Genomic DNA, 121,896 nt, shown 5'->3' with positions numbered 1-121,896 from the left:
GGCTTTCTGAGCCCTATTTTCCAATGCATTGATTCACTTCACCAAGTTTCAGTACAGTGAGGAGAACTGAGTTAGTATTAGTGTTGAGACTGAGAACCCCACCCCTGCTCTGATTCTGCACTGTAGGAGCTGGAATTCCTGGAGCACAGAGTCAGTCTTGGAGCCCTGGAGAAGCAGAAGAAAGTTAGATTATAAGCAGTTGCTCTGTGTGTGAGGGAGAGAAGGTTTTTAAATCACAATGTCAGGTGAGAGGGAGGGTCATGGGTAGCTGAGTGGGAGTAGGGGCTGACTGGAGGGTTAAACCTCTGGGGAGGTGCACTCCTCTGTTCCAGGAGGAATTTGATGTTAATCAGTGAAGCCTTAATGCATGGGTGAACCTAGGGCATTTTTTAGAGGAGAGAAGGAGAATTTTGAATCCAGCTCCAAAACTGAAGTTTGGTGCTAAACCCATACATGTCTCCCAGGATGGCCTGGGGCTGAAGGTGCTATTCTGACTGCATTTGAGACTGTCTTTCTTGGAGGTTACTGTCCCCACAGTAAATCTGCATGTCTCCTTGTCTCCTAACTTACTTCTGTCACCCTGATTAAAATCTATCTTGCTAAAAATATTTGAACAGGTTCTATAGACACACAAGCAAGTCAGGATAATTTTGACAGGTAAACATGCCTACATTAAAAAGTAGTGTGGTGAAATAAGAGCAGATATGGAAAACAAAGAGCTGGTGCTGACTATTTAACATGAACACTAAATGTGCTTCACAGTGGGATGATTTTGGAGTTGCTCTGTTCTGGCCCAATTAACTGAATGCTTGCCAACAGCTGGAGCATGATAGGTGCACTCCTGGAGCACATCCAAAAGGAATTCAGTTCACCAGGTATGAGACTGCACCGTGATGGGAAACAAAATGCACTGAATTAGGAAATTAACTTCAAAAACAAACTCCTGGTCTGAATTAAAAAGCTAATGTAAATGTGACTTTCTCATGCAGTTGGTGGCTGAGAAGCTGGTAATCTCCAGGAGACCCAGAAGATTGAGAAGATGGGGATGTGGAAAAACTTTTTAACAACTGTTTCTACATTGGTACCCGGTATATTTCTATGTGTGCAGAGTGAAAATGTCAAATACATGACCCTGACTTTCCAGCTGTTCTCGACACCTATGCAGCATGAGCATATGGACACTTTTCAAGTAGAGGGGCATATTTTACACTATTACTGTGCATTAAGACATTAAGATACTGTGCATTAAGCATTAAGATATGGAGAATGAGACTCCATATTAATCTGCATCTGTTCTACAACTTTGCAGTTGGTGGGATTTTAAATAAGACTGTTGTACAGTTTTTCCCTTTTTATGTAGTGTAGAGCCTGGACAAGAAAAACAGCTGTTATTCTTGTCCTGCTATCTGCCTCTCTGGCTCTTGGTACTAGCAGTACTCTGAAGTACTTCAACTGTAACACCACAAAAGGCTTGAAAAATAAACTCTTTGCATTGATAGCTCAAAAAAAAAATATCCAGGAAACTAATCTCTTAAATTAAGAATTGAGATTATATGTAGAAGTATTTCTTTGTAAACTATTAACATAACATACAGAATTTGTTGCCTGAAGTGTTAAGATGTCAACTTTGTCAGCCCCCTCTGAGATAGCAAATCTTATTATACTACTTTGATAGCTAGTCAAAAGAAATATAAAACCACCCAGTCACCCAATGACACGGCTTGTAGGACCAAGGAGAGCTATCTGCTAGTCTCTGTTTCTAATCTAGAGGACACTACTGCTTCCACTATGTGCTGTCATAACTGGATTTTGTTTGCAGCTGGAGGTTCCTGCTATTATAGCTCATTGCAAGTGTTGGTGACCCACATGCCTTTGGCAGAAGCTTAATTTTAAATAGTGAAGCTGCATGACCTGAAAAATCCCTCTCAGAAGTGGCTTCTCCCTGGTTCTTGCTCATTAACACTCGGTTTTATCCTTCTTTGGCCCTTTTCACCATCTAGGAATGATTCTATATACAGTTAGTCCTGATTATTAAATGTTGATACCTTTCAAAAAGCCCAGTGTGAATTGATGACTTCCATATAGATTCCTATGCAGTGGTCACCCGTATCAGAACCATCTGGAGCCTGGTTCTCAGCCCCTGAGGTTGGACTGGCCACTCCCATTCTCTGGAAGCCATGGAAGGAAGTGCCTGGTGGCCTTTGTTACAGCCTCCAAGTTCCCAACCTCTGAGTCAGAAAGGCAGTGGCCCTACATGGTCATCACACCAGTACCATCATCTTGGCTCCACACCAGCCATCTGAGGAGGCAGAGCAGGAGCGAGGGGGAAGAGAGGAGAAAACTCCCACAAAGCCTGTTTCTTTGGGGCACTGAAACTGTGAAGATCTTGGCTGAAGACTCCAAATCTCCTCCCTTTCTTCAGCAAAGCCTATTAGTAATGCGCGTAAACTATAGGCAGTCTGAGCCCTACTGAAAAAAAATTGCTAGATTTTATGTCTACAAACTTTGTATTGTCCTGTTAAGAAAGTAAGACGGATGAAGAGCAGAGCATGAGATTTTGTCAGATTTTGGAGATTTAGTGTTTTTTTTTTTTCATCATGGTTTGTTACAGTGAGGCTTTGCTGGTCAAGACAGGTCTGGTGGATGTCCCAGAGGTTTTGTGGGTACCTGTTGAGGAATACATTTAGTGCAGGTAGCTCAGTGTGCAGGCTCCAGTGCAGGCTGAGGATTGAGCTCAGGGTCAGGTGGTGCCAGCCAGGTGACCAGACAGAGCCACAGCAGGAGTCCATGACTCAGAGGATCCCAGGCTATGCCAGCACAGACTGTGAGGATGTAAAAGTGCAGGGAGTCCTTTGTTCACGGTCCCTCCCTGGAGGCACCAGGACAAACTGTGATTCTGTTGCTGTACCGTGATAAAATTACTTAAAACAACCAGAGGCTTGAGACTCTGCTGTGGGAACCCTGGGGTCAAGCTGGTAGGGAAAACTTGTCTGACTGTCTGAGAGTGGGGTGTGTAGGGAGTCAAGTGAGCTCCCTACCAGGTCATGGAGCTGCCTGTTGAGAAGGGGCTTTGGTCCCAGCATTCAAGTCTCTGGTGGTGGGAGTGTGACTGCCAGAGTGGCTGCTGAATGGTCAGATAAGGAAGTTTCCTTAACATGCCTCAAGGGGATAAAATGCAATGGCTAATGTAGGTGTTTTACATTTTGCTTCCAGTATGTTTTTAGCTGGCTGTGATTACTGTAAATGCTTAATGGCCTCTAAGAAATACATATGAGTAAGCATGTTTCCTTTTGGCTATACATCACACCCTCAAAACTATCAAAATAAATAGCAGTGGAGTTACCTTTTAGATTAGATATATTTCTCTAAAATTAAAAGCCCTACCTTGATTCTTCCCATCACCCACAGGAATAATTTTTCTTCACTGGTTTGAAGTGGAACAGAGCAATGGGATTTACTCCACCTCCTTGCTCTAAGGAGAAGGTGCCAGTATCAGTACCTTTCACACAAATTGTGTGACAAATTCCCATTATTTTTTTTTTGTGCTTCACGGTATCTATTATTTGGGTTGTAAGTATTTGGAGTAAAGTCCCAGAATATCCATTAGATTTTCCTTTGTTCCCTACTTTGCTGCAAGCAGTACAAGATGTAGAAAGCATGAACATTTGCTCCCATATGGTACAAACAAAGCAAAAATGAAGATGAGACAATTCTAGCAGATGGGTTGTTCTTACATTTTTTTTTCATATGATCATTGCATTCATTGCACACCTTTTGTCTGGTTTGAAACTCTCCCCTTTAGTCTCCCCCTGCACAAACAGCATATTCCCAGCACATCCCCAGATATACAGGAAGAGATGAGTGGTGTGGGCCATACAGTGAGTCATTGTTCCTAGTAAAGCCTTCTCCATGTCCCTTGCAGGGCTGTCACTTCCAGTGGGGGATTTATATGCTGGAGGGAATAAGGAACTAGGGCTTTACAAAGCATCTGGCAGACACAAATCTCTGGGATTTCCAGGCAGTTTCATCTATTTCTGCCCTGGTGAGTGGACAAGCCAGGAGCTGGGACCACATACTGCAATGAGTTCATTTTCTTGAGGTGGAAAAGGGATCAGATAAAAGCGTTCACCAATCCAGTGGCCCCATCAGCTTCTGCTCTGTCACTGCAGCTGCATGTGAATGGAATTATTTCCAGGTTTTTCAAATCCTGCCTTCCTGAATGTGGTGTGCTTTCCCTTTACCCCTCTCATCCTTCCAGCTTGAGAATCACTGCACAAGATTACTCCAATTCTCAAGATGCAAAGGTGTGAATGGAGTGATAGTACTTTTTTGGGAGGAAATATGCTTTTTACCACTAAATATAATTAAACACTGAAAAGATCCAATATCATCACCAACAGCAATTCATTGTGAACCTATCGGCATTAAAGTTGGAACAGGAGAAGGAAGTTTAGCTGCTATTCAAAGAAGACCTCAGAACCAGACTTGTTCATTTTAAATAGAGTCAATCCAGGACTACTGTGTGTTGAAGGTGCAGTTCTCATACTACAGTAACAATTTCATTTTTTGCTTTCCTTTACTTATGTGAATCAAACTATTTCAGCCCTCTGAAATACACCTCTAGTATGAAACACCTTTGGCTTCTATCTTCTGTCAAAGCCATGCAATGGGGAACTCAAGTTATTCCTCATTAGTCAGAAAACCCATATGCTGTTAAAACAGCCCCTTGTTTAGTGTTCATGCTAAATAATTCTGTATGTTAGAACAAATAATTTATGTGTTCTTTCTGCTTTAAAGAAGCTACTACAAAAGGCTTGATGAAAATAAAACCAAGACAATAAATCCCCAGTGAAATACCAGACCTCTTCCCAGGAGAATGCTTAATGTCATCCTGGTCTAATCTAATTCTGAAATACTTTAATATTATTTGCGAGCTGAGCAGTATGGGAGTAACAGCATTTTTGAGGCCCTGGGTAATGTTACTCATTTCTCCAGCCTTCTGCAAGGAGGACTTTTAATCAGCTGATGCTTTTCCCCCTTGGAATTTCACCCTGAAGTCAGAGGGAGATGTAACCCCTCTGCAGTTCTCAAGGAATCCACTGATATGGTTGTCTTCACACATGGCCAGGCAGGGAAAGCTCAGCAAAAGGCTGCTGGATGACACCATGGCTCCCCAGCAGCTGCTAAAGGAGAGGTCTGCAGGGAAGGTCAGGTCCTGGTGCAGCACCTCCAGGAATTTGCAGGAATTCATCATGGAACTGTGGCTGGAGTGCCATGAGGTTCAAATTTCAGATGTCTTGTTCTCTACCTCGGGAGTGAAGGGGAAGGGGGAAAGAAGAAGCTGGAGAGGAAGCGAGGTGTAGAGATTCACGTGCCTGTCACAGGATACTCTTGTCTTTCAAAGTGGCATGAATGGTATTTTGTTTTGGCTATCGATATGAATAATAGGGAAGAAAGGCAAGAGAAGTTTCTGGGGTCAGAAACAAGTGTAGGTTATGCTGAAGCTTTGTCTCAGCTCTTCAGACTCTTTGGGACTGTTTGACACGGGGTTTTATGACTTTCTGAGGACATGGCCAATGCCTGGCACAATGTAAGTGGGAATACAGCTGCTTTGGATCTGATTGTTTCACTGGCATGGGGATTCACTTGCCTCATTAGCCCTCCTGTCATTAGCACTATGAAGAAAAATTTTAGATCCCTGGATGTTAAATTATGGCCCTTTAAATTTGGCAGGGAAATATCTAGACTCCTGTCATCTAAAGTTTTATCACCTTTGCAAACAGATTGATGGAATTCTCCAGTTACCTAAGTCTTATGAAGGAATATTGGTATAGAAGTTACAATAGAAGCAGAATTGGCCTCTCCCCATCGTATATGTTGCTAGTATAAAAGAAATCTCCACAGAATCTCTTGAATTGAGGAAGAAAGCTCACACCTAATATTTCTGGATCCAAACCTGGCAAAAAATCATGAGCACATGACTATTGTTCTGTATGTCTTCTGTCAGTATCTATTTCTGTAGGAAATAAGTGTAACCAATCTTGTTTGCCCTTGTCTAAGAAAGTCTCAATGTAAAAGGAGACAGAAAAGGAAGAAAACTTTGTAAAATAGCCTCTTAGACACCCTGTGAATTCCTGTGCAGAAAAGTTGCACCAGTTTACATCAATCCAATTATACTCATGTTTTTTCCTATGTAGGCACAGCATAGAGATTCTAGTTTAAGTGAAACCTGCATATTCAGCTGAAGCAAATGAAATGCCTGGACCCTGTTTCCATCTCCTGCCAGACAAAAATGTTTAACAGATTTGAAAATAAGACACAAAGTCAAGGGGAAAAAAAAATGATATATTCCTATTTTCTTTAAAAACAAGACTTTACATTTATTTAGTTTCCTTCTTCTGGACACTGTTAACTTTCAAAAGAATGACTTCTAATTTCCTGGGAGAAAATAGGACTTAGTTTCCTGTATGAAAGTTGTGTTCAATGTCCCAAATGAGATGAGACAGCTTCTTTAAATCCCCATGAAAATGGTGACCCTTGATTCCCTCCATCAGTGGTTGGAAAACAAAGATGGCAAGAGAAGCTTTGGTGGATGGCCTGCCAGTGGTCCTCTGCTATTTTCATCCTTGAATTTGGTTGCTTATTTATATTCTGTGATTGTGGGTGTGGCCTTAGAGAAGCCTTGAGGACCAGATGTGACTTGCCAAGCTTCAGGGAGCCACAATCCCTTGGGCTTTTGAAGCATCTGGAACTTGAGAGGGAAGATGTATGCTAATGTCTCTACAAACAATTCGATAGGTGAAGGTATGGATATTAAAGTCTTTGAAATGGGTCTTAATGTCTCTGCTAACTTTGAGCAGTAGGTTTGTTGCAGATCCCAGACAGTTTGGATCCTGAAACAGTCAAGTGGGTCTGCACAAGCTTGAGTTTCTGAACTTTGGGGTAAAATGACAGGTTCAAGGGGGGAATACGCGGTAGGCGGTTCGGGAAGTCTGTGCCTTCCTAATACCTCAGCCAATGGGGAAAGGAAGAGGGCAACGTGCGGCCGGGAGTTCAGGGTAAAGGGAGGCTGCGCCCTCTGAAACCTCGAGAGAAAAAACCCTGGGGATATGTGTGTGTACCAGTGGATTCTCTCCCTTGATTTCAATAAAGTTGCAGGACTCCTCTGACTCTTTTATAGAGACTGGCTTATCATAGCGTGATTTTCCGTACAAGCTGGAAGTGTACTTTTAAATCAAACAGGTGGCTGTGAAAATCTTGTACAGAACAGCGCACGGGGATGCTGGGCTGGCAGCGCGCTGAGCTGCACCTGTGTGCAAGCGGCTCTGGCTAACAAGGGACAGAAGCATTGCTCACAAGTCAGTGCTGCGGTCTTACTTTGAACAGTACAGTCGCCGACAAAATAGCGCTATTTTCTTAAATAATGCTTTTATCAAGAACCAGAAATCCCAATGACACCGATCCGCGCATAAACTTCTGCGACCGGGGCTGTGTAGGCACTACTTCATGGGCGCTGGAAGCCCTCGGCTCCTGCACCGACGGGAGCGCGCCGCAGCCCCCGCAGCCCCCGAGGCCGCGCCCCTCCCGGGCCGCTCCGCAGGGCCCGCCCGGCTCGGCCTTCCCAGGGCGGGGGCGCCGCCGCTCCAGCCCCGCACGGAGGCGGCCGGGCGGGGCCGGGCGGGGCCTGGCCGGGCGGAGAGGCGCGGCGCGGAGTCCCGTTAGAAGCAGCGCGGAGCCCGTGCGGATCCCCACCGGCGCAGGAGGAGCGACGGCCGTGCCCAGCCCGCCGGGAAGATGCCGAAAACGGTGCGTGCCGCCGGCGCGGGGCAGAGCGGAGGCTCCGCCGCGGGGTGCGGGCGGGTGCGCGGGGCCGGGCGGGCGCGGCCTGGGGGCTCCTCCCGCCCGCGCTCGGCTGCGCCCCGGCCGGCGGCGGCCGCCCCGGAGGGAGCGGCGAGGAGCACGGAGGGGTCCCGGGGAGCGGAGCTTCCCGCCCGCCCCTCCATCTTGTGCTGCCCCGGCCGAGGGGCCGCGCCCGCACCGCGGGGTCTCGGCGCGGCGGGGCCGCCTCTCCGCCCCAAAATGTCCGGCGGAGCGCGGCGGCGCCGCCCGCGTGTGCGGCCGCACCGGGGGGAGCGGGGCGAGCTCCGGGAGCCTGGTGGGAGCGGGCGCTGCCATGGCCGCCTCGTGCGCGCCCTGAGGAGGAGAAGTTGGGGTTTTCACAACTTGCAGTTAGTTAGTCAGTTCGGGTTGCCAGGGAACCTTGTCCCAGCTTGACTCGAGGTATTTCTTGGCTGGAGAGGTTTTGGTACTTTAGAAAAGTCTAGTCAAGTCTGTACTTGACTCGCCTCGCAGCAGGAGTTCGGTGACTAATGAGGAGCATGGGGTTTTTCCATTTAATTTCTCCTGGTTGGAGCGAAAGAATTAGTCCCAGCTCTTCATTGATAAAACAGGAAGGAGCAGGCTGGAAGTCTCTGGATGTTTCCGTACCGGAATTATCTGAAATGGCCTAAGAACATCTAATGTTTAAGCTAAGAGTCTGTGGTTTACATAAAGGAGAGGAAAAAGACAAATCCAAACAGAAACTTACCTCTGTGCAAATAGAAGTTGAAATGAAATTCACTGTGATTTTCTTTTCTTCTAATAGTTTACTTTTTTTACTTTAGATAGCGAATACCTATTTGATTGACAGCTAATTTTCCTGATGTTTTAAATGCCATCTCTGATAGCATGGATAGCTAGATGATGGTTATTATTATTTAAACATCAACGTCTTAAAGGATGTCGATTCTCAGCCTCTTCAAGGTTAAGACAGTATTTTCTTAGGCTTTAGAAGGGCCTTCTATCAAATACTAGTGATTAATGAAGATTTATTTACAAAAAAAGTTAACATACAGGTAATAAATTCAGTAAGATTAACAGAAATAACACAAGTTAGGGGACATCTCTGTAAAATGCAGTGGAGACCTTTTAGCCAGAGAGTTTACAGTTGTGATGAGTGACTTTTTTTAGCGTGGATCGGCCAAGAAATCCTGAACAAGAGAGGCTTGCGGGGCGGGGTTCCCAGCACCAGGCTGAATCTGAACGCTGGCTGCGAGGTGCTCATTGCAGCCTCCGCAGACACACCCTAGGCTGGATCCACCTTCTCAGTCTGCTGCTTTCTGGTTTTGACAGAGCAGTTCTGGTTTTGACAGAGCAGTTCTGCTTTTGGAGCTTTTAAAAGCTGGAGCAGATAGAGAAATGCAAGTGTTTTGGTGTAATGCTTTGTATTGCACACTGAAGGCTCTACAGAGAGTGGTTCCAGAGTCTGTGCCTGTTGCAGTACAGAGCTGCAGGCCTGCTGCTGTATCAGCCTTTGGTTTCCTGCCTCATCTGCTCTAGTTACAGACCCAACTGAAATAATATTTGAAACATTATTTCTTGATCTTTGTTTTGCAGGAGCAGGATATGCTGGCATAACTGTATAATCAGTTCTTCATGTGAAATAAACATGACTACTACTGTGCTAGCTTAAGATTTGTTAATAGCTGCTTAATTAACAAAACAGTAAAGCGCAAGAGGCTTTCCTAAGTCAAGGAAAAAAAAATCAAGGTCAAATGTGGGTGAAACCTGGGCAGTTAGATGTAGGTTTATGTGGGCTTCATCACAAAAATAAATCCATTGTGAAGAAGACAGATGGAGGAAATGTTCTAGGGAACAGTTCTGGCTGGGCAGGAAAAGCATTTGTGTCAAAACTACTTGGTTGGTAGCTCTTATCATTCATCTCACCAGGCTTACAGAAACATGCTGCTGCGTGGCTTAAGCAGCAAAACCTGTTGAGTTCTGAGTCTCTACACCTCCTCAAGCTAGGCTAAATGTTAGCACATGTAGCTGGAGATTTCCATTTTGTTATGGGAGATTTGCTATGAGTGACACTAGGCTGTGTAGCACTATTAATAAGAATCCAAGATTAACTCTGGTAACCTTTGAACTAGTGCACATGATTTGCTGTTGTGACATGTAATGGGGGGGTTTGGTTGCTGGAGGCTTTGTAGGCTGTGTAGAAAGTCCATCATGCATCAGCCTGCTGATCTTGCCATACTCTCTCAACAGGAAGCCTTCACGGTTTAATCTAGTGATACAACTCTGGTTTAAGCATTTTGTGTTCTGGAAAGTTTGTGAAGTGTGAACAGTTAAAGCAGACACCAGAAAGGGTATATAATTCCCCCCCCTACTTTGTACTGCAGAGGGTTGAAGTACTTGAGTGCTAAAACTGAGCTGTTGGCAAGCTCTGAGAAGTCTATCCTCCAGTTGTGTGCAGTTTGTTTATTTGCCACGAGTAGGCTCTGATTTCTCCGTGACTGGTGGATGCAAGGCTTCTATTCTGGGATTCATTGACTGTTTTGCCTATGTATGTGCTTACTCTGTGAATGGATGGGCCACTGAACGTGAAACAGGAGCATTCATCACATGTGAGGTGCACACTCAACAGTCCTGTCACCACGACTTGGGCAGTTCTGTTCTGGGTAACATTGTAGAGAAAGGGCTTTCATCAAACCTAGGCTTGTGAATACAGAAAGTTTTACAAGGTAATAAGGGAAAAGGTGCCAGTCCAGAGTTTATTATACCTTAGTTTGAAGCTGAGTATAGCAATAGTTATTAGGATCTTTATGAACCCTGTCTGTAGTTTGAATTGATGGTCCTAGTTCCCAGCAGGACTTGAAAGGTCCTAGAAGATTTTTTTCCCCCTGTTGTTCTTTGAACTTCAGGGTTCTGTTTAGAAGAAAAATAACTGAGAGATTGAGGTGTGTATCAGGAGAATCCTCTGGTTAATTAGTTTCTTGTGTCTGTGGCTACTTGCTACCAAATGTTGCAACAAGATGGCAACTATGAATAGAAGGCTACACTTTTTTGGATAATTTGTCTTCTTTATTTCTCCTCTTGCGGAATTTCGTTCATGTCTTGAAGGGGGAAAGGATAGTGATGAAAACTGTGACTTTAGTAGATGGGCACTTTTCTCCTGATCCCATTGTGCTATGAAGGAACTCTAGAAGCATTCTAGATGCCTTCTGTCTCATTTCATGACTGACACATTGGGGCTATCTCTTCCTTTCCTCACTCAGTACAACTTGGGAAGCTTGGTGACACTGATCCAAGTTTAACGTGTGTGCTTAACTTTTTAGGCAAACTCAATCCATTATGTTTCTTCTAATGCCATCAGATATATGATGTAAAGAGATGCATTTGAATGCTCCCAAAGACCTTGCTTTATACAGAATATCACTCCTGTTGGTGATTTTCAGATGACTTTGTAGTTCAGAAGCAGCAATACCTAAAACATGCTGAGTTTACAGTGGAACCAGGTAAACTACTGAAACTAGGAAGCAGTGAATTATCTGTAGCTTTATTCCTACCATGGGATTTTGCAAAACAGGAAAGGCCTTTGCACCCTAGCTTGTATAGTATTCAACAGCTTGGTCCCTAGGTTCTGCAAGAATAGTAAGGTTTTACTTCATGTCATGTGAAGCAATTAAGCTTGACTGAGTAAAAGCTTGTTTGGTACTTTTAGGCCCTCTATATTAAAGTTAAACGGGGATTTAAAACTATACTATTGATGAGAAACAAATACTCACTTTGTTTTTACATACTGGTAAAATCTTCCTTTCTCATCTTATGGCAAACCCTGTCCCTGTCTGGGCAAAACCCATTAGTTATAGTGGTTTTACACTGTTGTGAGCAAGAACTGTTCCAAGTGCCTGATCTGAATTGGTAGTCATGATTCAGTTCATAAAACTTCAAGGTGACAATGTTACATATAGACTGTCATACAAGAGGTTTTAGAAGATTAAACATCTTACTTGAGTCCTTTATTTAATTTTTGCCCTCTTGATTTGTTGCTGGAGGCAGCACCCAATGAGGTGTACCCAATAAAAGGGGCCCCAGGAAAGCTTTAGGTCTGCTGCTTCTGCTGTAAGAATCCTACGGGGAACAGAGTGTCTCCAATCAGGGGCTCACTTCTTGCAAATATCCTATCACCATAACATCTACAAGCAGCATCTTTTTTTAAAGCATCTTTTCAGGGCGTTGCAGCCCTTTCCTTGGGGTGATTCTACCTTGTGTAATTAGTCACGCCTGAAGTTTCATTACAATTCTTGCTTTACTCATGAGGGTGGCTCATAAGATGTCTTAATATGGACTCGTTTATTTTGAAAGGAAATGGCATCTCTGTCTCTAGAGGAAACTTTGTTCAGTTTTATGTATAATGTCTAGTCTGAAGCTAAATTCTCCTCAAACTCTAAGTCCCTAGTAGCTGCTTGAAAGACAGCTGATGAACCGAAACCAAAGGATTCAAAAAGCTTGTGCTTGTGACACTGGGTGTGCCTGGGGACAGCACCCTGCTGGCCTGGCCACGTCCCTGCTGGTCAGCGGCTACTCCACAGAGGAGCCCCTCTTCCTCCTCCGAGGTGGCTCTGGCCCTGCTCCAGGCTCTGAAGGAAGCTGACTAAAAGCTTCCTCTGGCTGCGTCATCTCCTGGACTCTTTCCTGGCTCGGTGCAGCTCAAGCAACCTTATTTGGCTGACTTAATTTCTTTTTTTTTTTTTTTTTTTTTTTTTTTTTCCCCTTCTGTGCAGCAAGAGGGCCTCCCTGAATTTGCACAATAAAGCTGTTATCTGTGCTTAATCACTGTTCTGAGAACTACAATGGCGTTTGTTTGAAAAGAGCTCCAAGATTTCAACTCCTTGGATCTCTGTCATTCCAGTGTCCCGTTTCCCTTTTGTCTGTTTGCTCAGTGATTATACCAGAAACCAACTTCATCGAGGAGTCTGCTGCTGAAAAGAGGAAATCTCTCTCTACCCAGGAATAATCCAGGGCAATTAACTGATGTAAATTAAGAGCAGTAGTAAGCAGCCAGTTAATCGCTTGCTTTTCCCTAGGGGTATTTGGGAACAGCAGGTATTTGCACAGTCCAGCCAATAATACTGAATTAAGTTTGTTTTTATCCCATCTGAAACTTCCAAACTAGGCTGAAGTCTCTAGGTTGATGGAAGGCTACTCTTTCAAGCACATCTTTTTGTAACTTTCCTGTGGCTGTTTCTAGGTGGAGCATTCAAGTGTTTTGGAAATTGTGGGCATAAAACCCACCCTTCTGAGTCCTGTAGCTAATGCTGACTCTAAGGTAGTGTTTAAAGCAAATACATGGTGGGGAGGTAGGAAGAGACAGTCACTGGCAGTCTTGATGGTTATAAGACGACAGGATCATCTACAACTGTTTGGAGGTTTAGAACCTGAAATTGCAGAAGTTTGGGCCTTATATTAACAAGAGACAATTATGGCTGCAGCAACTGTGGCTATCAATAGGTAGGTGATGTAGTGCTGCTTCCTTCCTGTGCAGCTGTGAAAGGATATATTCACTTCTGTGAATGTGTGATTCTCCAGGGCAGTAGTGGGGCAGTCAGAAACTCCTCGCCTTTGTAAAGCAGTTTGTTGAACTTAAATGGGGAAAAAAACATCCTTTGAAGATGCTTTTAAAGGCATGACTCCTGCAGAATGCTTTTTCCTAGTTGTACTAACATCTCTGAAGCTGCAGTAGGAGCTGAGGAACCTATTGAAAGATATAAACTGTGGATGAAAAAATGTTGATCAGTTCTCATCCTATTGCCAGGCTAAGGAAGAGGAGTACTTGGCCATGCTAGGCCTCTTTCCCTTTGGCTGTTGCTGGTTGATGAATAGCTATGGAAAAGGGCAGAGGAGTGCCCCTAAAGGAGGAATGAATGAAAAAGCTCAGAATCTGATCAGCTCTGTAGAGTAACCTGTAATTAGGCAAGAATGAGATGACAGACTAGAAAAGGGAAGAGACATTCCTTTCTCTGCCAGCTGTGATTCTGTGTAGAGTAAAATGAAATTGCAGAAGAGTTCAGAAAGAATTCCTGAAGCAGTGAATCAAGTGCCATGGTATTCGTGGTCCAGACTGAGCTGTATTCTTGCAAGTTTCTAGTTCTCCAGAAAGGCTTCTCAGGGACAGAATTTTACTGTCCTGGAGGCTGAATACTGTAAAATCTTGCTTGTATTTTTCGTTGTATTTTTTCTTTTTTTTGGTGGGGCAGTGGGGTTGTTAAATTGATATTGGAGAATTTTGCATGCAACATATAGGAGAACAGTTTCTCTGTCATTGTATACCTTCCTATGTTCTTGAGGTGGAATCACAGAATCAGTTTGGTTGGAAAAGTCTGAGTCTAGCTGTAAACTGATGACTTTCTGCAGCCATGAACCAGTTTTGTCTGTCTGTATATCACTGATATTTACTATTCTCCTTTCTAGGCCCTTATCAGAGCATTTTTTTTCTCTCTTGATTGGGAATTTAGTTATACTGGTGAAGTGACTTAGTACAGGAAAAACCTGCCAATGCAATCTGATCAATCACATAGTTACAGCATTTCATAAATATATTTGGTTTTATATAACATAGGCTAATAAAGCATAGGATTCTAGGCTCACTAATGGAATTCTGGGCTAACTTTTTCCTTGCCATAGCTTTTCAACTGTACAGTACAGTTGAAAGGAAAAATTTAGCCTGGAATTCCATTGTGTTTGGTTACAGTGCAGAAACTGAACTGCCAGAGAAATGAGTAGGATGAAGTGGCAGGATGCTTGATATCTTCCATCCTCCATCGGTGTGACTTTTCATTCATAATATCTCTAAGAATATAAATATGGCATAGATTTTATTTTTTAATTCACTTTTCATGAATAGTATATTCAGAGGACAAAAAAAAAATTAGTTCCTCAATATGCTAAATATCTTTTCAGGCAGTTTTCTGGATGGACAAGAGGGTTTTGGTTATGTTTAATTTTTTTTTCTCTGTTAAAATCCAGAACTGGATATCTTCCTGACAATTGTAGTCTACAGGACTTGCAGAATGTCAGCAAATGGCTCTGAAGGCACACTATAAGAAATAAGGCAGTTCTACTGCTGACAAATTCAAGCAATATCAGGTTGCCCAGTAATAAAGTTTTAATGCAAAACCCACAAAATACTTGGTGATACAATGCTTATATGAAAACAATCCTGTTAGTCAGAAATGGTAGAGAAGGAGGGGCTTGTACATATGTATTAGAAGTAAGGACTTGCTTACAGATCAATAAATAGAAATTTTAATGAAGATAAGCTCTTTGGACTGGCTGTTTTTGCTGTGTTTGATGCCCCGCTAGGGTGTGTTTTGCCCTTTTTTCTACAAGAGCACAGTGCTGGCTGCTCCTGAGCCTGCTGCTGACCAGCACTCTCAGATCCCTTTCTGCAGGGCTGCTGCTCTCCTGCTACTCCTCTCCCACTCTGGACTTGTGCCTGGTATTACCCTGCTCCACGTGCAGAATCTGGCATTTGCTCTTTTTAAATTTAATGCCACTGATCACTCATGCTCTGAGTTATCTAGATGCCTTCGTGAGACCTTGTGTCCCTTGAGTGAGTCAGCAGCACAGCCAGTGCTGGTATTGTCAGTACCTTTGCTAATGGTGCATTCAGCTCCTGCAATCCAAATAATTGATAAAAATACTGGGCCACACTGGCCCTATTATGGAGAGCTGGGGAACATCACTGGTGACTGGTTGCCAGCCAGGCACAGCCCCATTCCCTGCAGCCCTCTGAGCCCTGCTGCCTCTGGTTCTTCATCCAGCACACTTTGAACTTCCTTATCTTGCAGCTGAACAATTTGTCCAGAAGGATGCCTTGAGAGGCAGTATCAAAAGCTTTACTAAAATACTGGAAAACTAAATCCACCACCTTTCCTTCATCCATTGAGTGGGTGACCTTATTGTAGAAGAATATTAAGAGCCTTGGTTGTGCCTGATGACTGCATTGTCTCTTAAACACTTCAATGTCCTTTAAATGCCTTTCCAGAGCACCCAATGACTTGGTCAGTCTAATTACTCTCAGACTTCTAAAACAGATCTGAAAGAAATCAAAATTGCCTGGAAAGCTGGAAGGATTAAAAGAAACTTGCTTATATTGTAGCTTATAGTGCAGCTGAGACAATAGACTACTTGGTGTTTAAGCAATAAAAACATGCAATATTGTCACGTGTTTGCTTTGGTGTATTGTTGTGGTGCATTCGGGCACAGTGTATGGTTTGTGTGTATTTTGTTTTTAAAATCAGCAAAGTTATCATTTGGGAATGTAACTACATTATATAACTCATTGTATTCACATTTTCCTCTAAGTTTTTACATTAGTGCAGTCATTAATGGAGACACTGCACAGCATGCATAAGAAGGGTGTTACTTCTCTAGTGTGTTTCTTGTTACTACTGTGTGTTGCATCCAAATGTTAAGAAATGTCTGTGGTCTGTGAGATGAGATTGAAAGCTTAAGTATCAATAACTGTTTTGCCAACATCTGTTTATTTAATTTGTTCCCATATGTATCTCAATATTAAGGAACTATAAAACTGCTTTTGAAAAAGTGACTGATTAACTTCATTTGTTTTTTTGGATAGACAATGAAGGCTTCAACTGAGATGTATTGAATCCAGTGTCTGTCCATATTCAGTGTTCTGTAGCTACAGTTATCCTCCTACAGTGAAAAATCAGGATCTGAGCTTGCCTAAAGAGAAATCTGGCTTCTTCTGTTACTGAAAATGTGCTGTTTGAGCAACTGGATTTTTGTTGCAGTATCTGTAATTTTCACTAAGGCACACTTAACATGTGATTTGTTTGCATTGGTGAAGTATTGGAAGCAGATGGCAGTAAAATGATTATGTTCTATCACTTCACTATTCACAATTCCCTGGACAACAGAAGCTGCTGTATGAACTGTTAGGCTGCTCATTTTGTGAGCTGCCTCAAAAACTCTAAGGTTACTGGTAATTTGAATAATGGGGTCAGAAAATACTAGTATTACTAAAAATATCCGGAAGTTCCAAGTCCATGGTTGGGACTGTGGAAGGCTTGAAGAGCCTTATTCAAGATTATGAAATACTTTATCACTAAGCCAAGACAACATTTTGGTAAGGGATGTCTTAGTCCTCCAGTCTGCAGCTCCATTGTGCTGATTTTGTTACAGAAGCTGGACTGTAACTTATTCTTTGCTGTAATACTGAGGTGACATTCTTCTGTTGTTGCTATGTTAGTCCTTCACTTCAAAAACTATCGAGGAACCCCTTTTACCTGAAGTTGGTATTGAAAAAACCCAAGTATTGACTTTTTTTTTTTGTTTGTTTGCTTAAAACACTAAACTGTACCTGAAATTGATAGTATTCTGACCCAGCTATGACAAACTGGGAAGCAGCAAGTCCCTAAAAATTAATTTTCTTACTCTATTTGTAATGTCTTGCTGCTGCATGTGTCTTGGGCTCTGTGAAATCTATAGACACTAATGATCTCTGCACTGTATACCTGAGGTTCTGTGTTGGCAGCCACATATGCAGAAATGCAACTCTCAAAAATCCCCAACTCAGGTTTTTTTTTTTTTTTCCCTTTGTTACTAACATCTCAGATTAAAGGATGATTGCAAGAGGCAATGCAATGTATTATGCTCAGTTTGAATCCCCTTTTGCACATCCAGCAGTTCAGGGCAGAGATCTTTTTTAGAAAGGGAGTTCATGCCAGCATTTTCAGCTGTAAGAATATATCAGTATAGTAGTGTTGTGTTGAATCTACCAAAAGACAGAGCAAATAGAAGGACTAAGTAGTCTATAAATCACTAAAAGATCAGACCAATATTAACAATACTTGCTTCAGCATCATGCACAGAAATACAATGCTATCTTAGTGTTTGTTCTGACAATGGTAAATAATCAAGTAAAAATCTGTCAGAAGGCTGTCCTGCTCCTTTGCTGCTTTGAGTTTTGACAGATTTAATATATAGGCTTTGTTGCTTGCTCTGTACTTGATTCACCTCTGTGCATAGTCTCTTCTACCCCTAAGCACCAAATGTATCTTAGCCAGAGGTGGCCAGCCACTTCTCCAATGGCTAAATTTTGAATGTCTTTAATATTGCATAAAAATGCTTGGTGAGTATATATATATTTTTCTTTTTCTCTCTGTAGAACATCTTAGACCATGTTTTAGACCATTGCTCTGTGCTTTCAAGTTTTTCCTTGTCTTTTTACAAATGGCTTCGTGCAAATGCTCTGGACTCAGAAAAGTTTGGCATAGAGGACTTTGCCATTAAATGCTTTTACCATATTCAAATGACAGCTTTGATTTGGCAGTGTTTGGAAGGATTTGACAATAATTGTGATCTGAGAGGATTCAGACAGTCTTATAAACCAAATAATTTTGCTGCTCTGCAATTCTCTTAGAGAAAGATGGGTGATTAGATGCATTAATGTGTAGTTATCCATTTCCACAACAAGCCTGAGCAGGAGTAGTTAGCTGCTCTTACTGCTTCCAGTGTTCTGAAGAAGTGCAGCTAGGGGTAAGATATCTGCATGCAGGAACACTGAAGGAGACCCTGATTTTGATCAGAGTTGAATTCATGTTTGCCAACCCTATGCTGCTGTACCTTAGCATATTGAAAAACCTGAAAACATAAAACAGCCCTACACCTCAGGTCTGGGTAAGAGCTAAACTCTCTAGTTGACTTCTGAATGTTCTTTGCAGAAGGCTGGTTTTCAGGCTCCCTGCCTCTCCTTAGTCTAGTGAGTTTTACTGTTTGCTTTTTTAGGTTGTATCTGCATGTATGTTGACCACTCAGGAGATGTACTCAGCATCTGGCTATTTCTCTTCCTACCACCCAGTTGAGTTTCCCATGTTTGACCTGCAGCTTTAGGAAGACCACTAACAGTCTGGCTTATGTGCATGTTTGGCTGCATAAAAGATGGCCCATAACATCTCTGTAGAGGGGAACCAAAGATCTAGATATTGAAACTGCAATTCGTATGAGGAAATTACTCTTGCCCATTTGATACAAGAAGTCTGTTTATGTTAGCAAGTCTTGACCACTGACAGTCCTGGGCATTCAGTAATGTCTTCATCAATGCATCTAGGTCTTAGGAGTCAGCTGAAGTTCATCAGGCTTCTTTCTAAAATAGTCCCATTTCAAACAGTGCATTTCAAGAAGTGTATGAATGTGAACCCAAGAGTGTGGATTTAATTGCAGCCTTGAATGGACTAAACTTTGTTGCTTGCTTGAGAGCTTTGATGGTTTGCTGCCACTGTGAAGTTTTGCATCAGTTCTGAGGTTCAACAGAAAATGGGGTTAATGGCATGTATATATGTGGCTTGATGGTAAATCTCACCACGAGTTTGTGTATCAGAGCTGCTGCAAAGGATAAAGGATGCCTAGGAGTGAGGAATAAGAGTGGTTCAGTAGCTTGGTCCATCTTATCCAGTTGTACCCAAAAAGCCATCTTGCCCTTTCTCTTCTATGGCCTGTAGCAGTGCCCCTGTGTAAATGCAGTGAACAGGACCAATGAAATTATTCTGCTGGAGTAAATAACAGACAAATTATTCCCACCCTGATTCATCCTTTTGAATTCCTACTTGTGGTGTCATTGTGGAGTACAAGAATGAACCCAGAGAAGTGATTCGGAGGGTGCAGGTTGTTTGGAATGGCTTTCTGTGGTGGTGGATACAGACACTGCATGTGCTGGCACTGCTCTCCTCAGCCCCTATGCCCCTTCAGGAACCTTTTGGGACATGGGGTTCTGTGGTGTAGCTGTTCTCCTCTGTATTAGGAAAGCACAAATGCTTGAAGTAGATGGAGCTTAAAATAACAAAGAATACTTCAGCAATCACAAGCTGATTTTTTTATAAACTGTGGACAGTCCCAACAGAACTATTTAAAATCTAAAATAAGTCAGTGGTGAGGGAAGCAAATATGGGTGGGGAAACTGAATATTAAAAAGAAGTGTAGAACTGAGCCATTTAGGGGAAATCCTGTGTTTTAGGGAACTGTGACCTAAATAGATATGAAAATGCAGCCAGCCTAAATGAGACCCTGTACTGAAAGGAAGTTGCAGGATTTGTCTAGCGTGCTGGAAATGATAAAGCTGAAAATCACAGGATGATGAAACAGCTTTAGCTCATACTTGACTGTGCATGTAGTTAAATTTGGAGGGATGGCTCATAGTCTGGGCAGTCAGATCCCACAGTAAGACTGTGTTCTAGCTCCTAGAAGTCTGGCCATTGTTCAGAGGTTCAGTGAGGGCTGTGAGCTGGCCAAGAACTTGATGTGCCACACCCAGGCCAGCTCTGGGTGTCTAGAACAGGCAGCTCTGTGTTCAGCTCCCCTCCCTGTAACAGAGCTAAACTGCTAGGAGTCTCTTAGTTGAAGGCCAGAGAGAAGCATGTGAAACAGATAAGCTTGCTCTGACTTTTTATCTAAATGTGAGTCCTTTATAAGGAAGAGCTTGGCCAGAGCAGTTATCTTCATGCTTTCTTCCCTGTGGAAAGTGTCTTTAGCGATTATCAGAGTGTTGGAGTGTAGCAATTTTATTTGTCCTTGATTCCAAGTTACCTCTGAAACAATTCTTAACTGTAGATGAATTTAGAGACCTTTACATAGGAACTGAGTATTTAGTCTATTAGCTCAGTAGCCTCAAGTACTTACTGTACGTGTGATAGCTCAATGCAGGTCACACTTGTCTTGTTAGCATCCTGTCTTGATCTTATTTTGAGCTCCTTCCAGCAAAGTAGGTGCTTGTGATTTTTGGCAGACATTCACTGGATGCTATGTTTGGAAAGCTCATTGGCTTTTTGGGAATATATCTTGGCTCCCAGTCTTGACTGATCAGCCCCTCAAACTGGGTCTTTGCAACAGTTAAATGGTTCTGGGAAATTCCCTGCCCTTGGCTTGAGGATGGAAGGGGAAGAACTGGACAAAGGGGAAGTTGGGGTGGAGGAAAAGTTGCCTTCTAAGAGCCTTCTCAGAAAATCTGAAGTGCCTCTGATGGTGGTAGGCAGTGCAGGGACTGTTTTGCTGGTTGAGTGACTGCAGTCACAGCCAGGATCATAACACCTTTGTTCAGTGTACAACATAAAGGGGGTGGCACAAAACTCTCATTTGTAACCTGTGAGTAGGATTGCCCGGAGAAGCACACAATAGTGTGAGGAATGTCACCCATACCATGGCTGGCATTCAGACATGCTAACTGCCCTAAGATTGAAGAGCTTTAGCAAGGGATATGGTTAAGCTCTGACATGTGAAGTACAACTGCCAACCCTACCATTAGTGTTCAAAGCCCATAATAAGAGTGTATGTTTCTCCAGAGAAAAGCTCTTCTAACAGGCACAAAAAAAAAGAAAAAAAGGTGTTTGCAAAACAAGCAACCTCCCTAAAACAAAACCCAAAGCTGCATAGATTGTAAAAGTTGAATGATGGCAAACGCACATTGCTAGATTTTGCTTCAAGTTTTACCTGCTGGTCCAGATGTTGTGGAAAAGGGGTCGGGGATTTTCCCCATGGTATTTTAATTTCCTTCTGGGTTTTGACTAGTAAAGGATGTTCCCTCTAAGCAACTCAAACAACAGGTACAAAAATAGTTATTCCAAGGGCTTCTTCAAACTGACTCTAAAGAAACAGAAAATGGCAATGTTAATTACTTGGAACAGTTACAGGAAAGCAAAGGGAGGTGCTTGAAGAATCTATTTATGGAAAAGGAAATGGCAAAAATAGAGGAATTGATCCATTGCACAAGGTTGGGAGTAAGTAGTGTAGTAAGTGGCATACAAGTATCTGGTCTTGACGGTAAATGTGGGGATCCACCCATGGCTGCTTCTACTGGCTCACTACTCTCATCTTGCAACTCCTTTCCTCTAAGTGAAACTTGTTTGCCCTCTAGAGAGGATGGCAAGCTGCTAATAACAGCCAGGGTGTTCAAGCACCATTGGAGGGAGGTGACTGGTTGAAAAGTAAAGAATTACATTTAAGTAGCTTTAACCTGGAAACATCATTAATGATACTGGAAGCGGCGCTGTGTAGGCAGTAGGGGAATTTTAATAATAGTTTTGATTTAATAACTTTGTAGTAGTATTTGTAAAGTAGAACCTTCGTCCTGAAAAGGTTGCCTGCCCAAATCAGATCACTGGTTAACGCGAGGAAATGATAGCTTCAGAGTTCTAAAATGTGGAGTTCTCCAGTTCTATGGAGCCAGCATTGGCACAGCCCTGGCTTTGAGCGCTTGTGCAGGGCACTTAGGAGTGTGTGCTCGCTGGTGCTAAGGAAGGAGCAGTGAAACATTGATTGTGAGAAAGCTGCAAACCTGGGGCAGGGTGAGTGAAGGCATCTAAAGTAAGGCACCTGCAGACAACAGACCCTTTGCAGGAGGAGTAGGCTTTTTTGAAGTTTTCCTGTGAACTCTGTGAATGTAGTTTGGAGGAGAGCTCATTTTTAAGAGAAACTGTCCTTGAGGGTAATAAATCTGATTCTCCACCATTTGAGGAAAAAAAAAAAAGAATCTATAGTTTATATAAGGGTGTCTGAAGTAGGCTTCCTGACTTGATATGAATAGCTGATCTCTGGCCTGATAAACATGTCCTGCAAGCATGATTCCCTCCAACTCCACTTAGTGATCCTTTGCTCAGGCCTCTCTGAGTACCAGGTATCAATCACATGCAGAGGAGGATTTAAACAGGAAGGTAGATGTGGCTTCTCACACTTGGTCTTGAGAACCAGATAAGCAACAAAGTAAGTATGTTGTGTTGCTGTGCTCTGTAGGCATTGGCAGCAACTGCCTTCAAGGAAACTGATTTTTAAAATTTTTTTTAAATGCAAGCATTCCTGATTACCACTTGCTGCATGGAAGAATTTTATTTTCCTTCTCATCACTGTGAGATAAGCAGTACAAATTAACATGGGAATATTTTATGATTAACAGTCAATCAAATATACCAGGGCTCTGACACTACAGTATGACAGGGTTTATATTAGAATAAATCACTTGGTTTCCTTTTTTGAAATTGACCTTTAGTATTATATATTGTAGCAGATTTTTAGTTACAGACACACACACAAAGAGATTATTCTAGTTTAAGGGACCCACAAAGATCATCAAGACCAACTCTCAACTGTATGACATGTATGGGGATTGAAACTGCAACCTTGGATGTTATTAGCACCGTGCTGTAACCAACTGAGCTAATCTCATGAATCACCTCAATCAGTTTCTTGTCTTTACCCTTTTCAAGAATAGGGTTAGGGTTTTAACCACTGGATGCAATCACTGCTATAGACCTTGTCAGAAAACTTATGGAAATGCAATTGGAATGGGCACAGAATAGGCTTATTTTGAACCCCTTTGTTAGGTAAAGCAGAAATCCTCTGGTCTTCCAAGCTCCACATAGGAAAGCTTATCTTTTTTATGGCTGATGTGATGTAATTGTTTCCCCGCTACCCCGTGTTGGTAAATTGGTGAAGGTGAGTTTTGCTGGAAGCTGTAGGCAAGCACTGGAGCATCCCTTGGTGTCTCTGCTGCAGTGAGGGATTAAATGCCACAGATGACACAGAGCATGTCTGTCCAGACACTGCTGCTTCCACCCTTTCTTAGGTGCTGGTGCCTCCAGCCTTTCTCTGCAAGCAGGCTTCTCAAAGCTGTGAAGTGTCTTGGTCTTGCAGGCTGGTGCTGTGTCCTGCTTCCTCTTCCTGTCCCCAGCAGCGTGGCTCCTGAAGCTGTGTGGGTGCTGTGGTTTGTTGCCCACACGAGCCATCTTGTCTTGCTGGGGACAAAGAGCAGTTGCTGGTGGTGGGGATGCAGCTCTGGTGCTCAGGTGTGGCTCCACAGCAGCTTCTGAATCCAAGCTGACTTGTTGCCCTGTTCCTTCACAAGGAAGGAATAACTCCATGTGATCACAAATTTAGTTAGATTTAGCCTGAATTCTGTTGCTCACAAGAGAGGTTTGTGAAGCTGGGTAGCAGCAGCTGCCCCTTCATCTTCAGGCTCCATGCTAAAGTCATTAGGGATGCTTTAAGAGGTTCATTCCTGCTACAGGCTGTACTTAGGTACCAAAAGAAAGCCATATACTCGATAGGATGTGAGTACTACTTCTGGCTCACTGGTACCAGAAGTACCATGCCAAGTTTTCTCCTTGGGTGGTAGCTTAATTCAAATAGTGGGATGGGTTGGGATGCCTTCTGTGGACTTACTGTGGCCTATACTCCAGTCAAATGTTCCCAGCTGAGCAGGATGGGGCTGGTGGACAGAGCTGGGAAGCTCCCAGGAGCTGCAGGGAGGGTTAACCTCTCTCTGGTGTCTGCAGTGTGGTGCCCAGGGTGTCCCTGCTGCTGTTCTGTTCCCTCATGAGCTTAGAGGTATGAAAAGGCCCTTTAAGACTGCTGGAAGGGGGCTTGGTTAATGAAGTGTAATCCTTTGAGAAATTGCAAGCGCTTTCACATGACCCGATCCCAGCCTCACCCTGACACAGAGGAGCCAGGGCTGTTTCGGCAGGGTGCTGGCACTCGGGAAGGAGCCAGATGTCTGTGAGTATGGATGGTGCTGGAGGTGTGGGGCATCACCCCCGAGTCCCCTCCAAGGCATTGCAAAGCTCTGCTGTCCTCGCAGTGAGCCCGTGCAGGCTGACCTGTGGTGGGAAGGGAAGGGCAGCACTGCAGAGAACTCTACTCCAGAATCCACTTGCACGTTCCGAGGAACAGGGGGACACCTCTCGTTAAACTTACCATATTGCTGCTCATCTTGCTAAAAGCCAAAACTGGGCTGGTTTTTAGGTCATTAATGTGCTTTATGAGACTTTAGCTCATGCAACTTCAGCTGGATTTGATGTGCTTCCCAGGTCAAACCTGTTGAAACTGGTGAATGGTATTGGCCCAGTATTTTTAGGTGGAGTAACTGCTGGGTTAACTGGTGCCTTTCAGTGCAGAGGCTGTAAAGGTTGGTCTGGAATTTCTTTCTAATTGAGCTTGCTTCTGTTCTGTACCAGTCAAGTTTGCAATAAAATGTAAGTTTTCCCCATGTTACTTTCTCCAGAAATAGTCCACTTGATGGCTTGAAGCTGGGAAGTGGGGAATATCTGAAGCTTGAAGCCTCCAGCCCAGCAGGGTATAACAGCTTCCTTGCATACAGGAAATGCAGGGAGGAAAGAAGCTTTAGCTCAGGGTCAGGGCTTTGTAGAGGTCGATACTCTGTTGTGCTGACTCCACTTATTATTCTGACATGAATTTCCTAGTACTCTATTCCTGTCTCAACTTGTGACAAACAGAATTGTCTTTTCTACCTCTCGTGCTTCGCAATGCACTGGGGCATTAGCACAAGCAATACATCCGTTACTGAGTGTGACAGTATCAGTCTTTCCTGTTTGTCCTGCCATATGCAGCTACACATTTTCATCTCAGGAAGTTGTTATAGCACACTACTAGGAGAACTTACTTACAGACCTGGAAGATAGCTGACAATTACTGCTGCTAGTAAAATTTATTTGGAATCACAGTGGGGCAGCAAGTGAGATTTGAAGGTATGCAGGCAATATTAAAATACCTAACAAGGTGCTGCAGATAGGAGCCTGGTACAGCTGTCTTTTAAGTGTCTCTTGCAGATTGCTGAACACCATGGGAGGAGGAGGAAGGGGTAGTGGTGGCATGGACCTTTGGAAAGCTTTTTCTGGTAAAAGGAAGCTTTCTTTGGATGCAGCTGCTCTGGGGCTGGAAGAGTATCACTTCCATGCAAGAAGTTCTGTCTGTGCAGGAGATATCACACTTGACAATACTGTCCTTGGCAGCAGGAAGCTCTTTAATGTGCTCTGGCAGTGGCAAGCTTTAGCAGTGCTTAGACTGGTGGAACTATGGTAATTCCCCAAATAGAGAACAGGAAGAATTGCTAGTTTTCTATCTCTTTCCTGTAGCTGTTATGAAAGGAATCAGTTAAATATGGGTACTTTTTTTTTTTGTTTTGGCATGTTTTTAAATTTGGTGAGTATAAATTCGCCTGTTGAAATGTGATAGTTGAATGTTCTTGCAATGTGCAAAATGTTGTCCGGACACATTTCATATTGTGTTAGTAACTGTTTGTATAAGAGGATATGAAATGAAGATGGAAAGACAAAAGACTATTTAGAGGCTACCTACTAGAATAAACTTCTGTGACTTTTAAGATCCAAGTAGAATTTAGGGAGTTGCAAATATTTACATGCTGCAGTGGGTATATTATAAATGCTATGATGAATAAATTCAATTTATTGCTTTAAACAGAGTTTGAGTACAAATTACTGCCTTAGGGGATAGTATTTCTGATAGAACTGCTGATGAAATCCAGTAAGCCTTCTTAAAACACCTCCTGAGTGTTGAAAGTTTGGTAGATGTTTGGTAACAGAATATTTGGAATAGGAGGACAGCGTACTCGGGGATGAGTGCTGCCACTAGATCTTGTGGTTGAATCACTGGTGTGCAACGTCTTTCTCTTGCACATCTCTCAGCAGTGTGCACCTTACATGTCTAGACTGATGGAGCTAAATTTGTATATGCTCAGCCGTTCAAGTCAGATACCTTATTGAAGTTTTTTTCTGTTTGCAAACCAAATTCTAAACATGCCAAGGCTTATGCCAGTCCTCAAAGCTAGGAAAACCTTATTAGATGGCTTAGAAATACAAAATCTAACATTTTAATGCTGATGAATCTTGAGACTTCTTAGAATAAGCATTGGTAGCAAACTAGATAGATAAATAGTTTAAAAGTGGTTTTTGGTAGGGTAACTCTCAAGGGACAAAGCAAATGAGTCTAAATTTTGATGGGACTGCGTAGTGTTTACTTTGTTTTGCTATAGCATTTTTATTCCTACATGTGACATTTGTATTGGTCAGTATTCAGCTATGAATACCTCAGTAAAGTGGTTTTACTTAAAGTGAGACTTTAAATGAATGAAGAGGAAGAAGGTAAACATGCAGTGCCTGGCACGTACTTGTCTGGTAGAGATTATAGCAGTCTGTAGATCTCTTCTTGTGGCTTGTTTGAGCTGCAGGCAGAGTGCTTTAAGATCAGTGCCTCCCACCACCTGAAATGGTAGAAACCTCCCACTGAGCCAGTTGTGAACTGGAAAAACAAAACCACCCTGGCTTGGTAGGGTATGGGGAAAAAAAAAAAAAATGTCTTTGTGTGTTGTTTTCACACCAATGAGCCTCAACAAAGCTCAATTTTACAGCAAACTAGCTTCTCAGCCAAGTATTAAATTACCACCGATGGTTCAAACTAACTGATGGTTCACATGGCCCTGGCACAGCGCAGGATGTGCTCTGTGCCCAGCTCGCTGCAGTGTGCTGCTGAACGTGTTAAAACCCTGCTGCGCCTGGGGAAGCAGCGCTGCCGGGGTGTGGTTCTCCAAAGCTCGAGCCTGTTTCCTGTGGTATCTCAGCTTCTGCTCTCTGACATCAGCCTGAAGCTGCAAGCGCAGACCCATTCAAGACTTTGCTGCTCCTAAACTTTAGGTTGCTACTCAACCTCAGCACAGCGGGCTTCTGGGGGTGAGGAAGGATGGAAATGTGTAAATCTTCTTAGTGAATGTAATAATTGAAGGATAATAGCAGGTCAGATAGCTGAAGGGTATAGAAGTGACTGACAGTGAAGGAATTTTGATGGTTCCAGCATGGGACTTTATTTTACTGTGCTAACAAAGATGGGAATTTTAATAAGTATTCTGCATGAAATGATGGGGTTACTGAAGCAACTTTATTTTAAATGTTAAGGTGTGATTTGTTCTAAATAACTCTTAAGAGCTATTTAGGCACAAGTTGCAAAGAGGTGCCACAGATGTTTCAGTTCAGTTTTCTGGTGCTCAGATATTTGTCCCTTAATTACCTATGCACATGATATCAGATAAGAGTAGCTACTGTGCTTTGTCCATAAACAGTGGAGCAAAGATATTTTCTTTCATGGTAGCTGATACATTCATGCTTTAGGTGAAAAGGAAATACTTCAAAGCTAACAAAATGTAAGCTGTAACTTAATGGCTCATTTAATGTAACCCTTCTTAGAGCCGAGTGTAGCTTATGGACAGCTTTGCTCTCACTGGTGGCTGTGCTGGGTGAATCAGGCTTGCAGAAGAGAGAAGCAGAAGTTTGCTTCCAAGTGTAAGCAGCAAACCTGTTTTGGAGAGCATTCAGGCCTTCTAAGAAGTGGCCAGATTTTTGTTTCACCAAAGCACCAGGAAATTAGCCCATTGTCAAAGTCTAGTGTTCAAAGAGAATAATTTTTGGAAGGTGTACACTAAGATAACTTAGGGAATCTCCATGCTATTGAAAGCTACTAATTTAGAAAAAAAAACCTTTGCTCTTAGGAGTTTAGGCCATTTGTGCTTTCCTTAGTACTTCTGTAGGATGGTTTTGCCTCAGTTTGACATTGTGTCAGAAGATTTAGAGGGCATGAAAACCAACTTCTTCCTGATATACTTGTTCATGATATCTTTGTTCTAGTAATGTCTAAATAGCATTCCTTTTGCATGATACAGGTAGAACTTCAACTCAGCCTTAGCAGAGCTAAGTTGAAGTATACCTACCTTTAACCTTACAGAATTTTTAGCTTAACTTAAAACAAGAAAACATTTAGGTTTATCTTAAGTGGCTATCAAGTACAAAATAGTACTTGTAGTCTGAAGCAGGCTTTCTGGGAAACCTCAAAAAGTATTTGTTATAGTTAGTGGTCTCTTTCTTGTACTTACCTATATTAACTAGCAGAATATTTCTTGCTTCTTGGGGAAAAAATTCTGGTTCTAGTTCTCTTGCAGTCTAGTTTCTTAGTAAACAAGATGTGAAATCTGTACATATTTTTGATAGAAATACAGGAATCGGAACTGTCTGCGATCATATTGGTATTATGTGGTTCCTTGAATATTTCTCTGCTTACTCTTGCTTTTTTGGTCTGCCGTGTCATGCAGTTAACTTATAGTCCAAATATGACATTGAGTTGTTCTTAAAGTGGTTCACAGTGTAATTCCCTCCACCCCTCCCCATTGGAAGCCTAATGGAGTGTACTAATAGGATTGATTGCACTGAAGAGCAAAAAAATTAGGATTTGTTGATCTGAGGTCAATGGCAAGAGAGAACTGTTAATGCAAGCCCTGTGTACTGGGGTTTGGTGCATGGTATCTTGTCTGAACAATTTCAAGCCTTGAACTTTTGCTTTGATGGAAAAATATTTTCAGTAAAGCTGTTTTAATATGTACAGCTTGTGTTCAAAAATTGTGAAATATCTTTACCCTTTTCAGTTGATAGGCATGCAAATGGAATTGGATTCTCAGGCAGCTTGGTGTACTTGCAGACCTCACTTTCCCTGGCCTAAAATTAAGTCATCTGCTTTCAGGCCACGACGGTTTCTGTCTAGCCCCAAGCATCTAAATCATGTTTCCCAATAATTATCAGGAGTTTTGAATGGGATCATCAGTGTTTTACACTAGCATTTGACCTGAAATGCCTCTGCTGTTTAACTTGCTTGATGAGAAGTGAAAAATGTGTGTGTGTCTTCCTGCTTCTGTGGGATGAAGCTGTGAACTCCCTTGCTGCAGTTCCTTGCCACTTTCATGCCACAAGTGAAAATGTGATGGTGAGACATTCCTGTCAAAATAGTGCATCACATAACATTTCTTCCGGAAGACCATTCATGATCTTGCAGCTAAGGCTAGTATAGTCTTGGTTAAAAGATCTATGAAATCTTGGTTACAATTTTAAATACCTAAAAAATTCGGCAGATTTTAGAGGTCTTCTATCTCCCTGAAAGAATTGGAAAGCAGTTTTGGCAGCTTTACTGCTATGGGAATTGTTCTCATGTTCATCCTGCAGCCTTTTTGTCTTAGCCTGTGAGGGCATCTTGCATTCTGTCTGCTTCATACCCACAATCCCTGGAGCATGTCAGGGATTGTGCCTTATACACACAATCACTGGAAGTGTATTGTTATTATTGACCAGCCTTCTGTGGCAGACTGGGTTGTTAATGCTTCTGGGAACTTCCTTGGTGTTCACCCTTCAAACAAAAGGGTTGGATGTCTTCTTGTGTGCACCCAGTTTTGGAACATCTCTGCTTTTGTGAAAGACACCAGAATGTTTTATGCTGGAAATTAAACTTTGTAAGATGTATATGGCTCTCATATGTGTCAGTACTTGTGAATATTTGTAGGATCAGAGAGGATAAAACCCCTGTGAAACAGGAAAGTTATATTCTACAGGAAAGCTGTGAGTCCATGCTGGTAGAGCAGGTGACTTTGTGCCTGCTGGCAGTGAAGTTCCTGGAGGTTTGAGAGCTGCTTCCTGGTCCTGGGCAGGTGTTTGTTTCATTACTGGGTAGCATCACTTAGAGCATGTGTTGTAATGATGTATTTTTCTGTATTCCAGATCAGTGTGCGTGTTACCACCATGGATGCTGAGCTGGAGTTTGCCATCCAGCCCAACACCACGGGCAAGCAACTCTTTGATCAGGTAAGTGATGGAGCTGCAGAAGATATAAAGTTGATAAAGACATTGTAATTCTATTGAGGCAACAGCAAATAATTTCTAAAGGACTTCAAAGATTGAGTGTCACTATATGTAATAACTTCAAGAGAATTCAGCACTGTAAGAAATGGTACTTTTTTTCCAAAACTACTGCATTTTGTAATATCCAAGATTGTGTTAGGAGCTATTGCTTCTAGTGAACTGAATTGGTGCTAAGGCTCAAAATAACAGCAATTGGAAAGCAGTAGATATCTGCAGTCTTAATTTGTAAGAGAATTATGGGGGACTTAGTAAGCAATTTTTGGTTGGCTTACCTGCAAGCATTGTGTAATTGATTCCAAAGGCTCACTGGTCTCTAAACCAGGAGAGGCTCAGCTGGGTTTCCAATGCTGCTGTGACCTTTAAGTGCAGGTAAAGTGATGTTCAGTCCTCCCAGCAGGCCCTGAGGGAAGCTTTAAGAGCAGTGATGGCTGTTCCATTCTACACTGGGCTGTCTGCACAGGGTATTTCATCCTTCCCCAGCTTTCTCGGGGCAGGCAAATTTCCTGCTGCTCTGGCCCAAGCAGGAGCAGGGAGGTGTGTGCAGCCCAAAGCTGGAGCAGCAGAAGACAGACATTATCAGCTGCAGTGAGTGAAACTTTGATAGCCTTCACTCTGTTTGTCTGCTATAATTGGCCATGGATTTGCTCCTTGGAGAGAAATGAGAACTGTAAATTCATAGCTCAAAGACATCCAAATTGAATCTTGGACTAATGACAGGATGAGGGAACTGCCAGACCAGATAGGTCAGATTTGGGTGTGGTTCAGTAGAGCTAAGCATTCTGGGGTCAGCTCTACATAGTACCTATCATAAGGAAGGGAGAAAATTAAGGGCTGATTCACCCATTGAAGTCAGCTATTTCATTTGGGGCCAGCAAATATAATTTAAATTTTTATACATTTTTTTAGATCTTTAACCACAAACTACTGTTTTCTCTTGTACTCAGCTGGATGATTAAACACTAGATGACATATTGCTCTTTGCAGCCCAGCCCTGAAATGGAGGGAGATCCAAAGCTTTAGTGAAAGAGCATCCTTTCATAATGGGAAAAGTAAAAAGCCTTTTGAAAAAAGTTCTGAATTACAGTGTAGTTCTCAGCTGTCTATGTCTTACTATGCAGTAGCTCCTGCATATTTTAGCCTTGTGTGGATTCAGATCTGACAGGTTTGGATTTATAAAAGTGAAATCCAAGTTCTGTCCAGAATCCATCTGTGCAACATGGAACTCTGCCACGGTTAGTTCATGAGAGTGTTTGCTAATGAAGCTGAGGTGACATGTTCCCATGTTCATTAAAAAATGAACTGGTTTGTTTTTGGCTTTTTTTTTTGAAGGGGTTGTTCTTCATGTGGATGCCTCCCATGATTATTTTTCAATATCTGGCTTCTGCTACTATCCAAGCAAAGCACCAAGTGCTGAGAAACAATACTACTCATGTCAGTAATATTTTTAATCTGCACATGATTTTTCCAGTCAGCTCTAGGTCATCTGTGGCTTCTGCTGCAAACTGACATTGGTGGCAGATTTGGGTTTCACCAATTTGTCTCTGTGAAACATCCTGCTATATTTCCAATATAGCAGCTCTTCATGTCTAGTAATTGATTTCACTCCTTTGTCATGCTCTTGGACAGCTGCACATTTCCCTCCCTTCAGTGTACTTCACACAGCACCTGTCTAAACAGAATTTTGTTTTGCTTTTCCCACAGTAAACACTTTGCCAAGGGAGAAAACAAATGCTGTTACAGAACTGAGTTTCTAAGTTGAGGCAGTGCTTACTTTACCTAAATTGGATTGTAGGTGAAACTGAAAATGGGGGAGAGAAAAAAGTGTCTGAAGCTAGTTTTAAATGTTTGTTATTTCTAAAAAGTCTGGTTGACATAAAACTCTCTATAGGAAAGAGATGGACCTTTAAATGTATTGTCAGCTGTTGCATATCCAGTATTTTTCACATGACTGAGCTGTTTTTGTGTATTAGTTCCTGTAAAGGGAGAGTCCAGTGCTGCTGTCCCTGCTGACACTGTGGCTGCTCTCTGGCTGATCATTGTTCACTCTGCCTCAGTTTCTATCCTTAGGTTGTCTGGGGTCCCATGATGGGGTGAGTGAGAACAAAGTTACTTCTGTTTATTTTTTAGCTCCCTTAAGCCATGCTGTGCCCCTGGACTGGATACTCTACTGTTTTCTGCATGATGCTGGTTCTGAAAAAGACCTGCTTTCATCAGTGCTTTTTTGAGGGAAGGGAGAGCTCCTCTACAAAGCAGATGTATGGTTTTGCTGTTGTAGGACATTGACTTCTGGTGTGAAAACTGATTTTGACTCTTGTACAGAAAAATTTTAAGATATCCAGCATCTTTTTGCCCTGGGGTGCCCTTTCACTTTGAACTGTCAGTTCTGAGTTAAGCAAGAAGGAAGCTGCTAAGCATTACCAAGCTTTTTAGCTGCATGGCTATCTTAGTGCAATCTTCTGGCTTTGCTCAGTAACATTTAGGCAGTATTTATTTTCACCTGTTGTATATGAAGGTAGATAATTGTATTCATTATGCCACATATGATTCTGGCCCACTCTGAATAGGATTCAGAAGATTTTGGAAAGCTTGTAGCTAGTTTTTAGCTTAATGAGGAGAAAAGCATTTGAGTCTAAAGTTCCGTAGTAATAATATGTGAATGGGCATGAGGTAGAAATGTTTCTATCTTCCTCTTTCCTGCTTGGTTAAATTTCAAAGTGAATTTTTGTAGTAACAGAACAATGCAGATACTTCTCTGCTTTGTAGGAAGTGGTTTCTGCCCTGAAGTAGCTGGCTGTAAAAATACCACTGAGCTGATATACATGAAAAGTAACATCACGATTTATACTAGAGCTCTTCCTATTCCCTAGTCTTGTAACTGTATAGCTTTAGCTTATTTTAGGCTTCTGTGCAAGGACAAAACCTGGATTAAATGAGACAGGATTGTACTGTCTTCTGGAGTTTTGCTGATGTACCTTTTAACATCAGCTGCTGAACTCCAGTGCTTACTGACTTACTAGCAAGAACTGTAACTTTGCTCTTATTCCTCAGCTGCCAGTAGAAGAGCTCAAGGATGGGCTATGCATGTGGGAGGTGCTGCTTATCCCATAGGCTTTATTCCTTCCCAAGTACCTTGAAATGTTGCTTTCCTGAGCATGCAGAGCACAGGCACTGCAACAGTGATATCTGCTTGTTTTCCTCCCTTGACCCTTTTCTGTATTGGGCTGGAGTGCAGCTGCTCTGGAGAGCAGTCAGTAACCCACAGCAGTCCTTTGCACTCTATGTCTTCTACACATCAAAGATTAATCTGTTGTATGGTGAAAATTTTTAGTTATTTGTTGCTGTGGATGGCTTTGACATTCTCTCTCCAATCTCTTGCTTCTCAAACTTCCTTTTTTTGGGTAAATTGATCCTCGCTTGAATCATTGAGCATCCAATCTCCTTAAAGGTGATTTGTGTCTGATTAAGAACCATGAAGATAAATCACAGGATAAAGAAAATGTGACATGAGAAACTTTAGTAGCTATCACTTCAAACTTTAAAAACATGTGATTATCCTTCCAAAGATGTGTTTCCTCATTATTGTGAGCTTTTGGGGTCAACAAATTGCAAAGTGCACTTACCTATGGATTAAAATTATAACAATAAGCATCTGTCTGCACAGTTTAAACCTGGTCACTGATACTGTATTTTAGGTTCAGCATTAAGTCTTATAAATTTTCTTTTTAATTCTTAAGGTTCTTTCAGATTTCATTAAGAGGCAGATCTCCTAATATTCTGAGTTTCTGTGCCCTGGCTTGTCTTGCCTTGCTTTTCTGCAAGGCTTTCCTGCATGACCGATGTGTTGTGCAGATAGAAACCTTGGTAATGCTTAGCAGCTTCCTTCTTGTTTATCTGCTGCAGTGAATTTAGTGGTTTTGTAGAGTACCAGTTTGTCAGACTTCTTTCATGTTTGCTTAAGCTTACAGCACAGGCTGATCAAACCCCTCCTGAATTGTGAATAACTCCATCTGAGTTGAGCTGTGTTTGGAATAAAGGTGGTTGGTGTCTCATGGCAAACTAAGCTTTTTGAGGAGGGAGAGTGTAAGAGAAATCTTTAGCTACTTTAGCTACTACTAGGTCCTACCTAGTAGTGTTTAAACACATCTAAAATGGTTCTGGAACACTTAATCCACTACGTGAAAGCACTGAGACCAAAACTCACTAAGGTAGTTTCATGGTAGAAAGCAGCAAGTCTCAGGAGAGTGGCTGGTTGCCCCAGCAAAACCCAGAGCTCTTGTTCCTGTAATGAAGGCTTGTGGTCGAGTGGTATGAAAATGTATCTCAAATTTCACAGGAACATGTGGAAACTTTCTGACTTTTAGAAAAGCAGTAGTTCCAACCAAAAATGGACTGCTTGTTGCTAAAGATGTCAATGGCAAACTGTAGTAAGTACAAAAAACTTGAAGATCCTGTAGTTTAGCACTTTGGAAGGAAAAATTAGAAGTACATCCACCAGCTAAATGGAGGGGAAACAGTTAAATATTTGTGACTGTAAATGGGGCCTAACTTGGGTAATAAGTTAGGTGCCTGGAAGACCACATTCTGAGTTGTTTTTGACTGGAGTATGAAACTACAGGTGTGGCACCACTTCAGAGCTCCTCCAGCAAGAAGATCAGCTGGCAGTTTTATCTCAGATACACTTGACATGCCTGTCATAGAAAGTGAGACTTACCTCATCTTTAACTAGGGCAGCATTCAAGGCACTTGTACCATGATATAGCCTGAGATGGTTTGGCCTTTGATGCAGGAACATGATCCAAGGGCTACGCCTTTTCCTCTGCTTGCATGCTTTGGTCTTGCCTGTGTGTAAATAGTGTTCTCATCAGAATCTGTACTTGTTTGCCAGTGTGGTGGTGTGTTTCCTGGGCTGAGAATGACAGCCATTTTCAGTCATCATCATGATGCTAAAATGTACAATTAAGAGGCTGCTTATGGCTCCCTCTTCTGCTGTGGAGCAGCACCCAACAGCAGGAACATAGTTCAGAGGGAGCTGGGTGAGTGCTGAGGGGAAGGACAGGAATTGTCATGCAGACCTAAAAAACATGGCTTAAGAAGGAGTGAGAGGAAAGGTTACCTGAAAAATCTTCTGTTTTTCTCTGAACATAACTAAAAAAACCCCTTCTAATGTGTGCTTAGACTTTCTGCAGAGGATAAAGTGAGTCACCATAAAGGCAACTTTATCCCTGTGTCAATATGGCTTACTGAGTAGAATTTGAAGCTAAAAGTAGTACTCAATTAACAGTTTTGTAGTAGCTGGTCAAGGTACCATGGGACAGCTGGGTTTTAAGGCTGCATCCAATCTGTTGCCCACTGTAAACAGAGCTTTATCCAGCAGGCTAAACAAGACCCAGAGACTGATTTAATTCTCCTTCTTGCATGAAGAAAGATGCTGCTCTCCAGATGAGAGTGTAGATTTTAGGTATTTAAGAATTGTGGTCTGTGTTAAACAGACTCTATTCTATCCTTTGTGCCAGCCCTTCTCCATCCTTAGCCACTGCCAGTAGCTGTTTGCTTTTTGGAACATCTCACAGTTCATTAGGGCTCTGAATGCTGTACACCCCCAGACATAATTATGCTGCTGCCAGCCAGATTCCTTGCAGCTGTAGAAAGCTGTTTCTTCTTCATGCTTTTCCCCTTGCTAAATGGAACTAAATAGCCTGCTAAAGCTAAGGAGGGAGGAGGACTATCCTCCCTGGCTTATTTCAGTGGCAGCTTGGAACTGTGATGGTGAGTGCTGTGCTGTCTCCCCTCTTTCTGCCTCCAGCTCGTTGTTGTCTCTGCTATTGCTGTGCAGGCTTCTGCTGTGGAATAAAAGTCCTTTTGTGTGGGACCACAGTGTGGAGCCTTTCAGCTCCTTGCTGGCAGTCCAGCCTGTTGAATTCCCAGGCATAAGCTGCTGTCAAGTGAAAAAGAGGAAAGCAGACCCATGCAGTCCAGTGAGGAGCTTCCATCCCATTCATATGTTAATGATTCTAAGAACAGAGCTATCTTTGGGCTCTAGGACAGCCTTTCTTCCCCTCCTTGAACCATCTGCTTCCAACTACAGAATGTGCTGGGTTGGAAGGGACCCACAAAGATCATTGAGTCCAACTCTTGGCCCTGCACAGGACCATCCTCAAGAATCACACCGTGTGCCTGACAGCATTGTCCAAATGTTTCTCAAACTGTCAAGCTTGGTGCTGTGACCATTTCCTGGGGAGCCAGTTCCAGTGCACAGCCACCTTCTGGGTGAAGAATCTTTTTTTCTGGTATTCAACCTAAACCTTCTCTGACAACTTCAGGCCCTTCCCTTGGGTTTGAGCACTTGTCTCCTCAGGGAAGTGATCAGTGTCTGCCCCTCCTCTTCCCCTCACAAGGAAGTTGTAGACTGTGATGAGGTCCCCTCTGAATCTTCTCTTCAGGCTGAATGGACCAAGCCCTCAGCTGCTCCTCATAGGGCTTCCCCTCAAAGCCCTTCATCTTAATTGCCCCCTTTGCACCCTCTCTAAGAGCTTAATATTAGAGATTAATATCTTTCTTATATTGCAATGACTAAAACTTAATGTATATAGCAAACCCTGACTCTTCTCCAAAAGCCTCCTTAGTTGTGTGCATCCTGCTGCATGATGCACAAGTGACCTACATCCCCCTGAATCTGCAAGGACTCTGGCCCAGCTCCCCTGTTCATGTTCAAACAAGACAGGCTAAATAATTTCAGGAACCCCAGTGGGATGATGTTCATGGACTACATGACCTAGTGTAGGTTTTGTCTGTGTGTGTGCCATCAATGGCATGCCTCTGCTGAAAACTGCATTTGGTTTTTCTGCCTGAAAGGAACAAAGGCCCTAATGTTGCTTTTGAAAGGCCAGATGAAATGCCTGATCCAATCCCTAAACAATCCAATTAGTGATGTGTTTGTGGGGAACCTATGTCTTTGGTGTTGTATCTTGCCAAAGTAGAGACCACATGAGAAGGGAGCAGAGTGCACCTTTGGGCAGTAAAAAATTATATCTGCTGACCTGGCAGCTGGTTTTCACATGGCAAATCTCAGTCTCTGCACCAATGTTATCCCTTTGCTGCACCCTGTGGCATGTCCCAGGCTTTTCAGGGCACAAAGGGGGATATCTTGATAGCAATCAGACTTTGGAGAAACTTCCCCCTCTTTTTAACCAACAGTGGCACTGTACTGCAGTAGTCTTGTTGCCCCACCATGAGTCTCTTGTTTCTTGTCACACAACATGTCTTTAAAGCCTTCTTAATTCCTATTTACATAGCATGCCTGGTGTGCTAGGGAAGTAACTACAGAGAGAGCTCACACAGCAGTGTACTTAATGTCTGTGGTGGTTCTTTGTCCTGGCACAAGAGATAGCATATGGACTTAGCCTCTGCACTTCCTCTTAATGGTGCTGCTCAGTAAAGAGCTGCATGAAAGGCCTGTCTATAGCTATCAGTGGAGTAGAAACAAATCTTAAAGTAGCACAGCCTAGCAGGGTGATTCATGACTTGCCCAGGAATAGTACATTTGCATGGTAAGTGTGGGATATACCTGAAAATGGAGCTGTGTTCCTCATTCCTGGTAGTTACTAAACTTGTTAGAGCTGTTGCACTGTATTTTGGCTATACATGTTGGCTTATAAGTAACTGAAAAAAATAATGTCCCCGCTGTTGTTTATAAATAGCAACAAGCCTTAAAGAGCTGAAGGAGTACAAAGAATATTACACACATTCACTTAAGAACTCTTAGATGCCCAGCCATCTTTCTGTGCACTGCAGCAGGAGAGGCAGGTGGTCAGGGCACTGTCTGAACTTAACTCTAACATGTTTTCAGCCACTGGTAAGTTCAGTCCATCTGGGGATCTTGCTAATAATCACCTTTCTTTCAGGTTGTCAAGACAATTGGTTTGCGAGAGGTCTGGTTTTTTGGACTTCAGTATCAAGACACCAAGGGTTTCTCGACATGGCTGAAATTGAACAAAAAGGTATGTTTGTTCCAAAATTTTGCTTGTCCTTGTTAACTTCTGAGAGTGCAGGGGCAAATTCAGGCTCCATACTTCTGTCAGGAATCTGTTCTTGCCTACCCATGCACCTCAAGTACTGCAAGATCAGTGAGTTGGTGTTGTGGTGTCCACGCACTCCCTCCCCAGGGTATGAGGAGTTGTGGTATCTGACCTAGTCCTGCATTTAGCTCTGTTTACCAGGCCAGATTTGTTACCCTTCCTGGTAAAACGCTGATGTTGTGCTCATGTGAGCATCTTGGCTGGGGAGAAACCTGGAAAGTAACTTAGCTACCACTGGTCATAAGTACTGGTTTGTGAAAGTCCAGTGGGGAGAAATGATGAGATATTTAGCAGTAAGTAATTGAAAATCCTTGCTTTTCTGCACACTCTTCTACATTGAAAAGAAGAAACTTTTTTTCTAGCGCATGCTTGTCTTCCTGTTTGTAAACTGCTCCCTTTCACTTGTACGTAGGCTATAAAATCTGCTAACTCTGTTCCAGGTAACAGCACAGGATGTACGTAAAGAAAGCCCCCTGCTTTTCAAATTCCGTGCCAAGTTCTACCCAGAAGATGTGGCAGAAGAGCTGATCCAGGACATCACACAGCGCCTTTTCTTTCTCCAAGTGAAGGAGGCAATTCTGAATGATGACATTTACTGTCCCCCAGAAACAGCTGTTCTTCTGGCTTCTTATGCCGTCCAGTCCAAATATGGAGACTTCAACAAAGATGTGCACAAGTCTGGCTACCTTGCTAGTGATAAACTGCTCCCTCAGAGGCAAGTGAACCTGGATAGTCTTAGACATTCTTTTTCTTAAAGGGTTTGTGTTTTCTAATTTTTTTTTTTAAATGTAGGGGGTGTTCTGACTGCAATGCTTAGAATGAAATATAGCCTTGTGCCAGTTCAAGCATTTAGATTAGTATTCAATTATTTAACCTTAAATTTCCTGTTGCTACTCTGAAACTCTAATCAGAAGTAGTGACAGAAGCTCCAAAACGAAATATGCTACAAGGAGAAGAAACTGAATAAAATTTGTCATTTATAAGAAGTCTGAATACTGATCATTGTCTCTGTCTAGCCTTTTAATGAAGCTGTATTTCTTGGAGTATTTTTGTGGGGGAACTCTGATGCCAATGGAGTATTTATTATAGAGTGATGTGATTGTGTGTGTACATATATGAAGGGCTTGGTTTGAAACATCCCATGTATACTCTCTCTAGGGTTTTGGAGCAGCACAAGCTTAACAAGGACCAGTGGGAGGAGAGAATCCAGGTGTGGCATGAGGAACATCGAGGAATGATTAGGTAACCAATGCAGTGTGAAACTGCTGTATTTAAAGTGTTAGTGTGTAATGTACAAATGCACTACAAAAAAATCTGACTTGCTTCAGGATAAATTAGCATTCTTCAGGTTATTTTGCTCAGAGTAACTAGGTTCACATGCCTCTGCTGGTCCATGTCAGCTGGCTGTTCTTAGTAAAATATGACTGAGTTTGCAGAGTTTGTAATTATCTGCTAGGGTGATGCTTAGAACCTTTGGCAGCTTGTTGCTGCTCTGTCCATGTGGGAAGATAGCACCTTCTTGCTCTAATGGCTTAAAGACTCCATAGAGAATATTTCTTTCTTTTTACATGCTGCAGGGAAGATGCTGTCTTGGAGTACCTGAAAATTGCACAGGATTTGGAAATGTATGGTGTGAACTACTTCAGCATTAAGAACAAGAAAGGCTCTGAGCTCTGGCTAGGTGTAGATGCTCTTGGACTCAACATTTATGAGCAGAATGATAGGTAATAAACACCTCTCCATCACTGCCTTCAGCTCCTTTCCAATATAAAGTAATTCAAAATCAATCTCTCCTGGAATTCAAATCTTTAAACTCCACAATTCATATATCATTCTTGGCTGTGTTTTTGACATTGCGAGAATAATCCATAAAATGTGCTTCTTTGGACCAACAAATACAAGTAACTGGCAAATCTTTTCAAGATAGTTTCACTTTATCCCTAGTCTTCCTGCTATAGATGCATTCTTCAGTTCAGATTTTCATTAAAAAAACAAAAAAAGTGGGATTGAAAAACTGCTTCTTATATTTGTATTTAATCTGTGTGATTAATTTTGTCTTCTGATTTCAATTACCATAAGAGTGCTGAAATATGAGGGTGGATGTGGTATAATTTTGAGCTTTATATTTTAAGTCAAGAATTTGGAATTACTTTGGACTCATTTCTTTTTGCTTCCCATTTTTGCAGGCTAACACCGAAAATTGGATTCCCCTGGAGCGAGATCAGAAATATCTCATTCAATGACAAGAAATTTGTTATTAAGCCTATTGACAAGAAAGCACCAGTAAGAAGCAAGATTCATATTAAGCTATTAAACTTTCAGCTTCTTAGCTGAACAGTTTCTGTGGGTTTGGTTTTGGGGACTTTTTGGGGTTTTTTGTACAGAATCTTTTCATCAATAGCATGAATGCTGATGTAAGCAGGGAGACCTGTTCGCTTAAGCTTTTAACATCAGTGGCAGGGAGTAGCCCTTTGTTTAGGGTTTCTGATCTTCTTAAGACTGTTCAGATTCTCTGATAATACAGTTAGGGGTCTGAGGTATCTCTGTTAGCTGTGGATCCTTCCTTTGCAACTTGTTGGCTTTAATAGTGTGTGGGATGATCTTTTGCAGGTTTTCGCCTTATTTAAAGCAGAAGCTTTAGGTCATTTTGTAGGGTATGCTGGAAGGTTTTTTCCTTACAGCTTTATGTTGAATGTAATTGCTTTCATCTTTAAGGCCTAATAATTTCTGGTGCTAGCCAGTACCTTCTGTTCTTCTGGTCATTCTTGTCCTATTGCTGCTTGAAAGCATTTCCCTGCTGTTGTTCTCCTTTTGAACAGAACAAGTTATTTGTCCATTGATTGTAACATTTGACACCCTTTCTGGCATAAGCCAATACATTACGTTCAATGTGGCTGGCCAGGCTATTATACAGATTATTGGAGTGGGAAGGAAGGTGGGAGAAGCCAGGGACTTGGTGTGCCTGGTAAAGCAGGCACAAACCTGCTGGTTTGTGACGAAATGGTGATGCTAAGATGCTGTGTGCTTGGTGCTAGTGATGTGTGACAGTGAAACCCAGAGCCCTGCAATGACACACTGGGTGCTCCTGCCCTGGGTGTGCTTGTCAGGTTGAAATCCATTCCAGAAAGAAGTGCCTAACTACCACCAGCAATCAATTAGACATTATTGAGAAAAGCTGGCTGGCAACTCTAAAAAGCTCGGGGTCTTGGGAGCATAGTGCATACACAAGGGGCTTCTTATGCTGAAAGAACAGGTCTAATGCTGCCTTTTTCTTGTCCCAAGGACTTTGTATTCTATGCCCCTCGGTTACGGATTAATAAACGAATCCTGGCCCTTTGCATGGGGAACCACGAGCTCTACATGCGCAGACGTAAACCAGACACCATCGAGGTGCAGCAGATGAAGGCACAGGCTCGGGAGGAGAAACATCAGAAACAGATGGAGAGGTTGGTAGGGTTCTGAGTAACCTGCGTGTGACTAATCACTGCATGAGTAGCCTCATGTGCTAGATAAATGGCTGGCAGCACCTTAATCTGCTTGAGCCAGAAACAGAGCAGGATGGTTTCTGCTTCAGGAGGGTCTAATGGGTTGATAGTACTCACTCATCACAAATGTGACTTTCTGTTACTTTCTTGGACTTAAGAACTTGTCATTGAGATTAATGCCAGCAGAGCTTTTTATTTTTGCACTTCTGTAAAGGGGTACATCTGGAGTAAATCTCATTATCCGAGTGCTGTAGGGCACATCTTGTGTGTGCTCTTTTTGTGTGTTTACTAGGAAGTGCTCCAAATTGGTTTGAAATGACATTGTGACTTCCTTCCATCAGAGCCCTGCTGGAGAATGAGAAGAAGAAGAGGGAGTTGGCAGAAAAGGAGAAAGAGAAGATTGAGCGTGAGAAGGAGGAGCTGATGGAGAGACTCAAGCAAATTGAGGAGCAAACCAAGAAAGCTCAGCAAGGTAATAGGAAATCTTTCAGTGTTTCCTTTGATGATGAATAGTCTGAGTGAGAAGGGTTCAAATAGTAAAGCTATGAGCATCTCTGAGCAATTTGTCTCTCCAGTATTTTGTGCTAACTGATGTTAGGGCTCTGATTTGGCCTCCTGAAGCTGAATGTAAGCCCTCCATATGCAGTTGCTGAAAAAAGATATGCATTAAAGAAATGGGTAACAGCCAAGATCTCTCTCCTGGCAGCAGAAGTACCTTGCCATTGTCCCTGTGCTAGCTGGAAGCTTTATCCCAGCATATCTATAGAGGAAGTAGTCAAAAAGTGTAGCAGAGATCACACCAGCCATTGCTGTGGTGATTTATTATATAAGTGCTTGGCTAGAGTTAGTGTGGTGTTGCCCAAGCAAAATACTGAATGCTTCTCTACCCTTAGCTATGTAATTTTGGGATGGGTGCTTCCCCACAAATCCATTGGGGATGGGCCTGACTTTTAGTCTTACAGCTCCAAGTAAAATGTAAAGGAGAGGACAGGGAACAGTTGCTTGCATCCCTCCTTTACCTGTCCCTCTGAAGGAAAGCCCTTATCCAGACAGACTTTCCTCTTCTACTGATCTTGATGTGACCTGAAATGTGCTCCCCTATTTTCAGAATTGGAAGAACAGACCCGCAGAGCTCTGGAGCTGGAACAGGAGAGAAAACGAGCTCAGGAGGAAGCAGAGAAACTGGCTAAGGAGCGTAGAGAAGCAGAAGAGGCAAAAGAGGCCCTATTGAGAGCATCCCATGACCAACAAAAGACCCAGGAACAGTTGGTAAGTTGGTGAGCTGAAAATCCAGTAGGGAAAATAGTGAAAGGGGTAGCATCTAAGCTTTTGAAGCAAACCAGGCTATGAATATAGTGAGGAAGCACTATTCATAGGTTCCTCAATTTTTATCCTCAAGTAGATGAACATATATATAAATACAAGTGTATTTGTACAGTAGATTCGTATTGCTTTTTGCCTTTTTTTGTATGTGATAATGATAAAATGTTGCTTTCCCTGGTTTGGATTCAAAGAACTGAATTTTGTTGCTCTGTTTTTGGGAGAAGGAAAAGGAGCCAACTCAACAATCAAAAAAAAACCCAACCCACAATGAAACACAAAACGTTTTTTGCTTCCTTTCCTTTTTCATCATGGAGGTATTGGTGGAACTGAAGTTAACAGGAAGGCTTTCTTCTCACTGAAAAGATGTGTTTTCACTGAGGACTTGAACAAAATGCTTCATTTAGCAAGTATCTTGGGTTTTGTTTCCACTAAAAGCCTTTCTTCTGCAGGCTGCTGAGATGGCAGAACTCACAGCTAGGATCACACAGCTGGAGCTGGCCAGGCAGAAGAAGGAGAGCGAGGCACAGGAGTGGCAGTATAAGGTAAAGCAGAATCTGAACAAATGGCATACCTTCTGTGGAATTGCTCTTTGTTCTTTATTGAAACCTAAACTATTGCCCTAGATTCCATGCTGGACTCAATGCTTGCAAGCTTGAGGCTGTTTTAAATACACAGCTTTGGTTTTCTCCATGGAATGGATGACTTATTCTAACTCCATGTAGCAATTTTTGGCTAATTAGACCTGTAGCCCGTTTTCCATTAACAGTAACCATTCTATAGATCTCTGAAGTGTTATCCAGCAGAAAATTTTGCAAATGATGGTGGCTGAGTAGCTTTGGAATATGCCCCTTCAGAGGTGCAAGGTTTCCTGTAAAAAGCACCAAGTGGTGCTTCTGTGAGAAGTCTCAGGCACTCAGGATTGTACTGGCTGACTCACTGTGGCATATCCTACTGCAGGCACAGAGGGTGCAGGAGGACCTAGAGAAGACCAAAGAGGAGTTGAAGACTGCCATGAGTACTCCTCATGTCACTGAACCCATGCACTCTGAGAATGAGCATGATGATGAGCACGATGAGAATGCAGCAGAAGCCAGCGCTGAGCTCCGGTCAGAGGCCACCATCAAGGACCGCAGCGAGGAGGAACGCACCACTGAAGCAGAGAAAAATGAGAGGGTCCAGAAACACTTGAAGGTAAGAAGCTGGCAGCAGAGTGTGTGTGTGGGGGTGCTTCTTCTTTTCTCAACATTTCTTGCAGCTGGAAGGTATTGCTGTTATTTAAAAAATGAGGGGAGACACAGGGAAGGGAGATGATCATGATCTTGCCAGATAGCTGCTTAACCACTGAGTAGAGAGGCAGATCTTGTCTCCTGGCACTTGACTTCAATTTTTCTGGAAGCAGTGAAGTATTTTGAAGCAGGGCCAACAAGCAGCATCTGTCAGATGCAGCATTCTTTCTGTGAGTATTGCCAACCACCTGACAGCTGTTCATAGCCCTGTCTGCAAGGAATTGAAGAACTTTGTTTGATTTCTATCCAGCAGCTGTCTCTAACTGTCAAGTCTGGGTTGCTTTGCAAAACTCTGCATTGCAAAACCCTGGAGCAGCCCACTAGGGCTCAGCACAGAGACAGCACTATTGCACCATCTTCTTGTGAGGAACTCCAGTGTTCTGCTGTTCAATTCCAAGCATTTAGTTGTGCTGCCTGACTTGCACCAGCTTTGCTTATTGTGCATTGTACTGTGGTGGTTACACACAGAGGGCTAGAGGTGCATTTTATCTTCTGCAGAAAGTTCCTTTTCTGGTGGAAAGCTAGTAATTCTGAAAGATGCTCCTGCTGTCTTCAGGGATACCTCCACATGGCCATTCTTTTCAAGTGCAGGCATTGGAGAAAATCTTTCTTAACTCTGCTAGATGAAGATAAATAGCTGGCAGATTGCCTAATGTTTTATACCTTCAAATGTTATGGAGAAATATTAACAACTTCCGCAAAATCATAGATCTGATTGGGTTGGAGGGACCTCCATGAGATAATCTGATCCCACTTCCTTGCTCAAGCAAGGTCAGCTAGAGCAGGTTGCCCAGAAGAATACACTGGGGCTTGTCTGTTTCCTGTCTCTATAGATACCGGATCTGTAGGAGAATCGGCAGGAAATCTCCTTGTCCAGCTTTGAGTCTCTACTAACCTGTTGCTGTCTGTTTCTCCTCCTCCAAAGGCTCTTTCCTCGGAGCTGGCAAACGCTCGGGATGAAACCAAGAAGACGGCCAACGACATGATCCACGCTGAGAACATGCGCCTGGGCCGAGACAAGTACAAGACCCTGCGTCAGATCCGGCAGGGGAACACCAAGCAGCGCATTGACGAGTTCGAGTCCATGTAAACTCTCCCCTGCACCTGCTGCCCTGCACTCTCTTCTCCCCTCTTCCCCATCCTCTCCCGTCATCACTCATAATCGTGCTATGCTGGAACCACTACAGAAGAGTGACCATGGTCTTATTTATCAAGTTTTGGGCAAATGCTGGAGTTAAGTGACAGAAGAAGGAATAGGAATTACGTCTGCCTGGGGTGGCTTGGAGAAGCAAATGTATATTAGGCAAAATCTGAAGTTGTTTGGCTTGGGGTAAAATCTTAATGTGTTGGGTTTGCCCACTGAGGTGGCTTGTGTTGCTGTCTTCTCCCGTTACGTGGGGAGACCAGCAGATACTTGTACTGCATTAAATAGTCAAGAGCTGACAGTCTGACTCTGCCTTCCTACTAACCTGTGCAAGCTTCAGGATTAAGCTTAGTAGCCAGAGTCTGAATTTCTGACTTAACCCAGAGTCTGAATCATGTAGTTTAAAAAGGGGAGACTGGAGCTTAGGAAGAAGGATTGAAGGTAAAATATAGACTTTCTAAAAGACCAAAGCTTTTGTCCTACAAAAATAAGCAGACCAAACAGATTCTGTGGTGTTCCTGCTGGTGTTACATTTTGTTGTTTAATGATGGAGCTTTGAATTTCTTAATCATGAGGAAGCCTTTGGAGTATTTCCACTAATACAGTGTGGTTTGAAGCCTCAAACTCCCTGCTTTCTAGAGGTTTTGTCTCTGGTCAATGGCTTTGTTCACTATCATTTGTCTGACTTCAATGTAACCAGTGAGGCAGAGATAGCTTAAGTACACTGCCTTCCTTTTTGGTTTTGTCAATGAAAACCTAAAGTGGAATGTAGAAATGTAAAAGACTAAAAATTATTGTAGCTGTATTTTCCCTTGCTGAACAGATACTTTTCTAGTTATGTGAACAAGATTTCAGGTTTTTCCATAAGAGGCCTTTTTAGCACATAGTTGTTGGTGCCTTATGACTGTGTATAGATCTACTGTAGCTCAGATACCTTTAAACTAGATGCAATCATAAAAAGTGGTCAGCAGCTGGGGACCAAAAACTGCTCTCATATCTGGGTCATGCACAAGACTTCATCCATCTTCCTGGCTTCAAGCAGTATTTGAGGAGAGAGGCACCTAAGACACTTGTCCAATTGCTTTTTCAATCCTCACTAGCACTCTGCCACATGCCTGGCTCAAGTGCTTTTCCTTCCCCAGAAGGATGCTTTGGCCTTTGGTAGCTTTGAGAACAGAAGGCTTTCTTTTTAGAAATGGGATACGAATGGTTGTGAGAGTGGTCCTGAGAGCTGCTTGTGCCAGGTATTGTAATAACCATCCTATCATCCAAGCTGCCCATGCTGTAGCTACCCAAAGTCCTCCCTGCCATTTCTGTGGAGGAAATAGCCATGTATGCTCAGGGTTGAATTGGATGGTGCCTTGATCCCTCATAAAAGGAAGTGTTAACCTTCAGGAGAGTCACCTTAAAAATGGGTTCCACCTAAAGTGAAGTCCTCCTTTGTTTTGCCCTCCTTGGATTAGCCTGTCCCTATAGGAAGTCATTAGGTTAGCCTGGGAATTATTTTCTTGCCTAGCATGATTCCAAATTTTGTGACCTGCTCAGTTTTGTATGTTCTCCTTTTGTATGATGTTACTGGTAATGGTGATAGAATGAAAACATCTGAAAACTGGAGTATTTTCAGCTCCCTGGTGTATGAAAAGGGGCAAAGGGGAACTGTGCCAAAAAAATGTTCATGATAGTGTTAACAAACTGCAGTATTTCCCCAAGAATTCCTTGGGTGGCTGGAAGAAACCTCACTAGTTCTGTGTTACTTTAATTTTTGAAAGCAATGCAAGTCTGTGTGGGGATTCATACAAATACCAGCCAACCTCTGTTAGAAGCAACATGCCAACCTATGCATGTTAAACCTCCAGGTGTGTCATGTGGGAGCCCCTTTCTCTCCCCTGGACACAGAGTGCTTTTGGGGGGCACGTGACATGGTAAGCTTTTTGTTAGCCAAGAAAAATATGCCTCAGTACCATGAAAGTCAGAATGAAAGATTGGAGTTAAATTTGTCAGAATGTGTTTGCATATTCCTGTACTGAAGGTGATTGGCATTGGCTCTGCATGAGTCTTGTTACTGGGGAACAGACAACCTTTAAACTTCTGTTTTGGTGCTTTAAAGCTGGTTCTCAGCACTTCTGCTCTGTCCATGGCAACTATTGATGCATTTGAGGGGAGAAAATCCTATCTAATATTTTAATAATTTCCTAACACGCTGATGTATGGTGCCTGGAATATTTGTTCAAATAATAAACCAGTAATTTTCTGCTTTGATGGGTCACACAACACTGCTGAGCTCTCATGTATTATGATGTTGGCATGACTTCTGTTTATATGGTTTTTTAAAACGTTCTAATTCCACATGGTCCAATAAAGGAATAGAACGGCTTGTGCCAGTGAGTCCACCTAACTCTTTGTAGTTGTTTCAGCCCTGCCTTCTTTTTAACCAGTATTATATTCCAGTGGTATCTAATGATATTTGATTTCAATATTTCTAGCTATGCACAATTAGAAAATATTAGTCAAGGGATGGAGGGTATGTTTATGGTCCTCCTTCCCTTGGATATGTATACTGTATTATAAAGATGATATTTTGCAAGAAAACTAATGTAAGAAGCTTTCAGTATTATGGTGAGATTTGTAGACACATTTTTTATTTGTTAGAATACAGTGAGTTGTTCTTCCTCTTCATGTTCCAGTTTAATTGGATAACTGCTCCTCTTGGGGGTGGGGGGAGGGAAGTACTTTATCACATGTTGCCTGGCTTATTTTTTCTTGTTTTATTTTTTGTTGCTGTAAATTATGTTGAAGGTTTTTGACCAGTTGTTTTACTGGATTATAATAAAACACCAATTCCTTAAGGTTGTGGAGTAATTCATGGGTCCATGTGTTTATCTGCAGAGAGAACCTTGATTAAGACATGTTTTTCCTTTTCAGAGGAGTTGTTAAAACCCATACCTTGTTCTTCCTGAAGTGCCAATAAAGTTCAGAGAAAATCAGCAGATTGTGTCTGGCTGCTTCCTTAAGGTTTGCTTTAAGTCCAGTGCTGTGTCTTGTAGCTGGGCAGATCTGCCTTGTGGTGCCCAGAGGTCAGCCTGGGATCTCCCTCACAAATGAGGAGATCACTGTGAAAGGGAACAGCTTCAGCAACAGCCCTTTCTTCTTCCCCAACCCCCCCAGCTGTCCAGCTGGAGCCAGTGCTGGAATTGACACTTCTTTATGGAGGCACTGAGTATAAATGGACTGGCCAGAGGGAGGGGATGGAGCTGCTGTGGGTGAGCTCCTGCAGTGCCCAGCCCAGGCCTGTGTGCATCCAGGTCACCTGGAGAGGCTGGCTGGGCCTCGGTGCTGCTGCTGGCATGGACACCCTGCCAAGTCTGTGCTGCCATCAGCCTGTTCTGGGGATTTGGGTGCAATTTGCTTCACAGCTGCCTTGCTGTGGCTGTCTCTGCCTGTTTCCCAGTGTCTTGGGAGGGTTCCAGCAATGGAAGGGTGTCTGCTGCCACCTTTCTGCTAATGAACTGTGTGATCTTTATTTGCAGCTGCTTTCTTGGTGGTTGTGAAGAGGGGCCTCACAGAACCTCTGCCTAATCACTGCTGCACTGCAGAATAAGGTGGAGAGTTCATTGGAACATGTTAGTGCTCAGAGATCTGGTGCTGGGGAAGAGGCCTGAACTTTTCTATAAACAAAACATGATGTGTGGAGCAATAGAGGCTTCTGCAATTCCCACCAGGCATGGCTTGGATTCAGTTTCTACAGGTGAGTCTTTTTTTTTGTTCCTGCCAGGATTCAAAAGACCTGAGCACTGGAGGAATTGCATGCCTCCTTTAATGCTGCAGCAGCCTTCAGCTGAAGGTTGCACTGGTCTGGAAAGGTTGATCCTGTTCTTGCTGTTTCTAGTGCCCTTGCTTCTCAATGGACATAACCTTAGAAGCTCGAGGCTTAGTAATTCTCCATTAATTCTCCATATCTATATTCAGTTTTTCTTAGAAGAAATGGAAGTGTAAAGCATTAGAGGCTGAAGACTGCTACTGTACTGGACCATGTGAAAAAAAAAAATGGTCCTGTACAGACCCTATTCTTCTAGTTTGTTGTAAGGCATTCTGTAGTTTAGGATCAGAAATTTGTGTTTAACCCCTAATTTTTGTAGACAGATTCTGTTGGATTTGTTGGTCTGGGATGTTTCAGATCAAGTTTAAGCCATATCTACAAATGTTTGGGGCCCATCTGCTTCTGTCTGCAGGACTGGGGCAGACTAGAGTGTAAAAGGCTCTCAGAAGGCTGGGGGACTAGAAACGCTGTCTTTTTGCAGGTTCTGCAATGTTGCTTTATTAAGCAGTGCAATTTATTAAGAACTCTAAAGAAAAGCCAAACTAACTCTGTAGAGTAAAATATTCATTGAGTTCAGTCTGTTTGGTAGACTAATGCATTTGTCCTGAGATGCACTGACTCCAAGTAAGACAAAGTAGCTGCAGAAAATAAGACTGATTGCTTCCTCCTTCTCTTTACTCTTTCTAAAGCAGGAATTGCAAGGGCATGATCTCCAAATTCTGATTTGCTTTGATGCAGACAAGCCCTGTAGGAATTTTTCTAGGTAGATGAACAGCTTATTCATTTCTTGCTCAGGATAATATGTTTGGAGGGAAACACAAGTATTTTCCAGCATCCTAAGCTTGGTAATGTACAGGGTAAGGTATGATAATTGTAGGCACTCGTATGGCAGCTGCTGGAGCACCTACAAAGACAGACTGAAGTGAGAAAGCAGAGAGCACCCAAGGCATGCCTTGTTTGCCCTGTACCATCAGTATGACTGCTCTGTTCCCTGCCAGCTTTGCAGCTGTGCATAACTCAATCTTGGCTGTAATTTTAAATGTCTTATACCAGGGCATATAATCTCAGAGCATGTGACAACTGGCACAGAACAGAATTCCTCTGTCTAATGTCACCCATAACTGTTGCATACCCATATGTAAATTGAGGCCACATGTGATGTTAATGTCTCCCTTGCAGAAAAAATTACTTCTGTAAGAAAAATGCCCCATCCCTGGACATGTTCAAGGTTAGGTTGGATGAGGCCCTGAGAAATCTGGTCTGGTGGGTGGCACCCTTGCCCATGGTCAGGGAATTGGAACTAGATGATCTTTATCCCTTCCAACCCAAAGCATTCTGTAAAAAAGGGGTCTGGGCCTCAATGTATGAAATGCTAGGCTGAGGTTGGCTTTTGTCTTGCAGGTTTGGAGTTCCAAGTGCAGTTTGTAGGCAAGGGAGCAGGTCCCTGTGTCTGAACAATGCCTAAGTGAGTATCAAGCTCCAGGTCATGAACCTCTAAATGTTACTAGCAATTCCAAGATAAAGCTTTTCAGGGCAGGTGTCAGGATGAGCAGTGTAGTGAAAAGTGGAAGAATTAGGAGGTATTAGAGAAAAAGTAGTGTTGAAACTGCAAAAAGTAATACTGGATGCTTGTTTGCTTGTTGCAGAGACTGTACCTTCAGCTTCTGGTTAGAATGCACAGAGCAGGTGTTAATACACATATTTATGGTGAGCAGAGATAATTTAAAAATTACAAGCCCCCATGATTGCTAAAGCCTGTAGTTGTGCATCATCCTTTAACAAAATGCAGCCTGAGATTGGTCTTGAGTCAACAAATTTGACTGAAGAGGGTGTGAAATAAGCTGATCTTGAGCTGGGAGGTTATGGTGAAGGCTGTCTATACCCCACATGCAGCACTATTGCACTCCCATCCATCTTTGAAGCATCCTTGACTGGATGCTTGAAGGAGAAGCATGTGCAAGTGAAGGTCTTGGCTGGGGCACAGTAATTTCTTAGTGGCCTTCACCCAGGCAGGCAGCAGCTGCATTGTCAGACGTGGCTGCAGTCCAGAAGCCCTGTTGTAAATTCATTGTGATTTCTTGTTACAGCGCCAGTCCATCTCTGATTGCATGTCTGCCCTCCTGCTTCCAGTGGTGAGAGTATGGCTCTTGCTCCTTTTGTTTGTGTCACTCTCAGAAGGTTGCTGAACATCTAGGGAAGGTTTGAATGGGGCAGTTTTGTTTGAGAGATGCTGAAATTGAGGCACATTTACATTCTCTGAGGCAGAATCTGTGACTTGAGCTCACTTGGTGTGTGCACTTTGTCCTGGATCTGTGCTCAGTGCATCTCTTGTGAGGCAGCAGAAGCACTGTCTGGGTTTGTAGGCTTCCAAAAAGTGAAACCAGTACAAGTTGTTCTGATTGCTTTTATTAGCAACTTGCTCTGGAACAGGAAAGGCGGTTAACGGGTTTTTAAAGTGACAATGCGAAAGGTGAATTTTAGTTTTGTTCAGTGCTTTAGTTCTGCGTCTCAAGCAGCCCATATCTACTTCCCTACAGGAGTACTTGTGAGGCAGTGGGTGTGGTAGGAGGGGAGGGGTAAATTGTTCTTGCTTTTCCAATTAATGAAGGTTGCCTTCTGGAAATCTTCATTATTCCTGGGTCTGTGTGCCTGCTGCTCTGACTACAGTCCCTGAGACTTCCCCCATGGGACCAGCACGAGCTTACCTCTCTCTACACCTGAACAGCACGGGCAGTGCCTGAGCCAGGGCAGCTCTGCCTGCTGGCAAGAAACTCTAACAGTGGTCAGAGGAGCTGGGTTTGGTATCCCAAAAATCCAAGTATGCTTCTCACTGTGGAGGGCTGCAAAGATGTCATGTAGCTTCTGGTTGGGTTAGGCCAGTGCTGATTTCAGTGCTCACTTGTGCAGAAGTCAGGGCTGAGGTGAGGCAGCTCACAGGTGTTTTGGATATTTACATGAGAGCACCTAGACTGGGGGGAGGGAGGAGCACATTGTTTGGTGTGTGCTACAGAAGACACTGGACAGTGTATTTCAACTAGGAAGCCACTTCCTTACCAGTGTGTGCCAGCACATGACTGGATGTGTGGCCATAGCCACTGCACTGACAAGGTGGGGGGCAGTGTGCCTGTGTGCACTGCTGGGAAGTTGGTTCCAGCCAAACCATCCTTGAAGCAGAGCTAAGAGTTCTCTTCAGCTGTGTCTGGCCTTCTTATAAAATATATGCTGACCTGTGAAGCAAAAATGTGAAGTTTTTTTGTTGTTGTTTTTTTTTTTTGTTTTGGTTTTTTTTTGTTTGTTTGTTTGTTTGTTTTTTTTTTCCTAAGGTAATGGCATTTTTTCTTTGTTGGTTTAGTTGGTTGTTTGGTTTGGGGTTTTTATTGGCTGGGTTTTTTTTTGTTTGTTTGTTTTGTTTTGTTTTGTTTGTTTTTTTTTTTGGGAGGGGTGGTTACTTGCAAAGCTTTCTATTTTTCTGCCCTTGGCTAAATGAACAATGATTAGAGAGGAGATCTTGCTTCTGCCCTTTCTCAGTATTTCAAAGATCTTAAAACAGATGATCCAAAATCTGTAAGGGCCTGATTCTCGCCTACCCCAGAATTGTTTTGCTTTCACCCAGGAGCTGTTGTCCCCTTGCTGCACCTCAAAGTCTCCCTGACTTCCCTGCCTGCACTGGCCTCTCTTCCATCAGGTGACATTGACCTGTCACTTGCTGTGCTCTGAGTTCCTGGCAGGGAGAGGAGTCAGTGCCAGACAAACACACAAATGTCCTTGCTGTGGAAACTGCTGTGCATATATCTAATGTATCTCTCTCAGCTCAAGGTTTGCTGGAGAGATAAGATGCTTTGTGGTTTGTGTGTGCTGTGCCCCCTCTCCTTGTCTCTTGTGGCAAGCCTTGCTTTCTTTCCAGGGAAATGCCTGAGAGACAGAACTGGGCTGTCTGCTGCATCTCTGTACTGCCTGAAAAGCAAAGGCAGAACTGGCCACAATCTCTCAGCTGCAGAGGCTGAACAGAATGGTTTTAAATTTGGGCATGAGATGGAGCTCAAGAATTTGGCTTTGAAGTTTGAAGCATTTGTGGCAGCTTGTAGGAGAGAGCAAACCACTTGGAGAAGTTGACCTGATAAATGTTATTACTTTTTTTTAATGCATTGTCCATGAATTTGTCTCAACTGGAGCTGTCTGAGAGGTGTGTTTGAACACTTGAACACCTGCCTTTGAACTGAAGAATACATTTCCCTCCTGGCTTATGGAAAATACTTACATTCCTTAATGTCTTTGGTGCTTTTTTCAGAAAGCCTAAGCACCTCTTTCCAAACTTTCCAACCTGAAAACTTTGGGTGGAAAACTTTCATTTTGGGGCAAAAAGCCAAAACTTTCTGGTTATCTTCAGAACTATGAATCCAATGCCTGTGTGTGTGTGTCTGTGTTGCAGCAGACATTTTCTATCTTATGCTGTGTTTTTTTCCCTGTACAAATTGCTTAGAGAGTCCAGTATCAACATTTTTTTTTTTTTGCTTATACTGGCTACCAATATGTTATTGCATTAAAAACCTTGATTAAAGCAGACATCCTACCAAATTGTGAGCTGTAAATTTGGTGGTAGGAACCATTCATTCTCTTGAGGTGAGAGCTGTTCCCTAACTCCACAGAAAACAGGAACTGAAACTGTCTTTGCTGTTGTATTTTTGGCCCTTAAATTCATATGGGTTTACCCTGTACAGGAGGGTAGACTAAACCAGTGACTGTGTTTCTGGGAATAAGTTAAGAGTTTTCTTCTGCAAGGCTTCAAGGCTTAGTAGTGTGGATTATCAGTTAACATGATAGTTATCTGCACCTTTATGTACTTTTCCGCAGAGAGTTTAGCAAATGAGCAGCTAAGTGTGGCTGCTTCTGCTTCACCACCATCATGTGAAGTAAGTGAATATTCACATTTTAGAGCTGGGAGCCTGCTGTGTTGGGTAAGGCAATGATGTGGCTGGATGCCATCTTGTCAAGAGCAGAATTCATGTGTCTTGCTTTCACTCCATTGCTGTAGGAACCGTGTGCCCCTCTCCTCAAGGCAGCAGTCATCAGCACTCCTGCCTCTCTGCTCTTCTGGCCCTCAACTTGCAACTCCTTGTATGATTGGACATCACAATTAATATTTCTCCTGAAATTTGATTTAGTTCTGGCTCCTAAAAGGGAAATCTGTAAAGAAAACAAAGAGAGCATTGCTCAGAAACAGGCATGTGGAGGTGATGTTTCACATGTTCCTGTGCTTCAACCAATTCCCGTGCCCTGATGGGCTGGACAGCAGCAAGATCCAAGCACAATCCCTTTGCCCATCCTTCCTTCCTGCTTTCCCTCCCTCCACCCCCAGGGAGGCTGTCCTACTATGTTTTGTTTTTTTTTCCTTCCCCCCGTCCTCCCAGCTGTACGTATAAGTCCCTAATCAAGCTGTCCTTGCCCCAGAGGACAGCTGTGGGACACGGAGCAGTCCCAGCAGCAGGATGGCTCATGGCATCTTGGGGCTCATGCGGCCCTTGCGGCGTGGACTGAGCGCCAGCAGAATTCGCCTGCTTCTCCTCTGGGCTGTGCCTGAGCAGCGCCAGAGCCCAGCAGAGCGGTGGGCAGAACGAGGATTCAGCTCCACGCAAGGGCTCCAGGATGGCCCTGGGGAATCCAGGTGGGTCAAATGCTGCCTTGCTGCATCCGAAGGGATGGGCAGGCACCTCTGTGGCTGGAAGAGGAGAGAGGCCAGCGAAGCCATGGCCTGTGGGAAGTGGGGGATGAGACCCCCACCTGAGGTGAGCAGATGCTGATGGGGAGGGAAGGGGGTGGTGCAGGGACCCAGCCCAAGATTACTGCTTCCCATCCCTGGGGCTATGGGGACCTGTCAGAGGGGCTAGTGCTGCCTCCAGAGCTGTGGGGGCCACAGCTAGTGGCTGGGAACCGACTCATGAAGGTGACAAAGAGTCCTTTGGCCCATTTCCACAGCAGGAACTACTGCTGTCTCAGCCAAAAGACGTCAGTTGTGGATGTGCAGAAAAGGTGATTTTTGCAAATTTGTCTTACAGCTCTGAGGATCAGGTGACAGTGCATTTTATAAATCGGGATGGAGAGAGACTAACAACCACAGCCAAGGAAGGGCAGAGTTTGCTGGAAGTTGTAGTCAATCACAACTTGGCCATTGATGGATTTGGTAGGTGTTGCAGCAGGATATGTGCATGTGCTGTTAGGGCCAGTGGGTGCTTAGGAGTAGTGCAACAGTACCTATGCCACTGTGTTCTGCCAAGACAATCAACAAGCTTCTGTTCCCCACCAGCTGCTTGCTGGGTGGCTCAGCATGGTAGTGAGATGGCAATGTAACCTCACACTGTCACACTGGCATTCCAGCAGCCTGTCAGTGCTTTTGGCTGCATAGAGCTGATGTAAAAATTTGAGAAGAGACAGGCTGTAAACTGCATCCATCTGTTGTGTTTCCTAGCATCTCTTTTGACATGCTCCAGATCTGTTAAAAGGCCTTTTCTCACAGTGTTGCTAAAGATGGTCTCTCTCACCCCCTTATCTTCCCTGATTTGCTGTCCTTCCCTTGCTTCTCCACCAGGTGCCTGTGAAGGGACATTAGCCTGCTCTACCTGTCACCTCATCTTTGACAAGGAGGCCTTCCAAAAGCTTGATGCCATCTCAGACGAGGAGCTAGACATGCTGGACTTGGCATATGGACTCACTGACACGTAAGCCTCCCTGCTGATTACAGCAGAACCTCAAGCCTCTGAGGCAGATTCTCACCACTTGGCATCTCTTTACAAGGGGATGGGGCTTGTTCTGTATTATAGCTGGGTCTTGAGAGCTGCTTTCTCTTGAGGGCTAGCAGATCTTTAACAGGAGCTTTAGGGAAAACTCATCCTGAACCAGACATTCCAGTGTGGGTGGGGGATTTCTCCCTTTACTTTGGGAACAGAGGAGCCTCACTTCATGTTTTCTTCTCAGATCGCGCCTTGGCTGCCAGGTGTGCGTTAAGAAGTCGATGGATGGTCTGACAGTGAGGGTCCCCATGGATGTGTCAGACATGAGGAAGCAGCTGGAGGTTGGAAAGCAAAGCAAACAGTAACTGGAAGCGGCTGCTGCACAGCTTACACCCTCATTTAGGCATGGCAGGGTACTTTGCTTTTGGTTGACACTATTGCTTTTTGTGACTGGCTCTCAGTAGGCCATAAAGGTCTGATTCAGTATAAAAGGCGTGTTTGGCAAATCTCTTATTTAAACAAGGCATCATGCTTCATAGGGTCTTTGGTACATATTTTAAGTGCTTAAATGTTCTGCTGAACGCAACTGGATTAAAGTGCATGGCTTTATATTTCCCTGGGTGGGTGTCAGTAAATATTTCTACTGCATGTGACTTGCTTTCTCCTTTAAAATTTAAGAATTTTGCTATTCTGAGTAAATGTTGAGAATTTTGCAAGGCCTTGCTCTTGAAAAATGGAGCAGACATTTCCAATTTGGGAAGCTTAAGAAGAGATTACTGTTTGCAAGTCAGTGTACTGATGGGCTTGGTGATGTAGGCGACTTCAGTTTGGTCAGCAAGAGCATACTGAGGACATTTGTGTGCTGACAGTTCCTGTAAGCAGGAACAACTTCTATGAACTTGAGATGTTTTGGGTCCCTGAATTGTTCTGTGGTGTGAGTGGCCACTTTCTCCAAATTTTGGAGAATTTTTAAATTTTCTCATTGCTGTACTATTCCACATGTCAAATAAAATTTTAACAATGAGCCTTCTAGACCTACAAGATGCACTGTTCTGGTACCATGAGGCTGGCTGGAATAGAAGGAAATTTGGTTGGCTGCATTAAGTGCAGCACTGCCAGCTGATCAAAGGAGGTGATTGTCCTGCTGTACTCAGCAGTGCTGGGGCCTCACCTGGAATAGTGCAGGTAGTTTTGGGCACTGAATATAAAGAGAACATTATTCTGTTAGAGACAGTCCAGGGCAGGACCATGAGAATGATGAAAGGTCTGGAGGGGAAGCCTTATGAGGAGTGGCTGAGGTGTTGCTTTGTTCAGCCTGGAGGAGACCGAGGTCAGACCTTATTGTGTTCAACATCATCACGACGGGAAGCAGAGGGGCAGGTACCAATCTCTTCAGTCTCATGGCCAGTGACAAGACTCAAGAAAATTGAAGTACGAAGCTGAGTCAGGGGAGGTTTAGCTGGATCTCAGAGAAGGCACGAAGCTGAGTCAGGGGAGGTTTAGCTGGATCTCAGGAGAAGGCATGAAGCTGAGTCAGGGGAGGTTTAGCTGGATCTCAGGAGAAGGCACGAAGCTGAGTCAGGGGAGGTTTAGCTGGATCTCAGGAGAAGGCACGAAGCTGAGTCAGGGGAGGTTTAGCTGGATCTCAGGAGAAGCTTCTTCACCCAGAGGATGCTTGGGCACTGGGACAGACTCCCCAGGGCAGCAGCACCCAACCCGAGTTAAGAATCATTGGGACAGTACTCCTCGGCACATTATGTGACTCTCGGCACGTCCTGCACAGGGCCTGGAGCTGGACTCGATGATGCTGAAGGGTCCCTTCCAACTCGGAGTGTTTTGTGATTCCGCGGTTCTGTGATTTACAAAATGTCAGCGCGACCTCGGGCCCAGGCCGCGGGGGCGGCTGTGGCGGCGCTCTGCCGCCAGGGGGCGCGCGCGGGGCGGCGGCCGCGAGGAGGAGGAAGAGGAGGGAGAGGAGGGAGAGGAGGGAGAGGAGGGAGAGGAGGGAGAGGAGGGAGAGGAGGGAGAGGAGGGAGAGGAGGGAGAGGAGGAAGAGGCGGCGGGGCCGCTGCGCTATGCCCGTCCCTCCTCCTTCCTCTCGCCCTGACCGCTGCCTGGGCCTGTCTCGGGGAGCCACAGTTGCCATTAGTGTCCAATGGCCTCTGTGCACCTCCCTGCCTTCCTCCTGCAGCCACCAGCCCTGGCGTGCCCTGCTGTCCCTGTGGGCACAGGGTGATGGGTGACACGCTGTGAATCCTCTCAATAGGCTTTGTCTGCCTCTCTGATCCTACATGCAAAAATCGGTACAAATGTTTATCCATGTCAGAATTTTATCCTTAGCAGAAGGGTTACCTGCAGGAAGGATTTCTGGCATGGGCCACAACCATGTGCTCTAAGAGGTGATGGCAGCAGGGTGAGTTTTCGTAGGGTCCCAGCCCTGTTTGGGGACCACCAGGGATGTGGTGATGTACTAAGGCTTCAGGCTGGTGACTGGCATGTGACAGGATAGCCCTTTGCTTTGTCATACATCAGAAAAGTCTTCCAGGCTGTGCTTGTTTCTCCCAAGTTTCCTTCAACAACTTGTTCCAGGTCTACTGTAAAAAAAAGCAAGGAGAATAAATATGGATTAAATGAAAGCAGTTAAGCCATCACCTTCAGTAGCACTTCAAGTCTCTCCCCATCCTGATCCCGCCACTTGCAAAGCCAAAGTGATCTGGAGCTTTGCAGTTCCAGCCCTTGGTCCCCACCTTGTTGTGAACTTGAACTGGAGCCAGGCTGCTGCTGGAAGATGTCAGCTCTCTGCACACATCCTGGCAGGATGGCAAGGGAGGGAGCAGCTTCTCTGAATGACTGCTGTATTCCTCTTCAGAGTGTGGGTGACCTCTGAAGAAAGTTTCTAGGACAAGCTGTTAGCATTGAAATGCAGGGAGTCAAAGTAGCCTGTGCTACTCTGGTGGGGCTGTCTATCCCTCGAAGGTGCCATGGGATAACGGAGAGGCCTCTGCACTAAGAAACTACTACAAAGGATGAGGGAGAGCATGTCTTGGAAGACTGGCTTTCCTGACAGTTGAAACATCAGAAATAGAATTGGAAAGTTTAAACTACAGCTGCCTCAGGCACTTCTGTCATGTTTCTGTCAGCCTGCAGGATAAGGAAAGAAATCATATATCCTGAACAGAAATAAGATGAGGCTGAACTGCATGAGTCATTTCTCTTCAAGGCAGATGAGATGGACTTGTTTGGCCTTGGTCTAAACTGGGAGCAGGCCCTGAAGGCTCATCCCTTCCTGGATAGTGACCACGTAACCTGACTTCCTAAAAGCCTGCATCTGGTGGGGCAGTGGGTAGGGCTTTCAGTATGTGACAGGCCAGCGTGGTCTAAATGATCTGAAAAATGGTAGAGAAAGAAGGGAAACCTGTTTACATCTCAGAGCTATACGTTGAGGGGAACTGTGGCCTTTCTAGGGCAGAAAGCCAACCAAGTGTCTGTGTGTTTGTTATTTCTTGTTAGGAGCAAACTGGGGGCTGTGGAACATTTTCAAGATTGGTCTCTGCGTTGCTTTGTTATCTGGCTCATGGAAAATGAGGGCTGCAAATTTCCAAGCCCAGAACTCTGGTTTGTGTTATGTTTTGCAGGACTTTGTTTTGTTTAAAGTAAAGAAAAATGCTATAATGCAGAGCTGGGTTAGAGCAGCTGTGCCCACATTAGGCAGCCTAAGATGAGGCAAGGAAAATTGTGTTTTTCCCTGCCTCACTCAGTGTTTCTCTAAACTAATCTCCTTATAAGTTTCTTGTGATTTTTTTAGGTAATGCAAATTGTGAGCCCTTACTCTGCATTTGGTTCAGGTCCCTTTTGTTTGACCTGAGCCCAGCCACTGAGTTTACAATCTGTTAGTATGTTTAGAATACAGAATCAACTCTCTTCCAAGAATAGGCAGACTTTTCTTATAATATTTAGTGCTGTTTCACCTTCTTGAAAAGACAGGAGCAATGCCTAGACTGCTGTGCTGGCAGAAGGCTTCTTGCCAGCGTGGCCAGCCTGGCAGACCTGGGCTGGGAGGCGAGTTGTGTTTCACAGCAGTTCAGTGCAAATGCCACCACCCTGACACGGGGGAGAGGGGAGCAAGAGCAAGGGAACAAAAGGTGACAACACCACAACGACAACTTTTGTGTCTTTTATTAAAACAGTTACAACTGTAGCTCTGGAAAAAAAGACTGTGGATGCCTTATTGCTGTTCACGTGTGAAGAAAATTATGTTGGTGGTGGAGTTGTGTTATGATTATATACACCTTTCATTATACAAGGGGCACAAAGGTGATCTGGGACAGAGTGCCACATATGAGAGGCAAACACCCTTCATCTAACAAAACAAACTGTATACACCTTGGAAAGTGGGCTCTGGGCTTTGCCCTGGTTCCCTTGCCCTAGTATTTGATGATGTGAATTTGGAGTGCTGGGCCAGGTTCCAGTCCCTGACCCTCACAGGCACCTGGCAGATGAGTGGAGGGATCTGACACTAGATAATTTTACAGAGGTGACTTTCCCCTCCATGCAAGGACTGAACCATGGCAGCTGTCATGCAGGTCCAGCTTTGGCTATTTGCTATCAGCAGCTTGCAGGGATACTTATTCCATAAGCACAACCTTTCAGTCATTAGGATTCATATATTTCTTTTCTCCTTCACCCATTCACTGTTGACTGAGTAAAAGGATTGTCTCTCTGACATATACCACCATAGAAAACTCTCATGTAACTTTCAAATGAACCATCCCAAACCTTTAAACCTTTGAGACCTTTCCCACTGTTTTCTTAAAGCAACCTGTCACACTAATGTGGTGCTCTCAGCATCTTTTTAGAGCTCAACTGGGAGTGTCACAACCCTCTAACAAGTCCCCTTACATCTGTGGCACTTCTGAGCATGACTTTGAGGGATGCTTCAGGACTCCACTGGCTGCATCTCTTTGGTGGTCCTTACCAGCAGCCTGCTTAGCACATCCTTGCCTTGAATTCCCCAAACTCAATTCTGCTGGAGTGCACAGGACCACATACTCTGCTGAAGGGAAACTCGGCATTTGTCTGAGCCAGCATTGGTTGTGAAGCCTGGACAGTTTCAGTTTATGGACTGACAACTTTCTGGCAAGATGTGACTTTGCTTCAGCGTCTGCTCAACAACATTCTTGACAACTTCCACAACTCCTTGACCTCCTGCTAAAACCAAGCCCTGCTCAAGTCCCTCTCAGCATGACCAGGAATTTAGTCAGTTGTCTCATCCACACTGCCTCTAGAAAGGGCATCAGCATTGACAGAAAATTGTCAACTTTCACTAGGACTGAAACTCCTAGCTACTGAGCTACTCCCAGAGGACACAGAAGAACATTTACAGCCCTGTCAATGTGACAGTCCTAAAATCCTTTATGGCAGCTCTGTCTCTGTCAAATGCTAACTTGGGGAAGGTATGAGAAGAAAGAATCACTGTGTAATTAATTCCAGAAAAAAGCAACCTTGGGCTTTAAATGTTACACATGCTGTCTGTCAGTGAATACTGGACTTTGGACTCTGGGCTCCAGCTGCTGATTTTGGAACCCAGCCTCAAAAATGATTGAGGACTGTGAGCTAGACCAGAGCAGACAACGAATGAGCAGAGTGAAGCAGCAGTGATTTCTGGAATGAAGGTGAAGGATTTTCCTTTGGGTGAATGGTTGTGATGAACAGTGAATAATAGTGGGTTTTGTGCAAGTGTAAAGATTTAAAACTAATTCTTAAGAAGCATTAGCTGTCTGTGTTGTCCAGTCATCCACCCACATCAGCAGCTGAGTGGAGAAAATAAAGTTTCTCTTTTCCCGCTGTTAAAATTAATGGAGTCGGGCCCTGTACAGGTCAGCTAATTCAAGGACAGGGAGAATTTGGTAGTATTCACTCCCTTCCACACCCAGCCAGTGAAGTCTCTTTCATCAGAAAAGGGCATAAAGAAAACACATGAACAGCCCCCCCACCTCCCACCAAAATGAGTATTACATATACATTAGTGTCCCTTTACACTTGTTGCCACATGCAGCCTGCTAAATTCTTCACACCCTGATCATATATTACAGAATATTTTCTGTTGTACATACACAAAAAAATATTTAGTTCCTCTACAACCATTGCCCTAGACAAATGTCTCTTCTGCCAACACCGCTGTGTCACACTCCTCTGCGGCCACCTCTGCCAGAGGCTGGCTCCTGAGCCAATCCACCCTGCTCCGGAGGAGTTCCTTCTCGACTGCTTCCACCTCTGCTGTGGGACAGGGCTCGGTTTCATCGTGCTTGAAATAGTCCCTGATGGTGTTCCGGATGGAGTCAGGGAGGATGATGCGGATGGTGTGGCTGAATGTGTCCAAGCCCTTGCTCTGGGTTGGCGCCTGCGCCATCTCCACTGGCTGTCCCTGCAGCCCCTCGGGAGCAGAGGCACTTTGGGGGCTCTCTCTGTGCTTGGCCTGCAGGGATGGGACCGTTGGTTTATGGTGGTAGCGCCTGGAGATGGACTGCAGGACAAGGGGGGTGTTCTGCCCATAGAAAAGTGTCTGGGGGATGTGGACTCTCACAGTCTGCAAGCTCTTGGACAGGCTCTGCTCACTGCTGCTGCTGGGTGAGTCTCTGCTGCTGGTGTTTGTCACAGATCTCTCGTCTTCTCCCACTTGAGACCCCCAAGAGCTTTCTTTATTTGGGGTCACATAAAAAGTTATCTTGGTGCGCTTCAGGCTTTCCTGGCTCAGAGGGCAGTCATCAATGCCTTTGATTTCTATGTTCTTCACTGTCTTCTCCCTGTGCTGCTGGTGGCTGACCTGTGGGGATGTCTCGCTGGATAGGCTGGCAGCTGGGTGCTCAGGGCTTTCTTCAAACTCTTTGGTATAATCCTGGCTCCTGAGCCCTGGGCCAGGGCACCCTGAACAACTCAGCTGTCTCTCCTCTTCTTCCCAGTCAATGTCAGTGAATGGGCTTCCCATGGCAGCTCTGCTGACACATGGAAAACTTTTCTGCTCTCCAACGCAATGACTGGTCTCTCCAGCCTTGGGTTCACCCTCATGAAAACTGTCCAGATTGCACAGATGTAAAGGCACAGGAGATGTGAAGGATTTGTGCCACTCTTTTTGGGACCTCTTGGCAGCTGTAGGAGACACAGCATGAAGCCTGGCAGAAGTGCCAAACATGAATGGCAGTGACGAGACATCTGTGGGACTGATGGCTGATGACTCTGAGCAGTAGGAGAAAGCACTGTCTAAGGAGCTAAGTGAGGAGGCAGATGGGGAGGTGGTGGTAGAGGACAGGCTGGAGAAGCTGGACCTGTTGGACAGGCTGGACTTCTGAAGGCTGAGCTGCTTCACCCTGGAGGTGGTCTGAGGTGATTGCAACAAGTTCTGCCTGGCCTTGTTAACCCCAGGGCTTAGGCCTTCATCAATGAGCTTCTGGCTCTCCATCTGCAGCTGCCTGAGCCTGTGGATGTAGTCTGTGTGGCTGCTCATGATGGTGGCATCGCAGCTGGACTGGCGGGCCACTGGCTCGTGGCCCTGTGCGGGCAGCTGGGAGCTGAGGCACACGCTGGGCTCCGAGGAGCACCGGTCCCTGGCCGGGCTGAGCGAGCGCATGGAGCCCATGGAGCAGAAGGAGCCATCCTCCTCCAGGAGCTCGTAGCTGTCTGCACTGGCATTGGTCTGGGCTTTGCTTTGGCAGCAGGCTGTGATCTCGCTGAACAAGTCCCAGTCTCCCTGATCCTCAGCAAGAAACAAGCTGCTGGGTGCTTCAAAAAGGGCATCTGTTTCAGATTCCAGGTGGTGCTTTGGCCCTTCTGGATCACAAGTGGAAAACTCCAGCTCATCAGAGGAATCATCATGCTGAGCCAAACCTATGTCTGGGGGAGAGGACACAAATTAATTTGTCACTATATATATAGTACCTCACAACCAAAACAGGGAAGTTATATGAAAAACAAAGATAATCCACTATTCTCACAGAAAATAATAAAAAAAATCTGGCTTGATGACCACTTTTCACCAATGGCCTGTATTCATAGGATAGCTAACAGAGACAACTCCATCTCTTTCCATACAAACCATGTGATTTAGCTTTATAGAACTAACCTGGAAAATAAAAATACTGTTGGGACATGGCAGTGCTAAGGCTACACTTAATTGTTGCAATGGCTAGAGTAGGTTTACTAGCAGCCATAGAGAAAGACAACCATCTCTGGGGACACATTGGAGTTTCTCCACCTCAGCCCTCTGCTTTGCTATCTCTTCCTGCCTATGCTTGACAAGCAAAGGGAAAACCAAACCCAACTGGTTTTCGGTATTGTTCCTTAGAAGAAACATGAAGATAAAGCAAACTCTTTTGTCTGAGGACTTTATTAAAAGATTTTAAATATTTCTGGAAGATTTAGTACCACAAACTTACCCAGAGATTCCACTGAGTTTTTGGACTTCTTTATGTCAGGTCTTTGGAACAAGGAAGCAATATCACCCCCAAAAATCTCTCCTGAGTTTTCAATCAAAAACTGCACTAACAAGGCCACCTGGCAAAGACAGTAATTCACAGATTCAGTTTCATGGAAACAGAGCAAGTAAAATCATATTCAGATCGTCTCATTTTTTTACAAAGATGTAATTTCCTCAAGAAGCTGTTAATAATGTGGCAGTGCATCTGCATGAACACCTGAGGCAAGAATATGAACTATGTGAACTGGTACTGTGAGCCAGGTATAGCACATTCTACAGTTTTCCTCACTATTGCTTACACCTCATAAGCTACAAGCAAGCATTCCTCCTGTCTGGTGCACTGTTGTGCTCATTGCTTATTTTGTTCCAGCTGAGGTGGCAGTGTCCAACTTCAGCTGCTCCAGTTTTCCTGTGCTTGCCTGACCATATAGGAAGCTCATCTGGTGAAGCAATCACTGCTTGCCTTTTCACCCTGGATGGTCTGAAGGGCTAAACCCTGCCCAGCATGGGCACAGCTGCACAGAGGAAAGGATGAGGCCTGGGTGCCACTCAGCCAGCACTGCCACTGGCCTTATGCCTTCCTTTAGACTACAAAAGGCAGTGCCCATAAAAAGCAGTGAAAGAGGAAAGCAGAGGTGAGGCCAAACTCATGGAAGATGTTACCTTCTTGGTAGACCGGCTCTCCTCTTCAGGCCCAGTGGGACTCGGTAGCCACAGCATATTGGGTGCTATGCAAAGAGCCAGGTTAAAGGCATTCATCTGATTCACTCCAGAATTCTGCTCAATGTGATGGAGGACTCCAAAGAGGTGTCTGAGTAAGATGAGGTTGGCCTCTGGAAGCTGGTTGACGAGACTATTCAGGGAGTGAGAAAAAAGGAAAACAGTGCTGTTCACAAACATCTGCTCTTTGAATTCCAGAAGTTGCATCCCAAAGCTTTTTCCCCCTCCTGCCCCTTTGTACCCAGCCTGAGACATCCACATTTGAGAATAAGGTGAATCTGTGTCACTCCCCTCCACCAACTAACACGAGAGCCACAGCTCTGTTTCCAAATTTCCCACCTGCTCTGGTTATAGAACTGGAGGGACAAGGGGCTTGGGCTCAGAGCATGTGGGAGGGAACCCACAATGCCTTGACTAAACAGGGAATGCCCAGAGGAGACAGGAGACAGATCCAGGCCAGACCATGCCACTGTGTCCTGTGCTGTGGATAAAGAAGACCCAGGAGAAATGGTAAGGTTAAAAACTGAGCTGAGCCATGGCTGAATAAACAGGATATCCAACAGGAGGCTGATAAACTGCTTGTGCTCAGGGCAGCAGTTTCAAGGCAGTAAAGCTGTTTTCAAGGTCCATGTCTTCACCTTGACAGGGTGGATCAGCCTCATTTCGTGCACATAAGAATAAAGTTACTGTCATTAAAGATTTAATTCTGCTACCATAGATCCACTCCTGGTGGCTGAATTATTATGCTTTTTCAGTTTACTTGTTCTGGTAATTTGAACTAATCATCAGAAGAGAATTTTTAAATTACTTTTTAGGGGTCAGAAATGTTAAGGATGTTCAAAAAAGACCATTGAAAAGAAAATCCAGCAATAGCTCCTCCACTGTGGCCTGGAGCATTGCCAGTAATCTCTCAGAAAATAATTAGGCCCATATGATCCCCTTTTTCCCAAGAAAAGAAACTTTTACAAAGGCTTTTACAAACCTTTTGATAGCTTCAATCTTATGTGCCCGATTTTCTTTGTCCACAGCTTCCATCCACAGTCCGTGCATGTCTGAGGATAGAACACTGTCAGGTATATTTCGGAGAAAATCCTGAATTAAATATATATATGCAGAGCAGTCTGGTCAGTTTTGAATTCCTGGTTTCAGTTTCACAATGCATATAGTCACTGTTTATTCATATTAAGCACAAGATAAAACACAACACTACACAAACATGTTTATTCTCCCCTCCCATGCCCACCAAGCTGTCTTCCTCAGGCTCTTCGATGGCAGCACTGCAGGATGAACAGGCAGCCCTTCTGTTTTGCCCCTTCTCCAGAGCAGGACTGTCCCTTTTCCAATCCAGCAGAGGACTCAGCCCTAGGGCTCTGCACAGATCTCTCTGAAACATTTCTCAGCTAGGAGGACTGCTGGTTTTTCTCAGGGGACTATTCAACAACTCAGTGTATGTCTTGTGTTGGGAAGTGCCTGAATATCAGGCCAACAAGAAAAACGGGGATTTTTTTTATTCTTTGGTGCCTAAATTACTCTGACCAGATTTAATTGCCAGTTCAAAATACAGGCTTTTCCTTACTGAAATATGGGTCTTCATATTTCAGTGCAGCATCTGCCCTGTTATTTGGCACTGTACAGACATTACAACTGCCTTGTAGGTGAACATCACTGTATTTCCTGCTGGGAGTGGTTTGGTATGGGCAGGTGCCAAAGGGAGCCCCATCCTGAGGGGCTGCACATGTCTACATGTGAAAACCAGATCACTATCACCTGTGTGTACACAAACAGGTGAAAATGTTCCTTGCTGGAAAATGCTTTCTGCTCCCCTGAAATCCTCCTTGCCCATAAAGACTCATTGCTTCCTTAAAGAAGGAAGGTACCATTAGCCCAGACAGCTGAGTTTCCTGGCCACACATACCGTGATGACAGCTGCAGCCACAAAGACTGACTCTCCATCCACCTGAACATCATCTCCAGAGTTCAGCTTCTCTTTCAACTCCTTGCAAGTCTTGGCATTGGCAGAACGTCTGAAAATGCCCCTAGTAGAGGGACCTTCATGGTACAAGAGGAGCAGCATATCCTAAGAGAAAACCCAGTTGTACTTTAGAGCCTAACACTTTACCCTCTTGTTTGTGTATATTATACATCATGTGTTGTAATGTAATTAGCAGAAGACCAAGTCAGTAATTGAAAGAAAACAATACAAGAGATTTATCCTGATCTAACCAGGGACAAAAATCTGACAGGTAAGCTGTGGATAAAGTTCATGAGGGCACACTTATCCTGTGACAAGTGTGAGCTCAGGGGACTCTTGTAGTGAGCGAGTTCTAGGCTACATAGCATGGCAGGATCCACTGACATTGCCCCTTGTAAGCTGGTGATGACCTGGAGACACCCATTGAAGCAGGACAGACATCTCTAAATGAAGTGTAGGGATTACCCAGAAGAGGGTTGTTCCCACCCTTGTTACTGAGCTGAGTCTGGATCACAAGTAAACGATGGTCCTCTTCCCCATTCAGTCCTCATCAATGCTGCAAGTGGCTTTAAATTTTTGGGCTAAATACATCAAATTTATGTCAAGACAAGCAGTCCAGGCTGCTGCTTACCATGATTGGCTTGGGAAGGATTCCGTCAGGACAGACAGAGGACAGGGACAGGCCGAAGAGTTTCCGTGGTGTGGTAGGGGACTGGGAAGGAGGGCTGCCCGTGGGGGTGCTGGTGCTGCGGCGCAGGGCCCAGTCAATCAAGGACTTCTTCCTCTTGGTGTGTTTCTGCAGTGACTCTGAAACCAAACACAGACCTTCATTACACACCTGTGTCCTTCTGCAGTGAGTGATCTGCAGAGGAGGCAGAGCTCCCAGCAAAACAAGCACTTTCTACCCTCACCTGTTCATTAACTGCACTCTTAATGGGCATGGTTAGACAATATACAGCAGTGAAACCACTTATTCATCTCTCAACCATCAGCAAAACTTTAAATCACCATTCTTCAGGGAACCTTGCTGTCTCTGCAGTGCAAGAATCACTTCACTCTTGTGACCAGTGATAGGCCTTGAGAAAATGGCATGAAGCTGAGTCAGGGGAGGTTTAGGTTAGATCTCAGAAAAAGGTTTTTCACCCAGAGGGTGGCTGAGCACTGGAAGAGACTCCCCAGGGCAGTGGTCACTGGCATCAAGGCTGTCTGAGTTCAAGGAGCATGTGGACAATGCTCTCAGGTGGGTGGTGGGGTTCTTGGGTACAGGGCTGGGACTCCATGATACTGATGGTTTTCTTCCAACTCAGCATTTTCTATTATTCTATTACAATGACTTGCAGTTGAAGACTAATGAAGGACTGAAAGCTAAGTCAGAACATTTGCACAGAGAAATTTCACCTCTCTGCAATCTCTTCCTCTTTGCATTCAGGTATGAGAGCAACTCTGGGATACATGTTTGATGCCAGAAGAGTTCAGCACTGCACTGGACAGCAAGAAAGTCTCTATCTGGCTGTACCACACTCCTGCAGCCCCTACCTCTCCTCAGCTGCATTGGAGCTTGGAGTCTGGGTTTCAGGACAAACTGACACTGTTTTTCCTTTGGGAGCTGAGCTGTCCCATCAGCCAGGAGAGTGTTATTGTTGGTTCTTTGTTGCTGGTCAGCAGGGTTACGGAGACAGCTCAAGGCGATGCTGAAGGGATGCTCGTGCCCTGTTGAGCAGAGTTGTGTAAAGAGCAAGCAAAAATGCAGAGCTATATTAAAAACTCTTAATATTTCCAATATTATTATTGGAAAATTCCAGCTTTGGTGATCTCCATGGTGAATGCTTAGAACTTAACAAAATTCAGTGGTTTATTTTAAAATGTTTCTTCTATTTCTGAAATAATCCCCTACAGATCTGTAGCACTCAAACACCATTGTGATTGTCCTCAAAACCCCCATATACACACCTACCCTCCCTCAAGCCTGAGGAGTTTCTAAAACCTAAACACAAATTGTTAGAAAGGAAAGTTTTCAAATAAACAGCCTGTGAAGGCATTGATGCAAGTGGCCTACACGTACTTGTGATGTCAGTTTAGCATTGGATTAAGGCAGCAGTTCAGAAGATAACAACCCATATGCAACAAATGGGGTTTTCAATATGGTGCAACATTTTGTGTGGAAAGCAGTTTCATTATTTGTGAACTGAAATGAAAAATAAATAAGTACCAAACAAGTACAAGGATAACCATGTTAGCTGCCTAACTAGAGGCTTGTAATTCACCAACAGACCATGGAAAAATTCTGCTTCTTTCAGTTGCCAAAATGATTTCCTCAAGATCTAAAACACTCTTGCTGAATGCCCACCTGGCTGCAGCAATTGGTTTGGTTCTGACAGAGCCCGAAGGCAAAGGGCTTGGGAGGTGTCAGGAGATGCTCTGTCTGACAGAGATCAGTGGACACCTCTGTCACAGACGGTGAAGGTGGGCTGAGGCTGCCCCTGACCTCCTGCTCTGCCTGTGAGGAGACACCTGAAAAGCTGAGCAGGAGAGTAGGACCAACCTCCAAACTTGTAGCTCTGCAAGCTCATACCAGCAGCCAGAGGGATTGGATTAGGCTTTGAGGCACGTTCTACCCCTGCAGCACACCTGCTGCAAAGAAGGCACTTCTTGGGCCAGCCTAAGGATCTCCCATTTATTTGGAGCATCTACTGAAAAGTGTGGTGGGCTCCCACCCAGAAATGCACCCAGATTTGCTTGGAAAAGTGAGGTAAGTGTCAAATTTTCCAAAGATATCACCATACTTTGATTAAATGTAGATGCTGAGACAATAGAAGCCAAGTGACATCTCACACCAACTTGATGTCACATCTTACATCAAGAACAGTGTCCCGACTATTGCTTTTTAAGTGAAGAGTGCAACTTGTGATGTTTCTCTGCCACATACGCTAGTACAATTTATTACTTGTTCCTCTGGTGTCAGAATTAAGCATCAAAATGCTGCTCAGCATGGGAGGGCTCTTACCAATGAGAGGGTAAGCAGGCTCATCTTTTCCTGAGACCACCCAGAGGTGGTATTCACTGGTCCTGCCCTGTTGGGTGAGAGACAAAGAAGAGAAAAATGTCAGTTGAGAGGGGCCAGAGTGAGGGTCCATGAGGTTGCCCTTCACTCAGAAAGCAACAGACAGCAAATCTACACTTATCCACACCCACACTGTCCTGTGAAGCAGATGCTGCCAGCATCCTTAGCTAACATCTGTCACCTGCCACTTACAGGGAGCCCAAGCTGTAGAAGGGTCTTCTTCATCACACTCTCTGCAGTTTCCACATTGGACACGTTGACTGCAGTAGTCTAGAAAGGCAAACAGAGAAAATACAGGAAGCTAAGACAAAGGTGAGAAGTTTGGTTGTGGTTTTCCGTAGCTTCAAATTCTGGGGAAGATGTCGCATCTCTGTCTAATGACTGTCTTTACTAAATGTTCATGGTTGGATGAGCTGTACTAATTTAAGCTACACCAGAAAGGATGATGGGTATAAAACATGAAAGCTATTGCCCACTACTTCTTCTATCATGGGTCTATTATAACATCCAAAGATTTCATCCAGCAGAAATCACAGCAGGTGAGTGGTACTTAGATGCTGTGTTTGATCCCATCAGTGTTTGGCTGATTATAGTGCCACTGTCACTCAAAAGGGTGAACATGGAACATGGCTCATCAACCATGAGTGTCAGGGGTCACTCGTTGAAGGAAGAACACCCAGGAGGCAAATGTGACCCACCAAGCTCGGCATGAAGCCATGAAATGTATGCTAGACTGGGACACATTCCAGTAAATTAGTTCAAGACAACACACCAGTGACTCTGTGATCAATATCTTCAATTCATAGCAATGGAAATAGGAATTGACTGTGCCACTCAGCCACAAAATGTCATGAATTTTGAACTTAAGCAAAAGGAAAAGAGAAAAATAGTCAGAGATGAAGAATAACTTTAAGAACTAAGTGCTGTTTGGTAAGGGTCTGGCTACTTCCTCATTTGTCATACCAAAACCCTCCAAGTGGGAAGGATGCAGATACACAGATGCTGGAATACCAGCACAGCCCTGTATTCCCTCCCTTACTCCACAGAGCCCTGTGTAGTCTTGATCTGATGAGCAGGTTCTTAGCTTTACTTACAGAAGAACAGTTGTCATCCAGCACAACAATCTGAAGGGTCAGATTCTTCAGATACTCATTTTGCTTTACCTCATTGATATGCCTGAAAGTCAAAGAAAAAAGGATGTAATTTCCCAGCCAAATTTGAGATGAGCCCTAAAATTTGGATGGGATGTCCCCCTTGGCACTGTAATAAATACAGATTAATTATGACATACATGAATGTAATGTTCATAGTGAGGCCACGTGCTCTTACTGACTTCTTTATCTACCTGGGGCACAAAGACTAACAATCCCCCACATGCAGTACTTCAGTGCAGGTAGATGTGTCCTGCATAATACCTTCCAGTGTTCCCTCAGGATCACTACTGTCTGCACAAATCAGAGGATTTCTACCCCTCTTTGTCTCTATATAAACACCTTTGTCTGGGTGTTAGTGGAAGCAACATATAAAACATAAAAGAAAGAGAAAAAAACTGTAGCCTCTAGATGCAACATAATAAAAATTTTAGTTCTAATCAAAACCATCTGAAGAATCAGTAACACTTGTGACAGTTCCACAGTGATTAGCAAAGTCAACCTCCAGCTCCAAAGGGAAAAGGATGCTCCAATAATACCATTTTCTGGTACATCCCGTTTTTTCCCATCTGTTAACACCAATTTTACACTCTCTTAGGGGCATCTATATTCAGATTTCAAAGGTGGATTTTTCAAACAACACTTAGACACTTAACATGCTGAAAACCAGAGCACAATTTGATGGGCAAATTTCTCTAAAGCCTGTAGAGGAAACACCTGGAAGGAGGATGAAAGGAGGGTCACTTACCTCAGTAACACTGACAGCCATCGTTCCTTCACATCAGCTGAGCTGAAGACAAAAAGGGAGGCAGATCATCAAACAAGTGCTGAATGGGTAACAGCCTTTGGCAACTCTACCCAATTTCATTTATATATGGCTGTAAGTCAAAGTTGCTTCCTGCAAAGCCCTGGAACAAAAGCACAGTCCTTTCCTTCTTCTGTTCTATTTTAACAAATTAACAAAAATAATAATAACAAAAAAAAAAACCCCAGCAACAAACTGGACCAGGTTTCCTGTCAAACTGGTGACTGTTCAGATAAGAGACAATTCCCTTTCTGTGAAGTTTGAGTTAACTCACCTTGTGGGCCCTCATTATTTTTGCAGTGACCTTTAATTACTATTTTCTTTCTCCTAGTATTTCCTCCCCAAAGTCTGCTGTTCCTAGAACTACTGCTGCCAGCACAGGTTGCCCGGGTTCCAGGGTAAGGAAATGGAAAAGGAAATGGGCCCTTTAGCCTCAGTCATTGTTTCACTTGACACAGGGGACCTGAGTAGCTACAGGGTGGTCTGATGTCTGATAAGATACCTGAAGGTGACAACATAGTTGGTGACAGGCCAGCCAATGACAAATGAATTCTCAGGACTCATCTTTTTCTCTGTCACTTCGCTGAGACAGGTGCTAGTCCACACTTCACTCAGATGCACTTGCTTTTTCAGCTTCAGGCTGGAGGAGGATCTACAATGGAAATTATTAATTCCTTAGGCCAGAGAGTAACATTAAGACCTCCAGAGTCATATCATGCTCCTTTTCAAGTTATGCAGATGCAGTTAGAGCTCTTAATTTATATGTGACAGAAGGAGTCAGACTGAAAGTCAGCTTTGTCCTTCTGCCTCTTGCCCTCATAGTGTATCTTCAAGCAACCTCACAAGGAAATGGGCAAAACTGATTAGACAACCTTTTGCTTCAGACAAATGGAGTAAAACATTAATACCAAGGAGAATTTGTGAAGGTGGAAGGGGGAAATGCTACATTTTAGATCCACATTTCCAAAGAAGCATTGTTTTGGAGGCTGCTGGGTGCTCCACAAACAGATCAGAGCCTCATAGAATCTCACGAGTTGGAAGGTACCCACATGATCATTGAGCCCAACAACTGGCTCTGCACAGTACAGCCCCAAAAATCCCACCACATGCTGAGCCTAGCTTCAGCAGCAGCTACTGGGGAAAAGGAATGAGTGGAAATTCCTCTTACTTGGACTTGGCAATGACCAGCACATCACTCAACAAAATGAGATGTCTTTCCTGGGTCTGCAGGCCCACTGTTAGCTGCACTCGCTCGTCCAGGATGAAGGTGGAGCCTGGGCTACTGAACACCCCACTTGGCAGCCCATTGTCTGAATGGGAAGAGGAAAGAGTAGTTTCCCTAGAGGAAAAGAAGAAAAAGCACAAGACAGTCTGCTGAAATAGTAGTTTTTGAGTAATTTCTCATTCAGGTAGTCTTACTTCCTACACATGTGTGTGAGCTAAGACTTGAACATGGAAACCCTGTGGCTCATGGCGTGGCTCAGCTGGGTGTGGGGGGCACTGCCCTTTCTGTGCGTGTTTTCCATCCAGACTGAACAATTTGTAAGCACAAGAGTTGCAGCAAAATGAACTACATGTACTCATCTAATTCCAGACATCTGATTCTGGCTTGCCTGGCAGCCATCCAGCTTGTTGTTTCTTCTGAGATTCATAAAGGTGCTCACCATTTCCAAAAATCCCTGAGGGTTTTTGCATGCTGACTTCAGTCAACAAGGTGGGCTGGAGATTGAACCAGACCCTCTCCCTGTGCTGTCCCCAGCTGGAAGAGCTCTGCCAAGTGCAGTCTCCTGGTTTGCACCTCAGCACGCCCAGAGCACCTCCTCAGCACTGCTGTGGGCTCAGCACACAGCAGCTCCCCCAGCCATTTCTGGGTCTCAGCGTGTGGGATGTGCTGCATGAGCATGGAAGAGCTCCTGCTCACACAGTGTGTTTGTGTGGTGAGCCTGACTTAATTAGTGAACCTCTGAGACATGGCCTTAGACTGACATGGAAAAAGCCTCACAGAGATCCTGCTGTCTCTGCAGATAGACAAAAATGTGTATCTTGCTTGCAGGCAAGGATATTTGCCTTCCATTCACCCCTCAGCAATTCTGCTCTCCCTCTGCTGCTCTACTCTCTACCCTCTAGTCTGAGGACACTCTACACAAACAAATAAAAAACCACACAAGCTGTAATTGTAGTATTTTTGATGTTGGTCTTAACTCAATTTCCACTGGCCTCATAACTGAACTCACCTGATTTCAGGAATGAGTTTAAAACCAGCCACTAGCTGCTTTACTAAAATCCTCCCCCAGTCACAGGAACACCTGCACTCTGGCAAACAGAAATTCCCTCTTCCCTCCTCCACAGCCACTACCAAGTGAATCTTGACTTCTGCGGCTGTGGGGCTGTAAGTGAGAAGCTTAATCACCTTCAGATATGATATCAAAAGCTCTCCATGTCCATCAGCTGAGCAGTGGGAGCCACAGCATCTCACAATCCCAAGCAGTGGATTTTCTAAAGCTGGAGGATTACCCAGCTTTATAAACACAATGGCAGGATAGCAAAAAAAATCTCACAGATACTTTCATGGCCTGAGCAAAGATGGCATTGGACCAGCACCCTCCATAGCAATTCATCACAAGAAACATTTAAAGCTTTCCTCCCTCATGAGGATGTTCTCCAGCCAAATAAAGTCAAGAATTTGTTTCTCTTCCTCACGTTTGTTTTTTTATTTTTTTTCCCTACTGCAATTTAGAGGGGGTGGGAGGAACAAAAAAAGAAGTCACATAACTTTGTCAAGTGACAACCAAATGAAAATCAGTCCTGCCCTTCATATTAAATGGTCCTGTGAGACTGAGACTCCCCCCCCCATTCCAGAGAAGCAGGCTGTGCTGTGCATCCATCACCAATGGTGGGACACAAAAGGGATATTCTTCAGGAGGGCTGGTCCATATCAAAGTGTCAATCAGTTCTTCTCCTTCTTGCAAAGAAATAAAAAATCAAACTGAACAAATCCCTCAGGGAATGTTATTTACAAGACTGCTATCAGAGCAAGGCAGAAAGGACCATGGTATCCCCTTATTTGTGGCACAGTGACACAGTGCTGCAGGAGGGGATGAGGTCAAGGACTCAGCTCCCACTGGACTGAGGTTGCTCAGCTCAGGGCTAAGTAAGAACACTCAGTGTTTCAGCAGAAAATGTGCATGTCTGGAACATCCCTGGCTCTGCTGACACTCCTGGTGCCTCACACTGCAGGAAAAGCATCAGCAGACACTCAGTGGAGGTGCAGGCATGGGGGCAGCTCTCCACTGCCCGAGCTGGTATAAGGGAAAGCTGCTGCCCCCCGACAGGGACAGACCTGGCCTGGAGCATGTCTGAGTCTGGCAGCTCTTCCAACAAGTGCTCTGAGCTGAGACCATCCTGCACAGGGCTGTCAGGGCATGCCTCCCACCACTCCCTGCATCTCCAGAAGCAGCTCCAGCCCCCTCACCTGCCCAGGTGTACCTGGAGCTGAGCCAGAAACAATTCCCAGGACATCCCTCCCCCTGGCAGCCCAGCACATGGAGCAGGGGGCTCTGGCAGTGAGTAAGCTGGGGGTGGCTGCACAGGGAAACTCTGAGGTTGAAGGGCAGGATGCTCCTCAGGGGTGCTAAATCTGCATCAGCCCATGTCCTGCAAGGCACCACGTCTCTCTGGTGCCTTGTCCCTCTCCACCTGCCCCCACCTGCCTCTGCCACAGGACCAAATTGCCCTCAACATGGTTAAATGGGTTTGAAAACCAATTTGATTTCAGTCTGTGCAGGCAGAAAGATGGAAAGAGGAGTCAGAAAGGCATTTTTTCTACCTGGAATGGGACTTTGATTTTCCAAGTGCTTTAGTAATGGCAGATGAGGTAGATCGTCTTCTCTGGACGATGGGCTTCATCTTCTGCAAGACAAAAAGCAAAAAGACATTCAGGTTAGCCTGGCCACCTTGGAAGCAAACCTGCTCATTGCACTCTTCAAATTCTCTTTTTGTCTAGCTAATAATTATGAAACCTCATAACTGAAAGCCATGAGCTGTGCTGTCAGACACCTCCCTCCCCTTCCTGATCATTAAAACACTGGTCAGCTCTCACATTTATGTTTTCACAGCCAAATTTCAAAGTAATTATATGAATAAACAGAGGGAAAAAACAGAGTATGAAGTTCAAGAAAAACTTCCAAACACTCATACCATGAAATAGTTTCTAAGGAAAGGTATAGAAATACAATGTAAAACTGGACCAGACAAAAATATGAAGAGTTTGTAATACTCTAGGGAGTTGTACTTTATCAGCTGGAGGAATGGATGAGGATCCTTAGTAGATTTTTCTCTATTTTAATTTTCCATAACTCACAGGTTCAGCAAACAGATTGTTACCAGACCCCTCTCCAGGCAGCCTAACCTCAAGACATTTGTGTCTTTTATAACAGCCACAGCCACCAAGATTTGTTTAACACAGAACTGGGGTGACTGTAATGATGAGACCTACGAGTTAGAAATTATAACAATCCAAGTCAGCATACACAGAGGTCACAGGTCTCATTTTATTTGCTAAGTAAATTTTGTGCTGGAGAAAGATGAGAGATTTTAGCCTGGGAGAGAAATCCCTATATCAGTGACTCTTGATTAGTAAGCATGGGAAAATCTGTCCCGTGGCTCATTTCTAATTTCAGCATTTGCCTATGTTGGAGCTTTAAGTGCCAGGAAGTTCAGAGCATGTTGAGGCTTACTGATCTTTTGACTTCTGAATGTTACAAAATATGAAAAAATCTAAGAATAAAAGAAACCACGATTGCTGGTTGATGAGGGAGGCCTCCTATGGGGAAAGGATGTTGCTTTTGTTAACTGTATAATTTTCAAGGTCTGTGCTGAGCAGTGAAAACATTCATTGCATGTGAGCTCACTGGTCCCATCTCTGAGAATGCAAGGCTGTTACAGCTCAGCACCTTATGACAACATTACCATTCTTGTGATGTCAGAGGAAGGTATTATCCTCATATCAGTGATGGAAGTGCAAAGGACAGAACCATTTCAGTCAATTTGTGTGACTGATGATCACCACGTTGTGTCAGGTTTTTCAGAGCAAACTGGAAGGCTGGCTGGGGCTGGTTTGAAGTGCTTGCCTCTGATTACCCTCCCTGGAGCTACAGGAGCTCAGCACGGCTGCAGGTCTGTCTCCAGGGCTTTGTGTGAGAAAATAGAAGTTGGTGGAAGTGATTTAATGCTGTTCAGAAAGGGAATGCATGGCAGAGGCTGGAGTGGAGTCCAGCTGCCAGGGAAGGGACATCCTCCTCATCTCCCATTTACTTTACAAGACTCCTTTTGATTTCTGCAGCCAAGGACTGAGAATCCTACAGGGTAGAGCTTTCTACAACACAAACTCCTGACTCCATGCCTGATCAGGTCCAACAGAAGCCTCCAAAGCACAGATGGCCTTGTGAAAAAGGATGTATGATCACATAACTCGAAGTTGGAGTGGGCCTGCAAGTGTGACTTAATAAATCAATTTCCTAATTATAAATATTCAGCTTTGCAGTATCCTTAGTGCTCCCTAAGCAGGTTCCCTGGGTGCATGTACATATGTAGACAGAGGCAGATGGACAGCAATTTTTCCCTCATACCCTGCTGTGACATTTCCAAGCAAAAATCTGTCTCTGGAAGTTTCACAAGGACAACTGAATAAAAATAACATCAGCTCACAAATGCTTGTTTTAAAAAAAGGAAGTCCCTACTAAAACAGAACATCTGGCTTCTGGAAGTGCCTTAATAGGATAAATTCCTACAAACAAAATGCAGCAAATCATCAGTCATGAATTATCTTAAGGTGGGCAGCAAGGATGGGTGTGGATGCCTGGGGGCAAATGCCAGCAGCTGCCACTGCAGAGATCAGTGATGAAGACAGGGTGAGCTGATGCACCTCTGTGCCAGGGGCAGTGAGACTGCAGCAATGTGTTCAATGGCACTGCAATAAACCCTTGCTCCTGATAGATCTCCTGTGCCAAAGAATCCCACGGCACACAATACCTGGCTGTAGGTAAGGCAATAATTCTGGCCACTCCAAAACCACTCTCTTCTGGGCTACAAGTGGTGCTAAAGACAGACATGATGGAATGTTAGTGTAGGAGGGCATTTATCCCAGAATAAACTTCAGGGAGTCAGTGCTGGTGGATTTCTTCTTCTGACCATTGTTTCTGAATGGTGACAGCAGTGCCATCCAAGCAGCCTTGTCTGAGGACCTGTCCTGCAGCACCACCTCAGCAGGCACTGAGCTACCCTTGGAAGTCTAACAAAGACAGCACCGTGAGTTTCCAGTGAAATGCTGTGACTACAGGACATACTTGATCTATCTGAAAAAAATGCAGAGATCATCAGCTGTCCAGAAGTCCACTGCCTGACTCCAAACAGACTCTAGGCAAACAAAAAATTGCTTTCCAAGACTTTAGGCAAAGTCTCCTTGATCCTAGCCAGTCGCGTTCCTTTGGCAGGAATTCACTGAGATTATGGAATCCCTGTACTGTAGGTAAGACAATCATTTTCACCACTCTAAAACAACAATCTGAGGAAACTTAACACAGCTAATTGGCACAATTTAAGGGTTAACATACTTAATTTGCATATTTAATAGAGGAACGATAAATTGTTCAGCCTTTAGTTTCAGTGGGCATACAAAGTAAAACAGTTGCTTGAGTGCTCCCTCACTGCATGGGAGAACATAGCTGTGTATCTCATTTTAAACAATTTGTGCATGGGTCAGCCCATGCAAATGATATTTTCTTAAGACTGCTGCACCAGGACAGAATCTCCTAACACCTTGACTGCTCTCACAGTGCCCTGTAAATGCACTCTGAATCCAGCATGTTTCTAAGCTCTACACTTTTATGGTTTTATTGCAAAAAAAAACCCCATCTCACTGCACAGAAGCAGCATTACAAGTCCTGTGTGTGATGCTGGAGCCCCCTCACCCTCCTGCCCAAAGGCTGGGCTCGAGCAGGGCTGGCTGGGCTCCCAGCCAGGCTCACCTGGCTGCCAGCAGCACTGGGCAGCCCTTGCCCCTGAGCATTGTTTCTGCATGAAGAGGAGACCTCGCTGTGCTCCTCCACGCTGAAGCCAGGCTGTGCTTTCCCTGGAGGTCAGCTCTGCTCTCATTCACTGGGCATGGAATCACAGAGCTGCTGAAGGACATGGCGTGATCTCTGGGCTGTTTTGGTGCCATGGAAACAGATACTCATTTACCCAACATACTCTGGAAGTGCTTGAACACTTCTAACGCTCTGGGCCGTGTTTGTGCATTACTCATCTCTGAGCTGCTGATTTTAGCTGTGTATTACTTGGCACCAGGGAGGTTGTGAGTCTGATGCCCTTCATTCCAAATCCATGTATGGTCTATGCTATCGGCTCAGCTGGCCAGCAGCAGTGGCTTTTTTTTTTTTTCCCCACTGACCTCTGCACTTGAATGTTATTCTCCAAATAGTTAAGGTGGGATGGAGCTGAAAAATAATGACATCTGCTTAGCACAGGGTGGATTTTCCTTCTGACAATAGCTGGTCAAAGTTTGCAATGCCTGTGGCACTGGAATGATGCTATTTGGTTTAGTCGCCATTCAGAAATGAAAAAAATAATGTTTAACAGGGCTATTTTTCTGCAAAATATAAATTGAAATATTTGTTTCATAAACATTGATACACTGTGTCTTTGAAACCACACTGTGCTTTCTTCAACCCCAGCCTCTTAGCTGCCAGGTTCTGTTACTCTTTATGTGGAGCATTAAACTGTCAGCATCACTCTCCTCTCATTAGGCAAACAGTCCACTTCCCAGCTGCAAAGATGATTAAAGGGAACCATATACTCATCCAAAAAAAACCAAACAAACAAAAAAACAAACAAAAAAAGCCAACCCAATTCTTATAATTGTGGATTCAGAGTCCATTTCATGCTGATAATCTTATCTGTCAGGGAGGCTTATTGCTAAAGACATGGTCAGAGAGAATAAAACATGGGTCACAATGGCTTTGATTATTTGGAGCATCACAGATTGTTCAGAGCCCACAACATCAAGATTATTCTTTTTCTTGTATGGATGTTGTGAAACACTATCTCCTACAAATATTCTCCTCACAGTATCAGCATGTGGTGTCAGAGCAGATAGGAAATCACTGCTATTGATCAGCTGATCACAGTTGTCAGTGGAACAGGGCAATTCAGTGGTCTACTGGAACAGGGCAAAAGTTACTATATAAATGTAGCACATGGCCACTTAGTTTACAGGCAACATTTAAAAGAACATTTAAGAACCCAGTTAAGAGTAGAGAAACAATTCATCACTTGGACTTGGATCCACCCATGTGAAAACAACTGCTGCTGTTCTCTCCAATAATGAGTTTACATTAGCAGAGGCATGCCTACAAAAGTCTCTTAATGAGATAATGTGGGCACTGCTGCCTCCTGCACTGTTCATGTGAGTGCTGGATGCTCCTACCATGTACCCATGTCAGACTGCTGTTGCATTTCCAGTTAGGAAATGCCACTAGAGAAAGCTAATGAAACAGAAGAGAAAATTGTTTAGTGCATAAAAGGAAATCAGGCATTAGGTTACATGAACTGAAAAAAACCTGAGCTAGCCATTGTATGTAGATTTACAGTTAAATTGAATTTAGGGAAAAGTGCACTCACATGGCTGCTGTCTCCTTCACCCTGCTCCCAGACTTCACCTGCCACTCAGCAAACTGTACAGGGTGACTGTGACCCCTCAAGCTGGAACAGTTTTAGCAGGGGCTCCAGCAGCTGCTGTCCTGCAGCCATTCCCCCTGCTCCAAATGGGAAATCCATCACAGGGCACCCACTGGGAGGCAGGCCAGCTCTCTGCCCTGAGCCTCACCAGGGTGCTGTGCCAGTCTGCCAGCCCGGTCCTGGCTGATGCTGCCTTGGAAAGCTCCACTCCTTTCTACATCATGCCATCAGCTCCTTAGAAGAGATGTTTTTTCTTCTCATCCTTGGTTTCCTGCCCAGCTCAGAATAAGATTAAAAACCCTCCACTTCTTCTCCAAGTGTCTCTTAAAGGTGATTGGAATTCTAGGAGCAAAACAAAAGCCCAGGCTGTGATTTGTTTTCAGCACTGGTTTCTCTATCTTTTCACAATTCTCAGCCAGGGGAAGATTGGATCATCTCATTTACAAGGACTGGCTGAGGGAGCTGAGCCTGTTCATCCCCGAGAGCAGACAGCTGAGAGCTGACCTCATCAATATCCATCAGTATCTGCAGGGAGGGCGTCAGGGCTGGAGCCAGGCTCTGCTCAGTGGTGCTGAGCAGGACGAGAGGCAATGGGCAGAAATTGGAAGACAGGAAGTTCCTTCTGAACATGAGGAAGAACTTTACTGTGCAGGTTCAGTGAACACTGGAACAGTTGCCCAGAGAGAGCGTGGAGTCTCCCTCTGTGGAGATGTTCCAGAACTGTCTGCTCACAATCCTGTGCACTGAGCTGTGGGACAGCTCTGCTTGAGCAGGGAGGATGGACCAATGTTCCTTCCAGCCTCAGGCATTCCGTGATTCTGTGAAGATGCAGAGATAGTGGTCCCATGATAGTGATCATGACCAGGCATTGCTAACCAGCTTCCTTCCAGCTCGCTGCCAGCCAGGCAGGCAGCATGACCCAGCAGAGAGAAGGCTCCAAAACAGAGCAGGCCCAGCAAAAAACATGCTCTGTATGAACCTCTGATGTGCACTCAGAGCTAAGAAACTTGGGTGTAAATATTTATCTGAGCCATTTTACACAACTTCATCTTCCTGTCATGTTTCACTAACTGCTTCCCTCTCCCTTACTGCTAATACACAGCTCCAAACAAATTAAAACATTTCTTAAAATATGCAGAGCCTGGTAGCACTAAATCAAGTTTGCAAGGACACACTTTGAAATATTTCCTTTTCCTTCCAAGAAATGGAACCCTGCTGGTTTATTTTAAAGTGTCCCATATAAACAGGACTGGGAGAAACAATTCTTGTCTCCCAAGGGCCAAGTGGGTTTTCCACTTGGAGGCAGAAAGAGAAGTGACTGGGGATTAGCTTAATTCACACTAATCTATTCCATGCCATATTTTTTCCCTGCTCCCATGGATTACTTGTGCCTTCCTTGGAGTCTGGAGCAGTGCCAACAGTGGATGGCAATGAGGGAGGATGTCCTGCAAAGCATAGAGGGGACCGTCACCACGCAGAGTACCAGTCTTCCTGACAGCAGCAGGTCTTTCTGAGCAGCTGATTTAATGGGGATATTCTTAAATGGCACTGGGCTGGAACCCAAATAAGGACACTTGGAAGATGTCATGGCTTGGGGCTGTGTTTCTGGCTACTGAGCACAGCCTTGCCTTGTCCTCCACCAGCAATGGCCATGCCTGGAGAACAGCACAAATGTTCAGCCCCATGACAGGGCACTGCTCAGGGTCCCAAAACAGAGCAAACCCCTCAGTTGTCACTCAAAGACAGGCACCTGAAAAGGGGCCCAAAAGCTTTAAGGAAGGCAAACCTCAGCTCTCATCCATCAGCTGTGCCTCTGTAAAAAACACCGTGCCCACCTGCAGCTCTGTGCTCCCTCTCTGAGGTCCCAGAACCAGACAAGAGAGGTGAAAATTGAAAAATACAAGAATAAAAAAAAAAAATCCTGCTATTGCCAAGCCTGATATAGTGTTGGTGGACAGGATCTCTGAAAATTACAGGCAGCCTCTGCTGAGAACATCCACAGGTGGTCTTTTCTCTGCAAATTCTAAGGTTCAGCAAGAGAGGGGCGTTTATGTATTCTAGTCTTTATGTATTCCTATGTGTTTATGTATTCTGGGACAACAACAGAAAAAAAAAAAGCTCTGCATGAAAAATGCTTACTGGTGGTAAGGATGATTCCTTAGTCATCACCCACAGCAGGAATAGGCCCTGAACATCCAAAGGATACACATTTTTTGCATCAATATCAGTTTGAAAAACCTTGAACAACACAAATGCAAGTCTCTTCTGTGTCACTAGCATAGCAAATCACTAATTGATGGAAATTGAAGAGATCAATAAATATTGATGTTGATTCAGAAACACTTCTGAATTTTAAGCATTTGGCTTGGCAAGACATGAACAGCTGCTAGAGGAAAGCAGTGAGAAATGTAAAACCTTATTTTGCAAAACTTCTTTACCTTTTCTTGGAGGTCCAGATAGTTTTCTTGCAATTCTGATGTCCAGGGCCAATTAAATTTGAAATATGTGTTGATAATGGATTAGACCAAACATTGGTGCCTGTTGGGATTTTCCTGAAGTGCTTCTCCCCATGGTGAAAACCCATCACAACAGATTGCCCCTACATGTTTTGATAGAATTTTATATCAGGACTCTTTCCTCATTCCTTTCCTTCCTTTGAACCAATGCTGAAAGCCAGCCCAGGAACATCTCACAAGGAATTCATGATTCTATAGCTCTGGAGAAAACCTCTGCACAGCTCTACACACATATATGTTCTTTGGCCTTAAGCTGAGGCATGCTCTGATGATGAGCATGACATCAGTGATTAAAAGGTGATTACAGATACTACTCAAATGGGAAATCAGAGGGGGCACACTTTTATAAAGCCTTTTGGACCATTTAATTTAGGTTGGTACTGTGGTGTAAAACTTTGTTGTGAAGCTGTATATACATAATATTGAAAAGGAACTTGCTGGGTTTCACAGTATAAAAATTCATCAATGAGGCCAAAGTAAATTAAGAATCATGTTCCTTCTTTAAAAATGCAAATAAACAGTCCACTGAATTGAGCTTTGGCAAAATGAAAAACTTGCAGAGCAGCCAAACCAGAGGAACAGAAAAATGTAACACGTTCCTTAGTGCCTTTAAAATAACTCCTTTTCCCCCTTCCTCTTGATTCAAAACCCCTCCTCCTGCCATACTAAAAATTAAAAACTCATAGACAGCTGGGTCTGCTCAGCTGCAGAATTACTGCAGCTTTTCCATGCAGGGCTTCTGAATATGAGTATGGTGGTCCAGACCCTGCTAGGGTCTAGATTAACTCCCAGTGCTTGAAATGCAGATTTGGTGCGTGACAAAGGAAAACATGAACTGCACAAGGAAGAGAAAGTGCAATCCACAAACAGTTTAGAAGGCAGAAACGCTCCAGCTCTCCTGAGCAGACAGTGCAGCTCCACCTGACACTGGTTCAAATCCTCACTCTCACACACACCCAGGGCAAGGCCAAGGTGACCAGAGACTCACCATCCTCAGAGCTGCCCTGCACTTTGTCCTGGTTTCCAAGCCAGCCTCCCCCAGCCCTGATGGAAACTTGCACAAATTGTGCACGCCAAGGAAGGTCCCAAGTTCCCCCCAGAGGAGTGGTGCCCCTGCAGGCAGAGGGGACTGGGTGACCCTGGCACCTCCACCAGCAGTGCCAGCAGTGCCTGTGAGCTTAAGTGCCCAGTGAATGTTGCTTCGTGTTGAGTGATGGTGCTTCTCATCTATTTACAATGATTAAATCATTTTATTTGCAGCTTGGCCAGAGAAAGGACTTTGAGAAGAGGCAGCTCTGTGCATCTGGATTTCATTAGAGCTGAACATTAATCCCTTTATGCCTTATAAGCATCCCGTTAGCATTCTACAGACACGTTGTTAAATGGCATTTGCAGAGCTGGCTGCCTGAAAAATTGGTTAATCAGCAGCATCTCTGCTAGCACACACCATGAAAGGCATTTTCCTCCTTCTGCTGCTTGCTCATCTGCCTGTCGGCATCAGTGTGGGCACAATCATAGTAGCATTTACTGTCAAACTACTTCTTGAACCCCAGGATAGGTTTGTGCTGGATTGCAGGATTTAGTTCCACAGAATTCTGCAGTTGACTGAAATGAAAAATAGACATTCTAACCTCAAATGAGGATCCAGTGAGTTTCAGTGGAGCTGTGAGTCTAAAGTTACATGAGCTGGGCAAATAAAAGTAGATTTTGGCTTAAACAATTGCACTTTTTTGCCAGTTTTTGGAGTTGCAGGAAGGCGTAAGGGTTGAGCAGTGATAGAGCTCAAGAGAGAGACATTGCTCAGCAGTTGAGCAAAGGTTGAGAAAAGGAAAGCAGGAGGGAACAGCTGAGCCCATGTGAAAAAGAAGATGCAAAGGAGAGGTTTGAAAACGTAGCCTGAAGAGCTGCCAGTGGGCTGAGAAAGGGAGGGAGAGAAGCTGATCAGAGCTGATGAGGAGCTGGAAGATCAAATAACCTGGAGGCCATGGGAGAGTTTGCCAAGGCTAGCAAAGAAATGTGCACATTCCTTTACTAAAAAGAATGCTATGAACCAATGCAAGTGAGGCTGTGTGGCCTTTAAGAACACGTCCCATTCCTTGGTGGTGTGAGAGGTGGAAAAATACAAGCAGTGGAATCACTACTATGCACATAAAGTTCCCTACACAAGACTGTTATAATTATTCTACAGGAGCAACTGCTGCAAGCCACTGCAGAAACAGAGAGAAGAGCCAAGGAAAAGAAAAACAAGGGCAGAAAATCGTGTTCCCTTGAAGGCAGTAATAAAATACCAGTGTTCTGCAGGGAATGGGGGTGGTGAGAGTGGGTATATCATCCCCTGGCAGCCAGAGTAAGGCTAAAGCAGAGTAATGATCCCTCATTCTCCATGCTAGGGCAAAGGCTGGGGTTGTGAGGGTTGGATCAGAGGCATGAAGGTTCACCTGCCCCCAGGAGCACCTGGAGAGAGGCCATGGGGCTTTCTGGAGACGTTGCTCTCTGTGCCTCCATTTCCAGCACAGCCTGAAGGGGCAGGCAATGGAAAACTCCAAGAAACTTTCAATTTAAAGACAATTATTCTATTAATATACTACTCCCTGCATTAATTTCTCACAGTATTTATTTTTCACTTTTGCCTTAACATCTACAGTGTGAAAACTGCATCAGCTGAAATTAGGCTAAATACAGGACATATTGTGGGGTACAGATGACCCCAAAGGCTTCCTGACCTGCCTGTTATGCCCCATTTCCCATTACTCAGGCTTAACAAGTTTATGCATAAACTAATACCTCCAGTCGTGAGTATTTTCATGGGTCTTTGGTAAACACTTTATAATTTGACACATTCTTTCCAATATTGAGGTGTTCAGAGTAAAAAAAAAAACCAATTATCCAGCAAGCTTTATAGAAGAGATACATAGAATTTATATTACTTATATATTTATATTATTTATATTACATTACTTAGCCGTTAGTACCTACTAGTTTTACTAATTTTCAGGAGGAAAATTTTCCTCAGGTTGAGCAGTAGGCTCTTCATCAACAATCCCTACATAAGGACATGTGCACATACACATCTGCATACACACATAATACATGCACAAAGCTCTTTGGGTTATAAATTTCCCAATAAATGTAGCAGACAACTTCAAAACCAAACCAAACCGAGCCTTTAAATAGGAATTATGAAAAATAAGTTTTAAATCACAAAAACATCCTGTTTTGCTTCAGTTTCTCTCTCACATGCCACAAACTGGACTCCACCCCAGCTGTTTTCCAAGGGGCTAACTATGGGTGCCTGGTTTTGGAAACTTTCATGTCCTTATCTGTCCTGCCATTTGCTCTGTGGGAACATGAGGAGAGCAGCACTGTGCACAAGCAAAGAAGGGCTGATCCCTAGTGCAGGGCACTGAGCACCCATCCCTGTGCCAGTTCCTCTTCCCACAGCTCTAAGACATCTCAGGAGGAAACACAGAGAAGTGGAAGATAGAAGGAGTGGGGTTTATTGGTTTTTAGCTTCGTTTTAAACCACAGTGACTTTCACACTTGCAGCCCCGGATGAAGTGGAGAAGATGCTGTTAAGGAGATTTTCTGTTCTGTTAGAAGTCAGCACCCCCAGTGCTGACACTGCCTTGAGGAGATGTCAGCCCCTCCCCAGCAGCACCCTGAGCAGCACAGAGGGGTGGGGAGCTGCCAGGGCACTTAGCTGACAAACCATCTGTGCACCACAGCATCCCACTTCAGCACGGCCCCTGGGGACCTCTGCATGCCAGCTCCCAGGCAGGCACCGAGGGTGTCCCCTGAGCAGCACTGCCAATGCTCCACAGGCTGCTGAGGGTGCTCGTTTGAGACAGGTGAGGTGTGACATAGGTGTGACTGCACACAGGTGATGCAGGACACAAGTGAGCAACAGCCTGAGGGGCTGAGTGCTGCTGTGGGCATTCTCAGAGCTGTTTGTATCCAGACCTGCTCCAGCAAGAGCTGAATGGTGTCACTGGCAAGAGTAGAGGAGTGAGTAGTGCAGGGATGAAGGTAAACAGAACAAATACAGGAATCTGGGGGTGTTTTGGAAGGGTTCTGGCGTGACAGAGGGGTGCTGAGCCTGGGGCAGGTAGGAAGATGGAGTATGGTGTGCTGAGGTAAGGCTGTCCATGAGGGACTAGGAAAAGATCCACAAGGATCTCTGCATCAGAGCTGCAAATCAGAATCTTATGCATTGCAAGGAGGAGGGGATCTGAGATCCCTCATCACTGGTCATGAAGAACAAGCATCCGCTACATCTTCAGGTTAATTAGGAGAAGCCATACTCACAGTACATTCCTCATCATCTCCCACACCCGTGAAGTAAAACCAGTCTGACTACACAGGTGATTGAATCACATCCCCTGGTTACAATCTAAAAGAGTTGCAGACCCTGGAGCTAGCTCCTCTGCAAAGACAAGGCCACTTCCCAAGTCTGGGGCCAGCCCAGCTGAATTATAATTAAGGAAGGTGGAGCACCAAGAGGAATAAGCAATCACCTAGACCAGAGCCATCAAGTGATCTACATGTGGGTTCAGCCAAAACCTAAAGTGCGCCAGTACTTAAAGACAGGTTAAAAAGAGGAACTGTGTCCAGTGCTGTTGTTGCAAAGACCTTCACTGAGCACCTAGAGACTGCAGGGAAGACACACACTATCATTGTGTATCCATGCCTATCCAAAATCAGGCTATGCAACCATCCAAAGTGTGGTATGATGTTTGAGAGGGATTCCCTGAAGCCACTGACTCTCGGAAAATGTAAATCTTTTTAAACAGACAAACTCTAATATTTACTTTCCTCATGGAAGGAATCTATGTTAATTTTTAAGACCTCACTAGAGGGCGATAAATAGATGGGCTATAACCAAGCTATTGCCTGTGCAGGAGGCAAGATCTTGGAGAAAACTAGTCAGCTGCAGGCTCGGGGGGTAGCTTTAAAAGGTCTGTGCTTACCAAAACAGCCCCCTGAACACCTCTCTCTGGTTCACACACTAAATACTTTACTTCTCTTTAGCTGCTCACTGGAAAGCACCGGTCCAGGGGCCCAGGAAGTTTACCCAGGAACAGGGTGTGAGCAATGTCTCAGTGAGGCATTGGCAGCTGTGGCATGACCAGGAACATTCCCATTTGTACATGACCCATCAAGCACCGGTGGCTTAATGAGCTGAAAGTCATGCCGGACAAAGTGATGACCAGGTCCTTGAAGGCATCGGTGGAAGGCTGAGGTGCAGTGCCTGGTCCTGCTTTGTGCATCTGGGGAATAGAATCTACACAGAGCTTTGTGCTCCTGCAGAAGCAGGCATTCATGGCCCTGCTGCTGAGGCTATGCAAGTGAGACCCTGGCTGTGATGCTGAGGCAAAGAGCATTCTGTTAAAGGTCCTCATTTTCCATCACCTGCACATAACGTGGAGTTGCCATCACAGCAACGCTCCAGGTGACACAAAGGCATCAATAGGCAGGGGTCTGCTTAGGAAAACAAATGTTAAGGAATGTTCTAAATATGGAAGACCATCAGAAGGTAAAGGGAAATCCAGCCAGCTGTGTCTTAGATAGGGCTCATAGGTAAAAACTTCAAGTGGCCCTAAAGAACTGGCAGCAAAAGATGCAATGAACCATCACTCTGGATCACAAGGATTTCATGGGCACATTCCAGCCCCTGGCAAACATTACAAGTATTGCAACTAGCTGCAAATTTTTATTTTTATATTTTTTTAACAGAACTTGCTATTTATTCCAGTGGAAACTCCCTGCAAAGAAAATTGTTCCACTCTGCTACTGTTTGTGTTGGATGATTCATTTGAGAATTTCCAACTGGCATTTTGGGAAATGCTTACAGTTTTCCCTCCTATTTTCCATTATTTCAAGCTAACCTTATGCCATTACGGTATTCTGCTGCTCGTTCTGTTGAGCTGAAAAGCCACCAAGGGCAGCTGCGGTTCCGTGAAGCCCGGGCAGCCCTGTCCGTCCGGCCGCAGCCGCTGTCGCCAGGGGAGGCGAAGGGACGAGGCAGCGGCGGCAGGGTCCCGACACGGGCGCACGGCTCGCACCCCCGACAGCTCCGCGGCTCAGCGGCGGGACGCGGCGGCGACTCCGCCACCGCGACTCCGCCACCGCGACTCCGCCACCGCGACTCCGCCGCCGCGACTCCGCCGCCGCGCTTCCCGCACCGGCGCTGCCAGACCCGCGGGATTCCCGTCCCGACCGCGGGCGCGACCCCGGCCCCGCACCCGCCTCCGCATCCCCGCCCGTCCAGCGCCTCCCGAGGAGCCTCCCGCGGCCCCGAGCGATTCCTGCCGCGACCCCGCAGCGCGGCCGCCCCGGTGCCGAGCCCGCCCCGCTGCCCCGGTACTCGCCTGGCTCCGCGCGGAGCCCGCGGCGCGGCTCGGGGCGCGGCCGCGCTCTCATGCCCGCGGCAGGGGCGCGGCGCGGCCCATGGCCGGGGGCTGCTGGCCGCTGCTGCCGGCGGCCCCAGCGCTCGGTCCCGGAGCGGCGGCGGCAGCGGGCGCGGGGAGGGCGGAGCGGGGCCGGGCGGGGCCGGGCCGGGCCGGGCGGGGCCGCGGCGCCCCCGCCCCGAGCGCGGCCCCGGCGGCCGGGCTGCCGAGCCCCCCGCGGGAGCCCCTTCGGCACGGGAAGGGATCCTGAGCCCGCCCCGAGCTGCCTCCGCCCCGGCTCGCGGTGGGCGCTGCCCGGGAGCCCGGCGCTGGTACGGAGAAAGAGCGACCCAGAAAGGGACGCTGCGAGATCGATTTTCTGGGCGAACGCGGTGGGAGAGCCAAGAAGTGACAGGAGCCGGCAGAGCCGGGCACGGGTGTTCTGGAAGGCCGCTCCTCCTGCGCGCCAGGGCACCTGAGCACTGTTTGCCACTCTAGGACTCTTAAGGCTCCTCTCATGGGGATTTTTGCCATACCAGGGAGAGCAGAGTGGGCTGTAACAGCCCTCGGAGACTGGCCCCAGCTCCTGCTGCGCTCCTTTTCTGGCGCTGCCTAGAGTGGGGTCTGCCCGGGCGGCTGTCTGCGATGTCGGCTGCTAGTACCTGTTATCATAGAGAAGGCAGGAAAAGCAATAGGGACCCGAGTGCATTCCCTTTCTGCCCCCTCGTTCCACCCCCAAACCCATTTGTGGGTTTTAGTTGTTGTTGTGTATGAAGTTTCCTTTAGAAAGTTTCCTATTCTGCACTGCAGGGAAATTTTCTGTCTGTGAAGAAGTCTGTGTTGAGAAAGAAGCCTCTTGAGAGACTATTCCAAGATAAACACATACCAAGGGCACACACTTTCACAGTTCTGTCACTTCAAGAAATATCTGTGTTATAAAACCCTCTCTGGAGATGTGCTGAAAGGGATATATAACATGAGAAAAATGTACTCTAATTCACGTTAAGCTATTTTGATCTCTTTCATGTCACAGGTTCAGTCCTGCAAACAGCTACTTAAAGAGTTAAATAAATTGAAGTCTTTAGAAAGCGAGAGCGCAGCGCATCTCAATCACACAGACTATCTTGGAAGGTCAAAAGATTTTTAAAAACTATGAAGAAATATGAGGAATACTGTATTTGTCACCTGGTACTCTGTGGTCTGATCTTTGTTTTCTCTTTGCATACAAGATTTGACAAGTTGTGAAATTTTGGGAATGACATCTCCTCTGTCTCTAAACAACCCAAACAAGTACTTTTGAATGTAAGATATATAAAAGACATTTTCGGAAAATGAAAGAGTATTGCCCTCCCCCCCCCCATAAATCCGATTTGCCTTTAAAAAGACAAAATAAAGCAGCCAGTCCCCTCCTTCCCTTCCTTCTTCCCGCCTGCCCCCCTGCCCCCCTTGCCTCTCCACACACATTCGTGGAGTATTCCAAACTATGCAGTCCCTCCCCATCAGCTCTTGTTCTCCTGGGAAATACCTCAGGAGGCATTTCCTGTAAGCAAAAGGTACCACTGGGACAGACTAATTTAAGGCTGCAGTCAAGACTAGTGCTTGTTAGTGCTTTTCAACCATATTTTTCCATGCCTAGTGTCCACAGTCTCAATATGGCTCTGCTTACTGTTGTAGCAACAATTCAATAATTTAAATGGCACAGCCTTTTCCAATGGGTTCCCATGGATAATATTTCTTGATCTTTTCTTTCCGAAGTACCTCTTTCCTAATCTGTGAGCAGAAAATGTTTCATCTGCAGCTGTAATTTCCTCTGAATTCTGAGTTTAACAACACTCATTATACTAGATAAAAATGCTTTAGAGCCTCTAACCTTATTACATGCCCACTGGTAGTTGAGTGGATTTCAGCTGTGTTCCTTTATTTCCACTGCATGGGCAAGTGGAGTCAGGGTGTCTGTGTGCCAGAGATCAGAAAAATATCAGGAACAATGCTAAAAACTTTCTCCTAAAGTTTTTAGCAAACTTAAACAGAGAATCATCTTCCCTCCTCTTTGCCTCCTGCCCAAGAAACATCCATGAATGATCAGTTTCTGAAGAACAGCGAGTCTTCATAAAAAAAGAATCATAAATAGCCCAGTGTGTTTTCAAGTTATTTTTTATGGTATCACAGCAGCCATGTAGGGAATCAGATATGGGGAAAGGAAATAGTTGTATCGGGCTGGGGTACAAATACTCAGGCACTCTTTCCAAGGGGCAGAATTAGTGCTGTGGAATTTAGAAAGGTCATCTCTGCTTATGTTGGCTTTGCCTGCTCGTGTTTGACTTTGTTGCTCCACTCCATCATCTGTGTATCTTTCTGAATCACTGCAATGCTGGGTTTGTTTGTTGTTTTTTTTTTTTTCTTTTTGAAATCTGAATACACATCAAGCATGTTTTAAAGCTACAACTGCTCCTAGCCAGCTAAATTGGCTGCAAGCCTGGATATTATAGGGAGGAATTCAGTCTTGGAAATCTGACAGCATCAGTGGTCTTTAGGTCCCTGGTGTCTTTCAAAGGGGCCCTGAATATCACTGCTCCACTGAAACAGCCTTTTCTAGCAGGTAAGCCCATTAGTAAACAGATCAAAACCAATTTGTTACAACTCTTAGAATTAAAAACTCTTAGAGTTATAGCTCTTAGACTTAAAAAAACCTTATTAAAAAAAGTACTCAGCACCCTCCAAAAAAATAAAACCCCAACAGTTTGGAATTTGTTTTCAAAAGGGCATTAAAAATAAATTCCTTGACAACTGTTATTCCAAATCCTTAGCTTTGGAGAAATGCAAACTGTTCATTATCCCATGGGAGGCATCATAGAGGGACCCAATTCCACACCTCTGGCTCCATCTACATTAGAAAATGAAGAACAAGCCAAGGGATTCCGTTCCATTGCAATTGTTTCCTTTGCTAGTTATGGATTTGTTTCAGAACATAGTGCAAGCAGGGAATGGCTTGGAAAGCTCTGCTTGTTTATGGGACAGGGCTGGAAACTTTGCTGCTGTCAGATCTCCATGACGCTGCTGTGAAAGCAGCAGTGATGAGGTCTCTGTCTGACAGAGCCACTCAGACACAGCAGGGCTGAACAGAAGGAAAACATTTATAACCATTAGGAATATCTTGTTTTATTTTTTGGACTTATTACTTGATAGTGAAGAGAAACTATTTGAAAGAGACTGCCAACGCACAGGATCAACAAACAATTTCCCCATGCTTCTGGTTTGTTTTGCACACTACAGTGCTGCAAACACATAGTGTGACTCAGGGTTTGCCATGCTGCTGACACTGCTACCTGTGCATGTAATGCTCTGATGTCCAGTGGCCCTAATTACAGGAACAAATGTGGGAACTAGCTAAGACACTTCATCAAGTCCGGCCTTGCACTGTCAGTGAGGTGAAACCAGGGAGGACCCTCCTTTTCTAACCCTAACCCTAACACCCTAATCCTAATGCTTCAAGCACTACATCATGGGCTGCATCTGACAGCAGGAGATTGGGTTACTGGGGCATGGGTCAGACCTGTAAAGAAAAAATCTGTATTCCTGTGCCATGACTTGGATGGTAACTTTGATGTGTGAAGGCCAGCCCATGACATCCTCCCTACACAATGTCATTTAACACAGTTGTCCAGGCTTAATCTTGTTCTCAAGCCAAAGGTTGAGCTGGCCCCTTCTATAGAAGTAATACATTCTATAGTCATTGTGACCTCCTCTCCCTGATTTACATGGTGTTTCCTTTTGCAAGGCTTGCTGGCATCCTGTTTGCCTGGTTCTTTTGTGTGTTGTAGCTTCATTCTGGGCTGAAAATGTCATCAGCTTCTACACAATGATCAGGCATGTCTGAAGAGCATGAAGGCTACTAAAAGGAATATGTTTCTAAATGGCAGATACTAAGTTTTCTTTCCTCCTTCATAGCAAAAAGTCAGTTTTATGACAGGATTTCTTGCCACAGTCCTCTGAACCCCCATATCAGGTATGCATTTCCCAGGACACTGTTGCCAGTCATTGCCCTTTCTTACCCTCAGCCTTAGGACCCTTACCTCTCATGGCTGACTTGCTGCTTTGTGAAAGGTTTTTTTCCCAATTAGCAATATGTTCCCTCACTGCCTGCCTAGTATTCATTTGAGTGGGGTGACACATAGTTTTGCTGCTAGGTCAGGCAAAAAATGTATTTACAACACACACAGGTTGTCCCACAGGTACAGCCTTCCTCTCCCCCCCAGCTCGGGGCTGTGCTCCTGTTTGCAATACAAACACACAGCGTGTCTTGTTGCAGGATTAGAAAACACCTCACTCCTGTTTTGGTCAAAGTTATTTGGCCAAAGTGTTGCTGCTTTTGTGAGCTCATCTTTTGCATTTCCATGCGCACAAGGCCAGCCAGTTCCAGTGGGGTTAAACCATCATTTAGTTGTAAATACCCATGCAAAAATCCACAATCCACTGAAATTGGTGGGTTAACTCCTTGGTTGCCCCCTGTTCTCCTATATCAGTGGAACTTTAATCACATAAATAAACCCAGTGAGACTGGGCCATGATTTAATCAATGTGATAATTAGGTTTTGTCTTGCTTCTGTTTCAAAGTCATGCAGACTCAGAGGAGAAAGCCTCTGGATTAGCAAAGCTGTATTTTCCAAACAGTTTTGCGGAGATGTGGGAGGGACCGGAAAGGGAAAGAGCTGGAGAACAGGTCTTTAGATCTTTAATAGTAATGGCATGAGGAAGGCTCTCTTCCCGTGCCTGTTCTTGTCATTGCCTGCCTGGAAATATCTTGACACAAAGCTGGTTTGAAAGGGCAGGAATGTCTATTTGCATTGGGACTGCTTAATCATAGGTAGAATAGAAGATTAGAACTCAGGGCTTGATTCCCAGCTGAAAAGAGCACCTTCCCAGCTCTCTGCTCTCATACAATGGGTCTTGTTGAGGCAGATGAAAGGCTGGAGTTCCCTGGATGCTGCTGGGAGACCTGTGACTTCCTTTTTTTCCTTGAACAAAGGCCAGGTCACCTGAGAATTCTGCTTTGTGACGCTGATGTTGAAGTCTTCTTCATGCAAACTACCCCAGCAGAAACACTGAAGCAGCAATGACTTGTCCCATATAGTGATGGAGAAGCCTTGGTAAGATCCATTACAAAATTCTAACAGAGCACACTCAGGGGAAACTTTCAAGCACTGGTAATAATTTCCCTCCAGGTTCCACCCTCCTGTCTACTGCAATATAACATCATTGCAGCTGGAGATTTAGTGCTGTTGGATTAAGTCCAGGTTTCAGACCTGGTCCTGAACTCTGTCTTTCATCTCTCCTTGGTAGAGGCCTGTTGAAAAAAGCACAGCCTCAGTATTGCTGCAGATGGGAGGATTGCACAGTGGGGGCTTGAGCTTGTTTCTTTTCACTTTCCTTGAACTTGAAAATACCTACTGGGATTCCATACCAACAAAACAACTTTTCTTAAGAGGGACCAAGCATGGGAAATATGAGGTCAAATACTCGATGGAAGCAAACTCAGGATGACAGCAAATGTTCCAGTGTGACCTGACCTTGGTGGTGTCTGGCATCTGCTGTAACAGTACACTGAAACAGGGTCACTTCAAGAGAAAACACCCTAAATTTTGGCAGGCTCAGGGAGCCTTTTCTATGGCCCTATGTGACAAAGCTTTTGAAATATAGTTTAAACAGGTGATTAAAGCTGTGTATTTTCTGAAGTAGTTTAAAAGGAGTTGCTGTGGTTGTTAGAGTACACTGTATCTCCTCAAAGACAGTTTGTTTAGCTCCCATCAGATGCTGTCAGTGCCCAAGAGAGGCTGGAATCAAAGGTGTGGATGTTCAGCAGCTGCTGAAAACCCGAGTTTGCTAAAAAGGGGCTTTTGTTGCTCTGTGTCTGTCCTCCAAGGGCTGGGGGGCAGGTGAAAGTCCCAAGCCCTAAGTGCTCGCTGAGGGCCCCAGCTACCATCAGTGCACATTGCACTGGCTGTGAAGTCACCCACAATTTTATCTTGCAGTTCAGTCATGTCACAGAGCTGCTCCTCATCATTAATGGACATTAGAGCTCCTCCCTATGCCCACATCAGCTTGTGGTTGCTGGTTCTTTGTGACTGGCCATTTATGGGAAAATATGTGCTTTTGAGAGTATGAGTTTTTGCCATCTGCCTATGCAGACAAGGTTGTTCTTCTTGCCAGCTTCCAGCCTTAGTCCTGTGTACATGATTTAGCCTTTGGAGAAGGAGGTAATCAGTGCATCCCACGTGTGTTTGGAGAGGAATGCACAGCAGCTTGTGAAAATGATCTACTGCATGTGTTGAGCATCAAGAATGTCAGCAGGCAGAGCACGGAAAGCTCTGTAGGGGCAGCCCACAGCTCTTTGCAGTCATTGCTGAGAGCAGCTCTGAGCAACAACCATCAAACAGCCACGGCTGTGAGGAGCACAATGTTCATCCTGGAAAACTGGACCCCCAGGAGCACCTTCCTTCCTGTTTTAAATGGATTAACTATGAGGAACACAGCAAAGTTCAGATGGCTTACCTAAAAATTATTTTAACCTGAAATAAGAGAAATAAGACCTGGGAATAATCCCCCAGTCTGGGATCCAAGATCAGGAACTCCACAGGAGACATCTGTACTGCACGGCACAGGTTACAGCTGATGGGTTGAGTTCACTGCCTGTGAACTCACAGGGCTGGGGCACCTGTGAGCTAAACTGAGCTGTGAGATAGACTGACGTGTGAGATAGACTGAGCTGTGAGATAGACTGAGCTGTGAGCTAAACTGAGCTGTGAGATAGACTGAACTGTGAGATAAAGAACACCAAGAGGTTGACCATGGCTGCAGACCCCGCATCTCCCAAGTGCAGCAAATGAGTTAATGTGAGACACATCATGTGTGTTTGTAACTGCATGGCTGCAGCATGTGTTTTTGGATGGGTGTGTTTACAGATGTTTTTGGCCCACTTAAAATATCCTTGGCAAGAGGCAGTTCCGTGAATCTGAACCAAGCCAAACACACCTCTGAGGTCATTACTGCCATGAGATCACCACCTAGGCACAGTGCTCAGGTCTCCTGAAGGCTCCTTTTGTCTTTTTTTTAAACATTTTGTTCTCCTATTTGAAGCTGATCCAGGGCAATTACTATCCACCAAAGGAACAAACTGAAGCCCTTTACAAACCAGAGCCCAACAGCAGGGCGTGGAGATGGCATGCAGGGGCTAAGACAAAGTGTCTGTGGCTGTGGTCTGATTCTTCAGAAGGACTCAAACTCATGAAATCAGTGTACATATCAGATTACTATGATCCTCTGGAATTTTTGAGCACAGCCTCCCATTACGTCACTATTTCTATGTTTTCACTTTCTGAAGGATATTTATGAACAAGCTTGATTTTTTTTCCCCTCTACTTTGTCTTCAAACCTGTTAATTTTATTTATCAACCTCTTTGGCCCATGCTTTTCAGAAACATGGCTTAGAGAGGGGTCTGATTTCAAATGTCACGGCTAGCACCTAAGGGTGTTGGGGGTCAGCTGCATCTTGGTCTAAGCCATGCGGGTCAGGCAGTCTCCAAACAAAGCCTTTTTTTTTTTTTTTTTTTTTTTTTTTTAAAGAAGAAGCAAAAACTTGAACTGCAAAATGTTGAAAGTATAGGGAGGAGTATAGTTGGAAGGCTACTGCAATGAAGGATGAAGCTTTTGTTTTCCCTGTGGTAACACTGATATGAGTGAATACTTTTTGTAAGAAGAAGATGGCTCAGTGACTCAAAAATCAGGAGAAACATTTCTGGAGAGGTTGTTCTCTAATGACCCCCAGACCCAACACTACAGCAACTCTGAAACCTCTCTGTGTGCTCAAGGGAGCTTTGAAAAGATGCTGTTTGTTTGCTTGATGGGATGGACAGCTCTTGCTGAACCTTAGCAAGATACCTTACCCAGACCCTTCTACCACAGTTTTTCTTCTTCAGACAAGGACATTGGATATAGAGGATTAACAGGGTAAAATAAGGGTGTAATTGATGGGGTTGAAAAGGTGGCCAGAGCATCTGGGATGGAGCATTCAGTTTGGCAGCATGGAGCAGGCGCTGCATCCTTCTCCATGCCACCCACAGCCATTCTGCCTCTCATCTCATCTTTGCAATCCTCTCACACACAGCCATACACAGCCTCTTTTGTCTCCTTCCCTGTCCCTCGACACCACCCACACACCCACACATCCACTCTCTCTCAAATACTTTCTTCTGCTCTGGTTTTCATGCAGATGCCTCTCCTCTGGACCCTGTCTTGCACAACATCCCCTCCTGCCTGGCACTAGCACCCTCCCTCTCCAGACCATATGCAGAGCAGAGGCATTTCCTTCCATTGTCATTGCAGCCCCTGCAGCCCCACCCAGCTCCCGTCTATTCCCTGCAATAACACATTTGGAGTGGAAGTAATCCTGCTCAGAGCAGCCACACAGACAACACAGGAGGGCTGTCTTCACCCCAGATTGCTTCTACTTGTAGACTACTACTTCCTGCCTGTGGTCCCAGAGGAAGAGGCTAACTCAGGCTTGGATACGTGGTGGTGAGATGCTCAAAGGCTGTTCAAAGGCTGTGAGAATGTTTGCAAAGCACCTCTGTGCTCTGCTCTGAAAGAACAAACCTGGCACATGCCTCTTCAACAAGGAGTTCTCCAGCAGATCCTGGGATATCCACCCGGTCTGCAAAAATGTGTGAGCATGATGGGGATCAGAATGACATGGCAATGTCTTTATGGGTGGTAAAAACACTTTATCTCCTTGTTGAGAGTGTTGGCAAAAGGGCTGGAGAGGACCAGTGATGACCATCTGAGACCAGCAGATAATGTGTTTTTCATGCTCAAAATAAGCAAAACTATCTCTTTACAGCCCCTCCCATCTCATATAAAGATATATTTAGGTTCAATTGTAAAATGCTTCACAACTCTTGGGTGAAAATTTTAAAGTGCCAAGTACCACACTGCTGCAATTATCAGTTTGGCTCGCTGTTAAAGATGCTGTGATGTGCATTCTTATTAGAGAGGGGAACCTTATCATGAGGATGAACTCATGTCAATCTTTTCTTTTGGTGTGCTGGGTTCCAGACTTTCCTTCCATCTGACATATGGGTTTTATTGTTCAGCTGGCTTTCTTCTTGCACAAACATCCTGGCTGAAGCACATGGAAAGGGAGAAGGGCAGACTTTCCTCTCTGTATATGTCTGAGCTTTTCTGTCTTCTTGCTATGTGGTCCCAGGAACACAGGGAGGTCCCTGCATACTTGGAAGCTCTTTATTTCCCAGCTTCCAAGGCCAGATGACACATTCTGGTGTCTTGTGGCTCTTTTACCTCTAGGCTCTGAATTAGTTACAAACAGAGCTGAGATGCCCTCACCAAGGCACTGTGCACTAAGGAACTTCTTATTGGTAACCACCGTGGGAGTAGAGCAAGTTGCAGCAGGAAAAAGGGCAGAGGAGATCCTGGCAAGGCACTTTTCTTGCACTGATCTTGGCAGAGGGTGCTGTGCTCATCACCTGTGCACGAGACCTGGTACCCTGCACCTTGGCACAGCACAAGTCATGGGTTTGTTGGCCACACCCAAGTTCATTGCACTGCATCTAAGTGCACAGGTGCCTTCCACTGGGCTTTGGACTTGGTGCTTTGTGCTTTTGTTAGCAAAACAAATTGTAAGATGATCCTAGCTGGTTTTAGCATCACCTTTATTATTAAACAGTTTATTATTGACTGGATTTATATTGACTGTTATACTTTACATAAGCACAAGTCACAAGTGGTCCCTCATAATCTCATGTAAAGAGAGGAGTAGAAGAGTCAATAGAAGAGTCAGGAGTAGAAGACCCAGAGTTCACTCATGGACATGCCTTCTCTCATTAGTTTTGGGAAGAATGCTGCAAACCATGTATGATTGAGAAAGTGAACTTGTAGTGTGTATGTGGACTAAGTTTCTGCTAAAGTGCAGGAAGTAGAAGAAGGTATCCACTTGTCAGCACAAGATCTTGTCTGAGATTGTGAAGTTATAAATTATTTTTTTTAGATGACAATAAGATACATGATCTACAGGGAACAAAAATTCTTATCTTTCAGTCAAACCCTGCAATGTTTTATGATTATGTTTATGTTCATTTTCCTGAAATGAAAACAGCAGGATGGCCAAGGCCCAGGGAGATGAAATGCTGGAGAATGGGAGCAAAGGAGCCAGGATGCACTGCTGGGGTAGCACTGCTCCCCCTGGGCTGTGGGGAGGGCACCCTGGGCTGTGCTTGGCCATGGGTACAGCACGCATGTGCCCCTGCCTGCCCACAGTGACTCCAGTGGCCAGTCCTCCCTGAAAGAGCTTATTGAACATCTAGGTGGGAGAGCACAAAGGAGGCATGGAAGTGAGTGCAGTGAAGCCAGGCTTTCAGTTTTCCACCTTTTAAAGGATGAAAACATCAGGGAAGGTGTCACAAGTCAATTTGCTTTGGCAGAGAAAGGGGGAAAGAAACCCTGTGGGCTGGCTGGGGGCCAGAGGATTTGTGCTGGCCACAGCCAGGGTGATGCTGTGCCCAGGAACAGAGCAAGGTCTGTGTGTGGGGCTGCTGAACCAGCTCTAAGCACTGGGGAGGGCTGAAGGTTCTGTGGGGTGAGGGCAAGGATGCACCAGCTGCAGGCATCATCTGAGGTCCTGGCCTGTGTCCTGCTGTCCTGCAGGGAATTCCTTTCCATACTCCAGGATGTGTGTGTGCCAGCCCCTGTGTGTTTGTGTGTGTATGTGTTGGAATAGGCGTGGAGGAGAAAAAAAAAGCCACCATTCAACTAAATAACCAAAAATAAAATAAATAGCATTAACCTTTACCTTCCTGGCTTCTTCTGCCCATCTGGACAAAGGAACGCTCTGAGGGATGAACAAAGGAAGATCCCATCCCTCCAAGCAGGGAAGCACACAGGCTTCTTTGCATGGAAGTTTTTCGGGACACCTCAGTTTGTGTCTGTCTCACTCTATTAATTTCCACACTCTGGACAGTCCTGAAGGAGCCTGAACACCAAACTTGCTGACCTGGAGGAGAGTCAAGGTTTTAATCTAAACTGGAAGTGAAAGGTGCATCTGTTCAGGCTCTTTAATCAGTAAAGTATGATCATGGTGTTGAGAGTTCAGTCCATGTCAAACCCTCCCCACCTCACACCTCCAGCAATAATTCCGCCTCTGCTCACTGACACATCTGTTTGCAGCTGATTTTATTTTGGTAGGGTGATGGAGACCAAAACAGAAAACAGGACAGATCTTATTTTAAAAGGACATGGAAATCCTGCTGTCATCTAACAAGCTGTATCTATCTCCTAACCTGTAGTTCTTGTTTTTGAGTCCTACATATGGAAATTGTTACTCGGAGTTATTACAAATAATTACTTTGTGACACTGGAATTCCTGGGCCGGGTATCACACCCATGCTGGGCTCCCTCTGACATGCTGGACTGTGCTGGCTGGACTGGGGCAGGAGCAGGCTGCTGGCTGCAGCCCGTGCTTGCTGCTCTGAGAAATGGGCTGTGTGCAGGAGAGTTATTCACAGTGCTCTGAACTGGGTGGAGGAGCTTTGCAAAACTGTCTCGCCCTTAGAAGAATCACCAGGACCAGATCAGCCAAAGTGTCATCAAAGTGTTTCCCTCAACTGCGCCCTGCCTTGGACAGCTGCTTATTGAGGAGGCAAAAATCCCTTGTAGGAAAATGACAAATGTTTAGAAACAGTCCCAGTCTCCTTCCAACAACTAAGTAATTTTCCTGTGACCTCACTCCTTCTGTAAAAGTGCATGTAAAAGTTCCAAGATTTTAATCTTACTCTCTAACACCATTGTCCTGTGCTTCCAAAGGTGGAGGAGCTTAGAGAGCTCTCCAGGAAGTCAGAAATCCTCAAAATATTTCTACTAAGATGCAGCAATGCCCACATACAAAAGTTTGCCATCATTCCTCCTTGGTCCTGATGGGAAATAAAAACCCATCCTTGTGTGAGCCCTGGGACACCGTGGGGCACAGGTTGTGTGCTCAGAGAATGAGGCTCGTGAGCCACATCACAGAGTTGGTGATGTGACACTCGTGTGACACCCTCCCTCATCACACTGGCATTTGGACAGAATGAGCAGCTCTTCTGCTGTCCGTGTTCCCAAGGATTTTATGGGATCATTGTGAGACACTGTATAGTTAATAGACATAGTTAGGAATAAAACAATCTCAGAAATTGATTTTTGTGACTCTCATGACATATAAACAAAGAAAACAACATAATTGTTTCTGTTTTCTTGTTTGCACAAAGGCCAAAGCATTTCGGAAATTAAACAAAATGAAAACAAAACAAAAAGTTAAAAACCAACAAATGAAACCTATTGTATGTTTCTTTTTCTTTTTCTATTTTTTTTCTAATTAACCTTGGGTAGCTTGAAATTAAGTTCTTAAAACATATGAAGCTACTGTCTTTTGACTTCTTGCATTTTTTCAGGTTTTCTGGACAAATAAACGGGGTACAGGGGCTTTGCTTGCTGGAAATATTGGGGGCATTTGGTCTGAACAAATGTTCCTAGTTTGCTCAATATTGCTGATTCTTTCTGCCCATTTTCACCAGGAAACCGTTGCTTGCTGATAAAGGAGGGAAACAGGAGAAAAGAGAAATAAACTCCAGGGACTTTGGCTTCCTTTGGCCTTTAGGACTTTGGCTGGAAATGCTCATCACCTCGGCAAGGAGAGCTCACACAGAATTCTGGGGAAGAAATGGCAAGGAGGGGACAGCAGAGCCCAGGAGCTCTGTCAGGAGCAAGGCTGGTCCAAGGGACGAGGTGATGTGAGGATCTCTCTGAAACTCTCAATCCCTGAGTCGTGTCAGGAGAAAGACCTGATGGCAGCAAGTGTGGGGTGTGGGGGCACTGGGCAAAGGGGAAACTGCTGAGAAGAAGCAGTTTTTATTGTTTTGCTGGTTAAAGCTCATCAATTGGCTCACACTGGCAGCCAAGGCTGGGAAGGGCCAATATTGCCTGAGGAGCTGCTGGGGAACACTGGAAGGAAACTGTGATGAGAGAACGACAGGAACAGGGGGTGGTGGTGAGCAGGTGTGAGCAGGATGGTGTGAGCAGTGGGTGTGAGCAGTGGGTGTGAGGAACTGCACACTGCTGCTGGACTCAGCTCTCTGCCTTCTGGCCTTGCTCTCAGCAATGTCTACAAGGACTGTGAGAGCCATATCCAGTCCCTCTTCCAGCAGGAAGGAGCTGGGGGGGAAATGTGGCTTGTGAGGATGTGCAAAAGTTTCAAAAGACAAAATATATTGAGTTTTGTGCCTTCTCTCTATGGGGCAGTTTAATCCATCAGGGGCTCATTGAAGGGAGCAAAATTAAGATGAGATCTCATCTGCTCAAGGAATGAAGAAAGTGGAATTTCTCCTGAGCTTTACCCAGTACTTTACCAACCTCCTGCTTCACCACAGCCCTCATTAATATTCTGGTCTCAGCTTGAAGGCCTGGACACAGAGGACAGCTCTGCATGGGCAGAGGTGTCCCTCATCCTTGTAGGACCAGGGCTCAACCCTGCACATTTTGCCAGACAGCATTTCTCTGAACCCTTGGACTGCTGGCACTTCCTGACCTGTGAAACAAGAGCTGGGAGATGTTGTGTAACTCCTGCCTTTGACTTACACGAAACATCCCCTGCAGTCAGGCTCCCACCCACAGCTGGAGGTGCAGGCACACCCTCCCGACACCATCAGCCAACAGGTCGGAAAATCACACCCCCAGGCTTTTAAAATGTTTTTAATTTTTTGTGGGTTTCCCCCCTTCCTTCTTTGCAGTAGTGCCACACGCTTCCTAGGATAGGAATTAGTTGGAGAAAAAACGATGGTGGAGACAGGCAAGCAGAAACATCTGTCAGCCAAATGGTTACCCAGAACCAAAGTTCCAATTTTCAGACCATGAATGGCACTTTTTGTCTCTGCCAGAGGGTGAGTCTGGGTGAGTGCCCAGCAGCCAAACAAGAACTGAACAGAGAAAGCATCAGCCCAGTCAGTAATACAGGAAAAGGAGGAATTTTTGTGGAATCTTCACTCTTTCCTGCTGGTTTCCTGCTTGCTACATGTGAGCCACAGAGACATCTTTTGTATTGCAAAGTAAAGAACAGCAGTGATTCTGGGATGACCAGGCTAGGAAAAATAGCCCATGGATAACCCACTGCCATTAACCTGACTTCAACTTTTGTTGTGATGTGCAAGTCAGCTAAAAACTGCTCGGATTTCTCAGGTGTATTCATTGGTCAAAGTTCTCATTCTCTTTATTTTCTCATGCCTTTGGTAGGAGCCTGGCAGCCACCCAGCATCAGGGAAGATGGTCACACTGGAAGCCACTGCTGTGACCAGACCTATCAATGTCACACACGCACCAAGCAGCTCCAAGCTCCACACCTGCAAAGGTTTTCCCTCTCATGGTCATAAGAGTTTCTATTTATTGATGTATGCTAACCTATGTGTCTATTAATTCAGGAAAATCTTTATCTGGAGATCTCCCAAACCTTTTTTTTTTTTTTTTTTTTGGTGCAAGGACTAGTAGAAACCTTTCACATGAGTTTCCTGCTGTTGAGGATAGAAATAAAATCTGGACATTCACTAAGAAGTTTCTTTCATTTTGTTTTAGACTTGGTTTGGCAGTGAGGTGGTGTGATTTATGGTGAACACCACATCCAGCACAAGGCTGCTGTAAGCTATGTGAGTGTGTGTTTTTATAAAGAGATTATATTTATCTCAAAACCAGAAGGCTGGTGGGGGAAACTTTCCCAGGGTCCTTAATAGTATCTTGCACAGAAAGAAGGGAAAAAACCCAACATAAAACCTTACAAAAAATATCATACTGCAGCTTTGGAATTGCTTCTGCTACCAAAGCTTGACCTACCCAAGAATAAAACTCAGAATAAATGACTCTGCTTTTGAAAGAAATGCTTGCTTTCTTTTGAAAAAAAAAAAAAACAGTCCATGCCCCATCCCAAGGCAACTGGCTTAAAAGCAAGTGCCAGAGAGATGGGAGCCTCAGAGATAATACACTAACCAACCCTCTGTTATCATGGCTCAAACATGATTAATTCATGTGGAACTTCTTGTAATAATATTAGTCTGGTGACCTCATTTGTTATACATGTTGCTGCCATTAGAATTCCAATACATCACCTAAAAGATACAGAGCTCACAGCCATCTGTGCTGTACCTGCTTGTGAGGTTCTCTGCATCTCCTCCTCTGCAATTGCTGCCCAGTTCTTTTCCCCTGGTAGGTGAAGCTTTCAAAAGGAATCTGCTGGCAGTGATTTGGGTGGTTTAGGTTTCAGGACCAGTCCAATGTCCCAGCATGTTCAGACTTTGTTTTGGTGTTGCTCCACTCACTAAGAAATCCTCACTTTGTTCAATTTGTCGTTATTGAGTTTCAGTATTAACTTTTATTTGTCCTCTTTCCCATCACCCTCATCGAGTCTTTCCTCTTTATCCATCTTCTTCACTTAATTCTCTCACCTGACAGACACTGGGGTTCTGCTGACCTTCCTTCTGCCACAGCATGGCTCCCATCTTAGCCTGATTATTAGAAAAAGCTGGAAGTATTAAATCAGTTTAAAACTCTTTTTACTTCACCAAATGTATGTGGACAAATCACAGCTCAGTCAGATGTTGCTGAGCTTGGATCTTCTGCTCAGGGGTTTAGGCTAACAATCAATTTTCAGTGCAGGAGTCACTAAAATTCCCTCCATGCTGTTCAGCTCTCATACAATCAAAGTTTGTCAGGTACTTAGAGTCAGATTAATGCTCTTTCCTTGAGTTTGAGCCTTGCTCCTAGAAGCTCCCCACTTGCCTGTGCATTGCCCAAGCCAGCAGGTGCAGAAGATCCCTGTGGGGATGGATGCCCAGCACTGGAGATGAGCCAGCCTGGTGGGGGCAGGCACAGGGCTGCTTGATAACTCATGAGATCCAAATGCAGACTCTGCAATCCCCTACCTGAGCTACCCTGATCACTTTGCAGGTCTGCACTATGAGGTTAACACATGGGGACTTCAGAGCAGTTACAAAACTTCTTTGGTGTCTGCACAATTAAATGTGTTATTAACAATCCATTTCTTTGTTCTCCCAAGGACATTTTGTCCCCTTCTATCAATGTACTTTGCAAACATCACTTAATACATTTCCCTTGGCTTCATTTTATGTCATTCTTCTTCATATTAACTTGTATCTGAAACTAGTGGGATGCAACTGTGCAAAAGGATACTTAAGATTGAAACCTAGTAAGAAAAATGCCCTAACAGCAAGATTTGTAAAACCTTGGCAGCACTTCCCAGCATGAAGGGATGGAAGCCCTGCCACTTAAATCATGTTAGTCTGGGCTTGGTCTGCAGCTCAGGAATGTGCTGCAGAGAACCAACTTCTGCTAGGCCAAAGTACCTTTCCATGCATACTACTACTCCCACTTCAGATGTGAGGCTTGGAAGAGGTGCCATGGAGTACAGGCAGCACTTTGTAGCCTTCCAGTTTGATTTTCTTCTGCTCTCGCTTTTCATCAAAAGTCTCTGGAATAACTGATAGGTAGAAACATCTAAGAAATCATGAAATAATGTAAAGCTCACTGAGAACAAATAATAATTCAGGGAAGGACAGCAGAAAAGGCAGTCTCTTGGCAGTGGCCATCTCATTGGAACAGTCTCAGCCTAGCTGAGCCAGGTGTGTTCATTAGGAAGGTCAGGTGCTGATTAGTGCACCCGAGCTGGGAGCTGCCTGTGGCAGAGGATGTGATCTCAGGCTGGAAACACAAATAGTTTTAAACAGAGAGTAAATAACGAAAATGGTGGGGAGGACTGTCAGAACAGAAAACTTGCAGAGGGTGAAGTGTGTTGGATCAATTACTGACTATGAGCAATATCTGCTGTGCCCAAGAGAAGAAAATGAGCTGTTTAAGAGATTCTAATGTACTTCAGAACACATTAGAAGTCTTTATTCTCAAATGCTTTTCTTTTAACTTAAAGACCTTGAGATGTTTTTGACTACTTTTCCATGGAAAGGTGGACCACCTTGATTTTAGGACTAATCCACACTGATTCCTTCCTGATCCCAGTACTGCTCCCACAGTATTTGTATTCTGTACAAATAGCAGGAGCAAAGAAGCTTGCTGGGCATTTGAAGAACAACCAAGGCAGCTCTTCAAAACCATATTATCAGTGCATGCAGCCCTGATCCCAGTTGCTTTAGTACTCACAATCTCTAAGAGTGGTACCAAATGCTATCTGTGATGCTGTCACTCTCCTTGGAGAAAAGCCTCCTCCTGTTGTCCAGGTGCCAATCCTCTGCTTGCTACAGAGCCAGCACATCCATTGCATCCCATTTCTGCCTGAACGCCTACATAGTATGCAACACTTTGTTCATGTTCCTCTTTAGAACACAACCTTCATAGTAGAACTGATTTTGTGATTATTTATATAAAAATAGAAATATTACAGAGCTTGAATTATGGTATTCCAGCTGGTGGTCACTGAATAAGAAGAAATAGGGCAGTGTTGGAAGGACCAAGGTTTCCTGATGCTATGGGATATCCCCATTGGCAGAGCAGTATATAAACTGCATATCTCCCAAATCACAGCCCTCCAGCTTCCATTGATTCTCAAGCTGTGGCTATGCTATGAACAAAACATTCTCAGCTTAAGAGCTTCAGCACTGGACCAGTGCTATCCTACTTAACTGTTAGCTCACACCCTGGCACTATTTTAGCCTTTGCTAAATGGCTCATAAATGATGCCTGAACACTGTTTGGACAACATCATAAATCAGGAACAATTGCCAATAGGTAGCATGGGCAAGAGTACTGTTCCACACTATGCAAACACTGCTCAGATGAACTGCAGCACAGGATGTGTTTTCTTTCATGTGTTTGTGCTGATTGGCACCGGCTGGACCATGGCCAACGGAGGGCACCAGGCTGTGGGGCTGACTCTGTGATCCAGACTCCTCAGGGCACAGCTGCGGGCTGCAGGTTAGGAGGGAAGAAGCTTTTCTGTTGGAAGAAAAGCACTCCTTTAAAGACAGGAATGAAAGAAAATGGGAAGCAGTCCCACTGTGCCAGTTTAGCCTTTATTGCACCTTGTCGAACTTTGTTCCAAATGCATTTAAATTTGGTGTAGAGCTGAAATGCAGAAGGTTTTAGGGTGTTTGTGTTTTTCAAGTTCTTCCTGAGACAAAGAGTTTTCACTGCAGTGGACTCACTAGGACCTCTCTTCTCACCAGACAGGCAGCTTGCCTGGTGCCACTGCTGGCAAGGTCTGGGACAGGCATGGTCTAATCAGATGCTGTCAGTGTGTGGCAAGCTCAAGAGAGTCTAAAGCCAGGACTTTGAGAGAAGTGAAATGCTCCCAATCTTTTTTTATGAGCTAAAAAAAAATTGAAGAAAACAAACTTGCTTTCAAGCTATTGTCACACTGTACATGTGGGGAACTGTGTTTGTGTGTCTGTGTAAACTAAGAAAAGGTTTAAGAGACAGAAAACCCCAAATTCTCAGGTCACATGAAATAAGAAATACTTTTTATCTTTCCCATGGGCACATGATGCAAAAGGTTAAGAACTGAGGGCTGAAAGGAAAAAGTATCTGAAATATGCATTTACTTTATTCTTCCCATGTTTTTGCAAGTGAAAAATGTTACATATGTAAAACTGGAGAGCCCTCTCACTTCATCAAATAAATGAAAGGAAATGTGAAAAGGAACATGCCACACTCAGTATGCATATATACTTTTATTTATCTCCCAAAGATGGATTAAAGCAAAAAAATGTGTCCTTGAGTAAAGAAACAAAATGTTTCATTCCCTAAGAAAATGACATTGCAAACCACATTTTCATAAACAAATTGCACCAGTAACAGTGTGACTTGGGAGCTGCTCAAAGGGGAAGAATGACCTCTGTGTAGCTGTGAGCAGGAACACTGGTGGGAGCCAGAGCCCTGCAGAGATGCACAGGGAGCTCTGCCTCTGCTGGAGGAGTGAAGCACACTGGCATGGCCACACTGCTAGAGAGCAGGCACTGATATTTTGTCTGCATCAGCCTTGGCTCTCCCCACCACATGGTCATAGGAACTCCAGCTCCCACTGCAAAGTGCAGGTACTCCTGATGATTCAACTCAGGTGTTCTTGAAAAGCAATAATGTCTCCTTTTTGGCCCCTGCTCCACTGTGCTTCTCAATTGCCATCACTCTTCCCAGCGCATGCAAACCTGGTATCTCTGCTCTTCCTGAGGCTGGTTCCCCTTCCTCAGGATGTGAGCTGCCTGCGGGTCAGCTCAGTTCCTCATCTCCTTTCGCATCCTCTCGGGCCTGGCACAGGCCCCTTTCCTGTAGGACATTCCAGCGGTGAGTACTCACTTGCACCCTGAACAATGCCACATGCACACACCCAGTGCTGGTGGTGAGATGCAGTCTTGTCACTCACCCATCCCTTTTGTTCTTCAAGTTTCCTCTCTCAAGGCATTAGTAGCACGAAACTCATTACAACGCTCATCCCAACTGGAAACACCTGCAAAACCTGAGGGACCGTAACTGCTGGATAGCGAGGAAGAACTTCGCTGGGTCAGGCTGAAGGATGCAAAGTTAGAACAGTGGGGGAAAGATGGTCATTGTGATCCTGTGCAGAGGCATGAGGCGCCCTGTGCCCAGGAATCAGCTCATGGCGGGTGTTTGCCATCAGCTGTGTGCACACATACCCAGAAACGCTTAGGGACAGTCTCTGAGCACACACAGCTTGGCAGCAGTGCTGGGACAGTGATGGAGATGGCCGGCAGAGCAGTGGGAGCTTGGTTACAGTCTGGGGCTGACAAGAACCAGGTTCTTGCCATTACTGACAATCGCAAGCCCTGCAGATTTTTTTTTTTGTTGTTGTTGTTTTTCAACCAGGTCCCAGCAGAAAGCTGTGGCTGACACAGCGATATCGAGGGTCACAGCAGGGCTGTCAAGAAGGCAATTCCCAAGGAATTCTGCGGCGCCGCAGCTCTCCGCAGTAACTGAGCGGGACTGCCCGGCGCTGACTGCGAATGAGCCTCCGGGCCCGTCAGCCGGCTTGGGCTTTATTTGCAGCATTTTTACACGGATTTTAAAAATAAAACCCGTCCCCCCCCACACCCCGGCTGAAAGTCGTCCTTGTCCCTTTCTGACCAGGAGCCCTCTCCCTGGAGAGCCCAGGACCGCCAAGAATGTTCCCACGCAGCCGCCACGGCACCGCCCGCCGCGGAACGCGGGGCTCTGCGGCCGCCGGGGCGCGGCTCCTTCGGGGCGGCCGCAGCGAGGGGCCGGGGCCGGACTGGGCCGGGCCGGGGCCGGAGCCGAGGAGGGGCCGGGGCCGGACTGGGCCGGGGCGGGGCCGGAGCCGAGGAGGGGCCGGGGCTGGATTGGGCCGGGCCGGGGCCGGACGGGCCGGGCCGGGGCTGGAGCCGAGGACGGGCCGGGGCCGGACTGCGCCGGGCCGGGGCTGGAGCCGAGGAGGGGCCGGGGCCGGACTGCGCCGGGCCGGAGCCGGACGGGCCGGGCCGGGGCCGGAGCCGAGGAGGGGCCGGGGCCGGACGGGCCGGGCCGGGGCTGGAGCCGAAGCTGGAGCCGGGCCGGGCGGGGAGCGGGCGGCAGCGACACCTGACGGCCGCGGGTGGCGGCGCGGGCGGCGGGGCCGCTCCGCAGCCCCGGCCCCTCCGCAGCCCCGGCCCCTCCGCAGCCCCGGCCGCTCCGCAGCCCCGGCCCCTCCGCAGCCCCGGGTCCTCCGCAGCCCCGGCCCCTCCGCAGCCCCGGCCCCTCCGCAGCCCCGGCCCCTCCGCAGCCCCGGCCGCTCCGCAGCCCCGGCCCCTCCGCAGCCCCGGCCCCTCCGCAGCCCCGGGTCCTCCGCAGCCCCGGCCCCTCCGCAGCCCCGGCCCCTCCGCAGCTCCGGGCCCCTCGGCCCCTGCGGGCCTTGCCCCGAGCAAAAGCCGCTCCGTGCTGGGGGAGCCCGGCCCGGTGTGGTCCCGAGAGGAGGCTCTGCGAGGGGCAGTTCATTCTTCCCTGCAACCTCCGGGGACAGCGCCGCTGTACCCGGTGCGCCGGTCGCTTTGGGAGCGTCTCTCACTGTGTGTCTCTTTGCACTAGTCACGCTAAATTTGACTTTGTATCTACTAAAAAGTTTTAAATCCTTAATATAACACATACTTCTGATACACAACAGGACAGCTTTTAAACGCCACGTGTCTTTGTAGCCTGCCCAAATCCCGGCTGAGGCTATCCCAACAGGACACTGCTGGGACAGCTGTGTCCCTGCCCAGCCTGCCCATCGGGCTGGGTATTTACCTGCCTCGAGTTATCCTGTCTGCTCCAGGTTTAAGATTCAACCTTCACATTTGCTCAGCCTTTGACAGAAAGCCACGAGAACAGCTGTGTCCCTGCCAGCCCATCCGACCAGCCCTGCAGGCAGATGGATGGCCTGACTCCTTGCCTGTGGGCATTTCAGCGGATAATCAGTGCTCTGACAGTAACACCTCACGCAGGCCATGTGCTCTGATGGGCAATTTCTTGTCTTTCTTGGTGCCAAGTGTAAGTTCACTGTCTGGATATAGGTGGGGTGCTGCTTAAAATAGACCTTATATGCCTTGTTGTATTAGTGCAATGTTCCATAAGCTGCTTTGGAAAGAGACATTCGTGTCTACATTTGAACTTTTCAGTCTGAGTGTTGTTAAAGCTCATTCACATCCTGGGATAAGATTAAGCCATCAGGGTCAATAAAACCTCTTTCCTTCCATGCATTTCCATGCTCTTGCCTGAAGGGATCTCTGATTCATACCTGACTGAGTAAAGGATGTGAAGCAACTCAGCTGCTTTGGGAAGGGGGAGAAATTCCCAACTGCTACAGGCTGGCCTTTCAGCCTGCATCACTGCTCTAGGCTGTCACATGAGGCACTTCAGAGGAAAGAGGTGTGCTGGTAGAATTTCACTGGAGTGGAAAACACCCTGAAATGTCTCAAAAGCTCCAACACAGGAGGGATGATGTGATGAAAATAGATAATGGGTGTTGGAGAGAGCCCTGGTCTGTTTGGTGTGTCTATCCCAGTTCAGCTATAGTGTGAAGGCGTATGACTTAATGAATAATCTCTTAAGAGTCCAAAAGAAAAGAAAAGGCCGCCCAAGTTATGAGGGCTGTGGCCTTCTCTCAAACTACAGTTTTCCTTTTGGGAAGGGTGAGCAGCCTTGCAGCAGCCACAGCAATGCTTATGAAAATCAGGGTTCCCACTTTTGCAAACTTGTTGGCAGTTGTACCAACCCACACAATTCTGTTTTGACTTTTCTTGTGCCACTCTGAAGAGGTCTAACGAAGCAGGCCATCCTGCTGTGAAAGATGTTTTTTCACATTGTCTGTGAACCTCTTCTGTGTCCCAAATGGGGAGGCTTGATGTAATGATTACGAGGTGGCCTAGCAGCATGATACCTCATGTACTGAGAGACAGAGATGTGTTGTACAGAAACCCACTTTTGTTCTGTTATGATGGCTTTTGAGAAGCACTTCATTGCCACAGAGAAAGTGGCTAATGCAAACCCAACTGTCACTGTTGAGCAACACAGGAGGCGAGCTGGGAGCCGGAGCCCCGCGGTCACGTACTTCCCTTTGACAGTGACTCTGCAAGCAGAGGCAGCGGTGTCGAAATGCCCTCTGTGCTCTAAAAGGGGGGTGAGCGATAACTGCACATCTGCCTCCTCCCAGAAGCCCAGACTGAAGGGTCTGACAGTGGTCATTGCTCAAGGGACATCTCTGTGACAATGCAGCAGTTGCCTGTAGAGTGGAGGACAGATAAACACATCAGCTTGGCATTTAGGTGCTCTTGGTATGTTGGCCCCATGCTGTTCCTGCAGTCAGCTCTGAGGCTTGAAGAGCAGAACATGTGCCTAGGATCAGAGTAGGGGCTGGCTGACCCAGCACTCTATCACTTGGGGTTCTCCAGCAGCAAATGCTAAAGAAAGAATGGAAAGACTGGGAAACTGCTATCTCTCTAGCTGCAGTCCCAGTTTCCAGTTATCTGTGACTTAGGAGCCTTTAGAAGTGGTATCTCCAAACATGGAAGGCCTGATGTGGTTTTCTTTCCTGACTGCCAATTGCTTTTGCCAGCACTGCCACTTGAGCATTGGGAGGGGAGTCTGAGAGCACCACTGCAGCTTTTCCTGCTGTATTCCCATGTGGGAGAGAGCCTGGCATGGCACAGACACTGTGGTTGCAGAGCAGGAGCATGCAGGTTCACCATAGGCCTTTGCCTGCCATGCCTTGTAGCCATCACCAGTGGTTTGGACCCAAGATATTAATTTGGTAGGATCTCCAGAAAGTGGCAGCAGAGAAACTTCAGGTTTCTGAAAGTAATATGCAGAGAAAAAAAAAAAAATTAGTAACTGCATATTCAGTAAAAGACAGTGATGAGTGTCAGAAGCACAGTTGCTCTCTCTGCCTTCATTGTCTGTGAAAAAGAATTGGCACAATCCTGTCTTTGACAACTTAAATGCTTGTTAAGTTTTTTTAATGAAAAAAGCCTCAATACATACATGAATCCATGGTTGTCTTTTTAGAATTCTAGGGTTGGATTTTGTTCTCAGAAGTAACTGTATTGATACCAGCAGTGAATAAAGCAGCTCCATAGCTCATGATTTCTTTAAGAGAGAAAGTCTATCAATCTTTCAGACCTAGAATAAGACTTTACTCATTATCTAGCCATGTAATAAAATTACTGCAAGAAAAAAGATAGTCCTTTGAGGAGGAAATATGGAAAATATAGCTTTATTTTTCGATGATGCACTAGAATTAAGGAAATCAGGGAATTAAGGTGGCTGCAATAGAACTTTATTTTGAAGCAAAATCTCTAGGCAAGGTTACTTAGCAGCTATAAACAGAGATCTGGTCTCAACTGAACAGGTATGCCAGACCTCGGGGAAAAAAAAGAAAGTCTGTTTTTCCTCCACTCATATAGAAATCCAAGTGTACTCATTAAAATTAAATAAGAATAAATTGAAGCTACCTAAAATTACTTGACTTCTGGCTGGTGCTATTTTTCTACTTCTTAAGGATTAAATATCAACACTACTACTCTTCCTTGAATGCTATTCTTAACAGTGTATGAGGTACAGGATGTCTTCTGGGTCATTCAGTAGCTGTGACAGTTAGTGGGGTTTTCTTATCTCTCACTGTCCATCTGAAAACCAGCTTTGAACCTCTTGATTGGTGTCTGCCTTTCCCCCCACTCCCCGCCTCTGTCTCTCTTTCTCATTCTTTCCCCCCTTAACCCAAGGTCTAAAACAAATGTGCCAAACACATAATCAGGCATGAACAGAAATATCCGCTGTTTGCTGGAGCTCAGCCTCTGACTCTTGTTGCTGTGCACCTGCCAGAAAAGAGGGCAGGAAGGGAGGATGGCACTGACAGCAAAACTTGGAGGTCCCCATACTGTGTTGATTTGTTTTTCTTTCTGAACGAGGTGAAGAATGGAAATGGGAACAAGATGCTCACACAACTCAAAGCTCAGGCTGGCCAACAAGGCATGGTTCAGTGAGTTTTGTTGACAAGACGGACTTAATTTTGGATGCTGCTGGCTAGCAGAACTGGATTGACTGAGCAAACGGAAGTGGAACACAGTCGTTGATGACTGGAGTTGGGCCTAACTTGGTAACACACAGCTTTAATTCCCTCATCAAAAAGAGTATATTGGCTTTGAAGATGTTTCTGCAAGGAGCTGTTCAAATGTAAAGTTTCCTGGTGTGCTGTGAAGGCATGCTGACCAGGGGCCAGATTCTCCAATCACCTAGCCTTGGCTAAGTCAATTTGGATCACAGAAACATAGAAAATGAAGAGTTGAAAGGAACCTTAAAGATCATCCAGTCCCAACTCCCCCTGCCATGAGCAGGGACACCTTCCATTAGACCAGCTCGCTAAAGGCCTTCTCCAGCCTGGCCTTGAACTGTGACAGGGTTGGGGCTTTCACAACTTCCCTAGGCAATTTTTTCCAGTATCTCCCCACCTTTACAGTAAATAATTTCTTCCTAATATCCAGCCTAAATTTCCTCTCTTTCAATTTGCACCCATTACTCCTTGTCCTGACACTACAGTTCCTAATGAAGAGTCTTTCTCCAGCTTCTGGTATTTGTAGGCTCTTCAAATACTGAAGTTGCTATAAGGTCTTCACAAACCTTCTCTTCTGTGGGCTGAACAGTCTGAATTATTTTCCCTGTCTTTGTCAAGGTGGTGCTCCAGTCCTCTTATCAACTTTGTGGATCTGCTCTGCACTTGCTCCAAGAATTCCATGTCCTTTTTTGTTTCATGTCTGCGTGGATTGATCTGCACAGAGCAGCACAGGAATTAAATGAGTCTCAGTTTTTCCATGTCCAGTACAAACCTGCTAATCCTTCATGTTCTACTTTATGGCAGGTAAAAAGTACAAGAATTTGAGGCTGAAGTGTGAGAGAATTTGCTGCATGCTAATCAAATGGATGCATATTTTTTCAAGTGATTTTCCAAGAAAATTTGGGGACCAGTATGCAGAAGCCTCTGAAACATTATTTGATGGATATCTGTGATGCCCACAGCTTCTCTACCTCCTTTCTTCCTCTTCCCAGAGCAAGCTACAGAGCTGCATGCACTGCAAGTGCACTGAAAACAGTCCTTCATTGGGAAATGAGTGTGATTTCAAGGCTGTTGCACAGAGTGGGGCAGTGTGGTGACATCTGCAAAGTATAGAAGAAATCAGCTTCGCTGAGAGCCTTTCACCTTGGATATTACTGTGGGCCCACAGGACTGGGCTGGAGACAGGTGCAGGCAAAGCAGTGTGGCCTGGCTGGGGCAAGATGCTTGGTCTCCCACTGCCCCAGCTGATGAGTAGCAGGTTTCTGGTGCCATGTTGGCTAGAAAGCCTTCATGGACTCAAGCTCATGCTGGCTTGCATAAAAAACTACACAGACTACATGAACAGACCTATTTCTTGCAGCCAGTTAAAACCAAAGTAAAAACAGAACAAAACCACCCAGACCTGTCCATTCCTCTTTTACTGTATATTTTAAAACACAGGCAAATGAAAGAGGAACTGGACAGTAACTGTATTCCTCATTATCTGACTTTTCCTCAGGCACAAGGAATGGGTTTGACTGTTAGCAGGCTGGCTGGTCTTACTATGTCTGCACAGGGTCTCAGGAGTACCTCGTGTGTGCTCCCAGGGGGCTCAGTTACTTGGAGGCATAAATAAGTGCTTTCCAGATTAGGGGTTTGGTCAGAGCTGCAGAAACATGAAGTCTGTGGTTGCAGTCCTGGAATGCTGATAACGTAACTGAAAGCTGCTGGACTAGGGCAGGCCCAGCCACCAGCACTGGAGGGTGTCTGTGGGGTTTGGCTGAAGAGCCAGACAGCAGTGGGGAGGCAAAACTGGAAAGGAAGAGCTGCAGCTGAATGCTAGGAGTGAGAGGACCAATCCTACAAGAGGGATGTCCCTCAAATGTCCATCACACCATCAGGGCTAGCTGATGGTGCAGACACAAAACAATTTATTTTTAATGAATCCTGGCCTTACAAAATATACTGTGTATCATACTGGTCTAGAAAGATGAGGAATGCCTCTAAAATTCCTGGGTTTGCTTGAATTCATTTTGGTCTTGTGTGGCTAGCCTGTGCTGTTGGCATGGGCAAATGCAGCTTGCTGATCTCTGTCCCCACAGCTGTGCTGGCCAGCTGGGGTTCTGGCCAGGCTGGATGAAAACAGCACTGAGTCTAGGTGCCATCTCAGACTGCCCATACTGAGGGTGGTACAGGAGAGGAGAAACGGTTGGACTTGCTTTGGTTACAACTCTGAATTATACACTGGTGTTTACTTTTATGTGCAGGCATTGTGGATGCCCCAGAGACCAGGACGGGACCTCAGGGGACACCAGAGGGTGTGTGGAGGGACCAGCAGCAGCTCCTTGGTCAGGTGCTGGAACTGGGAAATCAAAACCTGTCTGCTCGTGTGAGTGTGAGGGAACAGAAGAGCTGAGGCATGGCCATGAGTTCAAAAGCGAGGTGAGCCTTGTGGGGCAGCTTTTGGAACAAAACCTCCTGCAATGGCTGGAGCCCTGAGAACAGAACTCTGCTTCCCTGCGCCTCACTCAGACTCCTCTCAGGGTAAGAGATCCACCCTGGGCGTGAGCCTGTGTCCAGAGCTGGTTTGTTTGTGCCATTCTGTTCTGTTCTGTTTGTGCCCTCACAGCCTGGCTCCTCAGCAGCCAGGGCAAGTCAGGGGAGCCTGAGCACTGTGGGATGGAGGTGGCTGGACTGGGGACAGTTGGTGTGGCTGCTCACAGCTTTCCTGGGGCCCTTCCCTGTGCTGCCAGTGGCTGGCTCAGCTGCAGGTCTGTGTGCCCGGCTCTGTGTGCCCAGTTCTGTGTGCCCAGCTCTGTGTGCCCAGCCCTGTGTGCCCAGCCTTGTGTGCTCTCTGTGCCCGGCTCTGTGTGCCCATCCCCGTGTGCCCAGCTCTGTGTGCCCAGCCCTATGTGCCCAGCTCTGTGTGCCCAGCTCTGTGTGCCCAGCTCTGTGTGCCCGGCTCTGTGTGCCCATCCCCGTGTGCCCAGCCCTGTGTGCCCATCCCCGTGTGCCCAGCTCTGTGTGCCCAGCCCTATGTGCCCAGCTCTGTGTGCCCGGCTCTGTGTGCCCATCCCCGTGTGCCCAGCTCTGTGTGCCCGGCCCCTGAGGCGTCGTGGCCGCCCTGGGCACTCGCCCTCACCCCGCTCGTGAGCCTCGTGCCGCGCGGCAGGATGGGGAGAGCTGCTTTCACAACCTGGACGTGTTGTCACTCACATCCAGACATTTCCTGTTATCTAACCTCAGCCTTATCTTCCCCATTCGCAGCTTCCTCTTGAAGGAGGAGCAGCCCCTTCAAAACCGAGCTGTGTGCCCGGGCTGAGCCCCCACCGCGCTCCCGCGCCACCCCCGCTGCGGCCCCGGCCCGGCTGCCGCGGCTCTGGATGGCCCCACCATGGTAGGTGCCAGGTCCCCGTCCTGCCCACAGCAAGGGGGCTGGGGACAGGGGAGGATGTGTCCTTTGGGGTTCATCTGTTTCTCCCTCAGGAGGTCCCAAAGGCCTGTGGGTGTTGGACGCTGAAAGGTGTGGGGCAATTCCTGGCAATGAAGAAAGCTGTCCTCCCGCCTCATTTTACACCTCGAACTTCGAGGGGTTTTAATCCTCCTTGGGCTTGGGCTGCCTCCCTTCGGTGCTGGGGTTGTGTCTGCCTAAGCAAGAGGGGCTTTTTGGTGCCTCCTTTCAGGGATGAGGTGGCATTTGGCTGGGTGTGCTTGGGGAAGGCAGGCTCGGGGATGGAATGCCACTGGTCCCAGCAAGGGAGCACTGCGCCCTGGATCATGGCTCCTTGATGAAGGTGAATTATGATTAGCAGTGATATGTAGCTCTACTCAGCAGCAGGGTGCATGTGTGTGTGCTTCCTCAGCTCACAGACACACACATGCTGCCCGTGAGCCGCTGGCATTTTGATCTAAATTAATCATAGATGAGGCAGCTCTCAATGAACAGAGGAGGGTGTGGGATGGAGGAGTGTGTAATCTGGGAGAGACCCTGTCCCAGTGGTGTGTGAGTGTGCTCGTCAGCTCCATTTCTCACTGTCCTTATGGTTTCAGTAGAGCAGATGAAAACTTACTGCACTTACCCTCTTCCCCTCTTTGTGTGTCTGGGGACGGGGACAGAGCTCAGTGTGCAGGGACAGGAGCTGTGGGGCTCAGGGGAGTGCAGGGACTGTGGGAGCATGTGAGGGTGACCTGAAGGTAATGGGGGCATTATCAGGCCCTTCCTGGGGGCTTTGAAGTGACCCAGCGTTTGTCTGGCAAAGCTCCTTGCAGTGTCTGCAGGGCTGGGAGCATAGGAAGGTCAAATATGGAGCAGAACAGCATCCGGTGGAAGCCTGCCATAGGCAAAGCCTTATTTGTATCTGTTATGACAAAGGCTTCCAGCTCCTAGCAGAAGCACAACCCAAGGTTTCAGCTGGCCAGGGGTTCAGCAGACCCTGTTGCCACCGATCTATGGGGACGCTTGCTTTCAATTCAGGCTATGATTTGTGTTTCACCAAGGGGAGAACAGAGATGACCTTGATTCCAGTTCAAATCCTGCATAATGAATGCATACCTTGAAATGTCTGCAGCCTGCATTCTAGGGCTCTGCTACTCAGCATGTGAAAACCACACAGTCACACTTCCATACATGCTGTTATTAGGTTTAGACTTGAATCTATGCAATAATCTTACTTTTCATTTATTTTCATTGCAAGTTGCAAAACAGTCTGAAGCCCTGTAAAAATACCTGAGCGATGACATGCAGCCTGGAGGGGACTTTTTGTGAATTTGGTAAGGGACTGACTTAAGAATGCAGCAAGAAAAATTTTTTTTTTTTGGCCTTCAGAGTATGCAGTAGATTGCTCAGTTTTATAACTGAGCTTTTACTTGGGACTACCCACTTCAGCTTGAAACCAGAAGCTCTGACAATGACAAATCCATTCACATCAGATATGATCTCTACGGGTAGAGTTGCAAGTTTCATTCCCATCTGCTGATAGAATTATCTCCATTGTGTCCCCATCCCTTATCTGTCCCTCACAGCAACATTTTATGTGGCTGTTTTTCCCCTCAGAAAGCCACAACAGGGGATTATTTTAAGCTTCAATTGCAGAAGCAGTGCTGCCTTGTTTTCTTCTTCCCCCTCCAAGGCCACATCTGTTAGACATCAGCACTGAAGCTGAAGGCAATAGAGTAATTGATACCTATTGAAGAGCCTGCTTAGTCTTTCTCTAGTGGCTTTCTCATATTTTGGTATGGCTTAGAGTCCTTTGGAGGATCACAGGTCCACACATACTCCAGCAGGCTGATCTTAAATCAGCTTATTGACATAGTTTTCTTATCTTCATGAAGTGCATATGCTGATTTTATCCACTGCCACATCATCTGCCATAGCTGAACTGCATTTGGAATGAGGAGGCAGAACACAGAACTGGTCACTATCTACATTGCACCCAAGGCGAAGGTGGAGACAGGGGAATGCCAGAATTGCAAAGCCTGGGTAGTCACTCAGTCTAGAAACAGATTTTACCTTTAAAGCTGTAGCTGTTATCTTGCTCTTAAGTCTTACTCCACTCTCTTCTGGGTTTGGAGACCTGTATTTGCTATGCTTTCATCTGAAAAAAACCTTTTCCTTTCCAGGTATGTTTCTGTATGTGATATTAGATGTAATTCTATGATCATCTGTGTAAAATAGAGTCATGGAAGTTAGAGGTAGAAATGGTTGATGAATTGCCCACTGTATGATATTCTTAATTTACTTAATTTAATTCTACTTTAGCGGCTTTGATGGTCTACCTTAAAAAATATAATTAAAAACATTTCAGTCTTTATTTTGATACTAAAAATAGCATTACTACTTTCTCACAAACTGGTGATACTGGTCATGTGAGATTAAAATCCATGGACTGGTAAGGAAGCTAAAACACCATGCTAAAAACTTAGCTATATCTGGACATGTCCACAGAGAGTATGAATGACATAAATAGTCTTGTGCAGAATGAGTGTGTAACTTAGGAGCCAGGATGGATTTTTTTTGGGAGGGTTGTACGGTATCAGAATTTCAAATCTGTTTTTAGACTGAATTTCTAAACAGTCAGCATCTGAGAAGGACACAGAACAGAGTAATACTGTACAATATCTTCACTTGTGTATGTTTTTTATTTCGTTTTCTTTAGGTGCATTTCTGCATTTCTTGTACACTCTTGTTAAAAGAACAAGGGAATAACACTATATTTTGTATTTGTGCAAGAATTGTGTGTGTGTGTGTGTGTGTGTGTGAATATGGTGTTCACCCTTAAAGGCTGGATTATGCCAGCGTTTGGAGGTGGAAAGCTCCACTTATTGCAGGAAAGGCTTTCTCTGCTAGAAATGAAGCAGAAGGGTTCATTTGTCAACAGAAGAGAAAGTTTCACTTCACTTCTGAAGAAGTTCATTGTTTCCCTATGTGGAGTTTGGTTTTCTTTCAGCATCATAATCTCTAGAGTATTCTGCCAAATGGAGGAGCCTCCAACAGAGTCAGTGATCAACCCCTGTGTGTATGCCCAGGGGCAGAGTTGTGCTTCTTTTCCTGACTCTTGAATTAATAGAGTGGATATTTTCCTCAGCAGAAGGCAGTGTCTGCTGGTGTGGTTCTCTGTCACCCCAAAAAGAGTGCAGGAGGGGGAAATATGGGAGGATAAATGATGCATTTTGCTAACTGGAAAAAGCCTTTGAAGTTAACAACAGCTGCTGTGCTTCTTTTCCCTGTGTGTGCCCAGGCTGGCGTCCAGCGAGGACTCTGTGACCCGGGAGCTGCAGTGTGGCACTGCGTGTATTTGACAAGCTGAGTCCGACACTCAGTGTGCAGAGTGTCAGTTTGTCAAATACCCCAAGTGAGGCACTGCTGAGCAACGCGACGCCGAGGGTGCAGCCCCTTCCTCCTGCTCTGGCAGGAGCCTTCCTCTGCAGGCTCAGCACTTCTCCAGAAACCCACCGAGGTGCTGAGCAGCCCATCCCATTGTTCCAGAACACCTGGCTGATGCTGTGCTGCCAGGTTTCCCTTCCACCCTGGTTTTGGAAGTATCTGTCGGGGTATCCCTCCCAACATTTAATCAGAGCAGAAGTGGTGCTGGTGCAACTTCTCTATCAGGGAATTGTGCCCTGGGTCCTTGTTATTTGCATCCAAATACAATGCTGTTCTCTTACACAGCATTAACTAGCCAGCTGTGAATTAAGCTCAGTTAACAAGAATCCTGGCAACTATAATCACAACATCATG

At 45.2% G+C, this 121,896-nt stretch overlaps 3 protein-coding genes across 3 annotated transcripts; 2 read left to right on the top strand and 1 right to left on the bottom strand.

Annotated features, from left to right (window-relative positions):
• The first annotated feature begins 7,673 nt into the window (after nucleotides 1-7,673).
• On the top strand, nucleotides 7,674-48,674 carry MSN (moesin). Its single transcript, XM_021548386.2, has 13 exons — nucleotides 7,674-7,806; nucleotides 30,234-30,317; nucleotides 38,276-38,371; nucleotides 38,890-39,164; nucleotides 39,608-39,691; nucleotides 40,027-40,173; nucleotides 40,636-40,732; nucleotides 41,732-41,895; nucleotides 42,276-42,406; nucleotides 43,043-43,203; nucleotides 43,707-43,799; nucleotides 44,215-44,448; nucleotides 45,469-48,674. The coding sequence occupies exons 1-13, from the start codon at nucleotides 7,795-7,797 to the stop codon at nucleotides 45,631-45,633; spliced, it is 1,743 nt and encodes a 580-aa protein (XP_021404061.1). The 5' UTR covers nucleotides 7,674-7,794; the 3' UTR covers nucleotides 45,634-48,674.
• A 6,249-nt stretch (nucleotides 48,675-54,923) lies between these two features.
• Nucleotides 54,924-56,594, top strand: LOC110480482 (adrenodoxin). The gene is made up of 4 exons (XM_021548429.3): nucleotides 54,924-55,166; nucleotides 55,558-55,682; nucleotides 56,088-56,217; nucleotides 56,474-56,594. Exons 1-4 carry the CDS (start codon nucleotides 54,991-54,993, stop codon nucleotides 56,592-56,594), a joined length of 552 nt encoding a protein of 183 aa, XP_021404104.2. The 5' UTR covers nucleotides 54,924-54,990.
• A 3,796-nt stretch (nucleotides 56,595-60,390) lies between these two features.
• On the bottom strand, nucleotides 60,391-90,105 carry LOC110480485 (rho GTPase-activating protein 20). Its single transcript, XM_021548435.2, has 15 exons — nucleotides 90,026-90,105; nucleotides 76,235-76,317; nucleotides 73,577-73,747; nucleotides 72,911-73,060; nucleotides 72,352-72,393; nucleotides 71,547-71,628; nucleotides 70,645-70,722; nucleotides 70,396-70,462; nucleotides 68,928-69,101; nucleotides 68,023-68,198; nucleotides 67,335-67,496; nucleotides 66,402-66,511; nucleotides 65,363-65,552; nucleotides 64,659-64,776; nucleotides 60,391-64,116 (listed from the first exon to the last, which is right to left on the bottom strand). The coding sequence occupies exons 2-15, from the start codon at nucleotides 76,312-76,314 to the stop codon at nucleotides 62,378-62,380; spliced, it is 3,339 nt and encodes a 1,112-aa protein (XP_021404110.2). The 5' UTR covers nucleotides 76,315-76,317; nucleotides 90,026-90,105; the 3' UTR covers nucleotides 60,391-62,377.
• Between the last annotated feature and the right edge of the window lie 31,791 nt (nucleotides 90,106-121,896).

Source organism: Lonchura striata, chromosome 14, assembly GCF_046129695.1.
Source record: "Lonchura striata isolate bLonStr1 chromosome 14, bLonStr1.mat, whole genome shotgun sequence".
In the NCBI taxonomy this organism is placed as follows: domain Eukaryota; kingdom Metazoa; phylum Chordata; class Aves; order Passeriformes; family Estrildidae; genus Lonchura; species Lonchura striata.
Note: the sequence above shows the minus strand (reverse complement) of the source record. Positions and strands in the feature narration are given on the sequence as shown.

What these genes read in the sequence shown, in the direction of transcription:
- MSN (XM_021548386.2), top strand. An exon ending in GATAAACTGCTCCCTCAGAG is followed by an intron (nt 39,165 to 39,607) that starts GCAAGTGAACCT and finishes TACTCTCTCTAG; the next exon opens with GGTTTTGGAGCAGCACAAGC. An exon ending in GGGTCCAGAAACACTTGAAG is followed by an intron (nt 44,449 to 45,468) that starts GTAAGAAGCTGG and finishes CCTCCTCCAAAG; the next exon opens with GCTCTTTCCTCGGAGCTGGC.
- LOC110480482 (XM_021548429.3), top strand. Translation starts at nt 54,991, where the DNA reads ATGGCTCATGGCATCTTGGGGCTCATGCGGCCCTTGCGGCGTGGACTG. An exon ending in GATGGCCCTGGGGAATCCAG is followed by an intron (nt 55,167 to 55,557) that starts GTGGGTCAAATG and finishes TTTGTCTTACAG; the next exon opens with CTCTGAGGATCAGGTGACAG. An exon ending in GCATATGGACTCACTGACAC is followed by an intron (nt 56,218 to 56,473) that starts GTAAGCCTCCCT and finishes TTTTCTTCTCAG; the next exon opens with ATCGCGCCTTGGCTGCCAGG.
- LOC110480485 (XM_021548435.2), bottom strand. Translation starts at nt 76,314, where the DNA reads ATGAAGCCCATCGTCCAGAGAAGACGATCTACCTCATCTGCCATTACT. An exon ending in GCCTGCTTACCCTCTCATTG is followed by an intron (nt 69,102 to 70,395) that starts GTAAGAGCCCTC and finishes TCTGCTCAACAG; the next exon opens with GGCACGAGCATCCCTTCAGC. An exon ending in TGGCTGCAGCTGTCATCACG is followed by an intron (nt 66,512 to 67,334) that starts GTATGTGTGGCC and finishes TATTTAATTCAG; the next exon opens with GATTTTCTCCGAAATATACC.